This window comes from Panicum virgatum, chromosome 9N (genome assembly GCF_016808335.1).
Source record: "Panicum virgatum strain AP13 chromosome 9N, P.virgatum_v5, whole genome shotgun sequence".
Lineage (NCBI taxonomy): Eukaryota > Viridiplantae > Streptophyta > Magnoliopsida > Poales > Poaceae > Panicum > Panicum virgatum.
In genome coordinates, this window is record NC_053153.1 from 18,663,548 (window position 1) to 18,802,676 (window position 139,129).

At 46.1% G+C, this 139,129-nt stretch overlaps 14 protein-coding genes, 3 long non-coding RNA genes and 1 pseudogene across 32 annotated transcripts in view; 7 read left to right on the forward strand and 11 right to left on the reverse strand.

The window, feature by feature from the left end:
* Nucleotides 1–5,660: 5,660 nt before the first annotated feature.
* LOC120688532 (cysteine-rich receptor-like protein kinase 6) lies at nt 5,661–9,843 on the reverse strand. Its single transcript, XM_039970882.1, has 7 exons — nt 8,946–9,843; nt 8,164–8,286; nt 7,136–7,257; nt 6,852–7,062; nt 6,485–6,728; nt 6,238–6,400; nt 5,661–6,128 (listed from the first exon to the last, which is right to left on the reverse strand). The coding sequence occupies exons 1-7, from the start codon at nt 9,790–9,792 to the stop codon at nt 5,778–5,780; spliced, it is 2,061 nt and encodes a 686-aa protein (XP_039826816.1). The 5' UTR covers nt 9,793–9,843; the 3' UTR covers nt 5,661–5,777.
* A 3,354-nt stretch (nt 9,844–13,197) lies between these two features.
* LOC120688533 lies at nt 13,198–15,857 on the reverse strand. The gene is made up of 4 exons (XM_039970883.1): nt 15,661–15,857; nt 15,041–15,178; nt 13,681–13,774; nt 13,198–13,487 (listed from the first exon to the last, which is right to left on the reverse strand). The coding sequence occupies exons 1-3, from the start codon at nt 15,742–15,744 to the stop codon at nt 13,718–13,720; spliced, it is 279 nt and encodes a 92-aa protein (XP_039826817.1). The 5' UTR covers nt 15,745–15,857; the 3' UTR covers nt 13,198–13,487; nt 13,681–13,717.
* Nucleotides 15,858–21,001: 5,144 nt separating this feature from the next.
* On the reverse strand, nt 21,002–21,844 carry LOC120688807 (protein MAIN-LIKE 2-like). Its single transcript, XM_039971179.1, has 3 exons — nt 21,635–21,844; nt 21,168–21,558; nt 21,002–21,060 (listed from the first exon to the last, which is right to left on the reverse strand). Exons 1-3 carry the CDS (start codon nt 21,842–21,844, stop codon nt 21,002–21,004), a joined length of 660 nt encoding a protein of 219 aa, XP_039827113.1.
* A 6,671-nt stretch (nt 21,845–28,515) lies between these two features.
* On the reverse strand, nt 28,516–29,005 carry LOC120688534. The gene is made up of 3 exons (XR_005681155.1): nt 28,873–29,005; nt 28,702–28,809; nt 28,516–28,627 (listed from the first exon to the last, which is right to left on the reverse strand). It is a non-coding gene; the product is annotated as an uncharacterized LOC120688534 (long non-coding RNA).
* Nucleotides 29,006–34,662: 5,657 nt separating this feature from the next.
* Nucleotides 34,663–45,064, forward strand: LOC120688808 (BTB/POZ and MATH domain-containing protein 1-like). The gene is made up of 3 exons (XM_039971180.1): nt 34,663–35,007; nt 44,031–44,214; nt 44,504–45,064. The coding sequence occupies exons 1-3, from the start codon at nt 34,663–34,665 to the stop codon at nt 44,827–44,829; spliced, it is 855 nt and encodes a 284-aa protein (XP_039827114.1). The 3' UTR covers nt 44,830–45,064.
* Nucleotides 45,065–45,754: 690 nt separating this feature from the next.
* Nucleotides 45,755–48,514, reverse strand: LOC120688535 (QWRF motif-containing protein 3-like). The gene is made up of 5 exons (XM_039970884.1): nt 47,161–48,514; nt 46,938–47,054; nt 46,390–46,479; nt 46,172–46,279; nt 45,755–46,080 (listed from the first exon to the last, which is right to left on the reverse strand). The coding sequence occupies exons 1-5, from the start codon at nt 48,310–48,312 to the stop codon at nt 45,991–45,993; spliced, it is 1,557 nt and encodes a 518-aa protein (XP_039826818.1). The 5' UTR covers nt 48,313–48,514; the 3' UTR covers nt 45,755–45,990.
* A 1,333-nt stretch (nt 48,515–49,847) lies between these two features.
* On the forward strand, nt 49,848–51,038 carry LOC120688536. The gene has a single exon (XM_039970885.1). The coding sequence runs from the start codon at nt 49,954–49,956 to the stop codon at nt 50,881–50,883; it is 930 nt and encodes a 309-aa protein (XP_039826819.1). The 5' UTR covers nt 49,848–49,953; the 3' UTR covers nt 50,884–51,038.
* Nucleotides 51,039–52,582: 1,544 nt separating this feature from the next.
* Nucleotides 52,583–53,495, reverse strand: LOC120688537. Its single transcript, XR_005681156.1, has 2 exons — nt 52,948–53,495; nt 52,583–52,857 (listed from the first exon to the last, which is right to left on the reverse strand). It is a non-coding gene; the product is annotated as an uncharacterized LOC120688537 (long non-coding RNA).
* A 1,654-nt stretch (nt 53,496–55,149) lies between these two features.
* LOC120688538 lies at nt 55,150–57,716 on the reverse strand. The gene is made up of 3 exons (XR_005681157.1): nt 57,463–57,716; nt 57,022–57,080; nt 55,150–55,359 (listed from the first exon to the last, which is right to left on the reverse strand). It is a non-coding gene; the product is annotated as an uncharacterized LOC120688538 (long non-coding RNA).
* Nucleotides 57,717–62,232: 4,516 nt separating this feature from the next.
* Nucleotides 62,233–65,178, reverse strand: LOC120688539 (pentatricopeptide repeat-containing protein At1g10270-like). Its single transcript, XM_039970886.1, has one exon. It carries the CDS (start codon nt 65,142–65,144, stop codon nt 62,430–62,432), a length of 2,715 nt encoding a protein of 904 aa, XP_039826820.1. The 5' UTR covers nt 65,145–65,178; the 3' UTR covers nt 62,233–62,429.
* A 7,167-nt stretch (nt 65,179–72,345) lies between these two features.
* LOC120688541 (GDSL esterase/lipase At5g55050-like) lies at nt 72,346–75,704 on the forward strand. The gene is made up of 5 exons (XM_039970887.1): nt 72,346–72,620; nt 72,754–72,887; nt 74,623–74,865; nt 74,945–75,194; nt 75,293–75,704. The coding sequence occupies exons 1-5, from the start codon at nt 72,353–72,355 to the stop codon at nt 75,508–75,510; spliced, it is 1,113 nt and encodes a 370-aa protein (XP_039826821.1). The 5' UTR covers nt 72,346–72,352; the 3' UTR covers nt 75,511–75,704.
* Nucleotides 75,705–77,394: 1,690 nt separating this feature from the next.
* Nucleotides 77,395–89,696, forward strand: LOC120688542 (lysine-specific demethylase JMJ703-like). Of its 15 annotated transcripts, none has more exons than XM_039970894.1 (15): nt 77,395–78,038; nt 78,132–78,225; nt 78,311–78,407; nt 78,990–79,324; nt 79,426–79,506; nt 79,633–79,710; nt 79,808–80,275; nt 80,581–80,805; nt 80,908–81,069; nt 81,611–81,979; nt 82,057–83,395; nt 83,663–83,766; nt 83,843–84,040; nt 84,281–84,612; nt 85,076–85,816. In XM_039970894.1, the coding sequence occupies exons 4-14, from the start codon at nt 79,010–79,012 to the stop codon at nt 84,548–84,550; spliced, it is 3,609 nt and encodes a 1,202-aa protein (XP_039826828.1). In that variant the 5' UTR covers nt 77,395–78,038; nt 78,132–78,225; nt 78,311–78,407; nt 78,990–79,009; the 3' UTR covers nt 84,551–84,612; nt 85,076–85,816. The 15 variants fall into 15 exon arrangements, with proteins under 15 accessions (XP_039826828.1, XP_039826831.1, XP_039826836.1 ...); XM_039970897.1 differs by having other exon boundaries at nt 77,428–77,939; XM_039970896.1 differs by having other exon boundaries at nt 77,448–78,038; nt 78,299–78,407; nt 85,076–85,726.
* A 4,723-nt stretch (nt 89,697–94,419) lies between these two features.
* Nucleotides 94,420–97,205, forward strand: LOC120688546 (GDSL esterase/lipase At5g55050-like). The gene is made up of 3 exons (XM_039970905.1): nt 94,420–94,937; nt 96,054–96,172; nt 96,300–97,205. The coding sequence occupies exons 1-3, from the start codon at nt 94,670–94,672 to the stop codon at nt 97,011–97,013; spliced, it is 1,101 nt and encodes a 366-aa protein (XP_039826839.1). The 5' UTR covers nt 94,420–94,669; the 3' UTR covers nt 97,014–97,205.
* Nucleotides 97,149–100,177, reverse strand: LOC120688545 (pentatricopeptide repeat-containing protein At1g09900-like). Its single transcript, XM_039970904.1, has 2 exons — nt 98,258–100,177; nt 97,149–97,683 (listed from the first exon to the last, which is right to left on the reverse strand). The coding sequence occupies exon 1, from the start codon at nt 99,984–99,986 to the stop codon at nt 98,283–98,285; it is 1,704 nt and encodes a 567-aa protein (XP_039826838.1). The 5' UTR covers nt 99,987–100,177; the 3' UTR covers nt 97,149–97,683; nt 98,258–98,282.
* A 219-nt stretch (nt 100,178–100,396) lies between these two features.
* On the reverse strand, nt 100,397–104,660 carry LOC120688544 (annotated as a pseudogene).
* Nucleotides 104,661–104,788: 128 nt separating this feature from the next.
* LOC120688547 (probable cinnamyl alcohol dehydrogenase 1) lies at nt 104,789–109,236 on the reverse strand. Of its 2 annotated transcripts, XM_039970907.1 has the most exons (8): nt 107,697–107,948; nt 107,569–107,629; nt 107,372–107,470; nt 106,847–106,960; nt 106,511–106,738; nt 105,895–106,180; nt 105,368–105,518; nt 104,794–105,278 (listed from the first exon to the last, which is right to left on the reverse strand). In XM_039970907.1, the coding sequence occupies exons 3-8, from the start codon at nt 107,458–107,460 to the stop codon at nt 105,082–105,084; spliced, it is 1,065 nt and encodes a 354-aa protein (XP_039826841.1). In that variant the 5' UTR covers nt 107,461–107,470; nt 107,569–107,629; nt 107,697–107,948; the 3' UTR covers nt 104,794–105,081. The 2 variants fall into 2 exon arrangements, with proteins under 2 accessions (XP_039826840.1, XP_039826841.1); XM_039970906.1 differs by lacking the exon at nt 107,569–107,629 and having other exon boundaries at nt 104,789–105,278; nt 107,697–109,236.
* Nucleotides 109,237–129,228: 19,992 nt separating this feature from the next.
* Nucleotides 129,229–133,078, forward strand: LOC120688548 (putative disease resistance protein RGA3). The gene is made up of 2 exons (XM_039970908.1): nt 129,229–130,924; nt 131,080–133,078. Exons 1-2 carry the CDS (start codon nt 130,630–130,632, stop codon nt 133,008–133,010), a joined length of 2,226 nt encoding a protein of 741 aa, XP_039826842.1. The 5' UTR covers nt 129,229–130,629; the 3' UTR covers nt 133,011–133,078.
* A 63-nt stretch (nt 133,079–133,141) lies between these two features.
* Nucleotides 133,142–139,129, forward strand: part of LOC120688549 — a 13,363-nt gene continuing 7,375 nt past the window's right edge. The window contains exons 1-2 of the mRNA XM_039970909.1: nt 133,142–134,025; nt 134,515–136,169. Coding sequence (XP_039826843.1) covers nt 135,270–136,169 — 900 coding nt within the window. The 5' untranslated portion in view covers nt 133,142–134,025; nt 134,515–135,269. The remainder of the gene's footprint in view (nt 134,026–134,514; nt 136,170–139,129) is intronic.

Consider the following 139,129-nt stretch of genomic DNA (forward strand, 5'->3'; position numbering starts at 1 on the left):
CCAAAATGACCTGCGGACCGTCCGGTCCTTGGGGGCGGACGGTCCGCCTCCTACTGAAATTTCTGGGACAGAAACACTGCGGGTTCTGTGTGTGCTAACTTTTTGAACCGCGGACAGTCCGCCCCTAGGGAGCGGACAGTCCGCCGGTAACTTCCAGATTTAGTCAGAGACGTTTGCAAATCGGTTGGCTCGAAGTTTTGAACCGCGGACAGTCCGCCCCAGGGGCGCGGACAGTCCGCGAAGGGCTCTAACGGTCGACTCTGACACATAATAATTGCAGTTCTAGCCGTTGGTTTTGAATGGCGGACGGTCCGGTTTTTGTGAGGCGGACAGTCCGCGAAAACTCAGTTTTCACGGGATTTGAGTGTAACGGCTAGTTTGGGGCCTCCCTCTATAAATAGAGGGTGTGGCCGGCCATTTGAGGCGCTGAGCACCTTGGGGACTTGGTGTCCATGTGTGAGAGTGCTTGAGAGCCCTCTACTCACTCTAACTTGATAGAAATCATCCGATCGAGTGAGAGAGCGATTCTAGTGCGATTGCTTTGAGAGATTGCATCGAGTGGCACTAGGTGATCGTGTTGCAAGCCGGTGTGCTTGTTACTCTTGGAGGTTGCCACCTCCTAGACGGCTTGGTGGCAAGAGGCTCCGTTGAAGCCCGCAAGAAGATTGTGCGGTGCTCCGGAGAAGAGTTTGTGAGGGGTATTGTGCTCACCCCGCGGGAGCCGCGAAGAGCAACTCTAGTTGAGCGAGACGTGAAGAGCAACAAGTGGTCCGGCCGGATCATGTGCTAGAGCTCGGTGTGAGCACTCCACGTGGGAGAGTGTGACTTGCGAGTCACCACTAGCAAGAGGATCGGCGGCAACCTTGGAGCTTGTCTCAACGGGGATTAGCTTGGTGGCAACCAAGTGAACCTCGGGATAAAAATCACCGTGTCAACCTTGTCTACTCTTCTCGGTGGTTTGCATTCTCCAAATCACAAGCATTGTATTTACATTCATATATATCTTGTGCTTGTGTAGTTACTCCTAGTGTAACTAGTTAGCTTGTGTAGCTTAATTAGTTGCTCTTGCTTAGATTGTGTAGATAAGCAAGTTGAGCACTTGGATTTGGATTGTGTATCCTTGTCCTTGAGCATCTAGTGAGCTTAGGTTTGGCTTTGTGCTTTTGCTCATTAGAATTGTTTAGGAGCTCCCCCGGTTTGTGAAGTACTAGTGCTTAGGCTTGTGTGACTTGGCATTAGAATTGTTAGGAGAGCTCTTACTAGCTTGGCACTCCATTTGCTTTGTGTAGGATTCTTTTTGGAGGTGCCTTAGAGTCATAGTTAGAGGGGTGAAGTCTTGGCTAAACGAATAGTTTCAATTCCGCATAAGTTTCGGTTAGCCGGTGTAATTAGTTTTAGAAAGGACTATTCACCCCCCCTCTAGTCCGCCATTTCGACCCTACAACGCCGCCGCGCTCCACCTCCGTGGTCGCGCGGGCCTCCAGCTCCGCCTCGAGCCTGCCATGGATGCGGCGGTTTCGCCGTGCCACCACCGCGCCTTGCCTCCGCGGGCTAGCCGTGCCACCACCGCGCCTTGCCTCCGCGGGCTAGCCTTGCTCGCCACGCCGCCGCGGCTGCCGGAGAGGGAGGCTAGGGGAAATGGGCAACAGCGAGGGCGGGCAGGCCGTCACACTGCAGAGAGGGAGGGCTGGGTGGCGTGGCGGAGGAAGCAGGCACTGCTGCCGGCGCGCACGCCCGGCCGGAGAGGGAGGCCAAAGAGAGAGGGTGTGGGGGAGAAAAGGTTAGGGGAGGTGGATCCCACTTGTCAACCACTATAGAAGGGGTGAGGTAGAGTAGATTTGAGTAGAAAATGTTGATGACGAGTGCGGACAACCTTAGCCTCGATTGCTCCGGCGCCCTGCACCTCATCCCCATCCTCGCTCATTGGGGGTTGAGATCTGCACGTCGTACCCATTAGCCGGGGTCTTCTATTCACCGCTTTAAGCGATTTTCACCACTCCTATCGTAGAAGCTTTTCTTCTTCCTCCATCCCGCAACCTGCTCCACCGGCTCCGGCGGCGCCTCCACTGCCACCCTCCACCACCATGCGACGTTAACCTTGCTCGCCGCCGTCGCCGTCTTCTCCTCGCCCCGCTGCCGCCCACCGCCCACCAGGGTTCCTGCCCCGGCTGGCCGGCAACGCTCCTGTGCCACCTCACCCTCTGACGGCCGAATAGTCTCTGCTGCCAATTCACCACTGACCCCTCCTCCTCTACGTCTGGTGGCCATGGAGTCGCCCCCATCCCTAGCTATCCGGAACCCTAAGGTTCGCCGCGGCCCTCCACCACCTCGGCCGTCGGCGACCTCACCGGCGGCTGCTCCCTCCACCAACCACCCTTCACTGACCACCCCCTCCCTCTTTGATTGAATCACGTGGAGTAGCATATGCGATAAATAGATTTGGTGCATTAGCCGGCGGGGCCATGGAGATGTTGCAGACGATGGCGCTAGACACTGATAGCGGTTTCTCCAGGCTTGCACGGCCATAGCTGGCCGCTGCTGCTCGGGCATTACCAGGTACATCAACAGCTGCTACTTCTCACGTGACCTTTTTTGTTCATCCATTCATTCTGGTGGCTTCCATATGTCTCATGCATGCTATGCGTTCGATGAAATTTGTGCGGCCGTTTGATTCTGCATCTGTTGTGTTCAAGCAACAAAATAAAATTCTGAAGAATTTGAATAAAATAATCAAGGCAATGTTTTCAAATGCCTCAATAAATGGGAATCTGCCAATTCTATGCTCATAGGTGTAGTCAGTAGAGTGCTCTTTGGCGGTGCTTGTTGCAGAGGAGAAGCTCTTGTCTGCATCAAAAGTGTATGTCACGTACACAAGCAATGTTTTCATTGTCAATCCATGTAAACATTTATATTTTCCTCTTAAGAGTTTGAATCCAATTGACAAGTTTGCTATCAAGTAGCCAGCATGGACATGGATTTGACTAGGAATGGCAACGGGCCCGATCCCTGATCCGGCGATCCCCGTTGGGAAATTTATCCATTAGGGGATGGAACTGGGGCGATTCTTCTCCCCACTGGGGGCTTAATAGGATGAAACTCAGCCCCGTCGGGTGAAGCGGGGGCGGGGATGTTCCCCATCGCCCCATCCCCGTTCCCCGTCGGGGGTGGAGGCTGAGCTTGGTGCGAGAGCAGAGCGGCCGGAGCTGGACGCGGAGGCGGAGCTCCATCGGGCAAAGGCGGAGCTCGGGTGGCATCCGACTTCGGTGCGAGGGCAGAGCTTGTTGCGGAAGCGATGCTCCGGCGGGCGAGGGCGACGCACCGGCGCTCAGCAGAGAGGAGGCGCTCGGGCGGAGACGGAGCTCGGCGTGAGGGTGGAGCGGCTGATGCTCGGCGTGGAGGCGGAGCTCCGGCAGTGGGGGAGGAAGGCTGGGCGCACGGCGTGGGGACGTGTACCTGTCGGGTATAGAATCCCCACATGGGGATGGGGACAAATTAGCCCCTGCGAGTGTTAACGGGGATGAGAATGGGGAAATGGGAAAATTTTCTACCTGTGGGGAGGGGATGGGGAGCCAATCCCTGGCGGGGATATCCCTGTTGTCATCCCTAGATTTGACACTTGAATCTCAGCACTCAGCTATTGATAGTAGTTTTGATAATTATCTGGAAAGATTTGGATACATATTTAAAAAACTATTTTCAGTTTTTAAATCACAGAAATCACAGGAACACGATAAAATAGTGAAAAATCACTGGAGTCATATCTAAGCATGCGGGATCCAGCAAAAATCACCAACATGGCATTTTAGTTAATAAAAAGTAGAGTTATTAATAGATCTCAGTCCTTCCGTCACTTGCAGTTCGGCTGGCTTTGGCTGATGGCTGGTGCTAATTTCTTGTGAGAGAAAAGTATTGTTGACTGGATGGTGGCTAGTACTGATTTCATGTGAGAGAAAAATACTGCTGAGTGATTGACTGATAAGCCAGCCGAATAGAGTCTTTACACTGGCTCGGCTCAGCTGCGCCCCAGCTGCCACTCTGGCGGACTCGTGCCGGCCCACCTCGCCCACCCCAGCCGACCCGCCGTGGCCTCGCGCCACCGCCAGTGCCCGAGAAGAAGGTTCACGATGTTGATAGGTGTAAAAAGTAATCATCATTTTGAATTTAGCTTCAACATTTGGTGTTTGCAATTTCTACATTTCATCTTTATAATTTCTGAAACAAACATGGCACCTTTTATGCCATTTCGAGTGATTTTGGTGATCGATTAACAACGCAATCAATGGGACTAATGATTGTTAAGATGACCATTCTCAGGCTTTTAGGATCAAGTGATGACAAAGAGAAAGAGAAGATAGGTGTAGTTAGGCCCGAAGGGCCGCCCCTACGGGGGTCAGTAGCACCGGAAGAACCGACGCATGAGCATCGGTGCATCCGATGGTAGTCGAAAGAATCGACGCCATGGTACTTTGGTGCAGAAGGGAATCGAAGCCAAGTCAGCTTATAGGCACCGGATGAACCGATGGGTCAAAAAAGGGGCATCGGTGTATTGGGCGTACTGTGTTCCAGAGACGATACAAGTCGCGCAAGAGCCAAGTTTTCAGCACCGGTTGAACCGGTGAAGCATCGGTGCATACCATCGGTGTAATGACGTCAACACCCAGGAGAAGATCCTTAAGCACCGGATGCACCGGTGATGCATCGGTACAAAGTATCGGTTCAACCAATGATCACTGCGTCAGCTGTCAGGAGTTCAACGGCTACTTCGGGTTATGAGTGACCGGATGAACCGACGCTACCCCAGCCAGAGGCATCGGTTCATCCGATGGTACACAGAATTTTGCTGACCGTTGGAGCAAAGGCTACAAGACTTGGTGACCTATATATATGCCTCACCCTGGCCATTTGAAGATTGCTGGAGTTGCTGGACATCCCACACACACCCAAGAACATCTCCAAGCCATACAAAAGCATCAAGATCATATCCTTAGCCCTTAGCACACTTTGAGAGTGTTGTGTAAAGGATTAGCTTTTAGTGAGTGAGATTGCAAGGCTTCAAGCCTTTGTGCTGTGGTTCATTAGCGAACCAAAACAAGAGCTTGGTGCGCCGGCACCTTGGAGCGTGAAGCTCGCCGGCAACGTCATCGACCCTCCGACTTGGTGTGGAGCGGCGACGACATCTTTGTGCGGGGGACGTGGAGACCCCCATCTTTTGTGGAGAAGCTCCTTAGTGGAACCCGGGGCCAAGGTGACCGTGATTGTGTTCACGGAAGAGACTTGGTGGCCGAGTAACAATACTTTTAGTGAATGCTACAACAATGTGGATGTAGGTGTGCCTTTGTGGCTAACCGAACCACGGGATAAACACCCGCGTCAAGAGTTTGCTATCTCCTATCCCGCTCCTTAAGCTTCCGCATTTCATACTAAGCAATTTGTGTGCCTTTACTTTCATAGAATAGTTTCTTGATAGGAAAGGCTATAGGTTGCTAAACTCTTTTGGGATAGGGGTTTCACACTAGAACAACCTAGTTGCACATATAGATAGCATGTTTTAGTTTAATTTTTGTGCAAACTAATTGGAGCTATAGGTCTAAGTTTTTAGAGTGCCTAATTCATCCCCTCCCCCTCTTAGGCTAGAGCACCCGATCACTATCAATTTCAACATTTGAACACTAAATGTTGAACATGTTTGAGAAAAATGTTGATTAATCTAGATTACCTTCACTCGTTCCTTTCCACCCCTCTATCTGTATGACAATCTGATCTGTCTATGTTTGTATCTATCTAGGCTCAAACTCTGATACAGAAATCCCATTCACAGAGAACACAGTAGTAGCACCAGCTGCTGCTCTTTGGCTACCCGGACCTCCGGACACACCAGGATGTTCAGAGTTCGTCAGCTCACCACATGCAAAGGCGAACGCCGGCTTCGAAGGCGCCGCGAAGCTTGCCTCGTGGCCGTGGAGCATCACGAGTATGTCTAGCATGGCGGGCCTGTCTGCCGGGTCCTCCTGGACGCAGAGGAGTCCGAGGTGAATGCACTTGAGCACCTCGCTCTCCTGCAGGGCTTGGCAGTCCAACGAGGGATCCGTCGTCTCCAGTGGCGTTCCCTTCAGCCAGTGATCCCATACCTGGTAAAAAGATAATTACTCACAATTCACAATGCAAGTATTCATTGGTGACTGATGACCATGATCTCATTGCACTTGGTTCATAAAGTTAGAGATTAGGAAGGCTCACGTAGCTCAGCAGAGTGCCATGTTCTCCAAGTTCTGATTCGAAGCATGCTGTGTCGGTGTTTCGCCTTCCTGTGACGACCTCCAGGACGAGCACCCCAAAGCTGTAAACGTCCAACTTCACCGACAGGTGCCCCAGGACTGCGTACTCAGGCGCCATGTATCCTCTGACAGGCAAGAGAGAACAATGGAGTTCAGTTCAGACCATGGAACGTCGTGTGATGCTGAGCACAGATGAACAATGGAGTTACAGTGTTCCAACGACTTGGCTCGTGATTGTAGTCGTCTTGTCGCCACTGAAGAGCCTCGCGAGGCCAAAGTCAGAGATTTTCGGGTTCATGTCAGTGTCTAGCAGGATGTTGCTGGCCTTCAGATCCCGGTGTATGATCTTGATCTGCGAGTCCTCGTGAAGGTATAGCAGACCTCGTGCTATTCCGTATATTATCCGGTACCTTGTCTCCCAGTCTAACAATAGATTTTTCTCTGCTGTAGGTGCTGCAAATTAAGTGCGGAAAGATCATTATTCATATCATATCCATGGTAATTTACTGTGGACTGCAGTTAGTTTTTCAGTGTTCATTCTCCCTTTTAAAAAAAGAGATGGATTGCAGTTTGTACCAAAAAGGAAGGTGTCCAGGCTTCGATTGGGCAGGTACTCGTATACGAGTAGCTTCTCCTGTCCCTTCAAGCAAACGCCGAGAAGCTTTGCAAGGTTGTTGTGACGAAGCTTGGCGACGAGTAGAAGCTCGTTCCTGAGCTCCTTTAGACCTTGCGCTGAAGCTTTGTCCAGCCTTTTCACTGCAATCTCCCGTCCATCAGGCAACAAACCCTGAAAAAATGAGGTAAGATTCACTGTACCTGTTAGTTACTATCTGTAGCCTCAAACGTCATCAGCCATATACCTTGTATACTGCGCCAAAGCCTCCATGCCCGAGCTTATTCTCTTCAGCAAAATTATCCGTCGCCCTCCTTAATGTTGTCAGGTCAAAGAGAAGAGATCCAGCATCCTCATCTTCCCCGCCATCTGCATATACATGCTTTGTTATCGTTAGGGGATCGGATCTTCATTAAAGTTGCTATTTTTTTCCAGAACCCTTCTTTCTACAAAACTAGAAGTATTTGCTCGATACAGAAAACAAAGCTAGAAGTTCTGACTGCAGCAGGGTTAGCCTCACCAGCTCCCGGAATCACACACACACACACACACACACACACACACACACACACACACACACACTTGACACTAGAAAAACCTCACACACGCTTTTGTAGCACTGCACACCAGCATCCACTTGCTTTATTTCATCATAGCTCAAAACATGATTACACTGATTTTAACAATAAAAAACACATATACACACTACGATGCAATTCAGCCCCGCACAACTCGCCAAAACACTAGTGCACAAGATCCACTAATTCCTGCATGCACGCTAACCCTTTCACTTTACTAACTCCAATTAGCACACATCCACTACTGTTGTATACTAATCTCAGCTGTGCACACACTCCGTGTTTCACTCACAAACCGATGAACTTGCTTTCACTCACAAAGTGATTATTAATTAGCTCTACACGTACTCACCACTCTCTCCCCCTTAATGATGATCTTGCTTCAATCACTCAGACTGATGAATTCTACTCCCTCCATTCCAAATGTAGATCGTTTATTTTGGTTTTTTTTAGATTTCATTATACTCTGCTCACTACTGTCCCATTGCACTCTCCCTCTCATTTTATAGCACAAGACAGCCCTAATGATTCAAATCTTTTAAGCTACACACTAAGCCAGGCAAAGACTTAATTTGCCTTGCACCAAAGACAAAGACTTGACATGGACTTACAAAAGACTTGATCCACGCTAACATGCAACAAGGATTATACTAACAACTAACAAGCTGAACAACCAAGATTTGTTTGTAGAACTCACATTGTTTTGCTCGTGCTTTTCTCCGGATGTAGATGGTAAATGCGGACGCAAGGACAAGAAGTAGGACCCCTAGGACGATAGCGATCACTGTTGCTGCGTCCCCTGAACCCCCTGCCCTGTTTGCTGCAGTTACGTGCAGAAAATGGAAGCTATTGAGCTGTGATGTCGATTTGAACAGTGTCGTGGACTTGTCGTCGTGCCGTGAGCTTTGAATTTAATATCGTGCGAACGAGGCGATGGCTCGCTGGTGCTTCCTCCGTCCAAATAAAAAAAAGTAATTACAAAATTTGTGTCGCCCAAATTAGTTTAAGTTTAATCAAATTTATAATAAATATTATTAGCACTATGTCTCTAAATAAATTTATTATAAATATATATTCTATAACTAATCTAATTATACTTAGTTTGTATGATAAATGCCATTATTTTTATACATCTTTAATTAAAATTCAAACCGTTTGATTTTTCAAGAGCGAGAATTGCTACCGGCAATGTTCGATTTCCGTTTGGAACGAACGTGGGTGTGGCACGTGGATTTTTCCCGGAGGGTGTGCGCGCGCGCGAGAGTTTGCTCGGTAGGCGTGTGACTGCTTGGGCAGCCTCATCGGTAGGTGTGGTCACTGTGGGTGCCTATCTAAGTTTCTACGTGACGGATAATGCGGTCAGCGCGGGTGCCCATCTGAGTTTCTACGTGACGGGCCAGTATTCCTTGCAATCTTTTTGTAAAAAAGAATTTAATGATCATGTCCGAAATCAAATTAGTCACGCTGTATACATCTTACTGTTCTGGGTTGTCGGAGCTGGCGGCGGCGGCGCGACAAGGTTGACCACCGGGCTGCTGTCGTAGAAGACGAACATCTCGTACCTGAGGTTACACGGCACCGCGTTGAACTGCGCGCCAGCCGTGCCGCTGAACACGGTGGGCATGTCGTTCCTGAGCCTGCTGAGGCACCCCAGGCAGGCCTGCGGCGCCTGGTCCGGCGTGCACTGGACCAGCCCGTAGATGCTGTGGACCAGGTTGCGGTTCGTCGTCGCGAACCCTTCGCCGGAGGTCATCACCCCGGCGGCGTATCGCCTCGTCGAGTTGCGCGCCGCCCAACCGGCCAGGGCGCCGATCAGGTCCGCCGCGAGCGCGACGTACCGGCCGGGGTCCGAGGTGATGTTGATATCCCTGTTGACGCCGAACTGGACCGTCGCCGCAGCAGCGTCCGGGCTGGCCAGGAAGTCGGTGTCCGAGTACCTGAGGAGGCAGCGGTCGTAGTAGATGGACACGTCCCTGACGCCCCTGCACAAGCCGAAGGCGATGTCCGGGGCGAGCGAGAGGCAGGACGCGCAGCTGGTGGCGTTGACGTCGCCGCGGCAGAGCGCGAGGCCCCACACCTGGTCGGGGGCGCGGCCGAGCGCGGCGGTGGCGAAGCCGACGGCGGAGCTGGACGCGTTGGTGGCGAGGGACCCCATCAGGGCGACGATGTTGGAACGGTAGGTGGAGTTGAGGCCGTAGGAGGTCCTGTTGCTGCAGAGGTAGTTCATGAGGTCGAAGGCGTCGCTGCTCCCTGGGAAGTGAGCGGAGAAGAGAGCGAGCAGGAGAAGGGCGGCGACCATGGCGCGCGTGGAGTTCACGGTGGCCATGCTTCTATGCTAGTGATTAGTGAAGGAACTTGTGCCTTCGCAACAGTTATAGAGGAGCTAGCTAGGCAGTGGCAAACTGAAGCACGCTGCCGATTTTGCTTGGAAGTTTAGCTCGATGTGGGGGCTGTTTTGACCCTTGCATTGACTGCTTAGAGTGATCGATGGACTTTGATTCGGTCAAAATATAACATAAGTTTAGGTTTGTCCTGAATTAGACTTTAACTCTTTTTATTCAAATATAAATATATTTTCATAGGTACCACCAGTCGAATAGTCGCTATCAAAACATGACTTTGGCGTTGTTTTATTTGTCCTATATCAAAACCAGTCCCTCAACCCATGCGAGTAATTTTAAGAGATAAAAAATTTCCATGGCTAAAAATCAAAATTGGTTACGTTGATCTATCTTAATCTATACATATTTCTAAAGCGAGTAGGATTTTTATCTAAATTTCATTGACATGCGAACCTTAATCCATCTCGTATGCAAGTTGGATAAATCCTCCATCCACGACTCGATTACATAGATCTCTACAAATTTGTGGAGGAAGAAGGAAGAATGGGGAGATGAGAGGAGGAGGAAGAACAAGAGGGCTCCTCCTGGAGCTCAATCCTGCCTCCGCCACTGCACATGGACAACTATATGTATTCGATACTTATACCAACTTTATCTGTAGCAACCTCCGAGCATAATAGTCTAGTTGTTAAATATTCTAACACAATACTCTATCTTAATTGATGGAAGGATGTTTTAATTTTTATGAGTATTTGCGTGACAATTCACATCGAGACTTAACGAGCTTCCATTTGTAGTCTATACATATTTCTAAAGCGAGGAAGGTTTTCACCTAAATTTTTAGTTCGTTCTTCTTATCTCATTGATATGTGGGCCTTAGTCTATCCCCTATGCGAGTTGGACAAGTTCTCCGTCCACGACTTGATCACGTAGATCTCTACAAATTGACGCACGTGCAATTATACGTATCCAATACTTATACCAACTTTGTTCGTAGCAACGCACGAGCATAGTAGTAGCATAAACGGTTTAGTAGTAGGATTAAATATAGAAAACTATTTTATGCTACTTGTCATTATAGTAGAAGATAGAGTTGATTTTTTGTAATTTCCAACTACTCCCTGCTCCAGATCCACCTAAGTGATCGCGGGAATGCTATGGACTGAGTATCTGAAAGGAGAGACAGAGAATTCGAACGGCTAATGATTATTAGGACTTATTGCACAAGCAAGAACCTTTTCGGTATAATTGATGTGATTCTTAAGAGTTACGAAGGGTCTGTTTGAATCCACTAGTTAATTGATAGGTAACTAATTTTGGCTAGAATGGATTTAAACGGAACCAGCAATACACAGGTAAAACTCTTCTAAGTAGTTAAATAATAATTATTCAAGTAAAATATACCAACTTGGCTCGGGATGTCATCTAGATTCTAAACTTTCAAAATGCACATTCAAATCCTTAAACTTACTGATCGTATCATGTGAAGTTCAAATCACAGTTGCTTAAACTAAATCGAAAGTTATATATTTATTCAAATATAAAATATATAAACGTAAAAGAATCATAACAAATTTACTAGTACTAATATGTTCAAATACAAAAGATCTGTTTAAAATTTTGTAGGAAAATAAACTTATATGACAAAATATGAAAAATGAAAAAAATAAATTTTGAAGGAAACACTGGGAAAAATATTTGGATATAAAGTTTTGAAATAAAATTTTGAAGATATAAGAGTTGAGGGCAAAAAAAATCAAAATAGAATTTAGGCCCACATGTAAGATCCACATTAGCATAAATACTTCGGGTTTATAACTTTAAAATGGTAATTGAACTTCATATGACACAATTAGTAAGTTTGTGGATCTGAATGTGCATTTTGAAAGTATGAGGATCTAGATGACACTACAAACCAAGTTTGAGGGCTGACCGTGCATTTTTTTACTCTAATTATCCAATTAGGTGGTTCAACCCAGCTAATTCTAGTTAATCAACTAATGTATTACCTAGATAGATCCAAACAGAACCTGAATAGCCAACTTTTTGCTAATTTGCTTTCACCTTTAGGGAAAAGAGTATTGAAACAGAACTATGACCCCTGACTATTTCGTGAAAGGAAGCAGCAAGCTATGAAACAGAGGAACTACATGAAAACTACCTTGACACCTCCGAGGGGCAGGGCAGAGTTGGTCTGCTCTGACTGCCAAAGCGTGATAACGGCAAACAAACAGACGTCAGCAGTCTTGTAGGTCATATGATGCAATGCTTCATATGGTTTTTAATGATGTGGGGAAAAGAGAGTGAGGTAAGAAAAGAAAAGGAACGCCCTTTAGCATTAAGGAATTATAGAATTAGTATGAAATAATTTGTAGGGCAGCATGTTGTACACTATGTTGTCTGTTAAGTCTTCTTATTCTTGCCCTAAGTGATAAACAGCTGCTTGTATGATTGTCACGTGGATCTAACAACGGCAGTTACTGAGAGTTACTGATCACGTACGGTTGAAGAATTCAGCACAGCAATCGACCCCTTGCCCTTATAGAAACCGGTAGCTGGCCCCATAGCTGGATCCGCCCCCGGATTTAGAAAACTTGAATCGGTCATGCAAAAAGACGGTGTCTGCCGGCTTCGTTGATGACGACGCACGAAAGAGATGAGCTCCGGAAAAGTAAACGTCCGAACAGGCCCGCCCGACCTAGCTGATTGTTGATGTCAGGGTCCTCTCGCTTGACCGCCATTCAACCTGTCAGCTTGTTGCGTATTTGGGAAATTCCGTTGAGTGGTGTCTCAAGGCATTAACTTCTACCGGGTTTCTAGATATCCGATTGGCTAACTGATCCGATATAAACTTTCTGAGTTCTTGTTATGTTCTCAAGATTACATTGTATGTAAACCACACACATCTATGGTTCAAATACAGGAAGGCAAAGATAGACTGATAAGGCCTAGAGCTTGCAGCATAACCTTCTTTTCCCATCCCAAACCGCGTGCAAAAGTAACAGGAGAAAACAACTCATCAACCTACAAAAGCGCAATCAGTTTGAACTGCCAACATCAAGATGCCGCCTTCAGATTGAACCACCTAAATAAAGACGCCACGACAGAGCAAAATCAGCAGTACATACCTGGATACAGCTGAAGCAGATACTGTACGTGGAACGATTTAAGTTAGCGCTCAAGTCAAAAATGTATTACGCTTTGAATTTCACTCAGAATGCTTCACGCCTAATTCTAGTATCATAGAGCACATGAGCTTCGCACTCGAAATTATGTTCCCAGCACATCAATTACAACGAGAATCAATCATCCTTACTATGGGTGCACGTTCTACTATCAGAGAACTAAATCCAGAACTTTCTGAATGAAAAATGAACAGGAGTCCAACGAGGCAACAATGGTCAATGGATACCATGGTTATTTAGCAAACTTATAACCGTTTATAAGAGCAACTTCTGTTACAGTTACAACCCTCCGTTTGCGTACAACTGATTGTATATGATACAGTACCAACCATTCCACATCGTCCAGGTCAAAAGAGGATCAGAGCACACCACACCCTCACACAAGGTTACCCACAATTTATATGCTGCAGAAAGCAACGGGATCTCCTTGGATTTGAGAACTATTGGAATTGGAAATACGGTATTAACTGTGGACAGAGGAATAGTGCACCCACCTGCAGGTAAAATGGTGTTATAAAACTATGATCACTTGAAGTAAGATAGTATTTCTCATTGATTAAAAAATAACAATAATTTGGGATCTAATGAAACATAAAAATGAGAATAACCCATCTACTTTTAATCAAATATGTCCCACATTCAGAATTGGTGAAATTGAAAAAAAATGTATTATCAAGTGTAAGTTACCTAGAAGGGTTAACACAATACTTGTCAGGGAGACACTTTAGATTGAAAGGCTTGCAAAAAGAAGTTCAAGTTCCTCATCTTGGGATGTGGTCCTCTGCAATGGAGAATGTAAAAGGTGAAAAAGAGAATTTCAAATAAACTTGATAAACAATCAAATACAGGCACATATCTCATTCCAGAAGCTGAAGTGTTGGTTCGGATAGCAGAGCTCAGAGAAGGAGATTCTATTTGACTTTTTGGTTAGGATAACATCTAGCATTCTAGTTGCTCAGTAAAATTGGTTTTGATTATAACCTATAACTATCTTAATTTTTGCTGCAAAAAAGGAAAACGTGGAAGTGGCTTTCACAGTTTTTGAGTTTTAAGGAGACAAACAAAGAATGCTAAAGAAAATAAGGTCTTATCAAAGATAAAACCCAAAGAGTTCAGTAATAATTAATGCTCAAGAGAAACTATAATCCCTTCATGTTGGTGCAATTAGAGAAACCAGACTTTTCTACACAAAATTTTAGTTCTAAACAATGAACAGAACTAAGTACACTACAGAATGTATAGGAGGCTTCTAGCCGCCTCCATCCCCAACTGGTTTAGGTGATCTTTTGACTGTGGCTGTGGAACAATCTGACATAAAACCAATTGTAGTTTCGGCCCTATCCTTACTAACCTAAGAAAGGCTAATCATGACATCAAGTGCTAATCAGGACATACTAAAACCCCACAATTCCACTAACTCACAGGATATTCAATTAAAACCACTGGTTATTCTCTTGTTACATCGAATGGGTTTCTTAATTATTTTTAGTAAGCCAAGTGTGTATCACTATGAATTAGCACAGCTAAAATAAATTTCAACAACTACTACTGGGCAAGACACACTTTCGTTTGGTCCTGGGACTATTTCTTCCAAAACAGTAATCCAACTATATGAACAAAATATAAGCATCCTCCCGGTTATAGAAATACACAGAAGCAATCTTGCTCATCATTCAATTGTGACGAGCAGTGTATTACAGGCGACAAGGCAACCCAAGGCGAGCTGGGTATGCCTGGATGTCTAGGCGGTGCCGGTGCCTAGGCAACAAGGCGTGACTGTTGCTCAAGGCGAGCTGGGTCCACCTGGACGCCTAGGCGGTGCCTTTGAAACACTGGTGATGAGGTATATTAACAATGTTTTCCCTGCAGTCAAATCTTGGAAAACTAGGGGACATATAACTGCAGATCAAACTTTGTTATGCCGAGAAAGACAAATTAACAGGGCAATAGAACATACTAGTATCATAGAGATAAAAGAAAGGAGGATCATACATCACAAACAATCGGAATAACTCAAATCTCTCATTGAGAATGTAGAGGTGCTCACCTTGATAGACAACAGATGGCGAAGTTTGTTCAGCACCTTCATGCGGTGTATAGCGTAGGAGCTATGGGCTGGTAGCTTGTTAACCCGCGCTATCTCAGCATCCACGGCAACCTCCCTATCCCCTTTCTGCGCCCCATTCTGCTCGCTAGCAAAATCAGCTTTTAATCAGTGAGGTACAGGACAATCTTATCAGCTAAAATTAAACGCAGTACTTAGAAATTCATGCAGCCCAACCTAATATCCTACTGACATGCAAAATTCAAGCCCACAGGACATATAAGCTTAACCTTAACCACCAAGATTCTCTCACGCAACTTAGTAACAGCATATGAATAGCACTCTATAAAAAATCAGTAACGAGATTTCGCCAGGGACGAAGCAGTGCCTCTTTCTATTCATCGCAAACGGTTCCCTGTCTCCTGATCCCCCAATAAGGATGGAGTAAGCAGCGGCGCAGAGCCATAGAACATAGCAACAGGATACGATTAGGAGGCTAGGAGTGCAGCATACTTCTAACTCCTAAGGACTAGGTAAACATCGCAAGACCTAGATTCCACCAAGGAGGCACCACAACCACGGCAAGGAGATCGGGGCCACCGAAGGCAAAGAAAAAAGAATACCGCAGCAGAAGCGGGGTTCGTGGAGAGGGTGGTGGTGGTGCCGCGGTAGAAGGGCGTGGTGGTGGTGCTACCTCGCCCTTCCATGATTCGATTCTTCGAGCAGCGATGCCGGTGGAGCGCAACGAGAAGTGATGGAGGAAGAAGGCTCTAGACCGCCGCCACCCGCTGAGAGGAAGGGGAAGGGGTGAAACTGGGCTGCTCGATTTTCTGCAGGGCCCAAATGGTCCTGACGGCCCATCAGAAGGGAAGGCCGAGGAGCCTTCCGAACGAAGCCGAGCCGGGAGTTTTTTTTTTATTTTTATATTTTTTCGTCGATTTATCAAAAATATATGTGGGTATAATTTTTTTTCAAAAATGTCACCCTGCCGCCGGATCAATTGGCGGTAAGGAGCTACCGCCGTTTGATCCGGCGGTATCTTCCCTGGGCCCACTATAAGCTTTCACTGATACCGCCAATTGAAGATACCGCCGGATCAAACGGCGGTAGCTCCTTACCGCCAATTGATCCGGCGGTAAGTACTACCGCCGCGCTGTAGCCCGGCTATAGCCGGCTGCTACAGCCGGCTGTAGCTGGCAGCGCCCTACCGCTGTTTGAAACGGCGGTAGGTGTCCCATATTTTTTTTATTTTTAATTGTTTTATAAGCTTTCACTGATATAAATATTTGTATAATTATTTTAAAGACTATCTGAACTGTAATTATTATCTTTACATTTATCGATATTTCAGAAAATAATAGAGATAGCGGAGGTGAGGGAAATATTTTTTAAAAATTTATACAAATTAGATTTAACTCTAATAATCTGTGAAAATATATTTTCATGAGATATTCATGAGTTTCAATTACTATTTCGATGTCTTGTCACCTTGCATCAGATTCTTCTGCACTCCCACTATAATTAAAAATATGGGAGTACTTACCGCCGTTTCAAACGGCGATAGACATGCGTGAACTATGCCTATAGACCAAATAGCTCCATCTATAAATAAAACATCGCCCCATCTCATATGAAGTCAGTAGCCATCTCATACGGAGTCTTTAGCCATCCACGCACGGCCACCATGTCTTCCTCTGGTTCTACCTACATTCCGTGGAACAAAATTAGAGAACATGTGCCTGAAGGAGTGCAGGTTCCAATGTGCTTCTGCGGTTCGTTGTGCAAGCTGATGGAGTCCAAAGTTTTGGGCGATGACTTCGGCAGGAGGTTCTTCATGTGTGAGAACTACGAGTTCGATCCGCCAAAGCGCTACGGCAAGGACAAAGCGAAGGTATCACCTCGCACTATCTAGTTTGCGCCTTCGGAGTTCAGTATGTTAATTCTAACTCGGCTTCGAAATAGAGTCCACCACCTCTTTGTGATTTCATACAGTGGCTGGACACGGAGCAATTGACCGAAGCTAAGGAACACGTTGAGCGCCAAGCAAGGTGGGCTGCGGAAAGGTGGCAGCGAATGCTGCAAGAGGAAAAAATGGAGGAGAAGCGCAAGAAAGATAAAGAAGAGATCGAAAAGAGGTTCGCAGAAGTTGAACGTCGGCAGGCGGAGGAGCGTGAAGCTGATAGGGAGAGGAAGCGAGAGAGGGCCCGCCGTGCGAAGGAGGCGGGACCCGAGGCTATTAGGAAGGGGAAGTATCCTCGGTGCACTCAGTAGATGACTATCATGTAATATTCGAATTTCATATTCCCTAAGGCATGTTAGGTCTAGATGGAACACGACGTTATCGTGTTCCATGTACATGCCAGTGCAATTGTTATTATAATTTCAATATCAAATTAATCGGCATTGTGTAATTTGTACTAGCTGCAACTAAATTATTCAGAAGCATTGCCCTACAAATAAACTTTTCAGACCGACGCAATAACAACTCCGTTGGCATATATCGGCCGGTACAGACAATAAAAACAATCACCGTTCAAACATTGAACCCAAATTAAATAGTGGTCCACACAATTCAACGCACAGAACACATGACATGGCATGTCCGGACCTGTTGCAAACTACGGTAACGAGGTCCAATACTAAACCTAACATGCCTTAGGTAATTCGAACAAACGTTACATTATTTATTCAGACGTAGCAGTACAACATCAATCATTCACGAGCAGTACCCTTATCACGTCCCGCGATGTCTGGTTTTGCACGCTCGCTTTTGCGTAAATCTTCATTCACCTTCTTTAACCACTCCATATATCGCTGATCACGATTGGTGATCCATGTGTCAATCCACTCATGGAAATGACACCAATGAGTATGCGTGTCTTCACCAGCGTACTTTTGCAAACAAGAAACGATTCAAAATTAATAAAAATAATAAAAGCATATTTACAAATTAATCTATACCTGTGATGTTGCACCTATTTTTTGGACTTCCTCGATATTCTTGCAACACCAATATCTCTGGCCAAAAGTCTCGTAATCACGAGATATGTTCGGAACACAACGCATTTGGCAATAGCAATCTGGTGGCTCTACACCTTTCGGCCATACCTTGCAATCTGTAATACATCTATTGGGATCGTTAGGAGAGGGTCCTAAATTAGCCTCCATTTCCCGACGGAAAGCTGCCCGGGAGAATGAGGAGCTCATAGCTGTTTGGTTGGGCTAATTAAAAAAAGTGGGAACTGAATTGCAAGTCTGTGCTCTCAGGAACCACAAGGTGCTCTTTTATAGACGCACTTTGAACACAATATTATCGCTCACTGCTCCATAGTCGTCCACGGTTCTGCACTCGCACGCTCCACAGTGCGCACTCATTCCACTAAAAACAACAACAGGACCTCTCACTGCTCGTACCATCAGCACTCGCACGCTCCACAGCGTTCACTGCTACCACTTTAAACACGAATTATTGCGTCGACCTACTCATCGCATCGCCCACTTTAAACTCGTCGTACTGTCACTGCATCGACCTACTCGTGATTATTGCACTGCCCTGACACATCCCATCGCCCGAAACACTACACGGTACCGGCGTAATCGTCACAATGTTAACCATAGGAATTACATCATAATACAACGTTAATGAAACACACAGTAGAAATGTAGTGGCATGGCAGAACCCGTTGCAACTACGGTAAACAGATTTTGATCTAAGCTAACATGACAAATACAACGATGCAACATGTCACTTGGACTAGGTAGTCCTAATAGCCGTACCCCCACGTAGCAAACTGCGTTGAGCCTTCTCCGCAGTATCCACCCATTGCAGGTTGCGCAGGCGGTGGTGCCGGAGGGCCAGGGCCCTTGTTCTTGTGACAAGGGCAGTTGCAGTAAGGATTAGTGCATGGTTCATCTTGTGAAGCGGCAGCATTGCTGTTATCATCATCTTCGCCGTCTTTATTACCCTCGCTTACTTCCTCGTAATGGTTCACCTTGCACTCCAGATCAAATATCTTAATCTGGAGGTACTCGATGAACTCCTGAACAGAATCAATTGGTGCAGGATCGACCCACCTGGTAAACCCACAGTTTTCTGGAGCATCTGAAGACTGCAAAACAAATTTCATGTAACATGTCTCAATGAATAAAGAAATAAAACAACCGAGCATTACCCATGCGTGAGGGCATTTGAAGAAACGCCGACCGCCATCCATCCCGTCGGTGCACATCTGCACTAAGCAGTCCTCACCATGTCTGCATTTTGGCCATGTTTCTCTACGGTTATCGTATTGTCGAAGAGGAGTTTCATTGGTAAATTCACTCTTCTGTTGTGGCGGAAACTCAAACACTGGTTCTGGAAAGGAATCGGGTCCAAGAGGCCCCTCCCATATTATGGGGTCTCCCTTTCTTCCCCATTTTCCTTTGCCAAAACCGTAGTAATTCTTCCCGCTAGACCCACCTCCAGACATCGGGTATACAATGAGCTTTGGTGTTTGAGTGCTGCTGGGAGCTCACAACCTTGTGAGTATTTATAGGCGCAAAAAGGTCTGATACCCGGAGTGTGGAGTGTAAATGCACATGAAAAGCCTACTGTATTCGCACGCTCCACAGCGCTCACTCGTACCACTTTAAACACGGACACGACCTCTCGTTGCTCTTGATTTGTACCCTCGCACGCTCAACACCGCTCACTGCTCCCACTTTAAACAACGACACGACGTCTCACTGCTCATGACTTCAGCACTTTCACGTTCCACAGCGCTCACTCGTGATTATTGCACTGCCCCGACATTTCCAATCGCCCGAAACACTGCACGGCACCGGCCTAATCGTTATAATTTCACTCCACGGACATATACCATCGCCCGAATCATTGCACCGGCCTACTCATCATAATGGTACGCAATGGACACATCGAATCATAGTCTGCACATGCATACATAAGATAGTATGTCGGAACAAATTAATTAACAAGCTACAACCTGTAAACTAGATGCGTCCGCGCTTGCCCCCTCTCCTCCTGCCACGTCGCTCTGCAGCCTGGCCCGCCCTAGTGTGGTGCTGTGAGTACGTCAGTGGCTCCGGCGGGATGGTCTGGCGAGTGGACCGACGACCCTGCTCAGGAACAGGCGTCTGTTCCACCTGACTGTAGTCCTGCGTCGCGAGTGGGGCACCCCCAGCTGTGAAGTGCCGACGACCTCCTGCGTCGGTGTAGAAGAGAAGAACGTGTTCACCCACTCCATCTGCGAGAGGTCGTCTACCTCCTGAATCTCCTCATCGTCGTCTATCCCTCCCACCTGCCGGTACTCTGATTCACAAATTTTAATCCATCAATATTCAATTAAAAATGCACTTGTTACCGCCTATTAACACCTGGTCTTAGACGTACCTAAATCGTGTATTGGACGACGAAGAGACGAAGATCCAGCGCCGTAGGGATCCATCGACGGAAACAGCGACGAGCCGGGCGCTACACGAATAAGAAGTACAAATTAATAAATAAAGTTTTACATGATACGCCTCGTCGCTGTGCGGCCGATCCTCGAAAACGACGTCGTCGAGGGCCGCGGCCCAAGAGTCGACGTAAGGACGGACCTTGTCGGCCCACCGCGAGCCTGGTGGCTGACCCTGCCGTGTCCACCTATAATAGAAAGTTTGAGCGATTCAATGCTAAATGGTAGGTTAAAAAATGAATAATTATTAACAAAACTATTTATTCGGTACCTGTGGACATGGGCCTCCACTGAGTGCACAATCGGGACCGGGGTCTGCTGGTAGAGACCGAACTGCCTCATAACCCGGTCAACGTGGTACTCCTCGACGTGGATGTCGTAAAGGATCGGCTTCCTCGTCATCCAGTACTCGTGATCTTGCAAGCATAAGGACGAAAGACCGCTCGGTGCCCGGGCGTAAATGTCGGCTGCAGTGTACGGAGTCCACCTCGCGTCCGTGTCCACAAGAGCGTCAAACTGACCAACAAAGTCGTGGTACGACTTCCTCGTCTGCACGCCGACCCAAGAAGGCTGCACAATGAAAAAAAAGTTAACCAATAAATCATACATTTGTGCAAGCATGTAACAATAAGTAAAACAAACGATGTTACGTACCCTTCTGAGGCACCACAATGAACCCATCGTAGGTCTGTCGACGTCGTCGTGGTCTGCGGACAGCTGGACGTACGGCTCGAAGTTCATCTCTGGCCTACCGACGCGAAAGCGCTCGTAAGACCAAAGCTGTAACAGTAGAGGACACCCAACAAAAATGGGCTCCTCTGCTGAGACCTTCGTCACGCCCGTGCAAAGACCCCTGTAACTCGCAGCCAAAACAGCAGAACCCCAGCTGAACTGTGGCATCTCGTGAAGTGGAGCGTCAGCTATCGACCTCGCCAAAGGAATGAGCTGTTTGGGGCACGAGTCACCCTGCGAGCTGCAGAACATGACCCAGCCGAACAGCCACAGTAAGTACGCCTCGAAGTGCCTGGCAACCGTAAAGTCGTCTGCGTCTGCCCTCATGTAGTCCGCCTTCAAAATGGTACGAGTCGTCAATGCACATACGTATCAATATAAGTACGGAAAGAATCAATATTTATGTACTCACACTGAACTGTAGAAGCCACCTCTTTGTCGGTCCGTGTGCGTGGTTCGCAGGCAAGGGTCGGTACGGCAACGCTAGCTCGTTGCGTTGAACCCCGGCGAACCGAGCCAAAAGGTCGTCGCGCCACGAGAGTCCCACGTCCTCTGCACCCACAGCTCGTCCAGCACACGGCAAGCCTAGAAGCATCGCCACGTCCTGAAGAGTAAGGGTCATCTCACCAACCGGGAGGTGAAACGTGTGCGTCTCCGGACGCCAACGGTCGAGAAGTGCCGCGAGGAGGGACATGTCGAACTGGAACCGTGGAGCCCTGTCCCTAGGTCGACGTGCAGGGTCGGCCATATCTCCCTCCACAAGTCGCGCAATCGGGAGAAGACCTGAAGCGCGTAACCTGCATCGCGAAAATGAAAATCAAGTTAGAACAAACGGTTAAGAAAACAACTAAAATATGTGACAAATGTATTCCGTACCTAGGAACCCAGCGACGGTGTATCGGCATTGTCGACATGGGCACACGAGCCCGAAACGTCCCTAAGCTGATGCCACGGACCGCAGACACGTACGACCGGTGGCGCTTGTCGACGAGAGCATCTAGCAACTCAGGGGTAGCTCCTTCCTCGTGCGCCATACCTGTATAATGAGATTTATTACAAATAATTTCAGAACATAAATAACAATATTAAGCATAATAACAAAATAAAATTTCAGAACATAAATTAAGTAATACAACAAATTTTTAATAAAATACTAAATAAAACATAACGTAATAAATTTATAAATGATGCACAACAAATTACATAATATATAACTTCAAATTCCAATTACAGCAATAAAATTGAACATATATTTGGGGCACATATTACAACAAATATTCGTACGCCAAGACGAAATCAGTTTACGACATATTAGTTCCTAATATTACATAATTTAACATCGAACATGATTGAATAGCGAATGACACAAATGACAATCGTACTCGATCAAATAAGGCCATCGTTGTTAGGACGGCAGCCACGACGACCCGTTGCCTGCGGTGCCGGATTTGGAGCAGCTTCAGATGGGCCCGCTCCATCTGTGCGGCCACCATAACTCAATGCCGTACAATACTTGTACGTATGACCCGTCTCATGGCACTTCGAGCAGAGGCGGACATCTCGACCAGCCTCCGAGCGATCCATGTTATTTCTAATGCGTTTCTTCTTGCGTCGGCCCACCCCTTGAAACATTTCTGGATCTGGAATGTAAGTTGCATTGTGTCCAGGATCAGTTATGAAGTCTCCAAGGATGCGAAACCCATATATCTCGTGCCTCCAAGTCATCCAAATAGTTTCCTTCATGAAGTAATTTGAGACATACATACGAGCCTGTAGTCCACCAGCTTCAAAACAGGCAGCAATGACATGTGTGCACGGCAGGTGCAGCAGCTTTGGCTTATGACATGAGCAAATACAAGCATCAGGACGGAGAACACACTCCTGCACATGCTTCTCACGCCGGCCCCCCATTCGGCCTTTGTCCCTACACATCACCTCGTACCGACGTTCCATAGAGCCAACTGGAGTCACCCGATGTAAACGGGCCTTTTTGAAAGCTTCCTCCATATGCTCCGTAACCTTGTATCCGTAAACTTTGCGATTATCGAGCATATCTTTCTGTGCCACAGCGTAACGGTCCCTGAAGTACTCGCAAGTGCGATACAAGAAGAACTCCACGATCCCAACAAGTGGCAATGATCTTACACCACGAAGCACCCAATTGTATACCTCGGCTAGGTTCGTAGTCATTAAACCGTACCTAGCACCTCCTTCATCAAACAGTAAAGCCATTTCTCTTTTGGTTCGTGCTCAATCCACTCAGAGGATGTCTTAATTGCCTTTCTCCTTTTGCGCCTGACATTCGGACCGTCCAATCCCACATCTTCAAGCGAGACCTGGTCGTCGTCCTCTGTATTGACAGATCTCTTCGCTAGCTCCGCCGTTTGCTTTTTTGTTAGCTCATCCAATTTTTTCCATAGGAAGTTGAATTTCCTTTCCTGATTCTGGCTGCATAACCGCTTGAATAGCTTCATAAGGATTTTGTTCTTGAACTGGGTATGAAAGTTTGCCCCCATATGCCTCATGCACCACCTACTCTTTAGGTCCGGCCAAAGTGCAATCCTACTACGCTCAGTAGAACCATTCTGTATGTCATCAATTGCTTGTAATATACCCTTGTGCCGATCATGAATCAAACACACGTTCTCTACATCTTTAACAATCATCTGCTTCACCCTCTGCAAAAACCAATACCAAGTATCCCCTGATTCTTTCTCCACAAAGGCAATTGCCAAAGGCAACAATTGTCTGTTACCATCAGCTGCAACAGCTGTGAGGATTGTGCATTTATACCTTCCTGTCAAAAATGTCCCATCTATACAAATGACTGGCCGGCAGTGCGGAAACGCCTCAATGCAAGCACCCAAGGCCAAGAACGACCGTTGGAGTACCTGCTTTCCAGGCTTCTGGGCACATGGATACGTTTTCAAGTCGTAGTAGCTACCAGGATTTCTAAGACATATAGTGTGCAGCAATGCCGGTATATTGTGATACGAAGCTTCATACGTCCCCCACCTCATCTGCAGCGCTTTCTGTTTCGCTCTGTAAGCTTTGTTGTAGCTAATTTTATATTTAAACTCCTCCTCAACAGCACAAATGATTGACTTAGGTTCATAACTAGGATTGTCCACGATCAAAGGGTACATGTAGTTAGCTATGAAACCTGCACTAAGGTTGCGGTGCTGTGGTTCTAATTGCTCAAGCAGGCATGTGTGCTCCACAATTTTTTTAACCTCCCAGAAATCCTGCCACTTGCCCATAGAAGCATACACCCTGAAAGGACATTCGCTTCTCACACAACGCACGTCATATGTTCTCGGACTGCTCTTGAGAACTTTGAACTGTCTTTGCAAAGAGAGAGTCGACCAACATTTTATAGCTTCCTTCATGTTGTCACTGTTAGCATACATCGAACCGATGCATACCTCATTTTGCCTGTACTCCCAAGACACCGCTTCACCTTCATTTACACTTAATTTTGAAAATTCATAACCGGACCAATTGTGTGGGACATGATAATCTTCGTCGTCATCATCATCATCATCTGAGGAGTCATCATTCATTGCATTGTGCTGTTCTTCACTCTCCCTCTGAAACTCTTCAACTATCTCTGGAATGTTTTCCCCTTCATCAGCCTGACCAGTTGCTTGACGAGGTTCGTGTGCAGCATGTGTATCATCTTCTAAAATCTCAAATTCACCATCTTCTTCATGAGATTCATGCATCGTCTCAATTTCTTCAGAAATTATATCTCCCTGACCTTCATGATCCCCGCCCGCTTGAGTTCTAAAACTAATCTTCTCGAATGCTTGAACAAACAACACAAGCGGTAAGCCTCGGCTACTACTTATATTGACATAGTTCCTCCAGTTTTGCGTCCCTTCAAGCGGCAATAGCTCCCAAAATACTGGTTCCCTTCGACTAACCACTGCCATGACAGAGATATCATGTTCATCTCGACTAAGGCCGAAAGCTTTAAATAGCCAATTGGATATTGAAATCCAAGTCCTCTCTCTAGCTCGGGGTATTTTTTTTGTGATCGAGCTAAACTCTGACAAATCTACCCCTTCAGGACCATATCTAACTTCTCCAGACCCATAGAACACTTGAAAATACAAATCATCTGACATGCCTGTCAATATTTACGACAATAATTACTCATCCTTAGAATTTAATCAACGCTAAAAAATAATTCTGCTATTCTTGCATATATCTTAATTATTTCTTTATAATTTTTAGTATTATTTTTTATGCGACCAATATGTCTGTTTGAATTCATTAATATTTTCAATTGTATTCGTATGTAAACTAATATTTTTAATTACATGTTCTACGATTTTATATCGTAATAATTCCTACATATAAACTAATATTTCTACATATAAAACAATAATTTGTACACATCAAACTATACTCAAATAATTACACGCTAAAAACTATTTCTACACATAAAACTATATTCAAAAACACTAATATTACTAATTCTAATCTAAAAACTATTATTAATAAAATTAAAATTGTACCTGGAGCGGGCGGCGGCGTCGCGGGCGGAGCGCTGCGGGCGCCGGCGCGCGTGCGGGAGCCGCGCGGGGGGCGGGCGGGCGGCGGCGCGGCTGGAGCGGGCGACGGCGGCGCGGGCGGAGCGCTGCGGCGGCGTGGCGGGCGGGCGGCGTGGCGGGCGGGCGGAGGGCGCGGGCGGGCGCTGGGGGAGCGGGGCGCGTGCGGATTTAAGGAAGGGACCTTACCTCCGGTTCAACCGGCGGTAGGTTCTTACCGCCGGATGATCCGGCGGTAGGTTCCACCTACCGCCGGTTGAACCGGCTGTAATGCGCGGACCCATCCTACCGCCGGTTCATCCGGCGGTAACAACCTTCCGCCGGATGAACCGGCGGCTGGGTGACATTTTTGAAAAAAAACAAGACATATATTTTTGATAAATCGAAAAAAATAAAAATAAAAATAAAAAATCTTCCCGAGCCGGCGGCGACTCGACCGCGTCTCGTCTCCTTTGGCGCGGTTTTTTTATTTTTTTATTTTTTATTTTCATTTTTTACAAAAATATATTTTCGATTTAGAAATTTACAGGAATATAACCGGCAGCGGGGCGGTAGGGGCATTTGTGAAAATAATTTTTAGGGAGAAAATTGTGCGCAGGTCCCTGGGGCCGGTCGCCCGGCAGCGGGGCGGCCGGCCCTGGCCGCCCGGCTGCGAGGCGACTGGCCGTAATTTTTGCAATTTAGTCTTTTTCGCGAAATAATTTCACATATGTGTCTTTTTTGTAACTTTTTGCAGAAATAGACCCTAGGGCCTTAATATGTGGTGCCGAGATAACACGTCTTGGCGCCACAGATCACGGCGCCGAGGTGCCACGCACGCACAAGCAATCTAGTGAATCTTCGAACTTGACTTTAATATTTTCGGACCTTACATCATACAAGCAATCTAGGAATTACATCATAATACAATGTTAATAAAACACACATCAGACATGCAGTGGCATGGCAGAACCCGTTGCAACTACGGTAAACAGATTCTGAACTAAGTTAACATGCCTTATATAATTTAAAAAACACAACAAACACAACAATGCAGCATGTCACTAGCACTAGTTAGTCCTAGTAGTCGTACCCCCACGTAGCAAACTGCGTTGAGTCTTCTCCGCAGTATCCACCCATTGTAGGTGGTGCAGGCGGTGATGCCGGAGGGGTAGGGCCCTTCTTCTTGTGATAAGGGCAGTTGCAGTAAGAAATAGTGCATGGTTTATCATGTGAAGCGGCAGCATTGCTGGTATCATCATCTTCATCGTCTTTGTTACCCTCGCTCACTTCTTCGTAATGGTTCACCTTGCATTCCAGATCAAATATCTTTATCTGGATGTACTCGATGAACTCCTGAACTAAATCAATTGGTGTAGGATCGACCCACCTGGTAAAACCACAGTTTTCTAAAGCATCTGAAGACTGCAAAATAAATTTCATGTAAGGTGTCTCAATAAAGATAAAAAAATAAAACAACCGAGTATTACCCATGCGTGTGGGCATTTGAAGAAACGCCGACCGACATCCATCCCGTCGGTGCACATCTGCACTAAGCAGTCCTCACCATGTCTGCATTTTGGCCACAGTTCTCTACGGTTATCGTATTGTCGAAGAGGAGTTTCATTGGTAAATTCACTCTTGTGCTGTGGCGGAAACTCAAACACTGGTTCCGGAAAGGAATCAGGTCCAAGGGGCCCCTCCTATATTATGGGGTCTCCCTTTCTCCCCCCTTTTCCTTTTCCAAAACCATAGTAATTCTTCCCGCTAGACCCACCTCCAGACATTGGGTATACAATGAGCTTTGGTGTTTCAGTGCTGCTGGGAGTTCACAAACTTCGGAGTATTTATAGGCGCATAAAAGTCTGCTACCCGGAGTGTGGAGTGTAAATGCACCTGAAAAAGCCTACATGACAACACAGTGAAGAGTATTCAATTCTCGAACTGACTACTCGATGCATCTCTGTGCATGCAGAGCATCTAAGTGCATGCAGACTCACAGCACTGCATCGTATCGCTGCCGCTCGGTCGATCGTGCCTAGATGCCGCCTTCCCCACTACCCGCCACAGACCTTCACTGTAGAATGACAGTTCTGTTGTCCTCGCCCGAGAGACTGCTTTGAAGGTGAGCTGGTGTGGTTGCCGTGTTGTCACATCTTTTTGAAATGGTGAAAGGGCGCTGCTATTGGGCTGTCGTCTTTTGTCACGTTTGTCTGGGCAAAGAATGCAACATATGGGAAACCCGTGATCGCCGTGCTGAGTAGTGGCAACCTGTGATCTCGTACTCGCAGCTACATACACTATGGTCCCTATTTTAAGCTATACGAGCGTGTCACGAAGTTTACTCTGTATGCGGTAGTCGTCATCATCGTCGGCGGGATCTCGGCCGCTAACTCCTCCCGCACCTAACTTGTCCTTCATTAAATCACGGAAAAAATTCGAAAGAACTTCCCTTATTTCACGAGCATTATGGAACCCACAAACATAACAAGTTCACATCAATAATATCTATAGAAACAAATGACAAGTAAACTACCACAATCATAAACAACCATAATCCGAACAGTCGAAACAGTCCATAATAACAATAAAGAAACAAGTGCCAACAACTAACCACCCCTACCATTCCGACCTCTCTTACGTTGTGCGTGTACGTGATCTGTAGGGTAGCTATGACGTTCCGGTGGCCTCACGTCTCTGGCAGGAAGGCGTAACATAGCCACAGGTGTATGCAATTCCGTACAAATTATTGTACGTACCCTGTGTTGGAGGTGGTGGTGGTGGTGGATAGGAAGAAGCTCCTTCATATCCTTCTAGTGGCGGCATAGGGTGATACGAAGACGGCCCCGCTCCGGTGAACTGTTGTGATCCTGAGTATAAATAATAACGTATGAGCCTTCGACCATAAAACATAAGCAAATAAAATTATACACCACATATTTACCTAAAGTCCCTCCAGCATGTGGCATAGAGCTAAACTGGGTTCCTTGAAATGGAGCCCCTTGCGAGGCACCTGGCCCTCCATAGGGCTGAGAACCGGGGTACCCGTACCCTGTGTGGAGTCGTATTTAAATACTGCATATAAACATACGGATCGGTAAATATCACACCATACCTTCGTACTGTCGGTGGTATAAGGGAGGCTGCTGCCATGCGGGACCACAAGGAACCGACATCGACGCTTGCGACGATCCGTAGGAATCCTCATACTCCGTCCGCGTACCAAAGGCCTGAAGGATGCCTCGGGCACTATCACGTTGAGTGGTCTAGGCCTCTACTGCAATGTCGTACACCAAAGCTGCAGTAGTCATCCATAGGCCCTGGTCCTGTGTGCACACCGAAGATATCCCAAGCGGTACACGTGCGGCTATAGCCGAAGGACTATATGGCTCCCACACAATGTCTTCTGGGGTCAATCGATCAAATTCGGCAACAAACTCAGGATAAGACCGCCGGGTCTGTACATGTGTCCATGTTTTCTGCAAAAATAAAAAATATGTGTCCATAAGAAATGTATTGAGGGAACAATGTATGACCATAGTATGCATAGAATATAAATTTTTATCCGGTCCATACCTGTTGAGAGTACCAGAGAGTCCCCATGGTGGGTCTGTCGTCCTCCGTGTCACCGTACATATCTGGCGTGTACGGTGACTGGTCAATCATGGGACGACCGATAGCAATCCTCTCGTAAGACCAAAGCTGTAGCAGAATTGGGCACCCCGTTAGGACAGCATTCCTATCATTCTACCGTGATGCCTTGCAGAGTCCACGATATGTGCATGCAAGAACCGCTGAACCCCAACTATATAAGGGTATGGCATCCTCATCTGCATCGGCGATCTCCTGTGCGTAGGGCAGAAGCACCCTATCCACACAGTGGCCATGTGAGTTGTTGAACATGATATACCCAAACAACCACAGCAAGTATGCCTCGAGTGATCTAGTCACATTGTACTCATCAGCATCGGCTGCCAACAGATTCGGCTGCAATGAAGTACGAACATTGAGAATAAGAAATACATGAGGTATTTCAAAGCCATAAAATACATCAACACATCGTTTTGTATGAATTTCTATCTGAAACTGTAGGAGCCATGACTTGGAAGGGCCTTTCGACTGTGGGTGCTCATTGAAATCTTCAGGATCAATCATGGTGGCAACACCTGCAAAACGTTCCTCAAGATCCTCCAGCCACGTAGAAGGTACCACATGGGGCCCGACAGCGTCTCCGGTGATAGAAAGACCAAGTAGCATCGCAACGTCCTGCATGGTCGGTGCCATCTTCCCACAAGGGAGGTGGAACGTGTGTGTCTCAGGTCTTCATCTGTCAACGAGAGCTGAAAGTAGAGACATATCTAGCTTCACCAAATCACTCTCAGCAAGACGAGCCACAGTGAGAAGACCTGCCTCGCTCAGCCTGCATCATACAGTGCACAAATGTTAATACATTATATAACGAAATGTATAACGGATAAAAATAGAAAATAGACGACATATCACCTGGGCACCCATCGTGGGTCTACAGCAACCAACTCTGCAGGTGGACGTGGATGCAGCACATTTAGTTCTTGGTGCTGAACCTTCGCAAGGAAGGACCGGTGACCCGAGTCCATTGTTGGGTCAAGCAACGCAGGAGTAACCCCGGCCATACCTACCACGTAAGATCAAAACAATACAATACAATCACACACATCTAAATATTTCTAATAGTTCCTTATGTTTCCTAAATAATTTCTAAGATTTTCTAACGATTTATAATAATTTCTAATATTTTCTAACATTTTATAAAATTTCTAATATTATCTTGCAATTTTTAAGATTAATTAATTAGATTGCTAATGTACTATATCAACGCTAATCACTACAAGTAACTACACCTAAATATACCACTAATTAGTCCTAATAATAATTAAACTGATTGCTAATCTACTGTTTCAACAAAATAGTTTCTATAATTTTCTAACATTCTCTATAATTTTCTAACATTTTCTATAATTTTCTACAATTTTCTAACATTTTCTACAATTTTCTAATATTACCTTGCAATTTTTTGGATTTTCTAATACTTCTCTAACAATTTTCTAGTATTTTCTAATACTAAATCTAACACTAAATGTACTATATCAACGTTAATCACTATAAGTAACTGCACCTAAATGTACCACTAATCACTCCTAACAATAATTGAACTGATTGCTAATCTACTGTTTCAAAAAAATAATTACAACATAATCTATTTATAAAATGTAGAAAATTTTTGTTACCTACAATCGCCGGCTTGGAAATCCGGCAGGGCTTCGCCGCTTTGCCTCTCCCTCCCTCCCTCTCTTTTCTTTTTTTCTGGATTTTTAGTGAGGCAAATGAGGGGGTGAGGGGCAGCCAACAGCTTATATAGGGTTGGGGGGCCGGTCGCCCCGCAGGCGGGCGGCCCGGGCCCCGCCGCCCCAGTGCCGGGAGGCCTGGAGGGCTGGCCGCCCCACTGCCGAGCTGCTGGTTCTCCAGGGACCTCGGCACAATTTTTTGTCAAGTTTTTTTGCAGATAGGCCCCTGCCGCCCGGCTACCGGGCGTCCAGGTCCCGGCCGCCTGGCAGCGGGGCGGCCGGGTATATTCATGTAAATTTCGAACACAAAAATATATTTTTGTAAAAAACGAAAATAAAAAATAAAAAAATAAAAAACCGCCTCCTTCGCCGCCCTGTCTTCCCCATTCCGCTGGGGTTCCTGCAAAACCCTACCAAAAAAGGGTTAATTGGAATGATGCCATTACAATTATGCGATTTCTCTAATATACCATTACAATTCAGCTATTCGCAACCGTGCCATTACAATTTGCTCTCTACCTGGCTCATGCCATTTTCTATGGCCGCGGCGACATCGGGCCCACCTGCAGGCCGGCGTACCCATACGATTCTTCTATATGGACGCCTTTGCCCCTCCCCGACTCAGATAGATCCCGTTGACTCCGTCGCTCTCACTCCCTGGCTCTCATTCGCTTGCCTCGCGTTCCCCCTCCCGACGAACCCTAACCCTAGAAGCTGAGGAGGCGACTGGCCGGCGGCGACGACCTGCAGTCGACGGCGGGAGAGGAAGTCACGAAGGGAGTGCCAATGAAGGGGGCCTGAAGCGGATGGTGAGTTCCCCTTCCATGGACCCCCCCCCAACGGGGGCGGCGGCGATGGAGGTCGACGGCGTGGAGTCCAGGTACACCAAAATCTCCCCGCATCTGACTTGAGGACGTGTGGAATCGTAGGTCGTGTTGATTTGCTTCGTCTGCATAGGGTTGATTTGTTCTCGTTAGAGATTCTGGTGGAAGGGTTCCTCACAGTGGATCCGATGGGTAGGAAAGTTTACTCTAAGGGCCGGGTGATTAAGTGGGATGTGGAGATGGGCTCGTTTTCGCTTGAATTGTTGATGACAAGTCTGCAAAATGAAGTGAAATGGGCACCAACCCAGTCTGCCACAGTCTGGTTCTATCACAAGAGGTTGGGTGAGGACATTAGGTTAACTGAAGAATTTCAATTGCAGAGGTGACCCTGATTGACAAGTGGAACAATACTAGGAGGCACTCTGTGGACTTGGCAAACCACAAGTGTTCATGTAGAGAGTGGCAACTAACTGGCAAACCATGTAGACATGCCTTGGCATGGATTTTGTCCAACAGAGGGATGAATATTGGGGACTATGTGCATCAGTATTATTCAGTTGCTAAGTTCAGGGCTACATATGAAGGAAGAGTGGAAGCAATGCCTGACAGATCTCAATGGCCAACTGTGGATCTTGGCTTTAAGGTGTACCCTCCTCTATTGGGAAGATCAGCATGAAGGCCAAGAAAATAGAGGATTAGGGGTTGTCTAGAGAAGAAGACAACAAAAAAGAAGGTCAGATGCAGCAGGTGCAAAGACTTTGGGCACTTTGCCAAGACTTGCCAGATGCCTGTGGTTGGAGAAGATGGAGAAACAGCAACTCCAAAAAAGAGGTAGTAATCTGTCCTTTTCAGTTTTATTTTGTTTCTGGGCCTATCACTCACGTTGCAATTCTTTGGAATGTAGAAAGAGGCAACATACTGAAGACACTGCTGGACCATCACAGCAGCCACCCAAGAAGAAGAAGTCCCCAAAAAGAAAGAAGACACCAAAGAAGAAGAAGACCCCCAAGAAGAAGAAGACCCCAGCCAAGAAAAAACAGAAGCAAGCTGAAGCTGCTCCAGCCCCAAGTGTTGTTAGGAGCCTGAAAGCTTGGTTGAACATGTCATCTGGAGGATCTTGAATGTTTCAGCTGTGCATCTGGCTTTTGTAAACTGTCTAGCTTTTGTAATGCTCCAGCTGTGAATCTGCTATGTAGCTTCAGCTGTGAAACCTGTCTTGTATGGTCAGCCTGATATGGCTGTTGAACCTGTCTTGTATGGTCAGCTTGATATGGCTGTTGAACCTATCTTGTATGGTCAGCCTGATATGGCTATTGAACCTGTTATGTAGATCAGCCTGTTATGGCAGAATATTTCACCATGTTTCCATCCATCCATTTTATTTGAGCACCACAATAAGTTATGACAGAATTCAAATGTGCCATGACAGAATTCAGATAGGCAGATAAGTCATCCATTTCATTTCAGCACCACAATAAGTTATGACATTCAGCTTCACAAACTGTTATGGCATGTCACACATGTCCCAGCAAAGTGAGGAAAAGGAGGGCACACACTCAAACCTGCAAAATGAGGTGCTTCACCGAGACACAACTACACTAAAACCTGACTAACTGCACTACCATCTAAGGCTGACTAACTACACTACCATCACTTCCAGCTAACAATGACAGTGGAATCACTTCCACAACATTGTCAGCACAAGCACAATGCCAACACAAACACATACAACAGGTACCACTAAAGCTCCCATGATGCTTGTCTTCAGTTCACCCATCTGCATCTGCAGCTTCGCAATCTCTCCCAGAGCACTGTCAATTTGAAGCTTCATCTGTTCAATCTGGGCCTTCACCTCGCCAGATTGGCCATCTATCTCTTCACCATCTTTGCTCTCTTCAGCAGCAGCTGCAGCAGCCTCAACTTCACCACAATCACGCTTCCACCGTGCCCTCTGTACATCCAGCTTGCGCAAGTAGCTCTCGTACTGAAGCTCCGACCGTATGAATCCACAGGTTGTGGGATCCCCCTGCCACAGTACCCAAACCCTAGCATTGTCACGATCCACCAAAATCGGCACAGACGCAACAAAATCGAAGCAAACTAACCTTCACGTTGTTCGGGCACTTGTAGAACAGCTCGTTGTAGGTGTCCGGTTGCTTGCTCCGGATACAGATCAGGCAGCAACGGCAGAAAGGGCAATCTTCCAGGCGAACATGATTCCCCTGACTGACGACACCGGCCGAGGTCGACACTGACGACGCCCTCATGGAGATCCCGTTGCCCCTCATCGATGGCTTCAAACCGGCGCAGGAGGAGCACGTGGGGAGCTCGACGGCGACAGCGATGGCGATGGCGGGGAAGAACAGGGGATGCGAGCTGGGTGTGGGGACGGGCGAGACACTCTCGGCTTGGCTCGGGCTCTATCCAAGTCGGGGAGGGGCAAAGGCGTCCATACGGAAGAATCGTATGGGTACGCCGGCCTGCAGGTGGGCCCGACGTCGCTGCGGCCGCAGAAAATGGCATGAGCCAGGTAGAGAGCGAATTGTAATGGCACGGTTGCAAATAGCTGAATTGTAATGGTACATAAGAGAAGTCGCAGAATTATTTAGCATCATTCCAATTAACCCAAAAAAAAATCAGCGGCGAGGCGACGGAGCTGCTGAAGTCTGCGAATCCTGCGCCGCGGCGAAGAGTTAGGGTTAGTGAGGGGGAGGAGGGTCAAAGAGGGAGACAATTCATCAGTCTTGGCGGCTTGCCATGGCCTCCAGGGCTGGCGGCGGCGAGCCGTCGGGGTCCGCCTCGGCCATCCTCGCCGACACCGCGAGCGGGTACCACATCCTCAGGATCGACGCCTACTCCCGCACCATGGCGACTCCCATAGGGAAGTACCTCGAGTCCCTCCCGTTCACCGTGGGTGGCCATCGCTGGCGCATTCGTTACTACCCCAACGGCGATGACCAGGAGGCCAAAGATTACATCTCGCTTTTCGTAAAGCTCGATGAAAGCGTCACCAATGCAGTAACTGCGCAATTCAAGTTCCGTTTCATTGGCAACGTGGGGCAGGAGGCGTTGACACTGGGGGGACTGCGCAACTTCGATAGTGTTGACACAGAATCGCGCCAACACACTCGAATGCGCTAGAACACGCGAACGATCGTCAAAACGATCAACACCCGCGAAACCCTGGGCGGACCGGTCTGACCGGTTTCGCCGACCGGTCTGACCGGTGCAAGCAGGGGCTCGCTGGAAACCTAGAACAGTGAGCTCGGGAGGGACCCCGTCGGAGCTCGTGATCGTAGGGTTGCTCTGAGGTCGGCAGGCCACTCAGAACGTCTTCAAACGCCACCGGGACGAAGGAAGAAAGAAATCTAGGGTTGGAAAAGACTAGCGTTTGAGAGGTAAAAATAATGCGATTTTTGTATTGATTCGATTGGGAATAACCTCAATCGGCCTTAGCCTTTATATTTATAGGCCGGGGAAGACGTACCCCTTCACGAGTAGGATTACATGAGGACTCTTTACAAAAAAACCTAATTCTACTCGGACTGTACAGACCCGACCGGTCTGACCGGCCGGCTCGACCGGTCAGACCGGTCGGCCTCAGCAGATGCCAAATTTGGCTGTCAACATATGCCCCCCTGCTTTTTGGTGAGTTTCACAAGCCAAAAAGCAAGAACTATCCTGATGTACATGTTTAACATAGAGCATTCAAGTCTAAAAACAAAAGTAAGGGCGATATATAATACCGGCCGTCTTTGTCTTCATGCACTTTGCCATATGCTAGGATAAAATTTCTTCAAGTACCTCCCGTTGATAGCTCTAGGTAGACGCTCACCTTGCACCGTCTCCATCATATATGAATTACCGGAGATAACCTTGATAATCTTGTAGGGACCCTCCCAACTTGGCGACCATTTGCCAAACTTGTTGCTTTTCATCCCAAGAGGTAAAATTGTCTTCCAAACTAGATCTCCAACCTGAAAAGATTTAAGTTTTACCTTTTTGTTGTAGGCTCTAGCCACCCGAAGCTTGTCCTTCTCAATTTCCTTCAAAGCCTTCAAACGCTTGTCGGTCACCTCATCAATATTATCCATCATCATATCATGATAATCAACAGCGGAGAGGTCATTTTGTTTTGCTAATCCATATGCGTCCAGATTCACCTCAACGGGTAAAACGGCCTCTTGACCATACACAAGCTCAAAAGGAGTAACCTTAGTAGCACCATGTCTAGATTATACGATGAGCCCATAATGCTTCGGATAACACTTCATGCCACCTCCTAGGATTTTCTTCTATCTTTTTCTTTACAAGTTTGATCAAAATCTTATTACTAGACTCGGCCTGCCCATTGGCCTGAGCATAGTATGGAGAGGAATTGAGCAATTTAATCTTGTAAGATTCGGCAAAGGCACGCACCTCTTTTGATATAAATGAAGTACCTTGATCCGTTGTCAAAGTTTGTGGAATGCCAAATCTATGAATAATAAGCTCAGTAATAAACTCAATTACCTCTTTATGCGTCATATTCTTCAAAGGAACCGCTTCGGTCCATTTAGTGAAATAATCCGTAGCAACCAACACGAAGCGATGCCCCTTTGAAGATGGAGGATTAATTTGCCCAATGAAATCCAACCCCCAACCTCGGAACGGCCATGGTTTAATAATAAGATGCATCAACGCAGCAGGCACCAATTGCAAATCACCAAACCGTTGACATTCTTCACATCCTTTATAGTACTTGAAACAATCGGATAGCATGGTGGGCCAATAAAAACCGGCTCTTCTAAGTAACCACTTCATCTTAGGAGCCGATTGATGAGTACCACAAATACCTTCATGAACCTCACCCATAGCAATCCGGGCCTGATCCGAGTCTAAACATTTGAGGAGCAAATCTTCGGTAGTTCGACGATAAAGTTCATCGTCAATTAAAACATATTTGAAAGCCAAACGCCGAATATTTCTCACTGCGCCACGACCAGGATCTCTCAAATATGATATAAGAGGAACCCTCCAATCCTGGGATTCGGCCGAGACGATTGAATCATCTTTTTTAGCCGAATCAGAACTAACAACTGCATCACCGGTCAGACCGGTCTCTGGACCGGTCAGACCGGTCTGGGCGGTCAAACCGGTATCGCCGACCGGTCGGACCGGTGTGCCCAGAACCAGGAACTCGGCTTTCGTTTGCATCGTCTTGCGAATGTTGAAATATTTTTTCGTAACATTATAACCGGATGCTTGCTGAGCCAGAGTATTTGCCTTTTCATTTTCTTCCCTCGGTATATGTTTAATAATAAATTCATCGAAGGAGGAAATAATATCAAGGCATTTATGAAGATATGCATTTAGAGAACCATTATAACACTGGCATACCTTAGATACTTGCTGCACCACCAGAAGAGAATCTCCAAAGGCTTCAACATGCTTCACGCCCATGGATTGCAAGAATTCCAAGCCAAATAGAAGAGCCTCATATTCAACTTGGTTATTTGTGCACTCTTCTTCCAATCGGTTTGAAAATCAAAAACAGCACCATTCGGAGAAATAAGAACAGCACCAATCCCTTGACCATCATCACAAACCGATCCATCAAAGTACAACTTCCACAGTGTGCAAGTAATATAGCCGACTTCTAAATCATGCTTGTCATTAATCCGATGCTCAACAATAAAATCCGCTACAATTTGGCCTCTCATAGATTTTAAAGGTTCACAAGCCAAATCATACTCAACCAAAGCATAAGCCCATTTACCGATTCTACCACTCAAAATCGGTTTCTGTAACATGTGTTTGATCACATCGGTTTGACATACTACTACGCAAGTACTAGATAATAGATAATGTCTCAATTTGGTACAAGCATAATAAAGAGACAAACATAACTTCTCAATAAATGTATACCTCGTCTCTGCATCAATAAGTCGTCGGCTTAAATATGTAATAATATACCCCTTCCCTTCGGTCTCTTGAGTCAAAACAGCCCCAATAACCTTGTCTTCAGCAGCCACATAAAGTCTGAAAGGTACTCTTCTCCTAGGTGCTTTAAGTACGGGTGGTGAAGACAAATAAATCTTGATCTTCTCAAATGCTTCTTGCTGTTTTGCCCCCCCCCCCCAAGTGAATTCGGTTTCATCTTTTAACCGAAGAATAGGAGTAAAAGCATCGATCTTCCCGGACAAGTTAGATATAAATCTTCTCAAGAAATTTACCTTGCCCAAGAACTTCTGTAAATCTTTCTTGCATGTAGGAGCTTCAACCTTCTTCATGGCTTCAACTCTCTTAGGATCAATCTCTATTCCCTTCTCATGAATAATGAAGCCAAGAAACTTTCCAGCCGATACACCAAAAGCACATTTGAGTGGATTCATCTTTAAACCATACCGGCGCATCCTTTCAAGAGCAATCCTTAAATCGGCTAAATGATGATCTAAACCGGCCGATTTAATGACAATATCATCAATATACACTTCCAAGATGACACCAATCAAATCATGGAAGATCAAATTCATAGCTCTTTGATATATCTTCTTCGGCCATAAATATTTGATATATCTAAATGCCGTTTTAGATATATCTTCTTCGGCCATAAATATTTGATTGTAACCAGTGTTACCATCAAGAAAACTAATGACACAATATCCGGAAGCTTCGTTGATCAACATATCGGCTATAGGCATAGGATATTCATCCTTGGGAGTAGCTTTATTAAGATCTCTAAAATCAATGCATACTCTAATTTTCCCCGAATCTTTTTTCTCAACGGGCACAATATTAGAGATCCAATCAGCATAACGACAAGACCGAATAAATCCAGCATCAAGTAAACGGTTAATTTCAGTTTTAATTCGGCCATAAATAACGGGATTGAAACACCTAACCGGTTGTTTATAAGGTCTAAAACCGGCTTTAATTGGTAAACGATGCTCAACAAGATCACGACTCAAACCAGGCATTTCATGATACTCCCAAACAAAACAATCAACATATTCCTTCAATAAATTAACCAAATCGGCTTTATATTCAGCCGATAAATTTTTGTTTACAAAAGTCGGCCTAGGAATAGTTCCATCACCAATATCGACCTTCTCTAAAGGATCAGCCGATGTAAATCCTTGGCCCAACTTATCTAGATCACCAGAATCTTCAATGGCTTCACACATATCGTTCGTACGCGCCCGATATTGATCTAGCCTCTGCTGCAGCCATTCTGCGTTGGACCGGTCTGACCGGTCGGGGTGTCCGGTCTGACCGATCGGCCCTGTGCGCCGAACGGGACAGGACCGGTCTGACCGGTCGGCACTGGCGGTCTGACCGGTCTCCTCTGGAGTGTCTGTTGTACTCATCTAATTTACATTAAATGATTTAGCCGATTATCCATCGGCTTTAGTACAGCAAAAACAAAACCATCCTTAGTGCAACTGATCAAATCATAATCGGACAGGTCCACGCCCGACAAACACTTGACGTTGTCGTGTGCACTAATGGAATCCAAATCGGCTAAAGCAACAAAGGATGAAGTGTCCCCATGGACAATCTCAACCTCATCGCCGACCCACTGAACAAGAAACTAATGCAAGGTAGAAGGAACACACTGATTTGCATGAATCCAATCCCTCCCAAAAATCAAATTGTAATTACCTTGCACTTCCGCGACGAAGAAAGTTGTAGCAAGCGTCTTACTTCCAATGGTGAGCTCCATGGAAGCAACTCCTTTGGCGCTAAGGGGCTCGCTCCCTCCAACACCACTAACGGTCATGTTCGTCTTGATCAAATCTTCATCTTGGCCACCAAGCTTCTTGTACAGCGAGTAGGGCATAAGATTCACAATGGCCCCACCATCTACTAGCATGCGAGTCACCGGCTTCCCGTTGATGTGTCCCCTCATGTAAAGAGCCTTGAGGTGATTGTCCTTCTCGCTTGGCTTCTGGAACACAGCCTCACGGGGCCCGAACTGAAGATGAGCCAAATCCTCCTCCGGAACCACAAAGTAATCCGAAGATAAGTGCACCACATTGATCTCCATGTTGGTGCGCTCTGGAGACACTTCGTAGTCTACCAATTCCTCGTCTTCAGCTGTCGGAGGAACTACTGGAGCTTCATCAATAGAAGAAACCGAAACGGGCGGCACCGATTCGGCTGTTGCCTCTGCACTGGGCTCGATCGGTCTGACCAGTTGGTCAGAGCGGTCTGACCGGTCCTCTTGACCGGTCTGACCGGTCAGCTGTGGCGTTCCGACCGGTCCGTCTGGCTGGTCAGCTGTCTTAGCTTTCCACACCTTGCTTTGAGGGAACATAGGCCTGTATCTGTTGAATCCCTCATCCCTCATTTTCTCCTTCTCCTGTTCCTTCTTTTCTTTGTTGCGGAGGCGCTGCAATTTCCTTTTTTGAGTATGAGTTAATCCCGAAGGGCACCATCTAGGCTGATGGTACTTATCTGCTGCATCCTTGCTGCTACCGGCCTCATGATCATTGGACATGACCGGCTTTTGTGAAGTAACATCAACCGATGTATCTACATCCATCGGTCTCTTGCCCGTATCCCTTATGGGCACTTCGATTTCACCGATTTGAATAACATCGGCTTTGGGCTTTTTTGAATCAACCACGGTCTTCTGCTCCCCCCTCTTTTCTTTGACGCGATACTCAAACCTTGGAACAGGAGCTTGACCCGGCTTCTGATGAGACCGGTCTGACCGGTCGGTGTGTACCGGTCTGACCGGTGAAACCTACTGCACTGGATCGGATTGGCGTGGTCCCAATCGATCATGCACCGGCATCCTAGAGCTTTCCCGTTGATAGTGTGGAGGATAAGGCATCAGAAAACACTACATCCATATCCCCCCATGCTCCCATGCCGGATTTATTGCATTTGAAGCCGGCGGCATCCACGGCATGGTAGCATACATCTTCTGAGAAGGATATAACGTGACAACATCATCTCTGCGCCTGCTGGATTCCCCCCTTGGGGATGCTGGACGATCTTGACGTGGTGGTGAACGCGGTCTCTTTTTTAACGGCCGATCGTTTTGAACGGCCTTTGTGTACTTGTTCAACAACTGGTTGAAGGTGGGCTTCTGATTAGCAGTTCTTCCCTGCACCTTCACTTCGTTGGTCTTCCAAGTACCCACTTCCGGACGTTTCGGCTTGAAGGTCCGGGGACGGTCACCAGGGCGGTTTGACCGGTTGGAAGAATCGGTCTGACCGGTTGGACCGGTCTTACCGGTCGCAGGCACCGGTCTGACCGGTCGTGCCTGACCAGCAGACCGATTTTCTGGTGGAGAGCTTCCTTGCCCCCCGAGTCTGGAATTCCTGACAATGATCTTCAAAGTATCCTTGCCATCATCAGTTTTTTCTTTGACAACTTCACGAGCAAGGATTTTATCACTTGTATCCATCGGTCTTGGATCACCGATGACAACATGCTTCCCCTTAGCTCCTCCGGCTTGTTCCGGCCGAATGAGCACCTTTGGATTGTTCAATTCCAGCGTATGAACAGGGAAAGGAGCTTTGTCAATTTGCATCTCAGAAAGTACCAATCGTCCTTCATTAATGGCAGATTGTACCTATCGACGAAAAACATTACAATCATTAGTAGCATGAGATGTAGAGTTATGCCACTTACAATATGCATGTCGTCTAAGTTCGTCGGGAGATGGAATAGCATGTGACAATCGGATGTTACCATTCCTAAGCAATTCATCGAAAATCCGATCACACTTAGAAACATCAAAAGTAAATTTCGGCTCCTCTTGCCGATTCTTTTGAATCGGCTTGAGAGACGGAATCGAACCGGGTTTGGCCTTTGATGGCCAAACAAATTCAGCGGCATACACTTCCTTACTATCATCGTCCGAACCATCCGAATCAGGATCAAGAACATGTGTGTTGGACCGATGAGGCTTGAAAGTATCTTTAAGATTTTTATACTTAAATTCGGTGCCAATAGCTCGCATTTGCAAATGATTAACCGTAATGTAATCAAAACCTTCAAGTTTTTCCTTCAAGTAAGAACGCAAGCCATTAAACGCTAAATCCGCCAAATCCTTTTCTGAAAGAGATGAATTAAAACACCGATTTTTCAAAGCTTTAAATCTCTGAAAGTAATCCAAAACTGTTTCATCTCGAGTTTGTTTAATCGATGTCAAGTCTAGCAATCGAACCTCGGCTTCCCCACTATAGAAGTGATCATGAAATTTGCGCTCTAATTGATTCCAATTTAAAATAGATCCCGGCGCAAGTGAGGAAAACCAAGAGAAAGCGGTTCCGGTCAAAGACAAAGAAAACAAACGAACCCGCAAGGCATCATTAAGACCCGCTTCTCCCAATTGCAAGACATATTGGCTAACATGCTCCCAAGTTGTACGAGAATCTTCACCATTGAATTTGACAAACTCGGGAATACGCCAACCAACAGGATATGAAATAAAATCAAACTCAGGAGGATATGGCTTTTGATATAAACGCGACCCACCCATATCAATCCCAAGTTTAGATTTAAGTACTCCGGCTAAATCTTCTTTAAATCTACTAAAATCGGCCTGATAAGCTCCACTGGCCGAAGTATTCGGAGAAGATGAAACACGTTGCATGGTAGGACTGGAATAAGCCATATTAGTGTTAGAAAATCGGCCCTCGATGAGGTCCAGATCCCTGCTGTGACGTAGCATGAGGCCATGTATACATCACCACCTCATTAGTTCGGCTAGGGACGGCCGAACTAGGGTTAGACGTATACGGTACAGAGGGCACTGGTTGCTGTCCGGTCATACCGGTCTGACCGGTCGAGTGACTGGTCTGACCGCCTGCACCAGTCTGACCGGTCGAGGTGACCGGTGGGACCGGTGGCGCATGAACTGTGGACGGCAACGGAGATTGCCCTGGAAACGAGTTCGGCGGCATCCCATAGAATTGATCTTGGGTAAAAGATGTGCCAGCCGAATCTGATTCCGTGAATTGAGCGCCACCCTCGACAGTTTTACCTTTTTTGAGTGCTGCAATTTCATCATTAAGCCCAGCAAGAGTCTCTCCCGAAGCTACTTGCGCAGCAGATATTTTCGAATCTACCATGAGAGAGAATTGCCTAACTAATTCAGAGGGATCATTAGGAAGTACCTCGACCTTGTCTTGGTTTAACTTGAACGATGGCATCACGAACTCCCCGACCCTCTTGACTAGGCCTCCTCGCTCCTTCTTGAATCCCTGAAGAAATTGCTCCTTCATGTGCTCTTCAGCGATGAGGTAGGCCTTGCGCTCCTCTTCAGTGAGCTCCTCCATGGTTGCCTTGATGATGTTGTCGTTGTGGATCTCACCATGAGTACCCATCTTCTTGGAGAATCTAAATTAGATCGGTTTTTTGAAACCAGATTAATCTGATCCCCAGCGGAGTCGCCAAAAAGTGTGTTGACACAGAATCGCGCCAACACACTCGAATGCGCTAGAACGCGCGAACGATCGTCAAAACGATCAACACCCGCGAAAACCCTGGGCGGACCGGTCTGACCGGTTTCGCCGACCGGTCTGACCGGTGCAAGCAGGGGCTCGCTGGAAACCTAGAACAGTGAGCTCGGGAGGGACCCCGTCGGAGCTTGTGATCGTAGAGTTGCTCTGAGGTCGGCAGGCCACTCAGAACGTCTTCAAACGCCGCCGGGACGAAGGAAGAAATAAATCTAGGGTTGGAAAAGACTAGGATTTGAGAGGTAAAAATAATGCGATTTTTGTATTGATTCGATTGGGAATAACCTCAATCGGCCTTAGCCTTTATATTTATAGGCCGGAAAAGACGTACCCCTTCACGAGTAGGATTACATGAGGACTCTTTACAAAAAACCTAATTCTACTCGGACTGTACAGACCCGACCGGTCTGACCGGCCGGTCTCGGCAGATGCCAAATTTGGCAATCAACAGATAGTCACCGTTGTCGGGGGTACGCTGAGTTCATCAAAAGGGAAGATTTGGAGAAGTCCAAGCATCTCCGGGACGATTCTTTTGCCGTTCGGTGTGATGTGGTTGTTACCCGCGAATTCCGCGCAGAGGAGGCGCCGGTGGCCACCACTCCAGCCTCTGTCTCCGTGCCTCCATCTGACCTGCACAAGCATCTTGGTGATCTCCTCCAGACATAGAAGGGTGCCGACGTGGTGTTCGACGTTGCCGGTCAGACGTTCGCTGCACACCGGTGCGTGCTCGCAGCCCGGTCACCTGTCTTCAGCGCAGAGCTCTTCGGTGTGATGAAAGAGAGCGACACCGGAGGTGTGGTGCGCATAGATGACATGGAGGCTCAGGTGTTCAAGGCTTTGCTCTACTTCATTTACACCCAGGGGCGGATGCACACCCCGGGCCACCCGGCCATGGCCCGGGGTTTGGCCTAATTTTTTTTCATTTTGCAGTAGTTTCTATTTCTGGACTTGAATCAATTGCTGAAGAAGGATTTGGATCAATTGCTGAAGAAGAATAAATATATTACTTCGCGATGGCGCTTTTTGTATGTTATCTATCTTTCTGTTTATATTTTCATATATCTTTTGAACTGTTAGTTTGTGGACGTCTATACTTAAAATTCGGCCCGGGGTTCGACTCAATCCTGGTTCCGCCACTGTTTACACCGACTTATTCCCGAACGCGGCGGAAGAAGATGAAGATGTTTTGGCTCAGCATCTACTGGTCGCTGCTGACAGATACAACTTGGAGAGGCTGAAACTGTTATGTGAACAGAAGTTGCGTGAGTACATTGATGTGGGTACTGTGGCAACCATCCTGGCTCTAGCTGAGCAACACCACTGCCATGGACTCAAGAAGGTGTGCTTCCATTTTCTCAGCTCGCCTGCAAATCTGAAGGCAGTGGTGGCCAGCGATGGCTTTAAGCATCTAAGCAGCAGCTGTCCCTCTCTTATGCAGGAGTTGATTGGCATGCTAGCTAATTAGTTCTGTGATGCCTAATTTCTTAGCAATTGCGGGTGATGTTTTCAGGACTTCTGTCGTCAAGTAGTTTGGCAATGCTAGTGGGACTTGCAGCTGTATACCCAAAGTTTCAAGAAGATTCTAAGTAGTTTCATCTGTTAGCACTTTGGTCAGTTGATTGCTTCTGTGCAACTCTACCAATTAATACCGGATGATTTTGTTGTCTTCTAACTTTGAATCTCCACTGGAAGTTCATCTATATGTCTGGCTGGCATAGTTCTCTGGATGCAGTAGTTATAGTCCTTTATGTTACCTAGAATTTGTCGATGCTCTACTTGTTAATCCAGGCGCATTTATGCTTTAACACCAGAGTATCAGACAGTTTGATACCAGGTCAAGGTCATTGCTTCTCTATCTTAAAGTCCGGGGCATAGTTAGTTATATCTGATGTTTTCATTTGATTATACTTGATATATAATTCAGGATTTCAGGTAACTGTGCTGAATTGCTGATTGATCTCCACTACTACTGAGTTTGATACCAGGTCAAGGTCATTGCTTCTCCATCTTTAATATCTGATATTTTCATTTGAACATAATATTGATATATAGTTCAGGTAACTATGCTGAATTGCTGATTGATCTCCACTCTGAGTTTTTGTCGAATACTTGGACATAAGAGTGCGGCCGTGAGGATATTGAGTCAGACTCTCTAAATTTGGGGCAAAAGAATATGAGGGCAATTCCCTGTGGTAACCGTGATGCGAGAGCTAGCGCCCGGTCTGGCCACGGGTCACGATGGTCTCACTGTGGATCATGGGAGGCAGATGCCCTGGACACATCAGTGTTTCTGTTGCTATGGGAAGGAGCTCCCATAGTTGACTGAACCTCATTTACAAGTATCCTGTGTCTCGGTGAAATTCTCATAGACTCTGACCTTACTGTAGATATTGATGATCAAATCCTTTTTACTCATAGACTGTCTTACAATAAATAGTAACATTAGTATATTTAGTAAGGTCTTAATAGTTCAAGACCATCCTGCAGCAATATGCTCACATGATATTCTCGTCTTTCTGATTTGATCTTACCCTTCTATGCACATCTGGATATACGCTATGGTGTAATAATTCTATACTGGGTTTACTAGAAAAGCCTAGAGGCTAGAGCACATCTGTATTTGGTCCTAGAATCCAAGTGCCTGCGTACATTCCACGGTCACAGCGCTAGGTGCTGACGACTGCACGAGATGGCAGCGCAAGCTCTGTTGCTGGACCTGCAGGTTAAGAGCAACAGTGAAAACATCGGTAAGAATTTGTGCTACCAAAGTAAGTGCAAGGCATCAACAACGAAAACAGTGGTATTACCTGCAGTGCAGAGACCCGGCTAAGCAGCTCGAGGCACTCCTGCAACAGGGCCTTCTCTTCGCTCGCCACACGCACCAGCTCTGAGATCACCAACGCCGTGTCCTTAGCCTAGGGGCAACGACAAATAAAAATAGTAAACCTCCATTGATCACCAGGATCTGTGCATGAATTAGGACAGGCGCAATTTGGAGCTCATTTTCACATATTTGGTCAGTTACCAGGGGACTGAATGATCTCGCCATCGCCTTGGCTGTCAATGTGAGCTCAAGCGCTTGCTGTAGAATGGTCGCCAATGGCGGCAGGGATGCCTGTATGCGAATGAACAACTTGCATTATTATGTGTGGAGTTGTTTGAGGTTGCTGTCTGGTGGCATAGTGTTAGGAGTAGTAAGCATATTCCTGATACACTTCAGGATTATTTGTACTGTATTTTACCAAAGACAAAAAAAATTACAAAAAAAAGAAATCCATTGGCTGTGTTTAGTTCCGCGAAAAGTTCCCAAAATTTTTCAGTGACGCACATCACATCGAATCTTACGATACATATATGGAGTATTAAATGTAGTTAAAAATATAATTAATTACACAGTTTGGTTGTAAATGACGAGACGAATCTTTTGAGACTAATTACTTCATGGTTGGACAATAGTTGCCAAATAAAGCCGAAACGTGCTACAACAACTTTTTCGCGAACTGAACACACCCATTGTTGAAATGCATCTCCATATGCAGCAGAAATCGCAAGCATTAGTCGAAAACGGAATACCTTGGCACCATTGGTGAGAGGAAGCCTGCAAACGGCTGCCCGGGTGCAGCCGATGGTCGACGTCAGGGCAGCGGCGTGCTCGGTTTCCACCTGCCCCCAGCTCTCCAAATCTTTCATCTGCGGGGTCATCCACCATCTCCTCAGAATTTGAATCAAATTATCTAGGAATTAAGATCGGTAGTGCACATTTTATAGAATTGTAAATTTAAATTTGTATCTGAACCTGGAAAGAGAGCACGGTGTTTAGCTTAATCTTCTGCTTCTCCTTCTCGAGCTGCACCCGCTTCCTCGCCACCTTCCCTCTCATCTCCGACACGCTCGCCCATGCGCCCATGAAGTCGAGCTCGGCGCTGGCCTGCTTCCTCTTGCGCACGGCCTCGGCCGTGGCGTTCGCGAAGCGCCACTGCAGGAGGCGGCAGTGCGCCATCCTCATCTGGTGCCCGACCTCGGAGCCACCGCCTCCGGTGCTGCTCCGCGACGACGACGACGACGACACCGGCGAGGACAGCAAGGTGGCCGCGGCCGCGGCAATGGACGCGTCCTCGGCGGCGTGCTTCCTCCGGTGGAAGATATGGCCCCACCCGAGGCTGATCAGGCTCTTCTTTCCCTTGGCCTCCGGCACCGTGGGCAGCGCCGTCGCCGCCTTGAGCGGCGAGCCGCTGCGCCGCCCCGGCGAGAGCGCCCACTGCGTGTTGCTCGAGCCGAGCAGGCGGACCGAGCTCTTGCGGGGGAGCAACGGCGAGCGCGGCTTCGAGGCCGCCGCCCTCGCCGTGGTGGAGGAGCCCCTGGAGGCGTCGCTGCACTCCGACCCGGAGCTGGCGGCGTCGGCGGCGGCGTCCAGGGACAAGCCGCCGTTGGCGAGCCTGCGGAGGTCGGACGGCGCGACGCGGCCCGGGGTGAGCGTGACGCCCGCGGGCTTGGTGGACGGGAGGAGACGCATGGACCGGCCGAACGCGTGGCGGCCGCCCTTGCCGGCGGAGGACTTGCCGATCTTCCGGGCCTCCGCGTCCGCGTCGGCGAAGCGCGGAAGCTCGGTGCAGCTGCGCTGCCGGGAGAGGGCCTGCGGCGCGTCATCTTTGGCGAGGTGGTCCGCGAGCGTGGCCGGCACCGACGGCGACGCGGAGGACAAGGGCGACGGCGCGCGCGGGGCCGCCTTGTTCTTGCCGCTCTTGCTGCCGCTGGAGGACGAGGAGGATGGCCAGAGCGCGCGGGCGATGGAGGCCGCGCCCGCGCCGCCGGAAGCCGGGGCGGTGTCCGATCGCGAGACGGAGCGGCGGCCGCTCTGGCGGCCTGGAGAGAGCGCGGCGGCGGGGAGGGGCGACCGGCCCGGGAGCTCCGTGCCGGAGGCGGACGCCCACCGCTTCGACGACGACATGGCCGCGCGCGCGGTGGGCAGCTAGTAGCAAGCAGCTAGGCACGGAGCACGCGCGCGCGCACGCCTGGTGTGCGTTGGATAGGCTAGGGCTACCGATACGGTGGCGCGCGCGCGTTGGACGTAGCCATTTGGCCGGCCGCTAGCGGCCGAGAGAGCGAGGCCGGCCGCCGGCGTCCGAGGACGCGAACGGGTCAGCCGTGGTCTCCGCCGTGCAGGACACCGGACGCGGCGTGAGAGACAAATGGAGGAGCTGCCTCGACGTAATCCGGGAGTCTGAAGAATGCGACGGCCGCGTTTACAAGGCAATCCACGAAGTGGCAAGGTTTATGGCGCGACGCTTGGAGCTCTGCGCACGGAGACGTCGACATGGGAATCGAAGCAAGAAAAAGTGAACGTGAGATCTGACGGGGGAGGAAACAAATCATATATCCATTTACAAATTTGCTGCGATATGATGATTTTCCCCCCCTATAATATGATGCCTGGGAATCTCCATCTTTTAGTCCAAATAGAGTATTGGGGATATTGCTGGTCCTATTATAACCCTCCAAAAATTCAATGTAAAATTTATTCATCAGTACTATAAAAGGGTGAAAATCTTTTGCAAAGGTTTCGAAAAGTGCTCAAGTTGAACTTAGGAATTAATTTTTGAGATTTGACAGTTCTTAAAAAATTGTTGAAGTGGCAAAAGGGCGTGTAGCCTAGTGGCTATAGGAGCCTCGGTAGCAATTCAGATTTTGGGTTCGACTCACTGTGTGAGTGAATATTCTAGAATTTAACGATGTCGTGCTTTTAGTGCCATTAACGATGTTGTGCTTTCAGTGGCAGACGATATTCTGTCGACAGCGAGGTGCCAGTGGTGACTTCATCAATCTCGAGGATTGGTTGGCTCAGTCATCGAAGATGTTCATAGGAGTAGGGTTTGCGTACGTGTGTTTATAGTAGTGAGTGTACGTGCGTTATGAGTGTCTGAGTTCTACCGCGTAATCTCAAAAAAAATGTAAAAGTGTATTTGAGAATTTGTTACCCTGTTTTCACAAATTAATTGAATTTAACGTTTTGTGATGCGCATAACAAAAGATTGCTAAACAAACTCTAAGGTTCTTTTACCAAAAGTTCAATTTCAGCCAATAGTAGTTTCATTTTATTTGACAATGTAAATCAGTAACGTCCTCCTAAAAGTTTGAGTGGTGTGTGTAACTAGATGAGCCTGTTGCCAGGTTGCCAGGTTGGGTAAGCTGTAGGCTTGGGATTTTGAGAAAGCTGACCTCCTTGCATCTTCTGATGCTCTGTCAGTTGGGTGTGAATAAAGTCTCATGTACATGTTTAAAATTGAAGCACACAACTTTCATACCTTTCATGACAAAAGACACAGGTCTCTGATCTCAGCTCTCACCGTTCAAACAATCATTCAGTGTTGTACACTGTCTTATAAGCAACTCCTTCGCATCATTGTCAGTTACTCAACGTCCCTCCCTCCGGCCATCTATCGCCTCGACCAACCTTTTAAGCCTCGCAAAAGTTGGTCATCATCATCGATCGATCGCGAGGCGAGCACCCCAAGAAAACATCAAGCAAAGCCATTGATCCGAGACCAGTTCCAGTCGCAACCACCGGCGCGCGGGGGGCGGCGATCGAGCCATGGGCGGCACGCCGCGCAGCAGCATAGGCCACATCCTGCCCGGCGCCGGCTTCTTGGCCGTCGGCCTGTGGCACCTGTTCCGCCACATCAGGCTCTTCTCCCTGCACCCGGACGCGTACGTCGCGCCGGTCTGGTTCCCCGCGCCGCGCGTCCGCCACCTCGAGCTCATCCTCGTCATCGCCGGCAGCGCCGTCGAGTTCGCCATGGAGATGTTCGTCGACCACTCCACCTTCCTGCCGTTCGACGCCGACGGCTCCATCCCGTCGGACCGCATGCACAACCACGAGCACGCCATCATCTGCCTCGCGCTCCTCGTCTACGCGGCCTCCGCGCTGCACCTCGACCGCGTCCGGGCGCGGCGCCGCGACACACTCTCCCTGCTCCTCGTCGCGGTCGTCTTCGCGCAGGAGCTGCTCGTGTTCCACTTCCACTCCACCGACCACGCCGGCCTCGAGGGACAGTTCCACTGGCTCCTGCAGCTCGTCGTCGCCGCGTGCCTCGCCACGGCGCTCCTGGGCATCGCTTTCCCGCGGAGCTTCGCGGTGAGCCTGGTCCGGTCGGCGTGCATCGCGTTCCACGGCGTGTGGCTCATGGTCATCGGCGCCATGGTGTGGGTGCCGGGCCGTGTGCCCAAGGGCTGCTCGCTCGTTCAGGAGGACGGCCGCGACACCGTGCGCTGCCCCAGCGAGGCCAGCCTGCATCGCGCCAAGGCGCTCGCCAACCTGCAGTTCGGGTGGTACCTGACTTTCATGACGGTGTTTGTCGTCGCCCTATACCTGTACGTGTGCAAGAGGTATCCTGCGGAGGCAGCGTACGTGCGGGTGCCGGAAGCCGGCGAAGAGGAGGATAACCTGGAGCAGCGCAAGTGCGGGGCGGTGCGCGGCAGCGACAATGTTCATGGATTCACGCCTTTGGAGATCGAGGTGTAACTGGCCAATTGTAGAACACTAGGATGATTGGCGCGCTAATGCCGCGCCGGTTAGGAAAGCGTGGATGGTCCGTGTTGTCATCATGTATAATACCTTCCAATTGTATTTCAGTGTATCCATTTAAAATGCACGTTAATTATTTTGTTTGAAACGAACCAGCAATTAAGAAAAGGCAAGGCCAGCTGGTATGAAACGTAATATTATAACCATAATGATGGCCTAATAGCAAGTTATTCAGATCGGCAAAGGCTAAAGAAAGATGTATTGGTTGAGTAAATTGTAAAGAGTTATATGATTTATAAAGCACAAACAAAATGTTACGTAGAATATGAAACAGTAGCATCTTGTGTAGGAAAGCAAGAGGTTTTAACATATTAGAACCTTCTTTGTGATAATAAAATTGAAAGCTCACTTCAACGGCACAGTTTCTGCATTAATGCAAATGATATCTTTCACCTTTTAAAAATCTAATCATATGTGAAAGGGTTTCAGTTCACCACAGCTGTGAAAATCAAACAACCAAGAACTAACAATAGCTCGCATATATGGTGAAAGGTAGAGATGAATAAGTTTCAGTGTACGGCTGCTTCAGGCTTTCCGTGCGTGCCTTCATGTTCTTTTATCGATAGACGAAAAAAACATGATCTAATAAATGAATGTTGAGGCTTGGTTCTTAGACAGTCATGTGATATTTGTAAACAAAACCACATTAATACATTGGCCACGTAAACTAAATCAGGCGAGTTATGTGAAAAAAATATTTATTTATTATTAGTGGCAGGGTGCCTTGGTCAGCTTGACCAGGACCTTGAGCACCTCGAGCATCAGTAGCTGTCTTGCCTTTAGCTGTCTTGCCTTAATTGTAAAACAATGTCTTCAATTTAGTTACCCAATCAGTTTTTTTATCAGTCAGCACATTATACCTAAAACCCAAAAACTGAATCCAAGAGGCAGGATATCTGGATCGTTGACTCCAAGATATGCTCTCGTCTCCCATCGCAGCAAAAATGACTAAATACAAAGAAATTAAATATGAAACAATATAGGAATGCATTAACTGATAAAATAATTATAGTTAAATATGTTGATTAGGCTACAAAATTTGATTAGATCATGGTGTTGTCAAACTTTTAGTAACACCAGGGACAGTTGACTGTTGACCTCCTAACTTCCATTTTCTGAACACTGCTCCCTACAAAGTTCAACAAAACTTAAGAACAGATGCAACTCTGAGCGCTTGCTGCTCTTTAGTCATAAATAGAGACATTACATTATGATGGTAGATGACTATGGCTGTAAATATTTTGTTGTCAATCAATCAGTGTGTAGAAGAATAAAACCGTGCTTAACTGGCCATCTACTTATCCAAGAAACAATTTATAATATTATAAAAAACACTTATGAGGTATACAAATACAAAATACAGAGTATTGCAGGGCATTGAACTGAAACCTCTTGAGCAAATAATCGTCTCTGATTTTTGGCTTTTTGGATGCAACTTTCTTGAATAAATAGGAGCAAACAGTCCTCATTCTGGTATTTCTCAAGACAAAAGTACTATGTTTAGGCAATTAAATTAATGGTAGGAAATAAATGTAGGAAGAAATCATACGAATAATGGTGGACATATAACAATGTAATCAGCTATATTGTAGGATGACAGAAATATTTCATATAGCCTGTTAACATGCATATGGGATTTGGCCTTTGATTTTTCATTTGCTTGCTCCATCATCCCTGAATTGAGTCATTCATGGAGTTTGGATTTCAGTACAACCTGACATACTACTAAGAACTCAATATCAACCGGAGAAGGGAAAGCGCATCAATATTAGCCAATCTGTTAGGCAGAATGAGGACTAAAAACTCAAGTATCAACTGGAGAAGGGAAAGGGCATCAATAGTAAAAACTCTTGCAGTGTAGGAAGTGCAGCTGCAGCATCAATATTAGCCAATCTGTTAGTCACTTGGCATCTGCAAAAGTAAAGATTCAATTAGCTTATTCGGCAAGAACCTGAATATGTTTAAACCAACAGATGACACTGGCAGCATGTGTGTCGGAACCTTGAGCAGCCCAAAGGCATAGAAATTAGGCTCCCTTGTCATATAGTCATGAACAGATAGTGTTGCCAATCTGATAGCACTCGACGACAGCATGAGATATGAATTGGGGACTGCAGAGGAGGCTCGATAGTGCTGACTGTGGACAGGAGTGTGGCCAATGTGTTGATAGCGTCGGGCAGACAGGCACTGCCTAAAAAGGCAGCACCGTAGGAGCAAGGAGGGGGAAGCGGAGAAGTGGAGTCGCAAAAAAATAGCCTGAACGAAAGCTGAAGGCCTAGACCCTCGGACGACATGGGCCTAAATTGAGGTGGATGACCACCGGCGAAACGGAAGTCGTCGCCCTTCGCCGACAGCGCCGCGGCACCGTGTTCCTCTTGAGCCACCGCATCTCACTAGCGCACCGTGCAGCTCGGCAGCCTCGGCCAATCCGACAGCCTCTATGGAAGTGGAAGTGAATGGTTGTGCTCCTATCGGCGGAGAGAAGGCGACAGGTGCGGGCGACAATGGGGACATCGGATTTGCTTTCGGTGGAGGGGCGGAGGAGGCGAGAAATTGGGTTGAGAAATATGACAACAGCCCAAGATGTCTTCTGTCCTCAATTTCATGGCGAGACACGAGCGACAGTCCTGGACACGCGGCAGGCAAGCGCAACTCTCTTCGAATGTTTCTGCGAACCAGACGCGATGTCCAACAGGTAGACACAATTAATCTATGACACGCGCCATCATTCAATTTGTCAACAGTGCGTGAATGCTCCGCAGGCCTCCAAAACTTCCAGCGATATAGATTTACATATAATGTTATTTTCATTGTAGTTTTTCTAAATAAACGCCACAAAGAAAAATTACTTTGTTTTGCTCTATCTAATATCCCTAGGCCAACATGCTCTGTTTGTGTAGTTCATCTATACTATAAAATTAAAATAATTGAAAATACTTCTCACTAAGACTCCTAGTACCCCTCATAGGTGGCCCTACTTGTCAGATATGGAGATTTGACGAAAGGGTAGGGACCCATATTTTTGCATGGAAGGTTTGATCAAGGCTTTTGCAATCGAAGAGTTGGCAAAGGCGCCGGGTGCGCGCCCACGCCCGCCCGCGTTCGAGTCTTGACTCCCGCGGGTGCACACCGGGGTTTTTCCCCAGTTTATTCCAGATCCCAGTTTGAATTGCGCCTCACACGCGGATGGCCCACAATGGTTAGAGTGACGTGCCCGTCACACTCGGAGTCCGGTGGTGACTTTGGAGATCTCTCAGCCACGTGCATTCCTAGATATAGGTGTAGGTTTAGCTCGCGCACAGTGTGGGTGTGTGAGTGTGGTGTTGGTGTGAGTTTGTGCTTGTATTTGAAGGGTTGAGGTTTAAAAAAAAAGGCTTTTGCAATCGAAAAAAGTATAGTACAGTACAGGATTTTTCACAACCACAGCTGTGCATATGGATTCACCACGATATCAGTATATTTTCACGAGGCACGGCTCCACCTCCACTGCACGTCTGCATCCCTTTGGAAGTAGATATAAAGGTCACATAAATTGCGCAAGGCGGATACATGTACCTACAGAGCAGACGAAAGTTAGTTTCGTGATATGAACACTTAAGCTGCTTGCCTATGCAGCGAGCACCTTGGTATGCACTTCGGCACACCTATGCCAACAATTTGATTTTTGTATTTTGGATATGGCTGAGCGCGCAGTCCCCATGAAGACTGAAGTCGAAGGCATTGAATATTTTGGAACCAGAAAGGCACCGGCTGGGCTTCTGATCTGCTAATCCGAACCTTAACCTTGGCAAAATTCCTTTATAATCACTGCTGAAAACATCAGCATCGTCATGATTTCAGCTTGTTCCAAAGATAGGTTGCTGATCTGATGATTGGGTCAGCTGACGAACCTTCTGCGAATGCTTCCAAAGGCTGTGTTTAGATGGGATGAAAAGTGAGGAGAAAAAGTCACATCAGTCACTATAGCACACTGTAGCATTTTTTGTTTGTTTGTGGTAAATATTATCATACCATGACCTAACTAGGCTCAAAAGATTCGTCTCGCAACGTACATCAAAAATATGCAATTAGTTTTTTTATTTAACTACATTTAGTACTCCATGCATGAGTCATTTGCTATATTTAATGTTTCGATGTGATAGGGGATGTGATGGAAAATTTGGAAAGTTTGGAAATTTTGTGGGATCTAAACACACCCAAAGCCGAGCTTTGTGAATTTTGTCCCATCATCCTGAGGCAGTAACAGTAAGTGACAGGAATTTATCCAGGGAGAAGCATAAAATGAGCGCACTTTTAGCTGTAGTAACTAAAAAGATATGGTGCCAAGTTTTAAGTCACCTGCGACTTCTGAAATACAAGGTCAGCTATCTTGAAAGGAACCATATAACAAGGAAGATTAGAACGCAGTGTGGCCTACAGTGGAGGAAAAGAGTGGTTTACAGCCTTACAGGTGGTCTCTTAAAAATTAGAAAGGAAGCAAGACTTTTTCACAGAAATAACGATAAAAAATACTAGGCGGAAGCAAGATTTTTTCACAGAAATAACGATAAAAAAATACTAGGCTTTCGCAAAAGATTGCCTGTTCCGCTTGAGATATCAGAACCTGGGAAGAGCCACATAAACACAGTTCAATGATATCGTTTCATAAACTAAAATAAATTGAGTTAAATACACCCGCGGCCCTCGAACTTGTCCTGAGGTGTCATTTAGGTCCACGAACTCGCAAAATCGAAATCTGCCACCCTGAACTTGTTAAGTTGTGTCACTTTAGTCCATAACCCTTGACATAGCGCCATGTGGCATGAATATATGCAAAAAAACACCTCCGAAGTTGCTATCTTCTACCTTCACCCCCTCCCTCTCATTCTCTCTCTCTCTCTCTCTCACGCCTCCTCTGCTTCCTCCGCAGTGCGTGGAGCTCACCGTCACCCCCTGCCTCCTTGCCTTCCACTGGAGCTCGCGGACGCCGCCGCCCCCTAGAGCTCGTGGCCGCCGCCTTGGAGCTCGCGGACTTTGCGCTCGCCACTTGTGGCCGCCGCGGACTACGCGCTCGCCGCCGCCCCTGGCTCACCACTCGCCCGGGGCAGGAGTGGGGGGGACCGGCCGGCGGAGCGCTCGACGTGCCCGCCCGCGGCAGCGGAGGGCGCATCGTCCTGCTCACCCACGGCGGCGGAGGAAGCGGCGGCGTGCTTGCCTGCGGCCGTGAAGCGCCCGGCGGAGCGAGCGCCAGCGGGCTCGCCAACGGGGCCGGAGCACCCGGGCGAACTCACGTCGGTGTGCTCGCCTAGCCCGCGCTGGGAGGTCCCGGCGGAGGGCCTGGCGGAGCACGCGTCGGCGTGCGGGCCCGCAGTGGCAGAGGGGCCGGCGGAGCGCGCGCCGCGTGCTCGCCTGCGGCGGCGGAGGGCCCGACGGAGCGCGTCGGCATGCTTGCCCGCAGGAGCTCTTCCTCGAGTTCGCGGGGGAGGGGGGGCGCTCGCCGACGTCGCGGCCAGGAGCGGCTGGGCGAGCGCGTCATCCGGGCGTACACCGCGGACGTGGCCCCTCGGCGGCATGCCGGCGTTCATGGCGCCCAAGGTGGCGTGTGGGGAGGAGCAAGGCCCCGCTGCACGCTGGACACGAAGCTTTTGAGGATGTAGATATAGAAGATGGTAAAATTTAAGGGCTTTTTTGCATATATTCATGCCCCTTGAAGGGTTATGGATCTAAGTGGCACAATTTAACAAGTTTAGGGTGTCAGATTTCGATTTTGCGAGTTCATGGACCTAAGTGGCACCTGAGGACAAGTTCGAGGGCCGCTGGTGTATTTAACTCAAATACATTCTATTTGACAAGAGAACAATGATATCAATAATCAAGAAGATGCCAGATAAATTTAAGTGCACGACACAAATTATATTTAGATTTTCAGGTGGTTGAAAAAATTGATTGCTGAAAGAAAAGGGAACCATATAACCAAATGAAGTGAAATCATATCAGCATTTTTGCTAGAGTTCTGTGCAAAGACACGTGTAGATGCATACATGCAGACAAAGGAGAGGAGTTATTATGCACACCCTATATTAGTGCACACCTTACCTGTTTAATTCTTTCATCTCCGACTTCATCCACAGATCTCAGTAGATTCTCTAAGGAACCTATTTAAAAATTTAAAAAAAATAAGAAACATCATTGCTGTGCTTTTGGAACCTCCCAAAATAATCAGGGTGACAGATATGCTGAATGTTCCCTAAGAAAAGCTTAAAAAACAAGACTAAGCAGGTGAATGATCTATAAAAGACTGAGGTGGGTTCATGAAGGGACCTTGGTAATCTTTTCATAATGGCACAGTGGTGTGGGCGCAAGATATTCTAAAATCTATCCACCTTTTATAGCATGTGTACTTAGATCAATCAGTTTGCATCAACGCCAAATCCAAAAATTTAAACTCTGATGCAGCATACAAGTCTTAAACTAATTAATCAAGATTTTATATTAGTCTTCAAGTGCAACTTTTTTTAAAGACACTAAGAAACATACCAAACTTAGTTACCAGCTTCACTGCATTAACATCTCCAATGCCCTCAACTCCTGCAAAAGAAAGTGTTTCCAGTCACATCATAAGCATCTCACAAATGGGTTCCAGCAAAGAAAAATTCATATCAGAGAGATGCATTGGGGAAAGGAATGATGAATAATCACTGGTAACTGTGTTGTTTTTTTGGGAATGTTAACAGTTATAATTAGAAGATAATTTTTGGCACAGAAGGATTTGCATTTGTATTAAAAAGGTTGGTAGACTTAGGGGGTGTTTGGGAGAGCTCCACTCCATCAAATTTGGCTCCACTCCAAGAAAAAATACCCAAACATCCCAACTAGCTCCACTCCACTCCACCAAATATTGGCTCCACTCCACCTTTTTTTGGGAGCTCCTCAAGAGGTGCTCCACCAATTCTTGGAGCTGGTGGAGTTCATGAAAATTACCCACCATGACATCTATTACAGAGGAAAAAAATGTTTCGCTGGTCAAAAAAATGCACTGACCGTCGCCCCCTCCCCGAGACCGTTTGTCTCTCGTCCCGTTCCCCCCTCGCGCCCCCCTCAACCCTAGCGCCGCCACCTGCATCGCTGCGCCTGCTGCTGCATCGCGCCGCCGCTGGCCAAATGGTCGGGCGAGAAGCTCCGCTGTCGAGCGCCGCCGACGACTTGCCCAACCTCGTCGCCGAAGCCCACGCCGCGCAGCTCCAGTTCGTGTCCTCCGTTGGATCCGCCCTCGGTTCAGCTCCAGTTGCGGTAGGCCATGGCGGCCATGGAGGCGGCGGCCGGAGATCCGCCCTGGGTTTGGCCGGCGGCGGCCGTGGATCTACGAGAGTGAGGGGCATCGGTCGTGGGCGAGGCCAAGGAGGCGCCGCTGCCCAAGGGGACGTCCGGGCGCTGGGCAGGGGACGCGCCGTCCCTGCTGTCGTTCAAGGCGACGGGCCGCCTCTAGGCAGCGGCCAGGGGGACGGTGCCCCGCACGACGCTGCCGGCGACCAAAGCCAGGCATTCCGCGCACCGCGTCCTGCTCCTGCAACAACCAATCGAACCAAAAAGAAAGTGACTGAGGTATTGTGCTTATACGATACTGATTGTTATGTAGCAAGAATAGTACCATGAGTAAGGCCTGGTGCTATTCATATCTAAACAAGTGTTTTTTGTTCAAAATTATTCTGTTGCATGAACAGCATAGTAGATTTGGTGATTTCATAGTGATTTTGGAAAGTTTAAATACTAGCTGGATGTGCGCCTTTTATTTCAAAATCATTGACGACTTAGCAATTGTGAATGCAACTAGCTTCTGAAATCCATGTACTTTGTGATGCCATTAATTAGGGTGATTCAATGGATTGGAACGATGAGTATATTGCCCATGTTTGTAAGTTATTTGCACAACAAGTGCTCAGAGGGAATAGACCCAATACCCATTTGAATGCCGTAGGCTATGATGAGGTGATCGCAATGTTTAAGCAAATCACAGACATTGAGTTGACTAGGCGCCAACTCAAGAACAAGTGGGATAAATTGAAGCCCGATTATACTGCATGGCAAAAATTGATGAGAAGGCAAACTGGAACAGGATTTGATAGTGCTAGAGGTGTGATTGTAATGGATGATGAGTGGTGGAAAAAGGCAAGAAAGGTGAGGATCAACAAATTTCAGTAGTATTGTGTGATTGAAAATTATTATTTATTGCTTACTGACATGTCTTTTGTTGTTTCTTTTGCAATAGGAAATTCCTGGATATGTCAAGTTTAGAAAGAAACCATTGCAGAATTTAGAGGAGCTTAAGGTTATGTTTTCTGACATCATTAGTGATGAATCCGATCATTGGAATCCTATGAGTCAAAACCCTATCATACCTGAGGAGACCCAAGGTGGCTTTGGAGTTGATGATGAAGAAATTGAAGATGGCCAAATGGCCGAAGATGCTGATGTTGTCCCCTTGGATGAAAACAATGAGGCTGATGCTGATGCTGATGAGGTTTTGGAGATTTCTCCATCTTTGGGTAACGCAAAGAGAAGAACTCGGGTCATTGTTGACAAAGGGAAGAAATAAAAAACAAAAACAGCACTTGTTATTCAAGAACAAATCACTAAGATTGCTGAATCGGCCTCTTCTTTTACATCAAAAAAATCAAGTGATGTGACTGTGCAACAAATCATGGAACTAGTTTTGGATTGTGGCGCGGACTATGGCACTGATGAGCACTACATTGCCACAGAGTTGTTTGTCAAAAAGGACCAGAGGGACATGTTCTTGACCCTTCCAACTAGAGAGATTAGGTTTAATTGACTTAGGAGAAAGTATCATGCCAAGTATGGAAATTGATCCATACTTGCTAGTTTTATCTTATTCTTGTTCAAGAACTATGTTGTAATGCTATTTGGTCATACTAGCTAATACTATTTTATTTCGAAGTAATGTAATAATTTCTTATGGTTGTTAATTATTGGTCTTGATGTTCCATCTACATTTCTGTAATAATTTCTTTTCATTGTTGGTTCAAGAACTATGGTCTCATATCTGATCTTTTCCTTCTCATGAGTTGCAGGAGTCTGAAAGTGACACTGAATCTGAAGACTCTACTGAAAGTGAGAGCGAGGAGTTTTGCAAATTGGTAAACTCCGCTGCCCAAATCACTCAAATCTATGTTGATATGTACCTCGACAAAAATCCACAAGGACATCCATCCTTAGTGGCATGGGCTGGTTGCTAGAGACATTGAGGACTCCGGGTGAGTGCCATACACAGCTGAGGATGAACACATAAATTTTCTTGGACCTACATGATTTGTTGGTAGCTAACTATGGTCTCATGCCATCCATGCATATGAATACTTATGAGATGCTTGCTATTTTTCTTTTGGTATGTGCTGGAAATGAGTCCAATAGGAAAACCCAAAATAGGTTTAAACACTCGGGAGAAACCATAAGTAGAAAATTTCATGAGGTTCTAGATTCTGTGATGGACATGGCACATGATTTCATTCGACCAAAAGATCCCAACTTTCGAGCTGTTCATAAGAGGATCAGAGATGATAGAAGAGCATATCCTCATTTTAAAGATTGTATTGGTGCTCTTGATGGAACTCACATTCGTGTCACTTTCACCTGAGGAGCAAGTTAGATACATTGGAAAATCCGGAATGCCTACTCAGAATGTGCTAGCTGTTTGTGACTTTGACATGTGTTTCACTTATGTGGCAACGGGCCAACCGGGAGCTATGCATGACACAAGTGTGTTATACAATGCACTAAGAGTGGATGAGGAATTTTTCCCTCATCCTCCACGAGGTAACACAATTATATATGTTGTCTACTTCTGCTAGTTGTTCAATTGGTTTTGGAATTTAAAAATACTAATGTAATGCTCTTTATGTGTAGGCAAATATTATGCTGTTGATGCGGGATATCCTAATCGCCCCGGTTATCTTGCTCCTTACAAGGGTGAAAGATATCATTTACCAGAATGGCATAGAAGTATGGAACCCAATACTCCAATGGAGAAATTTAATCGTGTTCACTCATCTATCCGCAATGTTATTGAGAGATCATTTGGATTATTGAAAATGAAGTGGAATATTCTATACAAGATGCCGTCCTATCCAATGCACACCCAAAAAATGATTGTGGTGGCTACAATGGTGCTTCATAATTACATTCGTGAGCATGGAGGTGAGGATCCTGACTTTGCTAGGTTTGATCGTGAACCAAATTTTGTTCCTACAATACCAGAACGGTTTAACAAATATGCAGTTCCTCCATCGGCATCTGATGGGACGACTTTCTATAGAAATGCTAGATGCATGGATGAATTCCGTGATGCCATAGCCACTGATTTAGCTAGTTCTTGGCGCTAGATTAATATTTTTGTAATGATACATTGTACCTGGATGTTGGATGGTTTTTCTTTGTATCTCCTTAATGCAAGATGACATTGTACTTGCCATGGTCACTCTAGCTGATTGTTAATTATTTTCCTTTTTTTCGTCATGGTGTACTTTATAAACAAATAGGCAAATGCAACCGTGCAAATGAGTACAGATAATAGCGACACAACACAGCAGGAAAAGAAAAAAATAAAAAAAAAATGTAGAAGAGGCCACGTAGATGTCCACAGCACAGCATAGGCGACTAGCAAAAAAAAAAGCGCCTGCTACGCATAGCCCAGCCCAGCAACGAGCTCAAAAAAAATGTGGTGGAGCAGGCCCATGAGAGGAGGTGGAGAGGCCCAGATGCTGGAGCAGGCCCACGAGAGGAGGTGGAGTGGAGCTACAAAATATCCAAACAGATTGGAGTGGAGTGGAGTTGGTGGAGTGGAGCTACAGAATAACCAAACAGATTGGAGTGGAGTTGGTGGAGTGGAGTGTCAGTTTTGGGAGTGGAGTGCTCCCAAACAGGCCTTAGTATGGTCCAAATTTTACTTTTATACTTTCAGTCTTACCAGCAAGTCCAAAGTTGCAATGGAATGGCCATCACATCCATGCTAGTGGTAGGAGAACAGGATCAGAATGCTTCAGGTAATAAACCATACACAAGAACTCAAAGAAATAATTATTACAACAATGCAACGCAGAAACATGGAGTGCAGATAGTTTCCAGCCATTATGTTTAACATATAGAGTGGAAATCACTGATAGGAAACAGGATGCATCAATAAATGGAGAAATTCATCCAAAGTATCTTGGGTGATAAGAACATAGAACCAACTCAAGACAGCCAAGGAATCTAGCATGCAAAGAAAGATAACAAAAACTTAACCACTTTGCGCACATTAATAAAAAGTAAAGCCTGAATTGGCAGCAAATATGAGTATATGACATAACTATAACAGGAACCACCAATATTCACCACAAAGACCTGATGATTAAGGAAATAGTTTGAATTAGATGGCTGATATGATGGAAAGTGTCCAACATAAAAGGTTTCACGGTACAGAACAATACAAATTCATTTTATGATTGTTTTCAGAATGCTACTTGATGCCGTTCTACAGAAGGGGTAGCCTCTGTATGATCCTTGGATGCAGCACTATCACTTTCACCATGGGGAGCATCAAATCCCTGCAGACCATAAGACGTCTTGTAACCACGGTTGTATCTATAGGAGCCTACATTAGGGTCCATTTGAGCACCAAAACGCGGTGGACCTTCAGAATTGCTGTTGCTTTGTTGCCCATATGAACCGCCAAACTTTGATTCACCTTCAATTGTGCTTACAGCAGTCTGCCCATGACGAGCTACAAAATATGACTGTTGCTGCGCACGAGGAAACCCATTGTTATTTTGGACCTGTGGCATACCAAAATCTGCCTGGTGTTGTGGCAAATGAGAAGCATGTGGCAGCCCTTGAGGGCTGCCATACCCCTGCTGGCCTTGGGGTGATCCATAACTCTGGCTCCAGTGCGTACCATGTGAAGGATGCGTTTGGGAAGCCACATATGCAGGCAATGCAGGTGGTACTTGATTTCCAAATCCTACTTGTTCTTGGTGAGGTGCAAAGCCATATCCTGACTGAGGCAGCTGGGAACCATACCCCACTTGTGATTGATGGTTGCTATATCCTGGTACACCCTGAGAAGCACCAAACTGTGGATGTGGAGGCTGAGGGGAACCAATTGCAGACTGTACAGGCCGAGGTGCTCCATATGCTGAGTGCAGCGCTTGAGGAGCACCAAACCCTGACTGCCATTGCCGAGATGAGTCAAACTCAGGCTGCTGATTTTGAGTGTCATTAAATGCTGGCCGTTGTGGTTGAGAGTAATCAAATCCAGACTGCACTGGTGGAGCTGAGCTAAAGCCAAGTTGTTTCCCTTGAGCAACACCAATTGCATTGCGAGGGCGATTCTCTGTTCTTGGCTGATACTCTGTCCTTGGATGAGGTGTTGGCAAAGGCTTTTCTTCAAAAGCTTTCTCAATTTCTTCCTGGCGATCGAACTTCTTGAAAATGTCAACAACAGACTCACGGAACTCTTGAGGAGGCACAACACCACCCCTTGCCATGTCTATCACTAGATCCCGTGCTCGATCCAAGTCCCCTTCCTTGCATAAGGCTTTGACAAGGATTTCAAAGGTTGCTGTGTTTGGTTTGATCTCCTTGTCAGGCATCCTCCCATACACCTTCAAGGCATCATCAATCCGACCAGCATCCGTAAGTCCTTCAAACATACGGTTGAAGAAACCAATATTGAACTTTGGCCCGTGCTCCCTCCCATCTGCCATTTTGTAGAAATACTGCATTGTATCTTCCACACGGCCTTCCTTGAAGCACGAGTCAACAAGGTAAGTGTAGGTGTACACATCTGGAAGGACCGACTTGGTCTCCATCTCTTCAAAGAGCTTCTCTGCCTCAGCAAGCATCCCGTTCTCACAGAGCTTACCAATGATGTTGTTGAAGCAACCAACGTCCATCTGGACATTCTTTCTGGGCTGGCGGTGAAATACCTCAATTGCCTGCTGGAACTTGCCCTCCCTGAAGCACTGGTTGACCATGACATTGTAGGACTCGGCGTTCATGCCGATGAAGGTTGGTGGTGTGTGGTTGTCGATCATGGTCTCCCACAGGTCGTTGGCCTCCTTGTCCTTGCCATGCTTGAAGAGTGTCTCGAGCAGGACGTTGCAGGTGGCTGGCGTCATCTTGAAGCCCCGTGCGAGGAGGGACTGGTAGTTGTCCATGGCTTCCTTGTCCTTGCCCTGCTTCCAGTAGCCCTCCATGAAGGTGGTGTGGACGACGCCATCGTAGACAGCGCACCTCTCGGTGAGCTCGTTGAAGAGCTCGAAGGCCCTGCCCCAGTCGTCGAGGTCGATGTAGCCAGCGATGAGGTTGTTGTAGACGAGCGAGTCAGCAGCACCGCCCTTGTTGAGCATCTTGCGAAGGAGGTCCCTGGCGTCGCCGATGCGGCCGGCAGCGACCAGGCCCTTGGTGAGGTAGCGGTAGGTGACGGCGGAGGGGGGAAAGGGCGCGGACGCGAGCATGTCGCGGTACACCTGCATCGCGTCGTCGACGCGAGCGGCCTCGACGTGGGCGAGGATGAGGGTGTTGTAGGAGACGATGTTGGGGATGATGTTGGAGCGGCGGAAGAAGAATTCGAAGAGGGCGACGGCGTCGTCGTGGCGGCCGGCGCGGACCATGGCCGCGGGGACGGCGTTGCAGGTGAAGACGGTGGGCCGGACGCGGGAGGTGACGGCGGCGCGGGCGGCGACGGACGCACCGTCGAGATCCCCCGAGCGGATGAGGGACTGGACGCGGTTGTGGAGGCTGAGGCGCGGGCCGACGAGCGCGGAGGTGGTGTCGGGGAGGCGGGGCGCGTTGGGGTCCCGCGGGGGAGGCGGCCCGCGACGGAGGGCGTTCAGCGGCGGCTCGATGCGGAGGCGGCGCTTCCGCCGGCGGCGCTCCGCGGCGGCCTCCTCAGCGGAGGAGAAGGCGAAGTGGCGGCGGCCCATGGGGGCGAGGAGCCCCGCAAGAGTGGGCGGTGGTGAGGAGCCGATGGCGGGGGCGGGGAAGGGCAAGGGGTGGAGGTGGGACAGGCGGCGGAGCAGCAGGAGACGGCGGTAGAGCGCCATGCCCCCCTTCGCGCAGCAAGCCTTGCCTTGGTGGTGGTGGTGGTGGTGGTCGGCGGCGCCGGGATGAAGGAAGGCTGCGCGGTGTGGGCGTGCGGCGGCGGCGGCGGGATGAAGGGCCATGTTTGGTTGTGGCGTGTAAAAGTTTTGATGAGAGAGAAACGATGCTTTGATCACTAATTAGGGATATTAAATAAAGTCTAATTACAAAATTACCTCCACAACTATGGTACTGTAGCAGTTGCTCTAGCTAATGAGGCCTTTGACCGCACGTTTAGAGGATAATTGAGGGCGGTTACTATAGCATCACTGTAGCCAATCATGATGAAACTTAACTCATTAGATTCGTCTCGAAAATTTACACCCATTCCTAAAAAGATTTTGCAAATAGACTTCATTTAGTTCTGCATGCGGGCATTCGTCTTTTAGTGCAAATTTGATTAGACAGCTAACCAAACATGGCCAAGGCAGGCTGCGTGGTGTGGGCGGCCAGCAAGTAACCAACCAGTAGCTGGGAATACGGACCGTATGCATTATCGGGCCGGGAATTGTGTCGTGCGGCCCATATAAGCCATTTGTCCACGTTTTGAAATAAGGGCTAAACAAATATATGTCTGTTTTCAAATATTTTAAAAATATCCCCCGGTCGCTCCCCATAAGGCGACAGGCCCTAAATGTAATTTTTTTTCTTCAAATTCGCAACGAGGTCCCTGGCAAAAAAAAGACCTGTCGCCCACCCAACGGGCGACAGGGGCCTGTCGCCCACCCCAGGGGCGATAGGGGCCTGTCGCCCGTTGGGGGGGCGACAGGATCCCTCCCCTATATAAGCCCTGGCCGCCATCCCCTTTGTCATTTGAGCCTAAAAATTTAGGAAAAAAGAGAGGGTGAGGAGAAAAAAAATGGCGAAACTCTGCCGAATTGCGTACTTGTGATCTACCGGTAACTTCCATATGAATTCATTGATATTGTATAAAAATTTAATTTAATTAGCGGATTAGCTGAATTAGATTTGATGCTTTAGAATACTCGTTTAGTATTACAATTTCAGTACTATTACAGACTTGTTTTTAAATTAATTATGATTTAGAATAGAATTATGAAAGTACCTTATTGATATTGCAGCATAAGACAATGGCTGCCTCCAATTGTGGAGGATTTTCATGGATCGAAGAAAAATCTAGTATAATACTTGATATCATGACCCATCTTGTTATCAGTATGAAGTTGGATCCGTTAGCGGATGGTACGATAGAGATGGTGTTGTCCAAAGTAATAGAGTTTAAAGATTTCACATTATTTCGAGGTATTACGACGCAAGATGTAAAGGGACACCTGCTAGAACGTCGGAAGATATACATGAGAGTATGTGAACTAGCGAATCATCATAATATCATTGGATTCTTACAAAGTTCTTGTAAGATATGGATGCGGCCAGAGGTGTATGAGATGCACATTAAGGTAACTCTCATTCAGTTGTAATCCCGTCCGTCATTTCGAATCCATATTTATGAAACATTAACATTGTTTTTTAATTATATGCTAGGATTACCCCGAGGACACGGAGTTGATTAACAAAACGATACCAAATTTCCGTAAATTGGTATGTATCTTCGGTGGTGGACTTATGCCGCAAATTAGACGAAGGAGACGGATAAGATCTTCGGGTGATAGTACTTGGCCTGCGCAAGAACAGATGCCCGGAGGTTTGTCGAGTCATGCTTCAGCACCTCAACCACCAACTTGTGTTAACTGGGATGACGACATGGATGACTTCATGCCCCCCAAACCATGGCCTCCAACATATGATGTTCCTCCCCCTGTACATGAACCTAGAATCAGAAAGGAGACAAAGGGAAAGGCAAGAGGTTCGTCAAGTCATGTTGCACCACCTGCAGCACAAACTTGTGTTAACTGGGATGACAACATAGATGACTTCATGCCCCCCAAACCATGACCTCCAACACATGATGTTCCTCCCCCTGTACATGAACGTAGATCCAGAAAAGAGAGAAAGGGAAAGCCAAGAGATTCGTCGAACCATACTACACCACCTGCAGTACCACCATCTGTCAACTGGGATGATGACCTAGATGATTTCATACCATGATCTATAACATATGATGTTAATCGGTTGAAGATGTATTCATATTTAGTATTGTTAATATTGTATTATGGTTGTATGTATGTCTCGTACCTAACTTGCATTCACTGGACATGTACATAATGTCGAGTTTGAATCGTACTTAGTCTTAATGGGACATCGAAGTATAAACATGTCACTAGAATACTAAAAAGCACACATTTAATTAATATAACGATAAGAAATAAGAAATAAGAAATGCATTACATAATGTGAACCATCAAATTTTACATCATAATACAACGATAATGAAACACACATCATACATGCAGTGGCATGGAACTATTTGGTTGTTGCAATCTACACCGATTGCGGTGAGTATCTGACCTTTATACCTTCCAGTCAAAAATGTGCCATCAATGCAGATCACCGGAAGACAAAACTGAAATGCTCTAACACAAGCACCTATACAAAAGAAGGCTCATTGCATAATTCTTTGTCCCCTAGTCACGGCTGGTACGAGGTATGTGTCATAAAAGCTTCCATGATTTCTAGCAGCAACCTGAGATAACATACCAGGTAGGTTATCATATGATGCCTCGTATGTGCCGAACCGCATCTCGAACACCCTTTGTTTAGCTCGCCATGCCTTCAAATAACTGATGGTGTACTGGTAAGTCTGCTCGATGTGTCGAACAATCATTTTTGACTCATAATTTAGGTTGTCCATAATAAACCCATACATTTGCTTTGCAACAAAGTCGCATGATATATTGTGATGCGAGGGAAGAACTTCTGACAGCAAACAAGTGTGCTCTGTCACAATGGAACATTTCCAGTTTGACTTCCATTTTCCCTTGAATGCATGTACTCGCCATGGACATGCAGCATTCACACACTTCACCTCATATTCTTTACTGCCAGACTTTACGACTCTAAATTCTCGTTTCAATGATATTGCCCATAGTCTCACAGCATCTTTTACGGCTTTAATGTTTGGATATGTTGCACCTTGCACTACCTCATTCCCTCTGTACTGCCACTCCTGATTTCGTACATCTTCTGCGATATGACTGCCAAAACCATGCTCCTTCCACTCTTTTGGCAATGAGTACTGCTCGTCATCAGATGAGCCCTCATATTCTTCCATCTCTAATGCGGTTTGGTCTTCTGCCTCCATCTCGTCCACAATGCTATGTATCATTTCTCCCTCATCAGCAAGGCACTGTGGTCCCATGTTTTGGTTCTCTGTCTCTTCTGACTCATCTTGCTCAACATAATTGGTCTCTCTTCGAATACTCGGAGTTCCTTGATCTGCACAATGTTGGATTTCATTTTGTGTCTTCTCCAAGATTTGAACAAGAATGGCCAGAGGCCACCCACGCTCTAGAGCTGCTTGCGTGTACTTCTGCCAGTCATCAGTGCTGTGTATCATCATCAATTCCCATAATTCATTTTCTACCTCCCAATTAACTAGAGACTGGACAGTGATCACATGTGTCAACGGATCAATACGGAACCCCCGCTGCAGCCACTTACATATGGAACCAAAACTCCTTTCCAGAGGTTTATCTATGCCGCTAGATGTGCACTTAAAGGCAGAAAGATCTACTCCATTTGGCCCATACATAACATTATATTCACCATAAAATACTTGAAACTGCATCTTGCTCGACATATCTGTATATCACATAATACTTATCGAGTTATACTCTTTATTTCACTACCTTATTCAATAATCCGTAAAAACTAAGTATGAAATTCAACTACAACGTATAAGTATTCATAACTACGTGATGACACTCAAATTCTATACTGCATATGCCAAATTCTATTCTAAATCATAATTAATTTATAAACACGTCTCTAATAGTACTGCAATTGTAATAATAAATGCGTAGTACTAATTTTCTAAACTAATTTACTACTACGTAACTACAAACTAAAGTATCATTAAACTCCTACTTAAATGGTTCTACTATAGCACTAATTAAATTAAATTACTCACCCCTACTTAAATTACTTCTACTTAAATACGTAGTACTTAAATATAGCAATATATAAACTAAATGTACTAACCTGCAGATCACAAGTGCTGAATCCGGCAGAGCTTCGCCGCTTTCCTTCTCCTCACTCCTCTATTTTTTTCTGGATTTTTGGTGGAATTTTCGGGCTCAAATGAGGAGGAAAGAGGAGGGTTGGATCTTATATAGGGGGGTTACCCCGGTCACCCTAGGAGGCGGCGACAGGCCCCCCTGCCGCGCCCGTGGGCTGGGCCCATTGGTCGCCCGAGGGGGGGCCGTTGGGGGGGCGACAGACCCCCTTTTTTCCAGGGACCTCGTTGCAAATTAAAAAAAAAAATTACACTTAGAGCCTGTCGCCCTATGGAGGGCGACCGGAGGTATTTTTGAAATATTTCAAAACAAATATATATTTTTAAAATTTTTATTTTTAAAAAATATAAAAAAGAAAAAACGGCCAGGAATTCCTTCGTCGGCTGGTCACCTCCTCCCCCATCACACGCGCAACGGCTCGGCATTTCGGCAATCTGAATGAGCTCGGCTCTGATTCCAAAATCCAAACTACGATCCTCCAGCAAAACTCCATACTCCTACAGTTCGGTCCTACTATGTTCTGACAAAACTCGCAACGTTTTGCAAATGCATGGTCGTCCTCTGAAGAAAGAGAATCCAAAACATGCTTCGTTGAATAAGCGTCCTACGTATTTCCACAATGCTCTGCTCCTCTCGTTCCTGACTCATGAAATCAGCATGCCTATACTGCTAAGTTGAAGATCTGTATCAATGGTCCAGCAACTTTCCAAAAGATCGAAACCGACAGAGAATCACCATGATTCTCGAGCTGTTCAGCAATTTCATCCAAATCGAGTTCCAGAGTCCACCGAAGCCATTGTTGGGCTTTCTGGACTGACGGCCCCTTCCTCGTTGAGCAACTTGTTCGGGATCAAATCCACCAAGACAGGCGATAGAGGAGGAGCAAACTTCCCCTGGTGGACTACCCGGGGCTGCACGTGCACGTGCACGTGCACGTGCTGGGCGACTCGCAGTCGCAGGCGGACGCCGGGTACAACAACCACCTGGTGGCTGGTGCTGTCGCCGCTCAGGGCCAACTTCCCCTGCAACGGCATCGACTACCCGGGGCAGCATGCAGGCCACCGGCCGGTTCAGCAACGGCCTCAAGTTCGTCGACTTCCTTGGTGCGTACACAAGCATGCTAGTTTTGCTAGACATTCAGCGACTTCAAATATATGCGCATTTCATCCGTGTTTGGTTTGCTGATGCTATGAGTACTCCGGTTGCTGAAAAATCTGATATTGAGAGATCCGGCTCTTGCTGGATTGGTAGGGTGTGCACCATATAGGTCGTGTTTATCATTTTGCCAAAAAATTTTGAAAGAGAATCTTGCTAATTTGGAATATTAAATAAAATCTATTTACAAAATTTTTTGCACAGATGAATTGTAAATCATAAGATGAATCTAAGGAAAAGTTCAATTTTCACCCTTGAACTATCGCAAAAGTATGATTTTCAACTTTCAATTACGAAACCGGACACCATATACCATCCAACTGTCAAAACCAGACATTTCAGCCACGGAATGGTTGTATCTGGATCCATACCTGCGGTTCGTAAAATGCAACCGACTATATAGACTCAACATTTGTTTTTAATTAAAAAATGGGACCCTGCAACCTCTAAAATGATATGATGTTTATCTGAGAATGGAGTTGGTACACGGGTGTGGTCTTGTTTGGTTTCCCAGCGCTATCTAGCGCTACAAAGAGAATCTCGTATGCATGATGTACTAAATGAAGTCTATTTACAAAACCTTTTCAGAGATGGGTGTAACTTTTCGCGACGAATCTAATGACGGTAATTAATTAATGATATGCTGCAGTGATGCTACAGTAATCATCTTCTAATCGCGCGGTCAAAGACCTCATTAGATTCTTCAGGGACACTAGCGCGAGGTTCTAAATAAAGTTGGTTTTGTAAACTGACTTTGTTTGACACTGTAATTAGCAGTCAAATTATCACTATTCACTAGCACGCTACAAACCAAATTGTGTACCCAGACCAAACATGTATGTGTAAAGCATCCTTTTCAGCATCAGTTTCTCTTTTTCTTGCTGCAAGGATACCGAACGATTGCACGCATCATATCCGTACATCCACACTTCCTCATTCTTAATATAATCGGCGGTTCTGCTGCATGATTTGTTCCAAATATTCGTACATCCACGAGATTTGAGCCACAGTGGATAGGTTCTGGCCCTATTCGTTTTTGTTACGCTACTCACGCTAAAAAAAATCTTACATGCGTGTAGTATTTAATGAAGTCTATTTGCAAAACTTTTTCATAGATGAGTATAATTTTGCGTGACGAATCTAATGACGGTAATTAATCTATGATTGGTTACAGTAATGTTACAGTAATCATCTTCTAATCGTGCGGTCAAAGACTTCATTAGATTCGTCTTTCGAAATAGTATAAGAGTTGTGGAGTTAGTTTTGCAAACTGCCTTCATTTAATATCTTTAATTATTAGTCAAAGTTTGTTACATTAATTTGCGCTAAAAAAAATTAATTTGCGCTAAAAAAATCAAATAGGGCCGTTGTACTGTCACACCTCCATCACGTACGCCATCATCAAGATCGAGGCGAAGACTTTCACAGGTGCAAAGCGCTAACCGCCGCCTATACCCAACTTGGGAGATTTTGCACGGCAGTGCGAATTAGTAGCAGCTACTTCCTTCCTTTCAAATTATAAGTCGTTTTAAAAATTTTAGAGAGTCAAATTATTTTAAAGTTTGACCAAAATTATAAAGAGAAATACAAAAGTTTATGACATCAAATAGGTGTACTATGAAAAAATAGCTAACAAAGAATCTAATAATACTTAATTAGTATCATAAATGTTATTATCCTGGTATATAAATTTGGTAAAAATTGAAAAACTTTGACTCTCTAAAATTTTTAGAATGATTTATAATTTGGAACGGTGGGAGTAGAAAAGAAACTCGAAGTCAGCTAGCTAGAGACGCAGACGCATGAGATATTCTGATTACGATCGACAGCGTGCGTGTCTCCCTCTCCCTCCCCTCTCTCCATCACTCCATGTATATCACCAATCAACATAACACGCGCGCCGTACGTCGTCGGATCTCTCACGCTGTATAAAACACGCACGCGAAGCTACCACTCCTCCTCCCATTGCCTGAAATCCCTGGATGAAAATGGCTTCTCCTTGCAGGAGGAGCCCCACCATCTGCGGTGGCCTTCTTCTCCTCTTAGCTTTCGTGGCCGAGACGGCCCAGGGCGGCGCCGGCGCGTCAGCTCCGGCGCTGTACGTGCTCGGCGACTCGCTGGCGGACGTCGGCAACAACAACCACCTGGTGACGCCGTTCAGGGCGAACTTCCCGCACAACGGCGTCGACTACCCGGGGCACCTGGCCACCGGCAGGTTTAGCAACGGCCACAACCTAGCAGACTTCATAGGTAGATCGAAATGAAGCATGAGATGAATAACGATATGATGATCGCAAGATGGTTTAGTTTTCTAGACTAGATGTATGAAAGATGGGGAATCCTAGCTAATTCGTGTGCTTCATTCCTTCCACCATTGTTGCAGCTGCTAGTCTCGGTCTTCCCTCCCCTCCAGCATACCGCTCCCTCGGCAACACCATCTCACGAAACCACTCCATATTTCTGAAGGGTGTAAACTTTGCTTCCGGGGGTGCAGGAGTCTTAGACGGCACAAACAAGGTTAGGTCGGAAATTAAAGTCTTGTGACAAAAAAAACTGATCCATTTAATTAATTTTATTAATTTAGAGTCCTCGTGTTATTTCTGATGATACACTCTCTATAAAGCAAAATATTGGGCCATCCATTTATGTAGACTTGAATTATTGGAACAATACAATAGTCATCTAATTCCCTTTAAAATTATGCATCTCAGATGGAATAAAACGTAATCAGTAACCAAAATAATCTCTAAATCAACATTACAATTGCTAGTCTAATTGTATTTTTTTAATCAAAGGTACTTCCTTCGTTCCAAATTATAGGTCATTTGACTTTTTTGACTCTAAATTTGATCACTCGTCTTATTTAAAAATTTATGTAAAATATTACTTCTTTTATTGTGGTTTGCTTTATCAATACAAGTTCCTCAAGAATGACTTAAATTTGACTATGTTTGCACAAATTTTTTGAATAAGACGAGTGGTCAAACTTTATGTCAAAAAGTCAAACAATCTATAATTTGGATCAGAGTGAGTAGCAGAGGAGGCCCTTACGTATTTTTATATAAGTTTTTATTTAATTCAGGTCTATTTTCAATATTTCACTCCCATAACGTGTCGAACCTAAAACTGCATAATGCTAATAATCATATGCTCTAACCACTAGGCTAGAAACACTTCGCTGTCTAGTTGTAATTTAAAACCCCCTATTTTAAATATATATAACCTATATAGATGGCACCCACTAACTATTTCTCTCTTCATGTGAGGTGTCCACATCATTTCCCACCAGGTGTCCCACTATCTTGCAATTCTTTCATGCAATCTATTCATTTTTTCCTATTAATTACAAAAAAATATTCATGTCATCTCTACTATATGCAATACTTTTAATCTTTAATTCTTTTAGATGTGATCGAATATTTTGTTGGAGTTTCTTCTATTAGCGTATCGATTTTTACCTGATCCGTTAAACAAAAAATATCCATATCATCTTTACTATGTGCAATACTTTTAATCGTTAATCTATTAACTAAAGTCATATACATACACTATTTTTTTATCATCTATTCTTCTATAATGTGATCAAATATTCTATTGGTGTTTCTTCTACTAGCTTATCAATTTTTACCAAATGCGATAAAAAATAACATGTAACTAAAATTCATATCATCTATTCTTTCAACATGCCAGCTATATATCCACATCATATAGGAACCCATTATATCAGATGCCACGTCACTATCCACTAGGATAGGACCATCTATTTATGTCTTCCACCAATTTTTTTTGAATGTTGTCATGCAATCACTATTTCTACTTTCAAATTCCATCTTAAAATTTAATTAAAAAATCCCGCAGCAACGCGCAGGGTATCACGTAGTATTAATATATTGCTGCAGTCATAGTTCTTTGATATCCTTCAGCTGGCACATCATGTTATAGGACCAACCAGAACTTAGGTTTTTAGTAAGTCCTAAACTATTTTTTTGGAATAAGATTTACAAATCTACTTACAGCTAAAGTCTATCACAAACTGGATTATTACATCACAATATATGGGTAATGTGTAAAAATGAGAGAGAATAATAAGAATAAATAATTTTAATTAGGTTTATGCGCTCTAAACTTATCCACAAATTGTTAAAATTTTTGTCTCATAAATTACTGGCCCATATCGGATCATGTGTTGATGTTGTTCCTAGAAATAGAATGAGATGACAACAAAGAGTTCGGTTTGCCGAACATTTTACAGGGCCTGACAATTAGCTTCGACGAACAAATCGAGCGCGACTACTCCACCGTTTACGGAGGACTGGTGCAGCAGCTCGGCCAGGCTCAGGCCTCGATCCACGTGGCGCGATCGATCTTCGCCGTCGGCATCGGCGGCAACGACATCGCAGCCCGCGTATTGTCAGGCCCCGCAGATCAGCGGCAGATGAGCTCCGACGAGCAGTTCATCGGCTCGTTGGCGCAGTCCCTGAGACGCAAACTGCAGGTGCGCTGAACTCGACAGCTCGTACTGTGTTCCGATCCATGTTCAGTTCTCTGAATCGAAAACGTCATGCGAATTTCAGAGGATGTACAAGCTGGGCATGCGCAGGTTGTTCTTCGTCGGCACCGGGCCGCTCGGGTGCTACCCGCTGCTGCGGCAGCGGAGCCTCGCCATGGAGTGCGACGCGGAGGCGAGCTCTCTGTCAGTGCGGTACGGCGCCGCGGCGGCCGCCATCCTGCGCGCCATGAGCACGCGGCGCCCGGGCTTCCGGTACTCCTTCTTCGACCAGTACACGGCGCTGCTCGGGTACATTCAGGAGCCAGAAGCGAATGGTGAGATTGATAGTTGATGCACGGATCAACCGATGATCCACAATACCACATGCTGAGATTCGGCTAATCCGAGGTCACCTCTAACCTCTTGGTGGCAGGCTTTGCTGAAGCGAAAGCGGCGTGCTGTGCCCTGGGGAACGGCACTGCCTTGTTGATATGCACACCGGCGAACGCTCTCTGCGCCGACAGGGCCAGCCATGTCTTTTGGGACGGCGCCCATCTCACGGACGCCACCACGGAGAAGCTGGTGGCGGTGGCCTTCAACGGGTCCGCGCCTATGGTTTCGCCGGTGAATTTGGAAGAGCTTAGTATGTAATGTACTGAACCAACTTAAGAATAATGGTGTGAGGCAACTATATATACCTTATAGAAAAAAGGATGAATTTCCAGAATTTGCAATGGTACACCTCCAGCAGGGCAATCATTTTATGTGATTGGAAATTCAAAGTGACTGCTAATATGTATTCAATCAACCTCATAATTAATATTGGTAGCTACTACCATTTTTTATTGCTCCCTCCATCACAAAAGACTTCTAGTTTAGAAATTTTCAGACATATTACAAAGTAGTGAAAAATAACCATATTACCTCTAATTAACTATAGCGGTTTGTGATTGAAGAGTGTGTTGTTTATTTAATTCTCTAGACCTCAATAAATACAAATGTATTGGAACTAGAAAATTAACATCAACTTAAGCATTTGATATTGCTTTAATAAGATATACTTTACTACTATCTTCTTCCACTTTTATAAGACACACACACACATATCAAGATTCAAAGCTTACAATTTTTGACCATATAATTTGACTACTACTTTTTTTATTTTTATAGTATACTAAACTTTATATGATTGGATGGTAATCAAATGTATACTTTACCATGAATATAAGTGTGTAACCATAAATGATATAATATATAATAAATAAATGGTCAAAATATTTTTTGGAAGACCGTGTCATGTTATACTATGCCTTAGTATAAAAGTGGAAGAGAGTATAATCTAAATGAGCAGTCTTTGTAGGACAAGATTTGAAGGCTAAACAAACAGATTTTATGGAATAAAGTAAGTATGGGTCAATAATCGTGTTAGATAAATTACAACCATTATCATCGGTCAATAAAACGGTATACCTGTGTTCACAATATTGACCAACAAGTACCATCTACTATCTAGTTACATAGCCGAAAATCTCTTCTATTTTAGAACCGAGGTACTCCCTCTGTCCCATATTATCTGTCGTTGGGATGCATGCACGAAGAACGAGAGAGCTAAAAGACCAGCATACCTCTATGAAACCGGTACACATGACAGCGACCGCTCTCCTCTGCTGGGTGAGAACAGGGGAAGAAGTGGGACGATGGCCAATGGGGTGACCGAGTGACAGAATAAGGCCGCAGGGATGGATGGTAGGTGTACGGCCCATGTACAGTAGCTTAGAACGACGATTAAAACGGGACGTGCTACTGGCGCTCCAACGACAGATAAACGGGACATGCATGTGTTTTAGCTTGTTCTCTACCACCTCTGATAGTGTGTAGTATGTCCACACGTGACACATGTAACAAGTTGTTTGTTGCTGACCATCGGTCGCCACACCACACCTACGGCGCTGCCGAAGTTGTGGCGCCAAATTTGGCCGCCGCAAACGTGGCAAGAAAATGAACTACAAAGGCTATGGCGCATAACCAAGCAACTGTCATATTTACTGTGGCGGCTACAACTGGAGCATAGTAAATTGTGGCGGAAAACCATACAACCCTTGAGTTCTGAGACTAGGTCAACCAACTTTTTACTCACTTCGTTCTAAATTGTAGGTTATTTTGGCAAATCTAGATGCATAAATAACCTTTCCATGTTTTATACTCATCACTTGCCATTATGCATCTAGATTTGCCAAAATAACCTACAATTTGGAACAGAGGGAGTGTTGTTTTGCACTTTTCACCAATTCGCCTAACCTTCGCTCCATAACTAAAGAAAAAAAATGCCGAATTTCGATCGCGTTTCCAGGTGAATTTTTTTGCAGGGTTTTGGGAATGAGCTGACTAAGGCTCCCTTTTTCTATAGCTTGTTTGATCTTAATTATTATTCAGCTCAGGTCGATCAAAAAATGACAGCGCGTATTAATTCGACTGAATTAAGAGTGGTTCCCCATCGCTCTTCTAGCTTGTGTTGACCACTGTCACCGTGTTCGGCTGGCTGGTGGACGGCTGTTTTCGGCTTGGGCTGCCCAGCAGGCCAGCACAGCCGTTCCCGTTTTCGGCTGGCCCACTGCCCAACATTAGCAGCCCCGGTCGCCGTGTTACGCTCCCTCTCCCATCCTCCGCCGCCGTCATTCCCGTCGTCGCCGTGCGAGGCATCGGCGTCCCTCCGTCGTTGGGGCCGCCTGGAGCGCTCAGATCCAGCCGGGTCCGGGCGGTTCCTCGCTGTTGCGGACCGAATCCCCCACCGCCGGCTACCTCAAGCTCCACCCGCTCCTCGGTCTCCTGTGCCGCCGGCCTCCTCCTCGGGCTCCACCCGCTTGTCGCCTGCGCCGCCACCGGCCTCCTCCCGCAGGCGCTCGCGACCGCCCTCCTCGCTGCGGCCGGCGCGCTGTCCGTGGGCGCCGCCGCTGCGATTGACCACGAGGACGTCGGGTGGGCGGCGGTCGCTGCGCTCGGTTCCGCGGGGCGCTGCTGGGTGCCGTCTTCCCCGCGCCGTACTGCGGCCGTGGGAGGTCGTTGCTGCAGTACCCCCTCGGGTAGGTCAGTGGATTGGGGAAAGTTAGGGTTTCTCATACGTCATGACCAAGAATACTACTCTAAGTTAAAGGGAAAGGATACCGAGAGATTTGAAAAACGTACGAGGACAATCTACACAATTTTATTTTTTTCAATCAAGGAAATATTGTAAAGCTTTTGTGCCTTTTGTTCTGCGTCCATTTTCTGAACAGATAGATAGATATTGTACAATGTGTCCATTACCTGAAAGAAAAGGGATCGTGGAAGCTAAAGAAAAGAAATTTTCTCTTGCCATTAGTCTTTCTTGTAAGTGTCCAAATCCATTCATTATGACTGTACCTGTAGTTCTTTGAGCCTTTGATACTATGTCTATAATCAGATTATTTTGCAGGAGATAATATTCAAATTGTGAGACTGGAGTTGAAGACACCAGGAGTTACGTCAAGAGCTTGAAGAAAAGATCTCTCTGGTCCAAGACGTTGGAAGAAGTAAGTAGCTTTTTCGCTGTAGAATTCTCATGTATGCTATATCAGCCTGCCTGTCCAATATTGCATATGACATAAATATTGTCTCGAGCAAAAGCATTAAAGTGATGCATTGCGACCACACTTACACCGCATCACTCATCTTCAACCTATTTGCCACCACTGTCTTTAGTAGTGGCTTGTATGTTGAAGACGGGTTGCAGACATGGTTTTTTATGCGGGGCCTTTTCCTACTGAGCACGAGCACGTAGCCGACATAAAAAACCCTGTCTGTAACCCATCTTCAACATACAAGCCACTACTAAAGATAGTGGTGGCGTATAGGTTGAAGGTGAGTGATGCGGTGTAACTGTGGTGGCAATGCATCACTTTAATGCTTTTGCTCGAGACAATATGAATGTGATAATGTGAAGTACTCTAATTAGCTAAAGGTAGACAAGGTTTTCTGTTCGCCTTGATTGGTTAGGCAGATCTATGTGGTCAACTCTAGTGTTTGTGGTCCATCTTTGATTTAGTGTTTTCTGTCCATCCTTGTCTTTCTTTCATGCAGTGTTAATTTTTTTTTTACTTGAATGCTTCATGCAGTACTGGGAACAGAGTGCATTATGGCCACAGTGAAGGAGGATCCTGAACTCTCATTTCCACCTGGATTTGGACCTTTTGTTGGCCTTGCATTGCAGGGTACCCAAAACAATGTCAAACCTGGTGGTACTCATTCTAGTTCAGTGCAAGTAGCACAGAGCATTGAAAAAGATGTCAAAGTTTTGGAACCCAATTCAGCGCATTGTAGGAGTGGCACACCTGCCAGTACTTCTGGGAGCCATAGTTGCAGGAAATCACTTCGTAACAGGCCTCCAATAGACTATAGCATCTATGACCTTACCTCAGATGAAGAATCTGAAATTGAGTCAGCAGAAAAGGTTTCTTTTGTGCATTTATCCTTCTTTATTCTGCAATACAAGCTGAATCTTTGTACTATGATTTTATTGAGTTGCTCAATATTGTCCTATTTTGTGGACAGGGAGTAAGATCAATGAGACGTAGGCAACAATTACCAAAAGGAGTCCTTCGAGGCTGTACAGAATGTGCTGATTGTCAAAAGGTTCGATTAATCATGCTAAATTGCTGGAGTTGCTTCTCTGGAGATGTTTTTTCGTGGATTATGCACATTACATCATGCAGGTTGTTGCAAGGTTTTTTCTTGGCTTATGCACATTACATCATGCAGGTTGTTGCAAGGTGGAATCCATCTGGTGCTCGCAGGCCTGTTCTTGAGGAGGCTCCTGTTTACTATCCATCCGAGGAGGTACCTTGTTAATTTTTGTATCATATCATACAATAGTATGTCTGTACAAGGTTTAGTTTTGCATAAACTAATCACTTGGTTCCATCTTGTAAATTAGGAATTCAAGGACACCTTAAAATACATTGAGAGTATACGGCCTACGGCAGAACAATATGGAATTTGTCGCATTGTTCCACCACCTTCATGGAAGCCTCCATGTCTTCTTAAAGAGAAGAACAAATGGGAATGCTCAAAATTTTCTACTCGAGTACAGAAGGTCGACAAGCTCCAAAACCGTAAATCATCCAAGAAGAGCAAAGGAGGTGGGATGATGAAGCGGAGAAAGGTTTCAGAGCCGGAAGATATTGCTAGCATTAATCACAATCAAACTGGGATGCATCAAAGCCCAGAGAGGTTTGGATTTGAACCAGGACCAGAGTTTACACTACAAGCATTTAAGAAGTATGCGGATGACTTCAGTGATCAGTATTTTAACAAAGATGCATGTGGGGACTCACCACCATCAGTGGAAGATATTGAAGGCGAGTATTGGCGCATAGTTGAAAGTCCCACTGAAGAGATAGAGGTACAGAACTTTTTATTAGCATAGAGCACCTATGCCCTTTGCAATTTTATAACTATGTTTGAGCTTTAGAAAATGCAATCTCTGTTGATCCTGAATTTGAGAATCTTTTATTCCAACAAAAAAGAATTTGGGATATCTTTAGATCATGGTCCTGTTGGTTTCTGTAGCTTTTCAGTGCAGCTTTGTTACATCTGTTGACCGAGTTGCCTGTAGTAGCATCTTCCAAGTTCTTATATCTGTTAGGGATGTTTTTAACATATATTTGTGCTATCTTGTAACTTGTCAGAAAACCTGTTCTCATATAGGTAATATATGGCGCCGATTTGGAGACTGGAACTTTTGGTAGTGGTTTTCCAAAGTTCTCTCCTGAAGTAAAATCTGATGGTGAGCATAAGTATGCAGAATCTGGTTGGAATCTAAACAATTTGCCTAGACTGCAAGGTTCAGTTCTATCGTTCGAGGGTGGTGACATCTCTGGTGTTTTGATCCCTTGGGTATATGTCGGCATGTGCTTTTCATCATTCTGCTGGGTATGATGGTTGTCAACACAATTACTTTTCTTGTAATTATGCTAAGTATAAAGATTATCCAAATTTAGTATTATGATGTCATGTCTGGGTGTCTGCTGACAGCATGTTGAAGACCATCATTTGTACTCTCTGAACTACATGCATTGGGGTGCTCCAAAGATGTGGTACGGAGTTCCAGGAAAGGATGCCGTGAATTTGGAGGTAGCGATGAGGAAACATCTACCAGACTTGTTTGAGGAGCAGCCTGATTTGCTTCACAATCTGGTAAGTGTTTCTCTCTTGGTTGATGACTGTCAACTAGGGTTTAGGGTATGAAGCCACCATTACTGTGTCTTCTCACTTGTCTGGAATCTAAAACCTGCAACCCTCCCTCCCTCCCTCCTTCCCTTTGATTATGCTGTAACAGCATTACAAATAGTGAGCATTTGTGGAAGTGGCACTGCGTGATATTAAAAAGAGGGCACTATTTCTTTCCTAGACCAAAAATTGTGTCAGCAAGTAAACCACTTGTTGAAATATTGCAGCTTTTCATATAACGCCTCATGAAATGCTATTGCATTAAAATCAAACACTTGCATGTGCAATAGACAGTAAAACCTTAACTGTACATGTGCAAAGTAAAGATGGTCAACATTATTTTTCAACATATGTGCAACATGAAAATTAAGTATGACGGTCTGATGGCAGATATGTGGGATTTGGCTTTTCGTGGCTTGTGATGTTTGTGCGAGTTGCCTTCCTTTTGGTACATATGAAATGTATGGGGCCATGGGGTGCATTTATAAGATGTCAACACCTTGTGCAGGTTACTCAATTTTCTCCATCATTGCTTAAATCTGAAGGAGTACCGGTCTACCGATGTGTTCAGCATGAGGGAGAGTTTGTCCTGACATTCCCACGGGCATACCATGCTGGTTTCAATTGTGGTTTCAATTGTGCGGAAGCTGTTAATGTGGCACCGATAGATTGGTTACCAATTGGGCAGGATGCTGTTGAGCTTTATCGTGAACAAGCCCGGAAAATAACTATTTCACATGATAAGCTGTTACTTGGGGCTGCAAAAGAAGCAATAAGAGCTCAGTGGGACATTCTTTTCCTCAAGAGAAATACTGCTGATAACTTGAGGTGGAAAAGCATGTGTGGACCTGACAGCATCATATGCAAGTCACTTAAGGTAAATTGGCTATTCAACTATTTACAAGTATTTTTTATTTAAAATGCAGTGAAATCTGACATAATTTTCCTGCATAGGCAAGAATCGAGATGGAGTTGGCTCAAAGAAAGGATATATGCTCTACATCTCAATGTAGAAAAATAGATGCTGAATATGATTCTGCAGATAGGGAGTGTGCATTTTGCTACTATGATCTGCATCTTTCTGCCTGTGGTTGTCCATGTTCCCCAGAGAAATATACTTGCCTTGTACATGCGAAGCAGCTTTGCTCATGTGACTGGAGTAAAAGACTTTTCCTATTCCGTTATGATGTCAATGAACTAAATATCTTAGCTGATGCTTTGGGTGGGAAGTTAAGTGCTATTCACAGGTGGGGTGTCTCTCATCTTGGATTAAGTTTGAGCTCATGTGTTAAACGGGAAAAGGAGCAAGATCTGAAGACTCTTCGGAGAGCAACTGATGGCCCCAGAAGGTCCTACATGACACATGCATCAACAGTATCATTGTCATCTTCACTGGTTTGCAATGAACAGAAAAGCTGTGGAAATAAGATGCTGAACTCAGCTTGTTCGGAAATGAGTACTGCTGATCCTTCTGCAGATCAACTAAAGTTGGGAAATGTTTCACCACAAAAGGAGCCATGGGTGAAGAATGATTTAGCATGTACACTAAATACTGGTGCCAGCCAATTACAGTATAATGGAGGGCCTGGAGGTGACAAAAACACAGCACCAAGTTTGTCAGTTCGTGCTGGTCAATCATCTTCCAATGTTGGGACAAGGTCCTTAAGCACTTCTGGTGAATACAATAAAAATGCATACAGCTCTCTGCCAGTAATGGTTGATCATAGAAGCAATATGAAGCCTAGTTCAGAAAGCTCGATCAATTCCCATGGGTTAATGACATCTAACACTAATGCATCTCCGTGTTACTCTTACAAGGATAAAATACACATAACACCAGAGACTAATGCATCAGTGATGACGGAGAAAGATAGCAATCAGATTCGTGCTGCATCAAGTCAGCACTTTGTGAGGACTATTTCAAGAGCACAAACTGTCTCTCAGGAAGCATCAGTTAGTGTGTTTGCTTCAAAGCCACTTCCAGGTCCTTCACTTGTGAAAAATACATATGGAGGTTTTAGTTCAAGCAGTGCCCATCTTGGTCATCCAAATTTTTGTAATCAGCAACCAAATGATGGGTGCCTTCAAAGAAAATCTGAATCTTTATCTGGTCGGGAAATTCGGGGGAATTCACCTTTATTTGTGCAACCTGGTTTAGAAAATGGAAGTCCACAGAAGGGTCTTCGCATAGCCAATGTTGTGCATCGATTCAAGAGCTCAGTTGAACTTTTGGAAATCGGTGTTGTTCTATCTGGGAGGTTGTGGTCCTCAAGCCAAGCAATTTTCCCAAAAGGTTTGTTTTTCCCTGGCAATGGATACCTCCATGCATCTTGCAGTTGCTTTTCAATTTGGAAGCAACTTTGTTATTGGGAGCTACTTTTTGCTGCTTTGCCATTCTTAAGTGTTTTTAATATATTGCGTATGACAATATTCATGCTAGAGGAATGTTTGTTGTTTGTAAACTACTACTCATGGATGTTTTTCCTTAGATTTGATTCTCGTCAGCAGTTTGATATATGTTTTGCTCTTTTCCTTGGCATGATTATCTTTGTAAATGCAGGGTTCAGAAGCAGAGTGAAATACTTCAGCATTATGGATCCAACACAAATGACTTACTACATATCTGAAATATTAGATGCTGGACTGCAGGGACCTCTGTTTATGGTAAGTTTCAGTTTTTTGTACCATCTGCGCACCTGTTCTTCAGTATGTTTATATCTGTCAGCTGATGCATTTACAGGTGACTATAGAAAACTGTCCAGGCGAAGTTTTTATCAATGTCTCTCCTACCAAGTGCTGGAGCATGGTCCGTGAGAAGCTGAATATGGAAATACGGAAGCAACTCAGCATGGGAAGAGCTAACCTTCCTACACTACAGCCTCCAGGATCAGTTGATGGTCTTGAAATGTTTGGGTTGCTGTCACCTGTAATAGTTCAGGTGAGGAAATATCAAACACACTTGTCTTGAGAAATGAAAAAGAAACTCTGAAGGACACAACATCATGAGAAATTGAATTTTGTTCCAGGGTTGCATAAGTTTACCATGGTAGATGCTAGCTGTCCTTCCTGGCTTGTTAACGATGTAGACATGTAGTTATGCAGCTTGCCCTATTCTGTTATTTTTTTTGGAGTCTGACTGAATCTGTGCAAACTGAGATATTATTTGGATTCCTTTCAGGCAATCGAGGTGCAGGATAGAGATCGGATCTGCACAGAGTATTGGAGGTCCAGGCCCCGTGTTGTTGCTGGAGACAGTGGCAGTCAGCATATGCTGCCACCTCAGGGTCCGCCGCACATTGCGCTTCTGAGGGGGCTGTTCCAGCGTGCCAGCCGCGATGAGCTGCGAGCCCTGCAGAGTCTACTGACGAGCAATAGCAGTCTGGATGAGAGCTCCAGGCAACAGGCTGCCCAAGTCCTGGACGATGAGATTGCCAAGCAGTGGCGCTGACGAACCAAAATAGGACATCTAATCTCTTGACTGCGTGAAATTTTTGGGATGGGACCAAGCAGGTAGGCTTGCTCATTCCGTTGCCCATGTGCCCATTCTTTACATTCTTTGCGTTCATGCTCCATGACATAAGATTTTACCGCACCTGGTTCTTATGTGATTCGGATGATTGACACCTCACCCACTGACCATACCGTTCTGTTCCTAAATGTTGAGATAAATATTCCCTGTCTCTGAAACTCTTGTGGTGTCCTTGCTGTTTTTTGCTGAACAAGTCATTTCTAGTTCTGCTGCTTTTTTTTTTTGAAGCCAAATATTTTACTGGTTGGTTGTGCATCAGAAATGTGCAGGACCAGTTAACTTGAGCAGCTGCCTTAATATGCCGAGTTGGTCAGAGCGAGAACTTCATGTTCTCCGCTGCACATTCTGTGTATGCCGGCCGCTGCTAGGCAACAGTCATGCTAGATGCTAACAGGGAACTCATAATAAGGTTGTTGGTCCCTAAGTCGTTTTGTGTCTGTGCAGTGCGGATGCAAAGTGATGACGTGCGCACGTTGCTAGACTTATCGTCGCCTAGAAGGCTCTTGTCTGATCCTATCCATCCATGGCCTCCTTCAGGGCCGGCCCTGGAGCAGTGCAGGTGTGTGTGCCGCCAGATTTCTTTGGATAGCATGCTTACTAAAGGTTGCTTCTTTGGTTGTGACATGTCAGGCTTAATCAATTCTGCAAGATACTTTCACACTGGTAGAATCTGTTTTCCAGTTTATCAGGATCCGCTGTAGTTGATTTAGCGTACAATCGAAAAATCTTCAGATTTGTTCAGAAACCTAAGACGAGGGAGAAAAAATTCTCAGTTTCATCTAATGATGATAGATGATGATAGATAGTGCAGTATAGCCAGAACAAGGTGTTGCATAATATAAACCCTGGGAAGAAAGGGAGTCTGGTCGATACATCTTTTTCTGCTCCTTTTCTATATGTATGTACATCAACTATGGAGTTTTACCCAATGAGCTGATGAAAATCCAGTCAAGTTCTAGTTCCTTGAGTGTGTCCGGGCTGATGTAATAGGATGCTGGTGTTTGAAATGTGTCATTGCTGCATGATCCTGAAAGCAGCCTTATTTGGTTAAGATGGGCAGCCTCTCTCCTGCCCAGTTCTTTCCAAAAAAAAAAAGAAGTGAAGAAGAAAGAAAGATGGGTAGCCTCATAACTGTGCTTATTCTTTTATCGTGGAATCAGTATATATCTTTCGTTGCAGTTTTAATTCTAATTTGTTCTGCTTGGGGTCATTGGTGTTTCTGAAATATTTGTCGGAACGCATTGTGCTGCTGTTTGTATTGTCAAAAGTTGAACATTTGCCTTGTATTTCTGGATAGAAGATTTGCTGTGCGTTTAACTTAATAGCCTAAACGATAGAAAGGATTTTCGATACTAAATCTGTCTTGACTTCATTGTCTGGTGTTCCTACTTGGAAGATGTGAAGATGTGTACAACTAGCAGGGAGAGGACAGAGGAGCATGGTAGAATATGGACCGTGTGCATCTTGTTTCCTTTTACAAGACGACTGCTTGACTTTTAGCTGGTGGGATTGTGCGGCGGATTTCGAATCTCTGTCTACGATTCCTGCACCAAACCGAGCAAAACTATTGGGCCACGTCGCTTGCATTTCTCAGCCATTGGATCTTGCATCTACGATTCTACGGTGAAAATCAGGCACACGCGCAGGCGTTTCTCGGCCATCTTCTCGACACTTCAGGCGGCGGCATCCCCTTGCGAGTAGCACGGCGCACACCCATCATTACTTCCTTGTTCCTCTTCCTCCCGCCAGTCCACTGCTGCTCCACCGTCTATTCCCCTCCAAAACGAGCAGAAGGAGCTCGCGACGGTCGCATCCTTTCTCCCTGCTCCTCTCTTCTTCTCCACCGGCTCTCCTCGCGCAGTGTCTCGCGTCGTTCCCAATCAACAGTGCGAGTGCTTCCATTGTTGCTGCTCCTCATATCCATCGGCGTAGAACCTGCCGGCCAGTAGGTGGATTGGATTGGAGGGATCCACAGCGGCCGGCAATCATCAGAGATGTGGCCACAAGACAGTAACGTATGGCGGCAGCGGCTGCTCCACTAATATTGCTGCGCTCGGAGTCGTATCGTATGAAAACTGAGCAAGCGTCGTGCCTAATGCCGACCCCGTCGCATAACGCAATGCGGCCAAACGCCCGCCGCCCGCCTGTCGTACAGGCTTGTGCCACCGTGACATTTGTTGCAGATGATGGCAGACAGCGACGGCAGTCTCGGAAATGCTTGCGTGCATGCCACTACAGGAGATGCACACGATGTGCTCGATGATTTGATTACGAGAGATGACGCTACTGATTCTCCTCCCCCATGTCCAGTAAAATGTATTTATCGAATGATTTAATTTACTGTAGTGACAGATATAGCAACAAGTGCCGACGAGACTGATTATGTGCTACACTAAAATCTAGGCCGAGTGCCATCAGGTGCAAGCAGCGCTCAGCTCTCTTCCTCAAGATATGAAGATAATGGCAAAGAACGTCCGATGACCCCCTGCCAATTTATTTATTCAAGGTTGATTTCTGCTTCTGCATTTGTCTCTGCTGACAAGTTCAACTCGGATGCCCAAGGAGGAGGCTCAAGGAGAAGCGATTGGTATGGCTCTCACCTCCCTTGCTTAATATATAGGCGCTCTTTAGGCTGGTGAAAGGAAAAAAAAGGTAGCAAAGAAAAACTCTGTTAGTCACATGAGACATATTTGAGTAATTATTTGTCGTGCTTAGTGTCGCGATATTAAGAAATGCAATGATTCTAATAGATTTTGCTTCCAAGATGAATCAGAGGGTAGCTAAAACTATAAGTATACTCAAATTGGTCCAAGGATGCAAGTACATAGTCATTCCATGGATAAATATGATCTATGTTTGGTATTTTCCATACATTAATAGATTGTTCTTGACCTCAATCACTAATTTAGATCACTAGAGCTGCAGCACAATGTATCAAAAACTTTTAATAATACTCAGTACTATATATATTTTTCTTACTCTGATCACAAAGGGTTAGATGCACTATACTTTACCCACTCTCATCGCAAAAGGTTAGATGCATAGATATACTTTTCATGCATTAGTGTGCAATGCAAACAAAGTTATCCATTCAGCTATTGATCAATGCTGCCTTTTTAGAATCATTCTGGTTTAAAATAATTTTAATTAAATCAAATCACAACTCGTATCATTCGTTACTTCTACACGAGCAACATTATACGTATAATTTGAACACCAAAACGCGTTGGAATCAAAAGTTGCTCAACATAGAATTTGATTAAGAATTCAAAAACTACAACTTTATTATAGAGCGAATTTTAAAATTAAAAATGCTTTCACAATTCATTTGCACAAACGCTTGCATACGACCCGTTGTACCTACAATTTGGACTACAAAATATCTTCAATTTAAAAAAATGATGAATACAAAAGTTGCTTACAATTTTAAAATCTTCAACTTCACTATATAGCATTTTTTTAAATTCAAAGTATTTTTATAATTCATTCAACATAACATCTTAATTGATAATAATATAATATCGTACCACCGTTCTTTTATGACTTCTCATGCTACCTCCACAATAACACGAATACATTAAGTATCCAAGTAATTGTGCTCCACCATCCCTACTAAATTATCTTACTCCTTCTTTCACCATAAAAATATAATATTATACTACTATTTTTCTATAGTTTCTCTTGCAACCTTCACAGTAACACGGTATATTTCAATATATACATAGCTTTTAAAAAAACATCACATCTATTAATTACATCATGGTCATAATTTTCGTAACTGCATTAAGTATCCGACTGATTGGTTTATAGATGGCTAGTCGATGGAGGAATCATTTTCATATTGTTTTCTCTACTATTCGTATCACCTGCAGTTAGAATGATAAAGAGCACATAAATGGAGAAGCAGATTGAAAATGTTGTTTCATGGATGACTAATCGATAGAGGAAGTGTTTTCATATTGTTTTGTCTGCTATCCGTGAATTGGTGCAAGCCCACAATGTTTATTCTGTAATAATATGTTCACCTGACAATATATGAAAGCTAACTGTCTTTTCATTCGCCATCGCATGGTATCAGCAGATATTCAGCAGTTATTTGAATGGCCATATTCCAATTTAACAGCAGAGAGTAGATACCTGTATGATGAATAATGTTCAGAACAGAGGCACCATCATACCCAATCGCAAAATCAGGACTAACTGCTGATCAAGGCTATTGCTCTGAGCACTGACAAATGCACACATCGTGTTTGAAGCAAAACTGGATGGCTGGCCAGTCATCACTCAAGATAGTGAACTCAATGTTATTTAGTTACGAACAGCTGAAAGCTGCAGGCTGACTCACACGTTCAACCATCCTCAGTACAACCAAATTTCCTATCCCTTTTACTTTTTTATACAAATACAAACAAATAATTAAGGTCCAGCTGCTGGTACGCGAAAGAATGGGTGCTGCTCCAAGAGACCAAGAGGAGACTCGCTTGGTGCCCGTTCGCAGTTCACATCTTGCATCCGGAGGTCGCCATCTTGCACGCCCGCCCGCGCACGCATGTCGCATGGGAGCCCTCGTCGCACTCACGCTCCCGTCCGGCACCCTCACTCCAAGCCCCAGTCGCGCCTAGCTGATCTGCCGCTCCGACAGGGTGACCCGACCCATGCGCGCCGGCGCGCGACGCCACGCAGGGGTTTCGCGGCCAGGGCCCCCATGCACCCGCTCAGCGGCTCCACTGGCGGCCATGGCCGCAGGGGCTGCACCACGCCGCGCGCGTGCTGGCGCGCGGCCAGGGGCTTCACGGCTAGGGCGCCCGTTCGTCAAGCCACTGCCGACGGTCGGACCAGCAGTCTCCATGCTAATGGACCAGAGCAGGGACGCAATGAAGCGCGAACAAAGATTGTGTAAAATATGTCATTGCAACTAACGATTACTTGTAGCATTTGAATTAGCATCATGGTGGTTGCAATAAGGCACTGACATTTGCTGCAAAGGTTAACTGCATATCGTTGTAGGCATCACAGAAGTGTGTAGGCACTTTTACAAAAGATGTACTGCACAGTCAGTAACTTCTTCATGTCTTCAACTGTTTTTTGGTTGAAATAGAAGTGCCATATCTGCGATATTTAAATGCTCTAGGAATGCCTATTAAAGTTCACAAAAGCCTCTTCTACCAGAATTCAAGGGATGCTTCTTTTTTCTTTCTTTCTAAAAGATCCATCATTGTGCTCCTCTAACAGCACCTGTGTATACAATAGAGAATAATAGTTAAAGAATTAGTCAATGTTGTGAAATATAAAATAATTTTATGATTGAAGTCTGTTAAGGTACATTTTCTATTTTTATATTTGGTGCTTGAATCAGTGTTGGTCAATTAACAGTGCTCATGAGAAGAATGAAGGAGTCGTACTTATTGCTTTGCTTCTTTTTTGCCTTGGAAAGATGTCCTGGGATAGGTTTATAGTCCCATCACTGTTATTGTCACGTCACTCCCTTTTGTTCCGTTTTTCGGCAACTTAATGCCGAACCACTTTTATCCTCGTTTGATTCATGTAAATTATGACTCTGAAAGCTACTCTTTTTCTATTACGGTAACTCAATTTGGCACTGGAGTACTTATTTTGTATTGTTTACTGTTGATGACACGAATGCATATCGAAATAGAGGAAATATATAGGGAAAGATATGTAATAGGAAAAAGCAATGGAAACTTACCAATCACAGATTTAGTTGAGATTTATGAGGAAAACTTTCAAGTACTTTCGTCACTTGTGAGATACTGAGATTAATGTGTTAGTTTGCTGGAACAAATGACACTTTGTCCACTTGGTACCTATTATTTTATAGGCCCCGTTCAGTTGGCAAAATATTTTGGTCTGGCCCAAAAAATTTCGGCCTGCTTTGTTCGGCCATCTAAATGCCACCCAAAAATTTTCGGCCTGCAACTATTCAATCACGGGATTGTACTGTTCGAGCCCACCCAAGGGCGTAACTTTTGCCCATGCCCTGTGACTGCATGTGTGTGTACGTGGCTGCATTAAATGAGGGCAAAATGATAAATGTGCAGCTGCCGTCTCAAACAAGTTTGGGAACTAAACGCCACCCAAACTTGTGTGCACCGAACTTTTTTTCAAGCTCACCTGCCACCTGCAGCTTTTTGGCTTTGCCCAAACAATTTTGCAATCTAAACGGGGCCATAGTATGCATGTAGTATGTCTGCACCTCAGCTGCCGTCTAGAATTTTCTCCGGCACGCCTGATGCGGTACGTCGACGAGCCAGGGAATGGTACTACGCCGCAGACCAATCCACACCGACTGATGATGAACCATCGATGCAAATTTGCTTCAAATGTCCAACCGATTTCTGTGAACAATTTTGAGTAAGTTTTGTGTGGTTCTCACTATTTCTTGCTGCGTGACACGACAACAGGGTACGCACTATTTCTGAGGTGGACGGCGTGCTGCGGCCTCGGGGAGACGGGGACAACAAGAGGCCATGTACACCGGTGCGGGCGGGTGAGCTCCGTGTGCCCGGACAGGACGGGCCACGTCTTCTGGGACCTCGTCCACCCGACGGAGACCACGGCGCGGAAGCACACGGCCGTCGCCTTCGCCGGAGACGCGCCCTTGGTCTCGCCGGTGAACGTGAGGCTGCTCTGTACGGTGTACATAGTACTAGGGCAAAACTTCTGTGCAGAAACCTGGCTGGCCTAGTAAGGAAAACAGATAGGTTTATTGGGCCAGCACAATTGTTGGGCTGAGCTTGCTAGTCGAGTTAATATTTTGCACTTTTCACCAAGTGGGCCTAACTTTATACTACATAATAACTAAGAAAACAAATGCCGAATTTCGATTGCGCATGCGGTTTTTTTTTTGGAATGAGCTGCCTTTTTTTGTAGCTTGTAGCTTGACCTTAATTAATTATTCTGCTCAGGTCGATATAAAGTGCAGCACGTAGTAATTGGACTGCGAATTAATAAGAGAGTTTCGCCATCGCTCTTCACTATGACGCGGTGCCAACTGCTTTGTTGTGCAGAAAAGAGCAGCCTACATGGAACTTTTTTCTTTTCGCACAGGTGTATATTTGGATTTCCATTGCTGTTAATAAAAAAAATCCATGGACTTCTTTTCACACCCTCAGGGTCTAGATGCTAAGGCTGACCACAGCGGAGGGAGCAAGAGCAAATTTGCTCCCTCCTCGTTTCTCACGCCCTTTCTGTCTACAGTGCCAAACAGTACATCTACAATGCAAAATAGTATATTTGCTCCTTCATTTGCTCCCTCCACTGTGGACGGTCTAACAGCCTGCATCGCAACTCACTTGCATCGATCCAAATAAACGGCAAACAGGAACTCGCTCGTAAGGTCGTCGGTTCCGACCCATGGCCACGTCAACACACGCTGTCACGTCAACAGCTGTGGCTATCCATTCGATGATGCGCACAAATATATGCATGCACATATATAGATGTGATGAAGCGAAGTGTCAGAAACACAAGATCACATAGGTTGCGTTTAGTTCAAAAAAAAAATTTGTGCAGTACTTGTCACATTGAATTTTTGAACATATGCATGGAGCATTAAATACAGTTGAAAAAATGACTAATTACATAGTCTAACTGATTCCTACGAGATGAATCTAATGATGCTAATTAATTCATGATTGGACATAAATTGTCAAATAACAACGAAATGTGCTACAGTAGCTAAATTCAAACTTTTTCACCAACTAAACACCCACATAGTGCATAGATCAACACGGGTTTCCATTTATCTTCAAATATTATAACAAATCCTAGATCTGGAACCAAGAATGGAGAGGGAGAGAGGAAACAATCTTCACGTGCGGAGCTTGAGCCACTCGCCATCCCGGGTTCCTTGGTGTAGATCTGCTCTTGGACAGCGGCGGCGGTGTAGAGGGGTCGACGGTGGGCTCTAGCGCACCCTTAGATTGGCTTAGGGTTTTGTCGGTGGGAAAACCGGTGGCCCGATGAAACTCGTATCGAGAGCCCCAGCTTTCACCTCTATTTATTCTTGCGCTGTGCGATAGGAGCCCACCAAGCAATGGAGAGTTGGACGTCCTCGATCAAAACGCGTGGGGAAGTTCGAGTTGGACTCTTGCAGTTGAGCTTAGTCCAACCCGAGATCAATTCCAACAGAAAGAACACGGCGTCACACACGAATCCGATCCGGCCGCGCGCAAGAAATCACTCAGCACGCACTCGCTGTGCGGGCCACAGACAGTGCGTGTGTATTCTCCAGATCAATCAGACATGGATGATGGACTGGTAGCCTGGTACGCCGCATTCATCATGGTCCCCAATAAGCTCCAAACTCCTAACATTCCGGCCGGAGTATCTATCAGCCAACTCAGAGCAGAATAATCTGTTCCCTCTCTCGATCGATCTCCTTGCCGTGTGGACACAACAGAACGCGGCATACAGACGATGATAGGCAAAAGCTAGCAGCAGCAGGAAGGGTGCTTGCAGAAGCTTCTGCAAGCAGCTAGCACAGGTGCACATCAGCATGTGAAAGGAGAATCTGCATGCTTGTTGCTTGCTTGCTTTCTCTCCGAATTTAATGAAAGCCTATAGCTAGTCAAATAAAGGGGTACAGTGACACACCGGCACAGTACATGTACACGTTGCTTGAGCTCAGATTCGTCTTGATCGGATCCGGCGATCCGTTAGTCGTCGCCGCCGCAGCCGTCGCTTGCACCATGCCGTGCCCCGTGCAGCGCCGCCGTCGGTTCTCAATGTCGTCGGCCCCGGCCTGCGCTGCTTCCGCGTTTTCCACCTCGCTTTCTGCCTCCAGCGACAGCGGTGGCATTATATGTAGATTCAGTCTGGCGCTGCTGCTTCGATCTGATCTGATCTGGTTCAATCGATCTGTACATCGGCTGGGACGACCTAGCTAGCAGCTAGCTAGCTGCTCAATCGATCTGTCCCTGGCTCCCTGCTGCCTGAAATTATCAGTGGGAAGTGAGAAAGGCTAGCTGCTTCAATCTCCGAAGAACGCATTGCATGTTTGGATGCATTCAGATTTAGTCAACTTACCACTTCCTGAAAGCCGTCCATCACAAAATGAACGGTTAGATCTGTATGAACAATACATGTGCTAAGTATCAAACAGTACCCATGCAGCAGTGTTTTGCTACAGTATTTATTTTTATCTTTTAACGCAAGTTATATGGTGAGTATCGGCCTCCGTCCACGAGCTCCATGCGCTAGCTCATACTGTATATATAGGATCAAACTAAAGGACAATGATTGTCTCAAAAGGAAAAACTAAATGAGACAATGTCGGTACATTAAATATTATTCAATCACGCACACACATTCTAATCGTCAGCACTCACCACTCAGCACAGCGGCCCCGTTCGGTTGAGATAAAAATCACTGGCTGGGCTGGGCTGATGGCCGGAATGCACAGTAAAAGCTGGAATTTACTGTTCGTGCTGGATGAAGCTGAAGGAATTGACTGAAGGAAAGAACGGCTGGCTGCACATGATCTGCCGAACGGCTGCCCAGCGCCGTCTTTTTAGCTCAGCCGAACGGGGCATTTGTTAAGTACTACGGATAATTATATTAAACACTTGGACCGGGATGTGAATACTCCCCGCAGCAGAGGCGCGCGTACGCCGTCGCCAAATTGATGGAATCAAATAGACAAGAGCTCAGGAAGAGGACCCATCATGCGTGATAGCGATACGCCCCGTCCCGCACGCTCGATCGCGCGCGCCATGCCGGTCGAGGCCGTCTTCTCCACACGACGCCACACAACTCATACACACACGCTGCTTGACAACTGCTGCGTACGTCCACCGCCTCCCCCTCTCCCGGTCCACACCTATCCATCTCCCTCCTCGCGACCTCAAAGCTTCAGGTTCCTCGCTAGCTTGCTCGCTCCTATAAATTGGCCTCCCCGGAGCTCATACCTTGCTTCATCACTCCGATCGATCACGTAGCAACAACTGTCCGACGATCAGCTCATCACCGGCCGTGATCGACACCGTTGTGTGCGGTCAGAGACAGTGCGCGAGTGCAATGGGCGCTGCTACCGTGGCCGCCTCCTCCTCGTCTTGGTCCATGACTGTCGTTGCCTTGGTGGCGGCAGCTTCGTTCCTGGCGGCGACGACCACGGCGGCGCCCGTGCCGGCGATCTACGTGTTGGGCGACTCCCTCGCGGACGTCGGGAACAACAACCACCTGCCGACCATCCTCAGGGCGGACTTCCCGCACAACGGCATCGACTTCCCGGGGGGCAAGGCCACCGGCCGGTTCAGCAACGGCAAGAACTCCGTCGATTTCCTCGGTGAGTCTCATCGATTGATGTGTTCATTGTTCCAATAAGTACTAGTAGGATCGTCACTGTTCGTTACCTGCATCTGGTGGAGTACTATGCATTGGTTTATGTGTTAGTCCTTGTGTCCTATTATTTGAAGCTAGCTAGCACGTCACAAGGTCTGTAAGTCAGTTTAAACTAAACCGTTAAAATTTGCAAAACTGCACCAAAACTTACTATGTCAGCACACAGCTCGTCATGCGAAAACGATAATAATCCAGCTTATTTTGACTAAAAACTTTATTAGTATATATGAATAATGTGGCAGCAGCCTCACTTAACAACACCGGCTGCAATGTCACGATCACTTTCTAAACATTTGACGTAGTCTCATGCATGCATGCATGCAATCACTTTGTACTTCAGCATACGCATGTGAAGTATAATTCTTTATTTTCTCCTTTTTTTTCATATAAGAATATTCTAAAGTTGGAGCAACGATATTTTGCAAATTAATTTCTTGCGGTGATTATAACAATTTTGTGTTCCCCATCTATCTGAGATAAGTGGTGTAGCTAGCCCAATATATGAAACATCTGGGACCAAGAGAAATCCTCACATTTCTTGTTATCTTGATTTATTTATTTATTTATTTTTGTGCATGCCATGCTTTTTTTCCCATCTGAAATAAACAAAAGAAAAAATGTCGCTTGGTGACCAGTCATCCGATAAGCCCATTTTGGCGCCATTGTGCATTTGTCTTTCGCGGGTCAAATAAGTTCAGAAAGGAGGACCCGGCATGTGGTGCAATACGTTAACAAAATTCTTGCTTGCATGACCTGTCATGCGCGTTTGATGTCGACAGCTGAATTTCCGAGTAGAATTTATTTGTCATTGGTTTTTTTCTTATCTATGATTGAACTTAGCTGTCTTGGTTGACCGATCTTTTTCGAAAACCAGGTGCCTCCGATCTATAATTTCATAATTTTTCTCACATTCCAACTGTGACACCCTGAAATAATGTTGAATACAAGAGTGTTTCAAGCATGTATGGCAAGTCATGTGAATGCCTGGTTGAGCAGAGCATGATAAGGCCTCATTGATCAGGAATATTTTATTAAGTCTCTATATTTGGTGTTCATGCAGCCGACAACCTTGGGGTGGCGAGCCCGCCGCCATACCTCGCCCTGTCCAGCAACGCCAACTACGCGAACGGCGTCAACTTCGCTTCCGGTGGTGCCGGCGTCCTCAACTCCACCAACAAGGTGCGCCAATCTTCAAAACATTATTGCCATTTCAGAGAAAAGTTTGATCAGTCGAAGAAGAATAATTCTTATTGTTAAGAACACCGAACTGACGTCCGATCGACATGAATGATATGATGCCGTGCAGGACCAATGCATCAGCTTCGACAAGCAGATCGACTACTTGTCGTCGGTGTCGGCGTCCCTGGCGCAGAGCCTGGGCCAGGCGCAGGCGGCGGCGCACCTGTCCAAGTCCCTCTTCGCCGTCACCATCGGCAGCAACGACATCATCCACTACGCCAGGTCCAGCTCCGCCACGGCCACCGGCGCCGGCGACCCGTCGCAGCAGTTCGTGGACGCCCTGATCCAGGCGCTCACGGGCCAGCTGCAGCGGCTCTACGACCTGGGCGCGCGCAAGCTGGTGTTCCTGGGCACGGGGCCCGTCGGCTGCTGCCCGTCGCTGCGGGAGCTGAGCGCCTCCAAGGACTGCAGCGCCGTGGCCAACGGCGTCTCCGTCCGGTACAATGCCGCCGCGGCGTCGCTCCTGGGCGCCATGGCGGCGCGCCACCCGGACATGCGCTACGCGCTCTTCGACTCCTCGGCGGCGCTGCTCCGGTTCATCGACCAGCCGGCCAAGTACGGGTTCGCTGAGGCCAGGGCGGCGTGCTGCGGGCTCGGCGACATGAACGCCAAGATCGGGTGCACGCCGCTGAGCTTCTACTGCGCCAACAGGACCAGCCACGTCTTCTGGGACTTCTACCACCCCACGGAGACCACCGCGCGGAAGCTCACCAGCACGGCGTTCGACGGGTCGGCGCCGCTCATCTTCCCCATCAACATCAGGCAGCTCAGTGCTCTGTAGGCAACCTGCAATCAGAGATCCAGAGTATATATAGGTGTTGTGTATAGACTATATTGTGGTGATAGAAGAAACCAAAGGATATATACGTATATGGCCATCATAGAAGCTTGGTTGTGCATGTACTAGGGATTTAGCTGAAGTATAATACATCATAATCAAAGAAAAAAAAAGCAAAGTATGATTTACAGTCAATTATACACACTACAGTTATTTGACAAAAAAACCGTCATGGGCACAACGTTATCTGTTAGTAGTAAATTGTATTGTATTCTTGCTCTTGAAGCGACTAAAAAAACTAGAGAAACTTCACCTCATCTAACTGGCAATCTGTCCTGTATTTCACACCCTGGCTGTTTTTTGGCGACGATGTTACATTTCACAACTCATCGGAAAGAGCTGGATCAAAGCCCATCTTGGATTTGGTCCACTTAGAATAAAGCCCAGACAAATCCAGCCCATTCCCTAATCTCAGTATATGCGTGATGCGTCTGCTCAGGTAGTCTGCACCACTGCCAAGTGGCTCCTCCCTCCCGTCCACTGACTGACCACTGCTCACCAGGTGCACCGTGCACGGTGCCTTTACCTCCGCCAGCGCCGGATTCCTTGTCCTCAACGCAGGCTGCCTCCGCCGCCGACACCAGCTTCCGCCATTGCATGGGTACCGGGGTCCCTGTAGGTTAAGGTATTGGCTACTCTTATTACAGTTCCAATGAAGTATTTGCGATTCAAAATCTGGCAAATTTCGACTGAGATGCAATGCAGCTGCAACAGAAATTACTGCAAAACTCAAATGAATGACCAAATTGGACTTAATATGCTGATCACTTAGTAGATGGATCTGCTCACCCAGGGGGAAAATTCTGGTCAAGCAAAAGCACCAAGTCCCAACAGCAACATTGAAGAAGTTTCAATGCTAAATGTGTGAAATAACAGTGTTTAACTTCACAAACTAATGTAACTGAAATTCAATAAGATCCGTCTTGGCTCAACAATATCAGGAATAATGGCAAACTTTTTGAAGCACACATTGAGGACTAAATCATGACCACCCACTAGCTACCATTCCACTCTAATGGTCCTTCTAATACTTGTCTTTAGTTTTTTCAAAGTTCACAGAAATGTCTCCCAGAAAAAAGAACTGTAGTTTCGCATATGAGATATAGTGTTGTAATCCATATAGAAGCTTCCTATCACTAGTCATATGTATTTCAGTATTTGGCAACAAACATGAAAGAGGTATTTACCAGTCGCCATCTTGCCTGTGCTCATTTATCTCTTTCCTCGACCCTTATGGGCAGGATATACTTCCTTGCCAGGTCCCAAAATTCCCTCAAGAAGAAATTCCAGATTAAACATCTTTGTGTACTGACGAAAACCAAACCTACAAAATGATCTAATTGTACCCTCAAATATCATGTGATTATGAACAAAACCTCTTCTTTCAATTTCCTCGAATATATCAAGGATGTTCAAGATTCTTTCCTTGCGACCAAGCCTGTTTATAAGGGCAGTAAGAAGATCCTTTGACAGTCTACTCTTGAGAGATTCTTTAAAACAATCAGTAGCCTTATCAAATTCTCCTTGTCGGCATAATCCATCAACCATTATGGTATAGGTGACTTCATCCGGAGCAATGTTGGCTACTTCTCTCATGTACTCAAACATGCTGTCCGCATCACTAGCCTTCCCATGATAGTAAGACCAATGGATAAGCGTATTGTATGTCACAACATTTGCAGGAAACCCATGATTAAAAACCAATTTTTTTACTACAGAAAGCTTTCCCCTGGTGCAAAAACTATTAATCAAAATGTTGAATGTACGCGTGTTCGGGATGATGCCTTTCTTGATCATGTATGCCAAGAGCTCCAGAATAGCCAACCATCTGCCTGTGTCACATAGTCTGCTCATCACAGTGTTGTATGCAACAACAGCAGCACACCAATCTAACTCTGTGCTCCTCTCTAATAAGGGAATGACTTTTGAAAACTTTGAGTTCCAGCAACAGCAGTTTATGACAATACTCAAAGTAAAAGCTGTGAGTTTCAAACCTTCACATTGCATATCCTCAACCAGCCGAAGTGCTTTCTCACCCATGCCTTTCTTGCTGAGAGCATCCATATATGTATTATAGGTCACTGAACTGGGCTTGAGGCCCTTAGTTTTAATCTCAACCAAAACCTGCTCGACTTCATCGAATCTGCCATCATCACATAATGCCTTGATCAGAATATTGTAAGTGACAGAATTGGGTGGGCAACCGGCACCCTCCATAAAGTCTATGAGCTTCCTAGCCTCCTCAATATGGCCATCGCGACAATAACCCTGCAAGATGGGGGTGTAGGTGTGCACCATCGGGCGGCACCCCTCCTGCAGCATCCAATCGAGCACGCCCCACGCCTCGTCAAGCTTCCCCGCGCGGCACAGCCCGGTGACGAGCGTGGAGTAGGTGCCTACGTCAGGCACCACCCCGTGGCCCCGCATCCCGCGGATCTCGTCGTACGCGAGGTGGAACTCCGCGGTCCGCCACGCGTAGAGCTTGACGAGGATGTTGAAGGACGACGCGGTGGGCGCCACCCCGGCCGCGAGCATTCCGTCGAACACCTCGCGGGCCTCCGCCGCGCGGCCGTCCTCCGCGAGCGCGTTGAGGAGCGTGTTGTAGCAGAGGACGCCCGGCGCCGCGCCGGCGGCCGAGGCGGCTTGCGCGAGCTCGGCGAAGAGGTCGGCGACCTGCGCGACGTCCCCCGCGCGCGCCAGCGCCTTCATTGCCATGTTGCAGTCGCGCTCCAGGTCCAGCCACCGTTGCGCCGGCTGCTGCTGCTGCGGCTGAGGGGGCGGGGGCGGGGAGGCTGCCTCCGGCTCCAGCGCGGGCGAGGGCGGGAGGATCCTGGCTTCGTCGACATCGTCGGAGTCGTCGGAGGAAGACGAGGAGGGGAAGGGCATGACGAGGTGGGCGGCGGCGGAGGAACCCATGCGCTGGCGGAGGAGGAGCCGAGCGGCAGGGGAGAGAGCGGCTGCGCGTGCGATGGTCGCCACCGAAGGGGAGCTGCGGCGGCCGCCGGGCGGGGCATGGAGGTGTCGGCGGCGGCGGCGGCGCCGTGGGGGGAGCTGAATCCAGTTAACCTTTCACTGCCAAAGCACAAACCAAAGAGCCGCGCCGCTTGCTCGGTCAATGGGACGAAACGAAATCGCCACGGCTTCCAAAATGTGAGTGATCTCTCTTTGCAGTAGCCCACGGCCCACCCCCGAGATGGCTAACCTTTAGTTTTTCAGTACTTTCAGAGCCCACAGTTACTTTCAGTAAATGCTTACTTTAGTTTTTCATAGTGCCATGTACTATTAGAATAATTAATTAGTTTCCCATAAAAAAAGAATAATAATTATATTACCAGAACTATTAAAAAAATCCTTATCACGCCTAGAACGACAGTAATAGACCAGTCAGAATATCAGAAAATTGCGACATTTGGATGGTGTTGTGCTCTTCTTTGTTGATGGTTTACACTTTTCTTATATGTTCATCAAGCATAATCACTGCCATCGCTGTAATCGATGGCCATTCCACTTGATTGCCCAGCTTCCAACATTCTGTCGTAGAAATCATCATCTTCATCCTCGCTGAAAACTTCAAAATCGTCCTCGCTATCATCCCTTATAGCTTCGACTACCTCTTGATCATAGCTTGCACCATCATGTTCTTCTAGCTGCGTTTGCAAGATCTTAATCAGTTATATGATCCGAATGCGAGCAGCAACTGATAGTTGACAAATGAATATTAATTCAGAGACATCAGCATGTCTGTACCTGATATTGGGGTCCTGGCATTTGAGCTTGCTGCCACTCGGGCCATTCTTGCAATTGAGGACAGTTTGTGACAGTAGATTGTTGAACCTTCTGTGGGAGTGGTTTTAAAGGGAGTTGCAGGTTTGGGCAATCTTTTATCTTCAGAAGGCTGAGGGATTCAACACTGCACAGTCCTTCTATAGAGAACAGCTGTTTGCATCCGGTGATCGCTAGTCCCTCAAGCATTGGCAAGTTTTCAAGTTTGATCTCCTCTGCTTTTCTCAAGAACAAACTTTTAATGTCCTGAGGAGTTGAAAATTCAGACAACTTCTTACAGTTTCTTCACCAATGTTGCCCTTCAAGACTAAGTGAGCGAGGCATGGAACTGCTGGAAGTCTAACCACCTTCTCACAATTCATGATGACCAACTTCTTCAGATTGGATGGCAATTTTTTTGGAAGAATTCTCAATTCATTACTATCCTTGATTTTCAACTCACAAAGAGAAGGGAACTCATTTTCAGAAATTTCATACCACTCCACCCAGTTTGGCATGTCCTGAAACTCTAGTTTCTCCAGAGCTGGGAATGGCTCCATGGAATCCTGGCCATAAAACTCTCGCCCAATTCGCTCTACACATTCCATATGGATGATTACAAGTTCACGGAGTTGAGGCAGTTGACCAAGAGCTGGAAGAAACTTGCATTTTTGCTTCCATAATGTCACCTTGGCTAAACGTGAGAAGGCAGGATCACCCAACCAGCTTGGATATTTGTAGCCACTATAGTTGACTACCTCTAGCTCCTCAAGGTTCCTCTGTGGCTTTAAGCTCTCAAATACATCCTCATCCAATTCTGGTGCTGATGTCACATTATTCTGATTAACAATATGTTCACATTCAGCAGCGTAGAATCCAGCAGACCAGTCCAATCTCAGAATTTGCAAATGCTTTTTACTGACCAGGTTTGCTGTCTAAGCATCATCAATGTTGGTGACTCGACTTAGCCCTGTGATGCAAAGTTCTCCATGAATGTTCACCAAATGGTGTAGTTCAGCAATGTTGCAGTGCCAGTTGCCAGTTCCCACACTATATCTTGTCAATGTTTTTAGCCTTGTTAACTTCCCAATTCCTGTTGGCATGGATAGAGGAGACCAGAGATCTAAACAGAAATGCTGAAGGCTGACCAACTTCTGAATGTCTTGTGGAAGCTCTCTAAGCATGTTAGTTCTTGCATCCAAAACCTTTAAGTTATATAGGCTGCACATTGATTCAGGTAGCTTGGCAATTCGTGTTTGAAAAATACAGAGGTACCTAAGTAGCTTCAGTTCTCCTATTGACTCTGGCAATGATGTCAATGCACTACGACTTAAATCTAAGGCTCTCAGATGTCGGAGACCCCTTAGATCCTCCGGAAGTATAACGTTGATATGATGAGAGAACAACTTGGAGAAGCATCTTCTGTTATTTTTGAAAAGAGAAGAATAATGCCTCTTGTTATCGTCCAAAGCATTTATAACTTTAAGTACCCTAAGACCTCCAGTAACTGGCAAGGTATGCAGGTCTAATATCGTATGATCCGAAGAACTCACAGCCAAGGATAAATACCTAAGATTTTGTGATGCGTCATTTAAGTAAGGCATGTATTGAGTATCCAATTTCAAAATATCTTCGCCTGAGACAAATTTGGCCAAATCAAGGAAAAGGTCATGTATGGTGAAGCAATTGTGTCCTTCATCAAGTAGTACTCTCTGAACCATAGTTCTGTGCAACAAGTCATTAAAATATCGATTGCCAATGTTCTCAGGGTTTTGATGGCTAGTCTGCTTAAGGATGCCCAAAGATGTCCAGAGATATATGACATTTTCCTTCAAGAAAATATGCCCCTTGGGGAAGAGCGTGAAGAAAACAAAGCACCGTTTCAGATGAATCGGCATACGGACATAGCTCAACTTTAAGGTTGGCAACACAATATCCTCCCTTATTGGTAAGTCCCAATGTTCACTATCCAATATATCAGTCCATGTCTCCTCATCTTCTTCAAAGCGAAGTGCGCTTCCGATTGCTTTGACTGCCAAAGGCAGGCCTCCGCATTTCTGAACAATTTTTCTGCCAATTTCTTCAAAGGCTTTTTCTATATTTTGATCTTGGCGACAAAAGGCCAACTGCTTAAATAGCTGCCAAGATTCATCAAAAGGTAAGCAGCCCACATGGTAGGGAGGCATTGTCTGGAAAACTGATGACACATTTATGTTGCGGGTAGTTACAAGTATTGCCCCTAATTGTGCAGTCGACATCGCTGATAGCAAGGCATCCCAAAGGTCCTTCCTTTCGCTCCATACATCATCAAGAACTAGTAAGAACTTTCTGCCAACAACTTGTTCCATCAGCATATACTCTAACTGGTCCAATTCTGTTATCTGACAAGGTTTTCTTGTAAATGAAATAATAATTTTGCTCATGATGCTTTTAAGATCAAAGTTCTCTGATACATGGACCCATCCCATCAGCTCAAATTGCTTTGTGATCCTTGGATCATTGTAAACTATTTGAGCAAGTGTTGTCTTCCCTACTCCTCCCATCCCAATTATAGGAAGAACTGATGCATTATTTTCTCCGCAAGCTCCATTCATTGAGAGCAACAACTTGACTATGTTTTCCTTATCATCATCTCTGCCAATAACAATCGGTTCCTCGACATGTGGGGTAGTTGGCCTTGGCAGAAAGTCTTCCTCCTCCTCCCTAAATGGTGCATCTGCCTCATCCAGATAGAGATCATTCCATGCCTTTGTGATCTCCTTAAATCTTTCAAGAATTCTTTTTACCCTGAGGGCCAATTCATCTGGAACTGGAACCATCACAGGGTCTGTTTCTGGTTCCTGGAACGAAAAACTTTAGTCAAACAGAATCTGATATCTATATTTGTATTTGTATTTGTATTTGTACCTTTGTCATTATTTAGTAAATTGAATTTAATGCAGCACCACTAAAAAGATGCACTGGACCTAATCTCGTTTATCATGCCCTCCTCCCATAACAATATAGTAGTAAACATGTCTAACACTACAGTTTGAAAAGAATACAAGGTAATCAACATCCTTGTGATCAACAAATGAAAATCAAAGTGTCAGGGAAGCAACTACAAGTACCTTCTTGTCGCCCTTGCGCTTGCGTTTACGTGCGCTTCTGTCTTCAGGACGACTGTCTGGATCATCCATCCTACGACGCAGCAGCTCAAACTTGTACTCATCGATAGCATCCTGCGCATCATAGGCGAACTGCTGGAGCTCCCTCAGTCGAAGCCTTCCAGACTCATCTCTGATGCTATCCTCATCTATTGCCTCCAGTGAGCGCTGGACCGAGGCCATCCTCCTCTGCAGCATCTGCACATCTCTGATTGCAGAAGTTTGCTGCTCGTCAGATGAAGAGGATGGAGGCCCGATCGGTGGAGAAACCAAGGAAGCAAGCTTGCTTGCTGTCCATTTGATGATTCCAGATGCAATCAGACCAGCCATCTCTCCACTCCAGCTCCTTCCTGCTAGCTGAAAGAATTTGGGTTGACTAAACTGTAGGATGGGGCTTGCAATCCCAAATAACAAAAGTCAGTACAACGTTAGGCCTGGAGTGGAGAGCATTGACTTTGCTGTATGATAGGGCAATGCACATGGAGGCTATTACTTCTATATGTACCACACTTGTCTAATCGTTTAGTGGCCCAAGGCTGGTTTGGCAAACTGGTTTTCAGTCGAAGAGACCAGCGCCCTGGTGTGAAAGGGATCAGGAAGGAATCATATATAGCATGTTATGGTGGACTCTCTGCCACATCAATACTTGAAAATAAAGCAGAGAACAATTCTTCTTGGAGCCTGAATTGACTTTCTATTTTGATTTATCATCAACTAAGATTCCTGTGTATTGGTAGTCAATGAGAAAAAAAATGAATATAAAATTTTACATGTAAGAAGAATAGTTACAGTTTATGCTAATTCGGTGCAGAAAGTGAAGTTCCCATGCATCCGGATGATGTTGAATAATTATGTATGTTAATATTGCTATAAGATTTACAACAATGTCACACCAAGTACAGCGTCGCTGCCAATTGGTCATACGATGCAGGCAACGCTAACCGTATATAGGAGTGCAGGTAACCGCACAACACACACTAAGAAATAAGAATAATACAAATGCAATGCAGCATTACATCAAGTTTATCCGACATGGCGACATGATTCCCACACGTGCTTCCTCATACATCGACAGAAAGACGAGAGCATGAGAATGAGGCATGCTACTTGAAAGAGTTCTCTATGTCGATTACGAAGCGGTATTTCACGTCTCGATTGACGAGCCTTGTGAGAGCCTCATTGATATAATCTATCTTGATGATCTCAATCTCTGGATAGATTTTGTTTGCTGCACAGAAGTTAACCATTTCTTGGATGTCTTTTGTACCTCCAGTAATACTACCAGACAAGGTACGTGCACCTAGAAAGGCAGTTCAGGTTAGATCTAAATGGCCTAGCTTCAGTTACCACGTTTCTTTTCACTACATGAGTATCAGAATAGAGAATTACCAAGATTAAGGCTTGCAGGATGCACTTTGATCTCACTTGGAAAGCACACTATTGCCATCACACCACCAACCTTAAGGAGTGAGAGATACGGATCAAATGGATGGTCACCAGAAGCAGTGTCAACTATGAAGTGCAGAGAGTTTTTGAGGGACTGCAAAAGCAGGAAATGATATAGTTACAATCAACTGCTGATTAAGTGGAACAAGCATTATTTAGTAACATATCTTCATTCTCAGCATAACTATTCATGGTCATATGCAGCACTGTAAACCTGGATCAGAATCAAGTAGCAAGAAAAATGAGAAAAAGTGATCCACTGATCTGTTCTTTTCTTGCAAAAATAATGTGATTTGCACTATCTTTCGCGATAAAATGAATGGATAAAAAAAACATTTTCCACCAAAAGGATGGTGTTATAAATGATACTAACTTTCTCACCATTTCTCTACTAGTACAAAATTATGTGATCTTATCAAGAAGAAAAATGTGGCATATTAGGTACACTAAAATCATGCAATGTCCAGTACCTCCATCTGCTGTGTGTTTGATGATATAACAAAATTATCTGCTCCAAGGAGGTTGATGGCTTCATCTCTCTTTGATTCACTTGTACTGAAAACTGTGACCTTAAGACCAAAGGCTTTACCAAATTTCACTGCCATGTGACCCAGCCCACCTAGTCCAATGACCCCTAGTGATTTTCCAGGTTGGTTCATGTTGTGTCGCATCATTGGAGTATACACAGTAATTCCGGCACATAGAAGAGGTGCTGCCTTTGCCAAAGGGTAGCCATCTGGTATTTTGAAGCAGTACCTGAAATGACATTGAATCAACAGAAAATGTAGTTTCGGTATCAGGCAAGTTGTATTGGACAAACATCAAAATGTCAATAATATTACTTATATGGACTTATATATTATTCTTTCATCGTGTATTGACTTTGATGAAAATAGTTGCACAACTAGAAACAAATTACTCACCTATCATAAGAAATTAGATAGCATATTGAATATGACACAGTATGATTAAATAGGCAAATGGAATTACAACAGAACAATATAACATTTCATCTCTAAAACTAGTTTTTTTCATCAATATCACAGAATCTTGTTTGAACAGTCAGTTAAAGTGGTACTGCCATACCTTTCATGGACTACAATGTGAGTGGAGTAACCCCCTTTTGTGACAGTGCCATCTGTATCAATGCCATTGAAAGTAAAAACTGATCTTGGGCAGTGGTTCTCTAGAGAGCTATTGCAATTCTCACAATCTCGGCATGAGTTCACATAGGTTCCAACACCTACATGGTCACCTACTTTAAAGCCTTTGACGTCTGAACCGACCTCAGTTACAACTCCTGCTATCTCATGCCTGCAAACATCATTTTCAGACAATGAGCAACACTTTGTCAGCACTCCTGACTATGATGTGTTGTTTTGTCTGAGGTATTCAATGTATATATTGATCCAAAAAGCTTACCCAGGAACCAAAGGATATTTCGAATCATTGTGCCTATTTTGTGTCCAAATAACGTCAGCATAACAGACTCCACAGTGTGTAATCTTCAGCGAAACATCGCCACTTTGCACTGACCTGAAAATTGTATTGTAGTAGCTCACATAAGAAGATGGTATGAAAATGAAACCACCGAGCTAATCGCACAAAAGACAAACGCTTGCCATGTGCACTTAAATTTCTGCAGTCTCATCAGACCTAAAATGCCCACTCATTGACTCGTAGTAAGCATCAATTGCATGCCTTACTTTGACACGTGACAAGCAGAAACACCTGCACTACTTGATATGCTCACTTAAAAAATAGGCACGAAACACACTGAAAACCAAACATAATGTACATATAAAGTCATGGAAACAAGTCGGTCCATACATAGATAGATGTTCCATAGAGTCTAACAGAGAGAGAGAGAGAGAGAGAGAGAGAGAGAGTATTCAGAGTAATAAAAACGGTGCTGGATTTTTAACCAAAACAGAAAGGGGAGACCACCTGCGGTCAAACTTGTATGGTGAGAGAACTCCAGAAGGATCTCTCGCTGCCCAAGCATCGCAGTTGCCGTCCCCTGATTCAGAAGCCATGGGAACTCAACTGCAGAATCAATTGGAAGCCAAGTCAGCAAACAGAGGGAGGCTCGGCTCCAGCAGAAGCAGAGGTTCAAATTTTCAGATCGCCTCTGCCAAATAAACCTGTCGCCGTGAAGCACACACTGCTTCCATCAACTATTCATTCCCTCTTCTGTCCCCGTCCCTTAAAAATCTCAAGAAATCCTCAGACGAAATGGTTACACCACGGGAGCAAAGAAAGAACCCCTCACCTCTGGGGGGTCGGTCCCTTCCGCGCCGGCCGGTCCCCCAAACTCTCCTCGATGCACTGGCGGCAGGTAGGCGAAGGATTGGCGGATGCGGAGCGCGCCCGACTGGCGAGGAGATAGCGGTTTATATAGGGAAAAGGCGGCTGGTGGATTGGACGGGAGACGGCGGCGACAGAGAGCTGCTGGATCTGAATTCTGAAACCGTCGTCCGTCCCATCGCTGACTGAAACAGAGCGGCGCATCAGCGCGTGCGTCAATCCTCTCCGGCCTCGGACGATGTCGTGTCTCTCCTCCGTCCAAGAAGGCCCAGTTTGGCCCACGCCAAATAGACTGTTAGCTAAGACTGTTCGTACGGGGTGCGGTAACCCATCCGCAACGCCATACTGCAGTACCATACTACCGAAAAAATTACTGCAACGGGTGCGCTACACGGGTACGCTAAAGCAGCGGACGGCCTCCGCTCCGCCAAATACCGCGCGGTACGGACGAGCTGCTATCGGACGCGGCGCGGGACCCCGTGTCCATCGCGCGTCCGTCCCCAACCGCCGGCGTCGCCGCTTGGCTCCCCCGTCGCGCACACTGTCGTACAGGCCCGCCGCAGAGGAGGCGCGGCGCCATGGATGGCCAACGGCCTGCCCCGCGCGCAGCTCGGCGCGCGTCGCCGACGGTCCGCCCCGCGCGCACCTCTGCCTCCACCTCTGCCGCGCAGCTCGCGCTCGTCGCCGTACCGCCGTGGAGGGAGGAGGGGGCTGCGCAGCTCTCCGCCGCCGGAGAGGAGGGAGGGGGACGGAGGGCCGCCCGCGCTGGAGAGGAGGGAGGGGCCGGCCGGAGCTGCGGCGCGGGGACCGTCTCATCCATGGCCTCCACCTCCTTGACGGCGAGCCCTGCGTGGATCCGGCCGCCATGGAGGAGGAAGGGCGAGGGAGGAGCAAGAGGGAGGGAGCCCCGCGGTGCGCTCGCCGGATCCGAAGCAGCCGAGATAGGCTCCGCCGCCGCGGCCGGTGCGCGCGCGAGCTCTAGCCCTGCCGCCGCGGGAGGGGGAGGGAGGAGGGAGGATGGAGGCGCGAAGCCGGGGAGTGAGCGTGCCAGGGAGGGAGGAGCTCTCGGGCCGGAGCTCCCCGCCGGGCGCCTACGCCGCGGCCGTGCTAGCTCGGCGCGCCACGGGCGCCTCCGCCGAGGCCGTGCCTCCGCCGGCGCTCGCCTCCGCGGCGCGCACCCCTCCGCCGGCGCTCGCCTCCGCGGCCGCGCCTTCTTCCTGCGCGCCGGCGATTCCGGCCTGCTTTGGCTTCCTGCGCGCCGGCGTGTCCGGCCTGCTTTGGCTTCCTGCGCGGCCTGCTTTAGCTTCCGGCGCGAGCGATTCGTCAGGGGAGGATGCAATTTGGGGATGGCGACGAGCGGCGACCTCCAGGGGGCAGAGCAGGTGCTCGTCGGTGAAGGGAGGAGGGGCGGGGGCAGAGCGAGTGGGAGAGGGCGGAGTAGGGGAGGGCGGCGTGCGTGGGAGAGAGAGGAGGGAGGGAGGAGAGAGAGAGAGAGTGACCGGGGATATAGATGGCCATGCAGCCCGAGCCCGCTAGCCCGGCACGAGGCCCGTTTTTTTGGTCCGGCCCAAGCCTGGCGTGGCCCGTTGTCCTACGGGCCCGGGTAAGCACGGCCTGGAGTAGCAGGACGGGCCTGGGCCGCTCACCAGGCCCGTGGCACGGCCTGGGCACGGCCCGTCCTAACGGTCGGCCCGATGGCGGCCCGTTAAACCCCGCCCCCCCAACGGTCAGCTGCCGGCCTGCTGCCTGCCGGCTCAGCCCACGACCGCCCCCGCCCCCGCGCCATATAAAACTAGCCCCCCAAACCCTAACCCTAACCGACCACTCCACTTCCACTCGCTCTCCGTGTCTCCGCCTCCCTCTCGCTCTCGGCCGCCGCTCTACTCCGACCGTCCCCGGCTCCGGTGACCGTGACCTCGCCGCCGCTCCTCCACCGCGCCTTGAGCTAGCTAACCCCTTTCTCCTCGGCTCCTCCCTTCTCTCCCTTCTTCTCCTCTATCCTCTCTTTCTCGCCGAACTATGTGAGTTATTGTACTGTCCTCCGCCGCCGCTCGCTGTCGATTCTTATTTCTAATCGGTGCTTGTCTCGTATCCTCTGGGTTTCCCTCGTCCTCTCCGGCACCGGGCTCCGGTGGTAGCGCAGGTACGCCCTAAACCCTAACCCTAGATCTGCTAACCCTAACCGTAGATCTGCTCAACCTAAGCCTAGATCTGCTCATCCTAACCTAGATCTCTAAGTTTTCTTCTGTTTGCTCTGCAGGTCGGTGTCTGATGCCGAGTCTTCGTCCTCTGGCGTAGACATGGCCATGCGCCACCAGCGTGCACCATTGAGGAACAGTGCTGGAGGGCAGGGTCGGCCGTCCGGCCCATCCGAGCTTCGGGTCGCCATGGCCGGGGCGGATGTGTCCCACCTCCATGGCTTTGACTCCCAAGCTGAGGAGGAGGACCTGAAAATCGAGGATGATGACGACATCCGTGAGGATGCTGCGGCGCTATTCAGCATCGATGTCGGTGACGACGGCGTTCCGAACAACAATGTCATCAATGTCGACGGCGGCGATGGTGGAGGAGCTGCGGCCGAGCTGGCCGGGTGTTGCTCCATGGACACCCAAGGTACCACTACTTTTGGTAAGCACAAATCTAGTGTCTGGGCTGATTTTAAGGAGGTTAAGGAAAATGATGTTAGAGTTGCTGTTGTCTGTAACATGTGTGGTAAGCGCTTGTCTGCTAGATCTTCTGCTGGTACTGGCCATTTGATTAGGCACCAGTCTTCTTGTAGGAAAAAAACATGATCATGCTCAAAGGGTGCAGTCTAGGCGCTCTGAATCGTGATGGTTTTCATAACTGGGTCTATAATCCTGCTGTAGCTCGTACTGAGTTGTGCCGGTTGATTGCTAGATTGGACCTTCCATTAGGCATAGGTGAGACACAGGCCTGGGAGGATTACATTACTCGTGCTCATAACCCTCGATTTGCTAAGGTTTCTAAACAGAGTACCACTAGAGATCTTGGTAAATTGTTTGCTAATCGGCGTGATGTGCTTATGAAACCTGTGTTGCCTATTTCTTTAACTTCAGACATTTGGTCTGGTAATGCTAAGGAGGACTATATTAGTGTGGTTGCACATTATGTCAATGCTGATTGGGAGTTGCAGAAAATGGTCATTGGTTTTAGACTGATCGAGGTTAAACATTCTGGTGAAAACATTGCTGATAGTGTTGGTAGCGTGGTTGAGGAGTTTGGTTTGATTGATAAGATCTTTGCTGTCACCCTAGACAATGCTTCTTCTAATGCTAAGGCTATGGAGACTTTGACACCTATGTTCTTTGGTTATTTGGGTTCTGATCCTGCACCTACACCTTCTGATCCTCATAAGCGTAAGTATTGTCTTATGCATCAACGCTGTGCCTGTCATATCATTAATCTGATTGTAAAATCTGGACTGAAGAGGTTGAAACCTGTTACTGAGGATTTTAGAACTACAATTAATTTCTTGAACTCATCTAATCAAAGAATTGCAATGTTTAAAGAATATTGTAATGCTAAGGGTGTTAGATCTAGAAAATTTGGCTTGGACATGGATGTTAGATGGAATTCCACTTATCTTATGCTTAAACACTTGATTTTATGCAAGGATATCATAAATATTGGGAGGACATACCAATGCTTTATTCATATGCTTTCATTCTTGATCCTAGAGCTAAGATGAAAGGATTCTATAATGTGCTGCAATTGCTTTCTGATTGTACTGGAGCCTCTTACAGTTTATACTATGTTGAAGTCAAATCTGAATTGTATAAACTGTTTACCAAATATGAAACTAAGTTTGGTGCAGCAAGGTCTCAAAGGGTTCCACAGCCATCAGCACATTCAGGTAAGTAGAAGCAAGCTTGGGCAAAGATCTTTGGAGACCAAGCTGGTTCAGGTGTTGTTGGTCTCCCCCCTTGTAAGCATCTAGGCCCTTAAGGTTTGTTTTGGTGATTAATGACAACCATTACTGTGACTAATGAGTTTGTGCAGCTTAATGAAATCTTATCGCTCATTGGATCATATGTTAAAAGAGGCCTCTCAATTTGATTATTCAAAAAGGCGATCTCGGTTTTCAACTCAAGTATATAATAAGACTAAGGATCTTTCTAGTCCTAAGTGTCGCAATGTTGAGAAGGACACTTAGGTTAGTATAGGTTTTATAGTTTTGTAGAGGTCGCACTATTAAGAGGGGTTAAGGCCAAGTAACTTGAGCATGGACATGGTCAATCAAAAATGGATGCACACTATGGTCACTCAGGTTCTTAGAAGTTCAAATAAGTGGTTTTCAACTTATATCTCAAGAATATTTGGATTTCATTCAAGACTCAAATCAGAAAAGGCAAAACCAGAAAAAGTCTATACACCGGTTTAACCGACGACTCGAATTTTGTATACGTCGGTTAAACACAGTTATTAGAGTCTGGACAAGTACATACACCGGATCAACCGACGATATTTGAAAATTAACGTCGGTGCAGTTGTCTAGAACGTTGGTTTTTCCAGGGATTTCTAAGTTTATACTCACCGGTTAAACCGACGATGTTTGAAATTAACGTCGGTGCAGTTGTCCAGAACGTTGGTTTTCCCAGGGATTTCTAAGGTTATACTCACCGGTTAAACCGACGATGGATTTGAGTTAGCATCGGTGCAGTTATCCAGAGAGTTGGTTTTTCAGTTGATCAGTGGACAACTACACTCACCGGTTAAACCGATGTTACGTCGGTTAAATTGCCCGAGTTGTAACGGCTAGTTTTCTAAATGGGCAGTTTACATTCATCAGTTAAACCGACGATGACTTTTGGAGGACCGTCGGATTAACCGGCGTTGCGTACTTTTCTGGCAGCTTTTCTCCAACGGCTCTATCCGCGTGAGCTGCCTATATATACCCCCTCCAATGGGTCATTTTGAAGTCTCTTGACACCAGGCAACATTCATACACTCATACTATTGTTGAGAGCCATCTTGAGCTTCATATTCCACTCATTTGATCATTCAATCATTCAAGAAGCAAGACTAAGAACTTGAGTAGAGAGAAGCTTGTGTGCATCCGTTCTTGGTGATTGGTTTTTGCTCAAGTGAAGGCCCTAGCTTGTTACTCTTGGTGATTGGCAGCACCTAGGCGATCTAGGTGATTGAGGTGTTTCTTTCGGAGCTTGCCAAGTCGATTGTGGGAGCCCGAAGAAGATTGTACGTGGCTTGAGCTCCACCACGCCGGGATGGTGAACGGAGACTCTTAGTGAGCACCATTATCTCGGTGACTTGGGAGGTGACAAGACTCTTAGTGAGTGTCACAACGTGGATTAGAGGTGTGTGCCAACACATCGACACCACGGGAAAAAATCTGGTCGTCTCTTGCCCACTCTTTACTTTCAAGCACTTACTTTCATGCAATTATTCATGTGCTTGACCTTAGAGATCATAACTTAGCTCTACCTTGCTTAGTTTCATATCTTGTTGTATCTTTGATAGCTTGTGTAGTTTGCTTAGTTAGCCGGTTGGTGAATTGAGCTTTACTAGTGTTGCATAGGTTAAGGTTGCTTTACTTTGGTTTAGAAATTTGAAAAAGGCCCAATTCACCCCCTCTTGGTCCATCGATCCTTACAATTGGTATCAGAGCCTCGTTGCTCATTTGGATCATTAGACTTCACCGCCTAGAGCTATGGCCAAGATGGGTGGATCGCGTCCTCACTTCGAGAGCAATAACTTTGCTTATTGGAAAGTTCGCATGGCCGCATATCTTGATGCGATTGCCCCCGAAGTGTGGTTATTGACTAAGACCGTGTTCACCGGAAATCCCACCCCCCGAACAACTAAAGTGGAATGCTAGGGCTAGAAATGCAATTTTCGAAGCCATTAGTTAGGAAGTCTTTGCTAGAGTTAATGGCATGGACTTGGCAAGTGATATTTGGAAGGAGCTCATTAAAATTCATGAGGGATCCACCAAAGTTCGTGAGCAAAAATATCACTTGTTTAGAGCTAAGTATGATTCTTTTAAAATGCTAGCTCATGAAAATTACAATGATATGTATTCTCGCTTGAATGTCATTGTCAAGGACATTAATGCTCTTGAAGTATCTAAAATTGACAGTGGCTCCATCAACCGCAAGATACTCATGCTCCTTCCGAAGCCCAAGTACAACATCATCAATGCTATGCTTCAAAAGGAGAATCTTGGTACGATGAAAGTGGGAGAGCTTGTGGGCGAAATTCGCGGTCATGAAATGGGTATTCTTGGTATGTCCGAAGAGCCAACTACAAGCAAATCAATCGCTCTCAAAACCAAGGCCAACAAGCATCGCAAACTCAAGATGATCAAGTAAGAATCAAGCTCAAGCAATGAAGAAGATGATCATCATGAAAGCTCATCCGATGATAAAGATGATGGAGAACTTGCTCTAATGATGAGAAAGTTCACACGCTTGAGTGACAAGAGCAACAAAAAGGGTTACAACTTTGACCCTAAAAGAAGAATGTTCCGGCCAAGGGAAGATGTCAAGAACAAAACATGCTACAATTATGGAGAAAAAGGTCACATCTCTCCCGATTGCCCCAAGCCGGACGAGAGAAAGAAGGATAACAAGAGCAAGCATTGCCATGATTCAAGCGATGATGATGATGAAGAAAACAAGAACAAAAATAAGAAACTTGGGAAGTAAAAGAGCCATGACAAGAAGACCAAGCTCTTCCAAAAGAAGAAAGGCAACACCAAGAGAAGCTTCTTGGTGGAAAAAACAAGAATGGGTGACTGATGTCTCATCAAGTGAAGAATCAAGTGATGAAGAAGACATCATCACCATTGCTCTCACCAATGAAGAACCATCGCTACCTCCACCTCCCATGTGCCTCATGGCAAAAGGTAACACAAAGGTATGTGAGGAGGATAGTGATAGTGATAGTGATGATGAGCTTGATCCTAATGAATTTGCTAACCTCATCAATGAGTATACATCCGTCATCAAGAGGGAAAAGGGCAAGGTCAAGCTTCTTAAGAGCACTCATGCCAAGCTAGAGTTAGCTCACTCCGATTTGCTTGGCAAGTACAATGACTTGCTCAAAAAGCACCATGAGTCACTTGCACTTGCTAAGCAAGTTGAAGAGAGTCACAAAAAGCTCAAGCAAGAGCATAGGCAATTAGCTCACAAATATCAAGAGCTTGAGTTTGCCTATGAAGCAATTGACCCGAGTCTTGAGAATTCTATCAATGAAAATATTGAAAAGGTCAATGCTTCTACTTCATGTGATGACCTACTCAATGATGCACATGCTACTAATCTTGTGCCCGAGGTTGCACCTTCTAGGGAAAAGAAATTGATGGATCAAGTGGCAAGCCTCAAGAGTAGTGTGGAGAAGCTCTCACGAGGTGAATACATCCACAAGGAAATTCTCTTCAACAATGCTCGTGACTATGGCAAGAGAGGTCTTGGTTCATTTCCGAAGCAAAATCAAGGCACTACTCCTTCTTCGGAGATCAAGACTAGCTTCATAAAAGTAGTTGGATCATATTGTCAACATTGCCAAGTCACCGGGCACCACACTAGGGAGTGTTGCTTGCCATCACGTCCTTTCCCTACTTTACCAAAAAATTACTCATATATGCATCAAAATAACCATTTTCTTTTGAGTAAGGTAAAGGGCAAGGTGAAGGCCAAATTCATTGGTAAAATTACAAAGGAAGCAAAGAAGAACCTCCCCAAGCAACTTTGGGTCCCCAAAACTCTTGTCACACATGTGCAAGGCCCAAAGCTCGCTTGGGTTCGAAAAACTCAAAAATGATTCTCATTTGTGCAGGTGAACTACAAAGCCGGTGGAAAACATTGGGTAGTTGATAGCGGTTGCTCTCAACACATGACCGGCAATGATAGCATATTCACCTCTCTTGAAGACCCCGGCGATCATGAACATGTCACCTATGGTGATAACTCAAGGGGGAATGTTTTAGGTTTGGGTAGAATAACAATTTCTAAAGATTTATCCATTTCTAATGTCTTGATTGTAGAATCACTTAGTTTTAATCTTATTTCAATTGCTCAATTATGTGATCTTGGACTAACGTGTACCTTTGACAAGAATGGTGTTGTAGTAACCTTTGAAGAAGACAAGTCATTGGTATTCACGGGGTTTAGGCATGGCAACATTTACTTGGTGGATTTCTTTTCAAAGCAAACAAGCTCCATGACATACCTCTTCACCAAGTCGTCTCTTGGGTGGCTTTGGCATAGAAGAATTGCTCATATTGGTATGAGCAACCTCAAGAAAGCCCACAAGAGATGGATGATCACTGGCTTGAAGGATGTCACATTTGACAAGAACAAACTATGTAGAGCATGTCAAGCCGGAAAGCAAGTTGCAACACATCATCCTATCAAGACGATGTTGTCTACCTCCAACCCGCTCGAGCTACTTTACATGGATCTTTTTGGTCCAACTACATATAAGAGCATTGGTGGTAACCTCTATTGCCTAGAATCGTTGATGATTTTTCATGTTATACTTGGGTCATGTTTCTAGGCGATAAGAGTGAAACTCCGAAAGTTTTCAAGACATTTGCAAGAAGAGCTCAAAGGGAGTACAACTCCCAAATTATGAAGATCCGGAGTGACAACGGCACCGAGTTCAAGAATATGAAGATTGAAGAATGGTGCGATGAAGAGAGCATCAAGCATGAGTTCTCTGCCACCTACACACCTCAACAAAATGGAGTGGTGGAAAGAAAGAACAAAACACTAATCACTCTAGCAAGAGCAATGTTGGATGATTATGGCACGTCCGAGAAGTTTTGGGCGGAAGCAATCAATACGGCTTGCCATGCATCCAACCGAGTGTATCCCCACCGACTCCTCAAGAAAACGCCATATGAACTCATCACCGAGAAGAAACCAAACATATCCTACTTTCGAGTTTTTGGTTGCAAATGCTTCATTTATAAGAAGAAAATGCTCGGTAAGTTTGAGAATAGATGTGATGAAGGATTCCTTCTTGGTTATGCATCAAACTCCAAAGCATATAGAGTATTCAATCAAACCTCCGGGTTAGTTGAAGAAACATGTGATGTGGAGTTTGATGAATCTAATGGCTCCCAAGAGGAGGTTATTGGCTATGACAATGTAGGTGATGAGGAGATTGAAAAAGTTTTGAAGAATATGTCCATTGGGGATATCAAGCCGGAAGAGGTGCATGAAAGCAATGATCAAGGGGGAGGACCTTCCTCGTCTACACCAAGCACCTCCATGGCACCCCAAGTGGATGAAGATAAAGAAAAAGACGATCCACAATCTCAAGAAAGTGTTCCAACACCAACACCCCAAGTGCAAGAATAAGAAGAGCAAAATGTTCCACCACAAGCACAAGTCATCCATGATCCACCTCAACAAACATCCACGCATGTACCGCTAGTGAAGCATGGTCGTATCTCCAAGGATCATCCAATTGATCAAATTATTGGTAGTCCTTCAAAGGGAGTAAGAACTCGTTCTAAGCATGCTTCATTTTGCAAACATTACTCGTTTGTTTCTTGTATTGAACCCACTAGCATAGAGGAAGTGCTTGAGGACTCAGATTGGGTGATGGCCATGCAAGAAGAATTGAACAACTTCACCCGCAATGAAGTTTGGGTCCTCGAAGCTCCTCCGAAAAACAAGAACATCATCGGCACTAAGTGGGTCTTCCGAAACAAGCAAGATGAACATGGGGTGGTGGTACGCAATAAAGCAAGACTTGTGGCAAAATGGTTTTCTCAAGTCGAAGGTTTGGATTTTGGTGAAACTTTGCTCTGGTTGCAAGACTTGAAGCTATCCGCATCCTTCTTGCTTACTCTTCTCATCATAATATAAAATTATATCAAATGGATGTGAAAAGTGCATTCTTAAATGGCGTTATTATCGAACTTGTTTATGTTGAGCAACCTTCCGGGTTTGAAGATCCGAGGAATCCTAACCATGTTTATAGGTTGCACAAGGCACTCTATGGGCTCAAACAAGCTCCAAGGGCTTGGTATGAGAGGCTTCGTGACTTCCTAATCATGCAAGGCTTCAAGATCGGGAGGGTGGACACCACATTGTTCACAAAAGACGTCAACGAGGATCTTTTCATTTGTCAAATCTATGTTGACGATATTATCTTTGGCTCAACTAATGATTTACTAAGCCATGAGTTTGCTACCATGATGTCTAGGGAATTCGAGATGTCCATGATTGGCGAATTGACCTTCTTCCTTGGTTTTCAAGTCAAACAAATGAAGGAAGGGACATTCATCCATCAAGAAAAGTATACTAAAGATATCTTGAAGAAGTTCAAGATGGATGAGTGCAAGCCAATCAAGACACCCATGGCAACTAATGGGCATCTCGACTTGGATGTGGACGGTAAACCAATTGATCAATCCCTCTATCGTTCAATGATAGGGTCTTTGCTTTACCTTACCGCATCTAGGCCCGATATAATGTTTAGTGTGTGCTTGTGTGCCCGCTTTCAAGCAAACCCAAAGGAATCACACCTCTCGGCTGTGAATAGGATCCTTCGGTATCTCAAGCACACCCCAAGAATAGGCTTGTGGTACCCCAAAGGCGTGTGGATCGCAAGAGTATCTCCGGGGGTTACCACTTGCTTGGGCGTTCTCTAGTTTCTTGGTCGAGTAAGAAGCAAAATTCCGTGGCTTTGTCCACCGCGGAAGCGGAATATATAGCGGCCGGTGCATGTTGTGCCCAAATCCTATATATGAAGCAAACCCTTTTGGACTTTGGTGTGAAACTAGATAGGATACCACTCCTTTGTGACAATGAAAGTGCGTAAAAATTGCCAAAAATCCGGTTCAACACTCTCGCACAAAGCACATTGATATTCGCCATCACTTCTTGCGTGATCACGAAGCTAAAGGAGACATATCTCTTCAAGGTGTGAGATCCGAGGAGCAATTGGTGGATATATTCACAAAACCATTAGACGAGAGTACATTTGTTAGGCTAAGGAATGAGCTTAATGTATTAGATGCGGCAAACGTCATGTAAGTTGCCATGTCATATAGAAAAATGCATACATATAGGACACTTGTCTAACCATGGTAAGATAGTGATGAGCATGAGTTTAGCTAGAGGTGGTGGTCCACTTGTTTTCCTCTAGGCTTGTAGAAAGGCTCATCATGAAGAAGCTTCCCGTGGGTTCAAACTTGACAAGTAGAACTTAAATTCTTGTTATGCATTTCTTGTCATATAGATGTGCACTTCATGTTTACCCTTCTCTCGCATGTGGTTATAGCTTGCACCATCATTGCATGCGTAAGGGTCACAAAGGAGATCACTTGATGAAAATGAGACTTGTTTCATATGCAAGATCTCAATTCATGAGAAGTGAATAGAGCAAAGTGTTAGGTGCGTTATTGCCTAGTGAGTCATGTCATGATGAGTTTGAAGCTCTCTATCTTCAATATCCCTATGACATGGATCATACATTTTATTTGGCGCTTTGTCTCGCTTTGCGGCTTTTTCTTGTGTTTGAAAAGAAAACTATTAAGCTAGTATGCTATCCTAAATATTCTGAGGGGTAAAGTCGCCTATGCAAGTCCATTAAGTTGAGTTTAGTTGAATTTTATAAGTTTATTGGACTTAGCATAGAAGAGTGAGCTGAGTGAGGGTTTTTCGGGTTCACCGGTTAAACCGACGCTTAATGGATCTACACCATCGGTTTAACCGGCGTTACTAAGTTCTATCTCAGCTCAGTCAAATCCAGGCGTTCAACCGGCGTATGTAATTGTCACATCATCGGATCAACCGGTGAACGTAATGCAGTTCTGACCTAACAATCAACCGATAATAGCAGTGTTCAACCGGCGAGTTCAAAATTCATATCGTCGGTTCAACCGGCGTTCAGATGGGTTTCTGTCAAAGTCTCTGGACAACTGAACCGATGCATTTAACCGGCGCTCTAAACCTAAGCATCGGATCAACCGGCGTTAAGAAAAAATGTGGGGCCCACATGTTATATGTCTCTTGCCCGCGCACACCACCCTCACTTTTGGCCCGTTCGCTGCCTGCACCGCACGCCCACGCAGCCACCGCCGCTCGCTCCACGCGCCGCCGGCCCAAGCCGCCGCCACCGCGCCTCGCACCACCGCGCGCCATCCACTCCACCGCACGTCATCCACGCCGCCCGCGCCGCTACATTCACGCGCAGCCACTGCCGCCCGCGTGCGCCGCCGCCTGTGCACCGCCGCCGCCGTGCGCCTCCGCGCCGCCGCCATGCACAGAGCCGCCATAGCCACACCTCATGCCACCCACGCAGCAGCGCCTTGCACGCCATTCACTCCACGCCGCAGCCCACACTCTCGCACAGTGCTCGCGAGGTGTTCGACAGTTTGCCTGAACCGAGATGGGTCGCGAGAAGAGGAAGGGCAAGGAGATTGTGGTCGAGAAGCCGGTCCGCAAGTGGACCCGTGCATAGAGGGAGGCCGAGAGGGCCGAGAGGGTGGCCAAGGCCGCCGAGGAGCAGGCGTCAGGCCGTGCTCGACCGTTCGGGATCCGGGAGCAGCCAGCCAGAGGCAGAGGCAGGGGCAGAGCTAGAGGGGGCAGGGCCAACAGGGCCACGTCTGAGGCAGCTGCAGAGTCAGATCGCTCAGATTCAGATGCAGCGCAGTCAGAGCAGTCTCAGGGGTAGAGTACTCAGGGGTTACCGACTCCACGATGTTCTGGCCGCACTCGGCATACGTCCCCAACAGCAGAGTCTCCACCAGCGACCGAGCGTCGCATTGGACCGAGGATGCGAGGAGGTCACCAGCCACAGGAGCCTCGCAGGTCCACAATAGCAGCCCGTAGAGCCGAGGCCCTAGCGGCCGAGCGCACAGTGTTCCGTATGGACACTGTTGTGTGTCTGGAGCCAGGTGTGCTACTCCAGAGCTTGACCAAGGACAATGCGGCGAAGGTCAAGAGGCTCAGGTGGAGCGTGACAGAGGAGGACTTGTTCCCCGTGACAGCAGGGTTGACCGTAGGTTCTGGACGCTTCTTCAGGCCAGTTTCTACGAGACCTACCAGAGGCGAGGCCACAGGATCTTCCCACACAGAGTGCTTGGCTGGGTTTCACTGAGGACAGCCGCAGGGGGAACAGATGTCAGAGAGCACTTTGCACACTTCAGAGGTCTGCCCAGGCTACTTGAGATGGAGCAGAACAGATACATTAAGGACTGGGTTAGAGTGTTCTATGCCACAACCTGGATTGCTCCCGAGCGCAGAGCCGTGCACTTCATGTTTGGAGGCCAGGTCTTTGGTTTGTCGAGGGCGACGATTGCAGGGATCCTTGGAGTCGACTTGGTCGATGTCTCCCTGCACGAGAGAGTATACGGAGACGCAGATCCACCTCGTAAGGCGATGATTGGTGGGATTGCACCTTCTCATGAGGCGATCTCTCGGTGCTTCTGTCAGCCTTTCCTAGCCTCGTATGCCAGAGTCCCTAGCTTGCTGACCCTAGAGGCGTACACAATTCACATGGCCCTCCGGAGGACCTTGTTACCGAGGAGTGGCTACACAGAGGGGTTCACAGGACTGCAGCAGCTGCTACTACTCCACATCCTCACTCATGAGCCTTTCGACATTGTGGATTTTATTTTGGCTGAGATTGAGGATGTGATCACTGACGGGATCGGGGTCATGAGGCAGTTCCCTTATGCACATTGGATCAGCTATATCTGTTCTATGATCGTGCCCGCTGACTCGCCGATCAGTGGTGTCTACCGTCAGAATGAGGCTCCCAGGTTCCCAGTCTACCGTCCCACTGCACTACAGGACCGGAGGAGGGGCAGACAGGCAGACAGAGCTGCTATGGCACGGCTGTCAGCTGAGGTGCAGGCCCGAGTGGCAGAGGAGGACGAGGCACTACTAGCAGCAGAGGCACAACTTCCCGGAAGAGATGATGAGATTCACTGGTCTGAGCTTGAGACAGACTCCTCCGAGGATGACGAGTACTTTCCTGCAGCACCAGCCAGTCACGACCACGAGGCAGGAGGGTCCAGAGAGCCACGTCCATCATCACCAGCAGCTGCTACTGTCTCAGAGTCCCAGGTGACTCAGCCGTCCGAGCTCACCTCTCTCCTTCAGCAGCTTGTCTCTCAGCAGAGAGAGGATCGGATCGCACAGGAGAAGACTAGGAGAGCCCATGAGGCTCAGCTTGCAGCAATTCAGAGGGAGGCTGCCCGAGAGCGTGCTGCATCCGAGGAGAATTTTGTCGGGCTCATTGACCGAGTCTCTCAGAGGACAGACGCTCAGTTCCAGCAGATGCAGCAGGGCATGATGGCGATGTTCGGGATGATCACACAGCTTTACACTCACACCAGACTCGCCCCGCAGCAGCCAGGACTTCAGGGTGTTGGAGCACCTCAGCTTGCAGTCACTTCAGGTCCAGCCCCTACTGCAGCTCCAGCTTCTTCGACGACACCGGAGACCACGTTCTTGATGTCCGCACTTCTTGGGTCTGCCGGTCGTCCACTCTTCTCGCCACTGCTAGCGACTACGCTCTTTCAGGACTCACCGTCAGTGGTTCAGTCAGTCGCCCTCCCTGTGGTACCACAGGTGCCACCTTCAGGGGGAGGAGGAGGAGAGGAGTCTATACTTCCGCAGTCGACGCAACCGGCAGCCTCAGCAGTCACGACTTCAGATGTTGACACCTCTTCTGCTGACCCGGTTACCACTTCTACGGACCCTCTCCCAGGCAGTGCCAGCACGAGAGCCTCCATGATAGCTACACCTCCAGTCAGCTCGGACCTGCAGCTCCCGTCCGTCACCGAGGGTTCTCCGTCCGACGACGACGACGATGACCTGGACCGCTTCCTCGCCGTGCCGCGAACCCGTAGCTCGCCTTTTTGGTGCTTTGATGCCAAAGGGGGAGAGAGTTAGGGGGGGTTACAGAGGAGTTGGAGTCAGGGGGAGGGTAGAGCTAGAGAGAGCTCGTAGTTGCAGGACTTTGATGTTTTATATCTCGTTTGATGTTAGTTCATGGATATGTACATTTGACTCTTGCGTATGCTGTGTTTTGAGACATATCTATGGATTCCGTTTGAGCCGTTGAGCTCTTTGGTTCTCTTTCGAGTTTGCTTGAGTTTCTCCTGTTTACCTTTCTTGCTCTCTCGTTTAAGTTATTGTTTGTGTTGTCATCAATCACCAAAAAAGGGGAGATTGTAAGAATCTAGGCCCTTAAGGTTTGTTTTGGTGATTAATGACAACCATTACTGTGACTAATGAGTTTGTGCAGCTTAATGAAATCTTATCGCTCATTGGATCATATGTTAAAAGAGGCCCCTCAATTTGATTATTCAAAAAGGCGATCTCGGTTTTCAACTCAAGTATATACTCACCGGTTAAACCGACGATGGATTTGAGTTAGCATCGGTGCAGTTATCCAGAGAGTTGGTTTTTCAGTTGATCAGTGGACAACTACACTCACCGGTTAAACCGATGTTACGTCGGTTAAATTGCCCGAGTTGTAACGGCTAGTTTTCTAAATGGGCAGTTTACATTCATCGGTTAAACCAACGATGACTTTTGGAGGACCGTCGGATTAACCGGCGTTGCGTACTTTTCTGGCAGCTTTTCTCCAACGGCTCTATCCGCGTGAGCTGCCTATATATACCCCTCCAATGGGTTATTTTGAAGTCTCTTGACACCAGGCAATATTCATACACTCATACTATTGTTGAGAGCCACCTTGAGCTTCATATTCTACTCATTTGATCATTCAATCATTCAAGAAGTAAAACTAAGGTTTTGAGTAGAGAGAAGCTTGTGTGCATCCGTTCTTGATGATCGGTTCTTGCTCAAGTGAAGGCCCTAGCTTGTTACTCTTGGTGATTGGCAGCACCTAGGCGATCTTGGTGATTGAGGTGTTTCTTTCGGAGCTTGCCAAGTCGATTGTGGGAGCCCGAAGAAGATTGTACGTGGCTTGAGCTCCACCACGCCGGGATGGTGAACGGAGACTCTTAGTGAGCACCATTGTCTCGGTGACTTGGGAGGTGACAAGACTCTTAGTGAGTGTCACAACGTGGATTAGGGGTGTGTGTCAACACATCGACACCACGGGAAAAAATCCGGTCGTCTCTTGCCCACTCTTTACTTTCAAGCACTTACTTTCATGCAATTATTCATGTGCTTGACCTTAGAGATCATAACTTAGCTCTACCTTGCTTAGTTTCATATCTTGTTGTATCTTTGATAGCTTGTGTAGTTTGCTTAGTTAGCCGGTTGGTGAATTGAGCTTTACTAGTGTTGCATATGTTAAGATTGCTTTACTTTGTTTTAGAAATTTGAAAAAGGCCCAATTCACCCCCCTCTTGGTCCATCGATCCTTACACCCCTACCTCTTCCTCCTCATCTGGTGGTGCTGTTAGTGAGCTCATAGCTTACTTAGACAGTGATTGTGTCACTGTTTATGATGATGATTTTGACTTGATTATCTGGTGGCGTGACCACAAGCTAACCTATCCAATCCTATCTATAATGACTAGAGATATCATGTCAGTTCCTGTATCTACTGTCTCTTCCGAGTCTTGTTTCAGTTTGACTGGCAGGATCCTTGAAGAGCGGCGGCGGTGCCTGTCACCAGAGAATGTGGAGATGCTCACCTGCATCAAGGACTGGGAGCTAGGAGCAAGAAGGGAACAACATGAAGCTGAGGACACAGAGCTTGAGGAGGCATTCCAGAATCTCTACCTTGATGAAGAAGAAGCCACTGGTGGTGGTGGAGAAGCTGTGAGGTGAGAGACTTGAGAGTTTGAGAGATGTGAGTGACCTTTTGGCTTTTGGCTTTTGCTGTGAGATGTGAGTGATCATTTGAACTCATTTGGGTGGCCATTTGAACTATGCCACTGTGGACTGTAATGATTAACTTAATTAAAACTTTATGAGCTAGCTACACTCTTTTTTCCTTTCTATGGTTTCTCACAAGGGTGAGTTTTACCTAGAAAGGTTTTTAATGAGGCAGTATTGCACATCAGCTCATTTTGGTTATCTCTTTGTGTTGTCTTCTCTGTTTCTTGATCTGTTCATCACTTAGAGCTGTTTCTTGATCTGTTCATCACTTAGAGCTCACTTCTGTAATTCTGTTTATGTTTGTGAACTGAGAACTTCTGTGTACTTGTGTTTGTGAACTCAATTGTGAGTTGTTTGTATACTGAATGTGAATTGGAAACTCAAGTGTGAGTTGTTTGAGGTCGTTTGAGGGTACTGGGCCGTGGGTTGGCACGACCCGAAAAATGGGCCGTGCTAAACAGGCTGGCCCGGTATGAAAAACGGGCCATAGTGCCGTGCCTGGGCCGAAGGCTAGGCACGAAGCCCGTAGCGGCACGGCCCCGTAGGCCCGCCGGCCCGTGGCGGCCCGTCCAGTACCGTGCCGTGCCGGCCCGAGGTCGTGCCGGGCCGGGCCGGACTGGCCCGTTGGCCATCTATAACCGGGGAGGAAAGTAAAAATGAAAAAGAAAATGTGACATGTGGGTCCATCAGCTGGTAGTTGGTATAGATGATGAATATAGAGTATGAATGGGTGCGGAAGAATTGGGTGTAGAGGAGAGAATATTGATGATCAGAACAGAATATTCTTTTTAGAGAATGGATTTAGAGTATGACGAGTGCAGACAGCCTAAGCTTAAACTTGACCTTATTTTGGACACAAATAAAATCAAGGCCCGGTCATTTCGATTTTTCTAGATTTCGGTCTTCCTAAAATCAGCACCCGGAAATATTGATGGTAAAAGTTAGTCTGACTTGGTATCTTTTTTCTACGGGAATGACTAACCAATGATATGTTGCCACGTGGTTATTGGACAATGGCGTGAAATTTGCGTTTGCATCATAACAATGGAGTGAAAGTTGCGTTTGCATGACACAATTGTTAGACCAATGATATGTTGCCACGTGGTTATTGGACAGCTGCCGATTAATTGAATGAAGAGGAGCAAAACATCACCCGATTTCCTTCCACAATCAAACACTGGTGGCGGAAATTCAACTAAGAAAACTGTGCCTTTGTCAACCAAAAAAATAACAAGATGCTATGGCCTATGGGTAATTGACGTCCGGCAAGCTAAATAAATTGGTTCTTCTGCTAGAAAAGAAATTACGGCAGCATAGAATATAATGGGTGGAAAATATATGAAGATAAAAAAATAAAGCATGGCTTGGTCTTACAAAACAATACATGAAGATTTGTAAGACACTACTATTGCTTCTCCTTCCTTAAATGATAAGGTAGTGCTTCTGCTAGCTTTTCAAAAAAAAAAAACAATACAAATTCTTTCGTTAATTTAATCAGAGCCTAAATAAATTAGACAATGCAAAAGAAAAATAAAAATAATTTAAAGATAGAATAAATGAAGGACGTCTAGGCGTCACACTGGGATCAACATTGTCCTGGGCAATTGATGCAGCAGCTGTCCAGAATTTTCTTTCCATGGTAATCTATGCAAGAAAAATGAATAGCAAAGTGATTCAACCCAGTAATATAAGGATGCCAAAAATTCCTTTAAAAACTGTAACCTTTTTTATCTAAAAAAAACACAAAACATGAAAAGAAGCTAAGAACTCAGTTTGTGCAACTGAACATAGCTCATATACTGTAGATGCATAGTAGACATTCACTCGGTCGCTGTTGTTCGGCGTGAGCTGTTCCTCATAAAGCTGCGAGGGAAAAATGACGGTGAAAGCAAGCATATTGTCTGGATAAAAACAGCACGGGAAACTAGAATTAGTTCTAGTTTTATTGGGTCTAAAAATAAAAGAACAACTTGGGATCCACCGGCAGTTGGCCCCAACCTTTACGGGAAGGAAAAAGTTCGAATTTCACCCTCAAATTATCACAGAAGTTATTTTCAATCTTCAACTAAAAAACCGGATAACATATATCATCCAACTATTAAAACCGTCCCTTAAAAGTATGGCCTATCTATTATTGCTCTATTTGAAGCTTAGTTATTCAAAAATAATATGTTTAACTGAAAGCAAATAAATATTATTAAAATAAAATTTTTTTATCTGAATTACTAAGATGTATCATGACATTAGATAGGTTGCATTTTTAGAAAACTTTTGATACCTCTTTCATATTTTTTTGATCTAAAATGAATTACTTATGAATATTTTAGTTTGAATTTGAATATTTTTAATTATCACAAAATATAAAACCACCTTGGAAACTACCCCAAAGTCCAAATTTACATGATTTTGATAGTTGAATGCCTATATTATCCGGTTTTGTAGTTAAAAATTGAAAATCGAACTTCTGTAATAGTTTGCGATGTAAAGTGAATTTCTCCCTTAAGGGAAAACTGTCAAACAGAACTCCTGGCTGTAGCTCCCATGTGGGCTTTGCGCGTGCTCTCCGCGGGCTGGGTGAAAAAAATAAGACGTAAGCCAGCTTTTGGTGATGCCTAGGCAGCCCCTCTGCCGAATCCGGCCGTCAGGTGCTTTTTGTTCCTCCTTGGTCTTCGTCGGCGATGCTGATCTTCTCAATGTCGATCCTCGAAGGTTTGCTTACCAACACGAGGCGAAATCGGATTGGTTATCAGATCTCGTCTTCGTAAGTGGTTCAGTTCCTCTTTGAAATTTCATATCTTTCGGCGATTCGGAGTCCCAACCGTCTTTGAGGCAAGTCCTCCTCACTTAGCGATCATCACTTGGCTATGTGATGATCTACAATCATCTTTTTCAGCCGCGTCATTCAACGTCAACAAAGCATATCGTTTTTGATGTGCTGCTCAAGACGGTGTCAAAAAATTATGTTTCTTCACCAGGGAGGAAGTCGGCTTCTAGGTTCCGACTGCCGGCGATGCGGAAGATCGAGAGGTGCTTAGAAGGGCTAGGATGTATTTTCGCTTTCTTTCATGAATGTCTTTGTAAGTTTTGGACTATAATCACTAAATATAAATGAAATACAAACCCGGTTTCTCTTAAAAAAAAGCAGGCGCGTGCGGCTCCGAGTATTTGCGGCGGCGGCGCTTTATCTGGGGCTGAGACAAACGGCTCTCTGGACCAGTGGGCCATGGTATAGTGGATCCGTGTGGATGGGCTGCCGATTTGGGCTTTGGGCTACATGATTAACCAGCTTTTTTTCATTTTTATATTTAAAAAAACAAAATTTCAAAAATATATGCCGAATAGGGAATTTTTCAAAAATAGGTGCCTGTCGCCCCCCTAATGGGCGACAGGGTGCCTGTCGCCCATCCAGTTGGCGACAGAACCTAAATATAAAAAACAATTACATTTAGGTCCTGGTGCCCAGGGCGCATTAAACAGTGAACTTGTAAAATTGATATAAAATCGTAGAAAAATCAGAAAAATACAAACTCATATGTTCTGGATTCTATGAAACAAGATCTACAACTTTTGTTACATACAGTTTTTCATTTAATCAATGTATCTTGCTCTATTTTAAATACCAGTTTAATACACTTTTATTTAAATCTCAAGATCCATCCTTTGGATGCATGTCATCTTTGGCCAGAGTGTTACATATGGTGAGCATAGGCTTGTACAAAATTGGTAGGCCCAGAAAACATTTCTAAAATAAGTTTTTAAATTAGATCTTGCAATATGTCTAGTTTAAATTAGTTATTTATCCATGCTGCTATACTGAGTTTTAGAAGCCATAACTTTTACAATATCATTATTTTAATTCCTAAGAGCTATAAAAAAAATTTGGTAAATTTAAGATAAGCACAACTAGACCAAATGAATTATTTCATATTTTTCTAGGTACAAGAACTATTTTTCTTGATTTAGTGCATTTACCTTAGTCATAATTCATTTGGTCCAGTTGTGCTTATCTAAAATTTACCAAACTTTTTCTATATCTCTTAGGAAATAAAATAAGGCTACCGTAAAAGTTATGGCTCCTAAAACTCAGTATAGCAGCATGGATAAATTACTCATTTAAACTAGATATATTGCAAGATCTAATTTAAAAACTTATGCTAGAAGTGTTTTTGGGCCTATAAATTTTACACAAGCCTATACTCACGACATGCAACACTCTAGGTAAAGATGACATGCATCCAAAGGATGAATTTTGAGATTTAAATAAAAGTGCATTAAACTGGTATTTAAAATAGAGCAAGATACATTGATCAAATGAAAAACTTTATGTAACAAAAGTTGTAGATATTATTTTATAGAATCCATAACAGTTGAGTTTGTATTTTTCCGATTTGTCTAAGATTTTATATTAATTTTAAAAGTTCACTGTTTAATGCGCCATGGCGCCAGGACCTAAATATAATTTTTTTTACATTTAGGTCCTGTCGCTAACTGGATGGACGACAGCCCCCTGTCGCCCATTAGGGAGGCGACTGGCACCCATTTTTGAAAATTTCCATATTCGGCATATATTTTTAAAATTTTGTTTTTTTAAATATAAAAATGAAAAAAAGGCTGATTAACCAACCAACATAACACGATAATTCGGTGAGCCCACTGGGCCACCATGTGCAAGGCCCAGTTACGACACCCTCGTCACAGTCGCCGTCGTCCCTGTCGTCGGCGGCGCGGCCGCAACAATGCTGGGTGGCGGCGGGGCCATGCCGCTCGAACAGAGACTCCCACTCCGACCAGAGCGTTCTAGTGGGGTCCCAGAGAGGCTGGGAAGAGCGGCGCCGGCGGTTGAGGCGAACGGCGTGTGCGGAACATCCAAAGAGATGAGGAGTTCAGAGGATGATTCTGCTCCATCGGCAGGTTTCAACTCGGATGGTCCGTGCCCCTCCGCTTCTCCTTTCCATACCAGCCACCCACCTCCTCCTTTGCAAATCCTGTTCGCCACCTCTGCCGCCTCCGAAGGCCAAGCCCGTCGGTGCCGCGGGCTTACCACCATACCCCACAGTCGACGCCACCGGACCCGAGTCACGACGAGCTAGGCAAAATGGAAACCGCGTTCCTCGCCTCGACACTGTCGTTGTTTCTCAATGCCCGAGCTACCAATTCGATCGAAGGGTTGATGATTCCAAGTACTTCTTTGTACTGAAAGCTTTTAAATGCTCCACTTAAAATTAGGATGGGTCTCCATCCGGGCTTCCTCAACATATCTATTTAAATATTCTTCCTCCTTTTAGTTTCATATATGTATCCTATATAAGGTTTTCCTGATATATTTACATTCTACTTATTCTAGTTCAAAAAGGCCGGATCATCCCCCCTGAAAATTGAATCCAGGTTTGCTCTCTGCAGTTCGCACTTCCTGGTGCCTGGTGATTTTCTTCCTCCATGCCTGTTAGTTAGGATCTGCACGGCACGCTTCTTTTGATTTATATAGGAAGAGGCTGTTAGTTAGGATCACGAAAATGTCTCGCGAAATCTTTATGCTAGATCTATTGGAGTGGCTGATGAGCGTAGACTTGAATAATCACTTAGGGGCTGTTTGCTTTGAGCTCTGGAAAAGCTTCTGCCTTGTAACCTCCTGTCCTGCCAGTCGCAACCTCCACTTTGTACAGAATTTTGCTTTGTAATTATCCACACTGCGTCGCAACCTCCGCTTATCTTGTCTGTTTCTGATGGCTCTGCTGTTTACATAACACAGCTAATGAGACAAGGAAGCAAAATTGTTTTACAAATCATCGCAATATATGTAGCTCGACTGCTATACTCCATTTTGTTACTTTCGAATGTGTCCTATTCTTAACTTTACCTATCCCTTAGCTTGTTCCCCGTGCCTGTCGCTTGATGCTTGATTTGCTTTCTTCGCTGTTTCTAGAGAAGAGTATCGATTGCTTGCAGCACAAATCTTTCTGTGTGTTCCAGGAAAAAAGAATATATGTTGCTATCCTCTTCTCTCCTCCGTCCCTACCCCATTCGACTCCTTTCTTCCTGTACTGTGCAATAATTGCTAGCTACTTTTAAGAGCATACTTAGCCCGAGATGATGGGGGTGGCGGTGGACGCAGCGATAGGATGGCTGGTGCAAAGCATCATGGGGAACTGCTTCACTGAAAAGTTGGAGGTGTGGACTCGCTCGGTTGGGCTCGATGATGATGTGGAGAAGCTCAAGTCAGCCATGAGGTATGTCCAGATGGTGCTTGATGCTGCCAATGGAAGGAAGATCAAGAGTGAGCCTCTGGAGTATTCTCTGGGTGATCTCAAAGAGCTTCTGTACGATGCTGAGGATGTGATGGACGAGCTCGATTATTGCCGCCTCCAAGAAAATATCACAAATCGTATGTGAATTATTATGACTCTCACAAGGATTTTATTTTGAATTAGATTACTTGCGGATTCTACAATTGATCAAACCGTTGGCATTTCATGACCTAATATCTAATGGATTTCTTCTTGAGAAATGATGCAGTGATCTTGCCCTTTCACTTCGCAGGCAATACTGGGGGTCATACAGATGCTGCTGCACGCATTGACGGAACTTCATCCACATGGTCATTAAGTTCCATTCAGCAACTTGGAAGCACATTAATTAGCAGTCTTGGTAAGTTCATCTTCAAGGGCAACTTGACGGGAAAACAGAAAAGGGAAGATGACCACATCATTGCTGTCAGCACACACCTTGGCAACAATTGTGAGTTTTCTCGCAGGATAAGGCACATCGCTGGTAAACTAAGAGATGTTGGTCGTGATGTCAGTGACGCTTTGAAAATAGATGGATCAAACTTAGTTGGATCTCTGAATGTATGTCGGAGTACACTACAGGCCACGCGCCCAACAACGTCTTATCTTGTTGAACATAAAGTGTATGGACGGGACTCAGAGAAGGAATACATCCTAAAGCTGATGACAAGCAATGGATCTAATGGCTTAACAGTGCTACCGATTGTAGGTATTGGAGGGGTAGGGAAGACAACTTTGGCCCAGTTTGTTTACAATGATCCGATAGTTAGAAGAAAATATGATATCAAGATATGGGTTTGTGTCTCTGATAACTTTGATGTAACTAGGTTGACAAGGGAGATGTTAGACTGTGTCTCTAAACAAAGGCTAGCAGAAACAGGCAACTTGGACAAGCTTCAGGAGGATCTAGAGAAAGTTATAGGATCTAAGAGATTCCTAATTGTCTTGGATGATGTCTGGGATGACATGAACAATCACTGTTGGGATCAACTGTTAGCTCCTCTAAAACATAATCAGGCAGTGGGTAATACGATATTAGTCACAACTCGAAAGTTGTCTGTTGCAAAAATGACCCAAACAGTTGAACCAGTCAAGTTAGGTGCTTTGGAAGGGGATGACTTCTGGCAATTTTTTAAATCATGTGCATTTGATGATGAGAGATATGAGCATCCAAGTCTGTACGCTATTGGGAAGCAAATAGCTCAAAAGTTGAGGGGGAACCCATTGGCAGCAAAAACTGTAGGTGCGTTATTAAGAAGAAATATTAACATTGATGAGTGGACTAACATTCTAAACAATGAAGAATGGAAATTTATACAGGCGACCGAAGGCATCATACCTGCTTTGAAGCTCAGTTATGATTACCTACCTGACCACCTGCAACAATGCTTTAGGTATTGTTGCCTGTTCCCCAAGGATTATCACTTCAATGGAGGAGAGTTAGTAAGAATTTGGATATCACAAGGATTTGTGAACGGTAGCCATACTACTAAAACCCTAGAGAATATAGGAAATGTATATTTGGTTGATTTGGTGAACTCAGGCTTCTTCCAACAAGTTGAAAGGTACTGGTATCCGGGGAACTCAGGCTTTTTTCAGCACAACAAAAGGGACTGGCATTCATCAAGTTTTGTCATGCATGATCTTATGCATGATTTGGCACGGAAGGTTTCGAAAGGTGAACATGCCACTATAGATGGCTCGGAATGTGAAGCAATCTTGCCAACTACGCGGCATTTGTTAATAGTAATTAACTCTGCATACTTTGGAAAACGTCGACATGGGAATGCATTTTCTATTGAGAATTTTGCAAAGCAGTTGCAAGTTGCATCAGTGAGAAAGTTAAGATCCTTGGTATTAATTGGCTATTATGACCCTCTGTTTTTCAAATGCTTCAAGAATATATTTAAAGAAGCGGAAAGTTTACGTTTGCTGCAAATCTCTGCAACTTATGCTGATTTTAGCAGTTTCATCAACAATTTAGTCAGTTGCACACATATTCGTTATATGAAGGTGCACTTTTATGAACAACAAGTTGGCATTCTTCCTCAATCTTTGACCAATTTTTTCCATCTAAAAGTATTAGATGTGGGTTTTTTGGGAAATCCGAGTCTGCCTAGTGGTATGAGCAACCTCAAAAACTCGGCCGGGTGGGGAAAGACTGCCCCACCGGTATTAACTTAAGAAGAAGCCTCGGCTTCCCCGACCGAGAAAATCCTCGAACCCTGGCCCCGCCCTGACACTGGGAGACGTAACCCCTGGGAACTGTGCCTGGGCCATGTAAGGGTCCTCAGGCCGACCTGGGCCGTCTCACAACCAGTGCTTTGGCACATGGGGCTAGCGAGGGGATTTTTTTACCCTCAGCCTGAAATTCGCTCCCACGGGGAGTCGAACTCAGGACCCGAGGGGTGCCGCCGGAGTGAATAACCAACTGGGCTAGCATCCTTTGGCTGGTATGAGCAACCTCATCAGCTTGCAGCATCTAGTTGCAGCAGAGGAAGTGCACTCTACCATTGCTGATATTGGCAATATGACCTCTCTTCAGGAGCTTCCGAAATACAAGGTTCAAAATACTAGTGGGTTTGATATAAAACAGCTTAAATCCATGAGCCAGCTTGTACAGCTTGGAATTTATCAACTTGAAAATGTCAGGAACAAACAAGAGGCTAGCGAAGCAAGACTAATAGATAAGGGGCTCCTAAAAGATTTGCACTTATCATGGGGTGGCGGTAGCACTAATTCCGAAATTTTGGCAATGACAGCAGCTGAGGTTCTTGAGGGGCTTGAACCAAATCAAAACCTTAAGCACCTCCGAATAATTGGCTACAATGGCTCCATCTCTCCAAGTTGGCTTGCCACTGACCTCTTATTTACATCTTTGCAGTTGCTTCACCAAGAGAATTGCAAGAAATGGAGAGTACTTCCTTCTCTTGAAAAGCTTCCATCCCTTAAGAAGCTTAAATTGATTAATATCTGTGATGTTGTGGAAATTCGAATTCCTTGTTTAGAGGAGTTGGTTCTGACTGAATTGCCAAGCTTAGAAAAGTTTGTTGCCACTTACAGGAGGGGATTGAGTTTTAACTGATCATCGAGGACTGCCCTAAACTGAATGACTTCACGCCTTTTCAAGTTCAGAACTTCTGTTCTTTTGGCATTGACCAGAAGTCTTGGATGCCGAGCCTGGCTGGCAATAGTGCAGGTAAGGATGAGCAATCTGTTTTTTTTAGTTTGTTATTTTATTGTATTTTGAAACCAATGCAAATAAATACTCAATTTTCATTGGTTTATTTACAATAACTGAATCCAATAAAGTTACTCCCTTGTTATGCATGAACTAGTGTGCATTTATTATAATTCTAGCGTGTTTTGTCATTTAGTTTGGCATGTAATGTAAATTTATTTATTTTTGTTCTTAAGTAATCTTAGTGTGTCAATTTCAATGCATGTATATGGGTCTTTTCGTTCGTAGAATTTACTTTTTTACTTAGGTAAAAGGCTGTTTAGGCTCGCGGAGCCAAGAAGCAACGCTAGATATAGCTGCATGTATAAATATCTGAATCAGAAAAAGCATACTTATTGCAAACAAACTTGGTAATCTTGTTCTTAGCTGTAGACCAGTTGTTATTCATTCAAGTGGTAATTCACTCCTTGTGTTTTCTTTCCATTGAATTTTTATTTAATGAAGCAGAGAAAAAGGAATGGATCAATTGGCTATCTGGTGTCCGTGTGTTGACCATACATGGATGCCCTCGTTTGATGGTGGAGTTACCTCCCCTGCCACCAGCTACGAATGCTCAAGTATCAATTGATGGGCTTTCAACACATCCAAAAATAGAGGACATACAGTCGAAGTTTATTGATCACATCCTCTGATGAGTTGACAAAGCTTGATGACAAGATTTTGGCTTTCCAAAATCTAACAGAGATTACATCACTGCACATTGAGGACAGTCCAAATCTTGTCTCTCTTTCATCGGAAGGTTTCAGGAAGCTCCTCAATTTAAGGGAGTTGAAAATTCTCAGATGCGGCGATTTGGTCTCATCATGTGTTATTCTCAATGTTGTTTCTGAAGACTGGAAAGTTACAGATTGTCCTGCCCTCCCATGTCTCACACGTCTCCATATTGAGTCATGTGGTGGTATAGCTGGGAAGTGGTAACTGAAATGCTGCCACATGTGCAGTCCCTTGAGGAATTGGATATACACCGTTGTCCCCAGATACAATCTATATCAGTCCATTATACGGACCAAGAGGAAGAAAATGACAGTTTTGCTTCATCCTCAGAATGCCAAGCAGTTGGACCATCACGCTTAGCCCGAGATGAATTCCTCTTGCACATCCCGTTAAATGTCATCTGAACGCTCAGGAGTTTACATATTCAAAGCTGCCCAGAACTGGAGTTATGTGGCAGCAAGGAGTGTTTTAGAGGATTCACCTCCCTCATGGAGTTAAAGATTTCATATTGCCCTAAATTGCTCTCATCCACGAATGAGAAATTTCCCCTTCCCCCTTCCATCCAAGAGCTGCAAATCGAGTGTCTCCCAACAAGGCTGCAGCCTTACTTTCCTGAGAATCAGACATCTCTCAAGAACATGGTAGTGGGACCTAGCCCGGATTTGCAGTCTCTACGTCTGCATTCCTTCACAGCTCTGGAGGTGCTGGAGATCTACAATTGTGGTCAACTGGATGTATTGGAGGGCTTGCCATACCTGAACTCTCTTCGAAGATTGTGCATTCAGATGAATCCTAAGCTGTCTGCTGCATGGGTTCGTAAATGTCAAGATCAGGAGGGAAGGACTCATGTTCTACTTCCTCGATCACTTGAGATACTTTGCATCAAGGCTCTCCAGGATGAGACTGTGCCCTATTTGCTGGCTCACCTCCCTGCCCTCGTCCAGCTAGAGGTATGCGATAGTCCAAATTTGACATCTCTGCCTCTGGATTCCCTCGCAGCATTGAAAAGGGTGATAATTAATAGCTGTGACTCCTTTTCATTTCTGGAAGGTCTCCTCTCTGAACTAGAGGTATCTGATAGTCCAAATTTGACATCTTTACAATTAGGTTCCCTTAGAGCATTGAAAAAGTTGGATGTTTTATTCTGCAAGTCGCTTGTTTCACTTGAAGGGTTGCAATCCCTTGGGAGCCTCACGGATTTGACAATATTGGGCTGTTACAGCATAACTCCGTGTTTGGATCTTATGTCACAACAGGCAGTGGGATTTAATCTATTCCATAGACTAGAACGAATTAAGATTGATGACTTTTCTGCCCTTACAACGTCTTTCTGCAAGCACCTTACCTCTGTACAGCATCTAGTTCTGCTTGAGGATTCAAATATCAAAATGAGGAATGTTGAGTACTCTATCCTGCTTGTGACGAGTGAATTGTCAACCGTGCGGTGTGATCGTGCGCTTGATCTTTGGATTGCAGGTACACGGGCGTCGAGTGTCGACGGGGAGCTGCCGTGGAGGTGCTGTGGCCGATGGACCGTGCGGTGGACGGCGGTGAAGGGCAGCCGGGACCGGAGCTCGGACCGGGCGGCAGCTGTGGCGTCCACTCCTGAATCGAGGGCGCAAGCGGCGACGGAAGGCAGGTTTCTTGGTTTGCGCCACAAAACCAAGGAGGCGGACGGCGGTTGAAGACGCCAAGTCGTGGAGGTACGGGCGTCGGTCTCGGGACTGACGGAGGCGACGGGCGTCGACGGCGTCTAGGGCCTCGCGACCGGTCTAACACACCGGTCTGACCGGTCCAGCGCACCGGTCTGACCGGTCCCGCGGGTATAAATACCCCTTCACTTGTGTTAGGTTAATTGCGGCTTTTGTAATCTGTTCGTGGACTCTCTGTTTCTCCAGGCCGCCGCCCCTGCGTTCTCCTCCCCCTATTTCTCTCTTTAGAGTAGATTTGTCCATGGATTTGTGAGAGTTTGTATTGGATTTGATTGGGAAAGGAAGCCCTATCCTCCTTGTGCCCTCTGGGCTTTTGAATCAAACCAATCCCGTCCCTCTTGTGCTGTTAGTGATGGATTTTCGTTTTGGTTTTGATGCACTTGATTGCGACGGTTCGTAGGGCTCTTTGGAGTGATTTCTGTGCTTCTAGCTTCGTGTCAATCCCTCTGGAATCATGAGCTCTTCAGAATTGAAGTTTTCGAGTATTTGAGAAAACCCCAATCCCTTTTGATCTCCCCCATAATTCTCTAGATTCGTTGCTCTTTAGGCCGAGATCTTTTGGGGATATGTTCACGGGGTAGGGGCGAAGCAATCCCCCAAGTTTCGTCGATTTTCGTGGTCGTTTGCTCAAGATTCACCGTTTGAATCCATTTTCTCGGGGGTTTTCTGGGTGCTACCGGTCAGACCGGTAGGACAAACCGGTCAGACCGGTCTGCTCATTTTTGAACAGACACGACCGGTCAGACCGGTCCATCGCACCGGTCAGACCGGTCCTGGCTGTTCAGATCAGCTGTTTTCCCGAATCGCTTCCGAATTACTTTGGGTTTTCACTCGTTCGTTCGAGGCCTTTTGTGTTGGTTTAGCTTTTCAATAGCTATTCCAAACTTTGGCTAGAACGCTTGAGGGCTTGGGTGATTTTCGGGATATAGGCCGACAGTTTGAATTTCGGAAGAAATTTTGATCGGCTCCCATTCACCCCCCCCTTCGGTCGCCGACTTTGGTCCCACAATTGGTATCAGAGCTCGGTTGAGGTTTTCAGTACCTTAACCGGTTCGAAAACCACTCGGCGACCATGGCGAGTCTTGGTAAGATCCCGGTGTTTTCCGGCGAGGATTATGCCTATTGGAAGGTTCGCATGAGAGCCTTCCTGCAGAGCATGGGAGCCGATGTCTGGGAGATTACCACGAACCAGCTTTACGAGGTGCTGGCTGTTCGGACCACGCCTCTTCAGGTGACCCAGCACGAGGCTAACGCCAAGGCTGTCAATGCCTTGTTCGCTGGCGTTTCTCGTGCGAAGTTCTCACGCGTCTAGGGTTTTCAGGAAGCCCACAAGATTTGGACGTGCCTTGAGAACTACCACGAGGGTACACCTCAGGTGAAGGCCAGACTGTTTGAGACTCACCGGCGTGAGTACGAGAACTTCACACAGGAGCCGGGTGAGAGCATTGACCTGATGTTCAGCCGTTTTCAGTCGATTGTGAACAAGGTCAATGCGAACAGATCTGCTGGTGCCCTTGAGTACACAGAGCACGAGAAGGCTCTCGAGTTGCTTTACGCACTTGACCGCTCTGTGTGGGATCTCAAGGTGAACACGATCATTGAGTCTGCAGGCTATGAGACTCTGACCGTGAACGAGCTTTTCAGCAAACTCAAGGCCACGGAGGTGGATAACCAGACACGAGCCAAGCTCAATGGTGCCCCTCCTTCCAAGAGCGTCGCTCTTGTGACTGGCCCAGGTGGATCGAGCTCTAACGCTAACTCTGCTCTTGGCTTTTCTCTTGCCTCTTTGCCTTCTGTTTCAGATGAGCAGCTGGAGACGCTGGGCGACGATGACTTGTGCCTCCTCATCAGCAAGTTCCAGCGCGTCTACCACAACAGGCAGAGGAAGAAGAACTCCGGGTGCTACAACTGCGGCGATCTGAACCACTTCGTCGTCGATTGCCCCAAGAAGTCCGGCGGTGGCCAGAACAACTCCTTCGACTACTACCGCCACCGTGACCGCGACGAGGGAGGCTCCAACAAGGAGCGTCGGCGCCACAAGCACCGCAGTCGTGACCGGGGAGGACGCTTCGACAAGGAGTCGCTCAAGAAGCGCTTCCAGTACAAGGCCAAGAAGCGGGAGAAGGCCTTCCTGGCGCAGCTCAGCGACCTCGACAAGAGCTCCGACACCGACCGCTCTTCTTCACCGACCTCCGACGACGACGACAAGAAGAAGAAGTGGGACAAGGAAGCCACCGGCTTCATCGGCCTTTGCTTGGCGGCCGGTCGGCGCAAGAGCTTCTGCACCATGGCGGGCGAAGCCAATGGTGCTCGTGCGTCTTCGAGTGGACACGCTACACCGACGCACTCCGGCTCTTCTCCTGGATCCGAGAGCGATTCAGAGGTAAACTCCACGATCGACCTGCTTGATACAGAGGTTAGGGAGTTGTATGCCGCTCTCGACAACCAGAAGAGGCTGCTTAAGGAAGCAGCTAGAGAGCGTAGAAAGCTTAGGACTGAGCTGGCTTGTGCTAGGGAGAAGTCTAGTGAGGATGAGTGCGCTGGCTGCATATCTCACATGAACGATCTTGTTGCTCTTCGTGCCAAGCATGATGAGAACGTCGCGAACTTAGATGTTGCTAAGATTTCGCTTGCTG

Excerpts from the sequence above, each read along its gene's own strand:
- LOC120688532 (XM_039970882.1), bottom strand. The coding sequence starts at position 9,792 with ATGGCCACCGTGAACTCCACGCGCGCCATGGTCGCCGCCCTTCTCCTG. Across the intron at positions 7,063-7,135 it reads GCTTTGGCGCAGTATACAAG|GGTTTGTTGCCTGATGGACG; the intron begins GTATATGGCTGA and ends TCATTTTTTCAG. Across the intron at positions 6,729-6,851 it reads CCTGGACACCTTCCTTTTTG|CACCTACAGCAGAGAAAAAT; the intron begins GTACAAACTGCA and ends CTTAATTTGCAG.
- LOC120688533 (XM_039970883.1), bottom strand. The coding sequence starts at position 15,744 with ATGGAAGGGCGAGGTAGCACCACCACCACGCCCTTCTACCGCGGCACC. Across the intron at positions 15,179-15,660 it reads CGAACCCCGCTTCTGCTGCG|AATGGGGCGCAGAAAGGGGA; the intron begins GTATTCTTTTTT and ends GCTAGCGAGCAG. Across the intron at positions 13,775-15,040 it reads GCCATCTGTTGTCTATCAAG|AGGACCACATCCCAAGATGA; the intron begins GTGAGCACCTCT and ends TCTCCATTGCAG.
- LOC120688807 (XM_039971179.1), bottom strand. The coding sequence starts at position 21,844 with ATGACCCTTACTCTTCAGGACGTGGCGATGCTTCTAGGCTTGCCGTGT. Across the intron at positions 21,559-21,634 it reads GGTGGCTTCTACAGTTCAGT|GCGGACTACATGAGGGCAGA; the intron begins GTGAGTACATAA and ends ACCATTTTGAAG. Across the intron at positions 21,061-21,167 it reads CGTCGACAGACCTACGATGG|CCTTCTTGGGTCGGCGTGCA; the intron begins GTTCATTGTGGT and ends TTCATTGTGCAG.
- LOC120688808 (XM_039971180.1), top strand. The coding sequence starts at position 34,663 with ATGGCCTCCAGGGCTGGCGGCGGCGAGCCGTCGGGGTCCGCCTCGGCC. Across the intron at positions 35,008-44,030 it reads GACTGCGCAACTTCGATAGT|AAGGGTGCCGACGTGGTGTT; the intron begins GTTGACACAGAA and ends CTCCAGACATAG. Across the intron at positions 44,215-44,503 it reads CAAGGCTTTGCTCTACTTCA|TTTACACCGACTTATTCCCG; the intron begins TTTACACCCAGG and ends GTTCCGCCACTG.
- LOC120688535 (XM_039970884.1), bottom strand. The coding sequence starts at position 48,312 with ATGTCGTCGTCGAAGCGGTGGGCGTCCGCCTCCGGCACGGAGCTCCCG. Across the intron at positions 47,055-47,160 it reads ACACCGTGCTCTCTTTCCAG|ATGAAAGATTTGGAGAGCTG; the intron begins GTTCAGATACAA and ends ATGACCCCGCAG. Across the intron at positions 46,280-46,389 it reads CGAGATCATTCAGTCCCCTG|GCTAAGGACACGGCGTTGGT; the intron begins GTAACTGACCAA and ends CGTTGCCCCTAG.
- LOC120688536 (XM_039970885.1), top strand. The coding sequence starts at position 49,954 with ATGGGCGGCACGCCGCGCAGCAGCATAGGCCACATCCTGCCCGGCGCC.
- LOC120688539 (XM_039970886.1), bottom strand. The coding sequence starts at position 65,144 with ATGGCCCTTCATCCCGCCGCCGCCGCCGCACGCCCACACCGCGCAGCC.
- LOC120688541 (XM_039970887.1), top strand. The coding sequence starts at position 72,353 with ATGAAAATGGCTTCTCCTTGCAGGAGGAGCCCCACCATCTGCGGTGGC. Across the intron at positions 72,888-74,622 it reads TCTTAGACGGCACAAACAAG|GGCCTGACAATTAGCTTCGA; the intron begins GTTAGGTCGGAA and ends AACATTTTACAG. Across the intron at positions 75,195-75,292 it reads TCAGGAGCCAGAAGCGAATG|GCTTTGCTGAAGCGAAAGCG; the intron begins GTGAGATTGATA and ends TCTTGGTGGCAG.
- LOC120688542 (XM_039970889.1), top strand. The coding sequence starts at position 78,977 with ATGCTTCATGCAGTACTGGGAACAGAGTGCATTATGGCCACAGTGAAG. Across the intron at positions 81,980-82,056 it reads TCATATGCAAGTCACTTAAG|GCAAGAATCGAGATGGAGTT; the intron begins GTAAATTGGCTA and ends TTTCCTGCATAG. Across the intron at positions 83,767-83,842 it reads TGCAGGGACCTCTGTTTATG|GTGACTATAGAAAACTGTCC; the intron begins GTAAGTTTCAGT and ends ATGCATTTACAG.
- LOC120688546 (XM_039970905.1), top strand. The coding sequence starts at position 94,670 with ATGGGCGCTGCTACCGTGGCCGCCTCCTCCTCGTCTTGGTCCATGACT. Across the intron at positions 94,938-96,053 it reads GAACTCCGTCGATTTCCTCG|CCGACAACCTTGGGGTGGCG; the intron begins GTGAGTCTCATC and ends GTGTTCATGCAG. Across the intron at positions 96,173-96,299 it reads TCCTCAACTCCACCAACAAG|GACCAATGCATCAGCTTCGA; the intron begins GTGCGCCAATCT and ends GATGCCGTGCAG.
- LOC120688545 (XM_039970904.1), bottom strand. The coding sequence starts at position 99,986 with ATGGGTTCCTCCGCCGCCGCCCACCTCGTCATGCCCTTCCCCTCCTCG.
- LOC120688547 (XM_039970906.1), bottom strand. The coding sequence starts at position 107,460 with ATGGCTTCTGAATCAGGGGACGGCAACTGCGATGCTTGGGCAGCGAGA. Across the intron at positions 106,181-106,510 it reads CACATTGTAGTCCATGAAAG|GTACTGCTTCAAAATACCAG; the intron begins GTATGGCAGTAC and ends ATGTCATTTCAG. Across the intron at positions 105,519-105,894 it reads CAAACACACAGCAGATGGAG|TCCCTCAAAAACTCTCTGCA; the intron begins GTACTGGACATT and ends CTGCTTTTGCAG.
- LOC120688548 (XM_039970908.1), top strand. The coding sequence starts at position 130,630 with ATGATGGGGGTGGCGGTGGACGCAGCGATAGGATGGCTGGTGCAAAGC. Across the intron at positions 130,925-131,079 it reads CCAAGAAAATATCACAAATC|GCAATACTGGGGGTCATACA; the intron begins GTATGTGAATTA and ends TTCACTTCGCAG.